This window comes from Coenobita brevimanus, chromosome 62 (genome assembly GCF_032717465.1).
Source record: "Coenobita brevimanus isolate Jiangsu-jjx chromosome 62, ASM3271746v2, whole genome shotgun sequence".
In the NCBI taxonomy this organism is placed as follows: domain Eukaryota; kingdom Metazoa; phylum Arthropoda; class Malacostraca; order Decapoda; family Coenobitidae; genus Coenobita; species Coenobita brevimanus.
The window spans coordinates 24,450,651-24,594,829 of NC_137015.1; positions in this window are offsets into that span (position 1 = coordinate 24,450,651).

Sequence of the window (144,179 nt, forward strand, 5' to 3'; positions counted from 1 at the left end):
GATGGTTTAACCCCCTTTATAAAAGGTGATAAAAAGTCCACATACCAAGTGACATGGTGCCATAGTGAATGAGAGTATCTATGATATAATATCTGATAAGTAATACCGTGTTTTATCATGTCCAATGAATGAAGTGCATCACAAGTATCTAATCTTTTATGTTATAGTGACTACGAGCAGGGCTAGATTCTTGTGTTTTTAATTAGGATGCCATGACTACCATATCTCCTTCATTATGGTGCGTTTTTCCTTCATTCAATGAAATACCTTTACGGCATTGAAACTTATACAAAACTAGTTATCATAGGAAAGGGAGTTCCTCCCAAGGATGTATGAATTGTATGATGGTTGTGAAAATGAAAATTGTATTTTAGTTACCGAAGGTTTTGTTTATTTAATGCTGTCTGTGGTCAATCCTACCCATAATCTGCACGCATTACACCGCCTCTACCGCCATGCCATGAAACAGTCTGATGTTCTACTATAGCAAAGAGCATATCTGCAACAGCAAAGCTCGGGGACACGTTTGAAGGTTTGCTTGTTGGACCAACACTGCATTAGCGTCTCTCCACTCACTTTACATGGGTAATATTGTTGTCTCCACAACATGCCATAGTCTATTTAAGTACTTCTTAACACTTGGGTCATGACCCAAAATCTAGTCGCGAAGCCCTATCAGGTAGGTGGGCTGAGATGTCCAGTGACTCTCCAAACTTTCGTTTTGTTGAAAAAGTGGCCACAGTGAAGGTTCTCGGGTCTGAACGACTGATTCAGTTTTCATTTTCATGTTTTAACGGACTCATGTATCCATTCATAAGTATATTCGTCATCAAGAAGTTCTAATTGCGATTAAAAGCTTCAAATGCTCGACAGTGACAATTATTCCTCAGATTGTAACAGTCTGGGTAGCAAGCTAAGACTTAAATAAACCATAGTACAGTACTATCGATATGTGGATCAAGATGATTTGAAAATTTTCCTTAGACCGTCAGTCTGTGGTTGCCACGCGTAGTCGTTTATAAACCACAGTACTATGAGTAAGTGAATTAATAAAATGTGTGTGTGTGTGTGTGTGTGTGTGTGTGTGTGTGTGTGTGTGTGTGTGTGTGTGTGTGTGTGCGTGTGTGTGTGTGTGTGTGTGTGTGTGTGTGTGTGTGTGTGTGTGTGTGTGTGTGTGTGTGTGTGTGTGTGTGTGTGTGTGTGTGTGTGTGCGTTTCAGTATTACCCTGGGAATGTAGGATGGTCTAAACAAAATGTATTAAGGACACTTTGACTGCTTTGGAAATATCCGGTAAAATCTCCACATTGGTTACCAAATTATTTAAGAATTTTATGATTATGTGTGTTCGTTAGGTTCGACTCTAGAAATTTTTTACAATTCAATTAATAAATAAATAATCAGAAAGGTGTTCCAAAGTATTCATTCCAGTCACACGTGTGCCACATTTGACGTGTATGGGTGAAGGAATGAAATCCAATTTGGCATGTGCTCGGAAGAGAGAGAAGACACAGAAGCCAGTAAACTAAGCAAGCATAGGGTCGTTTCCACCAATCGTGGGAGGCCTTAAATATATACTGTGCTGTGTGTATTGTGTACAGTGTAGTATCAAGGCAACGAAATGCAGAGTACGAAAAGGATTCCTGCATATTAGGCTATTATTTTGTATTTTTACGTCAGATATCTATTAAGGTATGCTAGTAACCAGAACGTATTATTGTCCGGCAAACATTTCATCATAATGTATGATAACCTATGTATGATGATGAGATAAATGATAATAATGTCAGCAGTTATGGATCAGAAACTTTTCCCCATAAACTGGTCAGGGGTCTAAGTCATAGGAGAATTTAGGAGTCTCATCGTTATACGGTTACAACCCAGCGTTTTGAATTGTTTCCTAGTTTCCAGAAGAGCCTTTTCAAATTCTCAGGCTTGAGTACTGCCTTCATCAACTTCTTCACTAACGGCTGTAGTCAACTGAAGAAAACTATCTTTAGATGTTAAGTCCATAATATAAAAATACGTGGTGGGGCTGAAGTGATTAAAAAGGTAATGCCGTCGGGTGAGAGTCGAACTCACGACCTTGAGATTATTCTCATGCGCTGCCAACTGCGCTACCGAGGCGTTGTGATTATTATTTGATCAGATAATTAAATCCATAATAAGGAATTATTATAATTTATCCCAGAAATCTGAGGATGAATTTCATATTCTATTGCAATTACCGAAAAACTATTTTATTCTGATTAGAAGACATTACTGGAAGTTTTAACAAAGATTACAAATAACCTGTTCAGCCCGATTATGCAATTTGGTTTTACTGCAGCTGCATGCACATTTTTCTTACCGTGCAAGAGGTATGGAGGGATGAACTGATAAGTCAACCATGTACAGTGTCTCAAAAAATTATTGGGAAGTACTAAGAAGGAAAAAAAAAAAATATTATATACGTCGGAGAAGCATGCAGTGGTTAACATGCTTTCATGGGACTTCCGTGTTTCTCTTGCAATCAGCGCTTCCATTTTATTCAAAGGAATTGGACTTTTATTCACTGGTCATTCCGATGGTTTAACCCTCTTTATAAAAGGTGATAATAAGTCCACATACCAAGTGACATGGTGTCATAGTGAATGAGGGTATGTATGATATAATACCAGATAAGTAATACCGTGTTTTATCATGTCCAATGAATGGAGTGCATCACATGTATCTAATCTTTTATGTTTTAGTGACTACGAGCAGGGCGAGATTGTTGTGTCTTTAATTAGGATGCCATGACTACCATATCTCCTTCATTATGGTGCGTTTTATCTTCGTTCAATGAAATACCTTTACGGCATTGAAACTTATACAAAACTAGTTATCATAGGAAAGGGAGTTCCTCCCAAGGATGTATGAATTGTATGATGGTTGTGAAAATGAAAATTGCATTTTAGTTACCGAAGGTTTTGTTTATTTAATGCTGTCTGTGGTCAATCCTACCCATAAATTGCACGCATTACACAGCCTCTACCGCCATGCCATGAAACTAGTCTGATGTTCTACTATAGCAAAGAGCATCCTGCAACAGCAAAGCGCGGGGACACGTTTGAAGGTTTGCTTGTTGGACGAATACTGCATTAGCGTCTCTCCACTCACTTTACATGGGTAACATACTTGTCTCCACATCATCCCATAGTCTATTTAAGTACTTCTTAATACTTGGGTCATGACCCAAAATCTAGTTGCGAAGCCCTATCAGGTAGGTAGGCTGAGATGTCCAGTGACTCTCCAAACTTTCGTTTTGTTGAAAAAGTGGCCACAGTGAAGGTTCTCGGGTCTGAACGACTGATTCAGTTTTCATTTTCATGTTTTAACGGATTTATGTATCCATTCATAAGTATATTCGTCATCAAGAAGTTCTAATTGCGATTAAAAGCTTCAAATGCTCGACAGTGACAATTATTCCTCAGATTGTAACAGTCTGGGTAGCAAGCTAAGACTTAAATAAACCATAGTACAGTACTATCGATATGTGGATCAAGATGATTTGAAAATTTTCCTTAGACCGTCAGTCTGTGGTTGCCACGCGTAGTCGTTTATAAACCACAGTATTATGAGTAAGTGAATTAATAAAATGTGTGTGTGTGTGTGTGTGTGTGTGTGTGTGTGTGTGTGTGTGTGTGTGAGTTGTATGTGTGCGTTTCAGTTTTACCCTGGGAATGTAGGATGGTCTAAACAAAATGTATTAAGGACATTTTGACTGCTTTGGAAAAATCGGGTAAAATCTCCATATTGGTTACCAAATTATTTAAAAATTTTATGATTATGTGTGTTCGTTAGGTTCAACTCTAGAAATTTTTTACAATTGAATTAATAAATAAATAATCAGAAAGGTGTTCCAAAGTATTCATTCCAGTCACACGTGTGCCACATTTGACGTGTATGGGTGAAGGAATGAAATCCAATTTGGCATGTGCTCGGAAGAGAGAGAAGACACAGAAGCCAGTAAACTAAGCAAGCATAGGGTCGTTTCCACCAATCGTGGGAGGCCTTAAATATATACTGTGTTGTGTGTATGGTTTACAGTGTAGTATCAAGGCAACGAAATGCATAGTACGGAAAGTGTTCCTGCATATTAGGCTATTATTAATATTTTTACGTCAGATATCTATTAAGGTATGCTAGTAACCAGAACGTATTATTGTCCGGCAAACATTTCATCATAATGTATGATAACCTATGTATGATGATGAGATAAATGATAATAATGTCAGCAGTTATGGATCACAAACTTTTCCCCATAAACTGGTCAGGGGTCTAAGTCATAGGAGAGGTTAGGAGTCTCATCGTTATACGGTTACAACCCAGCGTTTTGAATTGTTTCCTAGTTTCCAGAAGAGCCTTTTCAAATTCTCAGGCTTGAGTACTGCCTTCATCAACTTCTTCACCAACAGCTGTAGTCAACTGAAGAAAAATATCTTTAGATGTTAAGTCCATAATATAAAAATACGTGGTGAGGCTGAAGTGATTAAAATGGTAATGCCGTCGGGTGAGAGTCGAACTCACGACCTTGAGATTATTCTCATGAGCTGCCAACTGCGCTACCGAGGCGTTGTGATTATAGTTTGATCAGATAATTAAATCTATAATAAGGAATTATTATAATTTACCCCAGAAATCTAAGGACGTATTTCATATTCTATTGTAATTACCGAAAAACTATTTTATTCTGATTAGAAGACATTACTGGAAGTTTTAGCAATCATTACGAATAACCTGTTCAGCCCGTTTATGCAATTTGGTTTAACTGCAGCTGCATGGAGATTTTTCTTACCGTGCAAGAGGTATGGAGGGATGAACTGATAAGTCAACCATGTTCAGTGTTTCAAAAAATTATTGAGAAGTACTAAGGAAAAAAAAAAAAACATTATATACGTATTAGAAACATGCAGTGGTTAACATGCTTTCATGGGACTGCCGTGTTTCTCTTGCAATCAGCGCTTCCATTTTATTCAAAGCAAATGGACTTGTATTCACTGGTTATTCCGATGGTTTAACCCACTTTATAAAAGGTGATAATAAGTCCACATACCAAGTGACATGGTGCCATAGTGAATGAGAGTATCTGTGACATAATATCTGATAAGTAATACCGTGTTTTATCATGTCCAATGAATGAAGTGCATCACAAGTATCTAATCTTTTATGTTTTAGTGACTACGAGCAGGGCGAGATTGTTGTGTCTTCAATTAGGATGGCATGACTACCATATCTCCTTCATTATGGTGCGTTTTTCCTTCGTTCAATGAAATACCTTTACGGCATTGAAACTTATACAAAACTAGTTATCATAGGAAAGGGAGTTCCTCCTAAGGATGTATGAATTGTATGATGGTTGTTAAAATGAAAATTGTATTTTAGTTAACGAAGGTTTTGTTTATTTAATGCTGTCTGTGGTCAATCCTACCCATCAACTGCACGCATTACGCCGCCTCTACCGCCATGCCATGAAACACACTGATGTTCTACTATAGCAAAGAGGATCCTGGAACAGCAAAGCGCGGGGACACGTTTGAAGGTTTGCTTGTTGGAGCAACACTGCATTAGCGTCTCTCCACTCACTTTACATGGGTAATATAGTTGTCTCCACATCATCCCATAGTCTATTTAAGTACTTCTTAATACTTGGGTCATGACCCAAAATCTAGTCGCGAAGCCCTATCAGGTAGGTGGGCTGAGATGTCCAGTGACTCTCCAAACTTTCGTTTTATTGAAAAAGTGGCCACAGTGAAGGTTCTCGGGTCTGAACGACTGATTCAGTTTTCATTTTCATGTTTTAACGGACTCATGTATCCATTCATAAGTATATTCGTCATCAAGAAGTTCTAATTGCGATTAAAAGCTTCAAATGCTCGACAGTGACAATTATTCCTCAGATTGTAACAGTCTGGGTAGCAAGCTAAGACGTAAATAAACCATAGTACTATCGATATGTGGATCAAGATGATTTGAAATTTTTCCTTAGACCGTCAGTCTGTGGTTGCCACGCGTAGTCGTTTATAAACCACAGTACTATGAGTAAGTGAATTAATAAAATGTGTGTGTGTGTGTGTGTGTGTGTGTGTGTGTGTGTGTGTGTGTGTGTGTGTGTGTGTGCGTATGTGTGTTTGTGTGCGTGTGTGTGTGTGTGTGTGTGTGTGTGTGTTTTTGTGTGTGTGTGTGTGTGTGTGTGTGTGTGTGTGTGTGTGTGTGTGTGTGTGTGTGTGTGTGTGTGTGTGTGTGTGTGTGTGTGTATGCGTTTCAGTATTACCCTGGGAATGTAGGATGGTCTAAACAAAATGTATTAAGGACACTTTGACTGGTTTGAAAAAATCCGGTAAAATCTCCATATTGGTTACCAAATTATTTAAGAATTTTATGATTATGTGTTCGTTAGGTTCGACTCTAGAAATTTTTTACAATTCAAATAATAAAAAAATAATTAGAAAGGTGTTCCAAAGTATTCATTCCAGTCACACGTGTGCCACATTTGACGTGTATGGGTGAAGGAATGAAATCCAATTTGGCATGTGCTCGGAAGAGAGAGAAGACACAGAAGCCAGTAAACTAAGCAAGCATAGGGTCGTTTCCACCAATCGTGGGAGGCCTTAAATATATACTGTGTTGTGTGTATTGTGTACAGTGTAGTATCAAGGCAACGAAATGCAGAGTACGAAAAGGATTCCTGCATATTAGGCTATTATTTTGTATTTTTACGTCAGATATCTATTAAGGTATGCTAGTAACCAGAACGTATTATTGTCCGGCAAACATTTCATCATAATGTATGATAACCTATGTATGATGATGAGATAAATGATAATAATGTCAGCAGTTATGGATCAGAAACTTTTCCCCATAAACTGGTCAGGGGTCTAAGTCATAGGAGAGGTTAGGAGTCTCATCGTTATACGGTTACAACCCAGCGTTTTGAATTGTTTCCTAGTTTCCAGAAGAGCCTTTTCAAATTCTCAGGCTTGAGTACTGCCTTCATCAACTTCTTCACTAACGGCTGTAGTCAACTGAAGAAAACTATCTTTAGATGTTAAGTCCATAATATAAAAATACGTGGTGGGGCTGAAGTGATTAAAAAGGTAATGCCGTCGGGTGAGAGTCGAACTCACGACCTTGAGATTATTCTCATGCGCTGCCAACTGCGCTACCGAGGCGTTGTGATTATAATTTGATCAGATAATTAAATCCATAATAAGGAATTATTATAATTTACCCCAGAAATCTGACTACGAATTTCATATTATATTGTCTCTCTATCTATCTATTGCCAGACGCCTCAATCCCGTTTGGGGTGGCCACAAACAAATCGCCTCAATTCGCCCTGTCCCCCGCCATTTCACTGCCCTGCTCCCAACTCACCCCCTCTCTCTCATATACCTCTCCACCCCATCCCTCCATCTCATTCTCGGCATCCCCTTCCCTCTTCCCCCCTCCACCTCACTCACATACACTCTCTTCGTCAGTCTTTCACCCTCCATCCTCTCCACATGGCCAAACCACCTCAGTGTGTTCCTGATAACGCTTCCTATCACATCCTCATCCACACCACAACGCTCCTTTATATCCTCATTCGTCAGCCTGTCTCTCCACGTGACTCCACAGGCTCGTCTTAAATAACTTATTTCCACTGCTCTCACTCTTGACTTGTGTCCTTCCAACAATGTCCAAGCTTCACTTCCGTACGTTAGAGTTGGTATCACAATACTGTCATGTAGTAACTTTTTCACTTCCATGCTCACTTCCCTGTTTCTTATCACTGCTTTCAAAGAACCAGCAACCTTTCTTCCCTGCTGTACCCTTTCAAGCACTTCACCCTCCAAACCTCCATCCTTACTCATCACACTACCCAAATACTTAAACGTACTCACATTTTCCAGTTCCTCACCATCCAACCTCGTTGTACATTCACTAACTTCACCTCTCTCAAAGACCATCACTTTACTCTTCCCTACATTCACCTTTAGGTTCCGTTTCTTATACACTCTCTCAAACTCATCCACCAAGCCTTGCAGCTCCCCTTCGTCTTCACTCAACAACACAGTATCATCTGCAAACAACAGTACAGGGAGTTTCCAAACACTATCCTCTCTCACCAGGGCCACTCCAACATCCACTACCCTACCTTGTACCTCTTTTATTACCCCAACCATGTACAGATTGAACAACCATGGAGACATGACACATCCCTGTTTCAAACCAACTTTCAAAGAGAAAAATTCACTTAGTTCACCATCCACACGCACTGCAGCCTTCGCACCATCGTACATACTCTTCACAGCATTCAACAACTTCCCATCTACTCCATATATTCTTAACACTTTCCACAATCCTTGTCTATCCACCCTGTCATATGCTTTCTCCAAATCCATGAAAGCCGCATACAACTTCTTTCCCTTCTCTAGAAACTTTTCCACTAAAGATCTAAGAATGAATATCTGATCTACACAACCTCTTCCCTTCCTAAAGCCTCCCTGTTCTTCTCCAACTAATTTCTCTGTTCTTTCTCTAACTCTGTCTATAAGTATCCTACCATACACTTTTCCTATTATACTAAGAAGACAAATGCCCCTATGATTACCACACACTTCTTTTTCCCCTTTTCCTTTGTACAAGGGAATAATTATACCTGACTTCCAATCCTCCGGGACTCTACCTTCCTCCCAGGCCAATCTGCACATCTTCCACATCCATTCTACTACTATCTCTCCACCATGCTTCAGCTTTTCACCACACACTCCATCAATTCCTGGGGCTTTCCCTAATTAACTTTCTTCATTGCTTCCACAACTTCTATCCTACTGATTTCTTCCTGTCTTCTCACCTCCCTCCTTCTCCCAGCCATTCCCCAGCCACTTATACTCGCATTACTTCCATCCTCTACGTTCAACAATTCCTTAAAGTGTTCTCTCCATCTGCTCACTTTTTCTCCCTTCTCCACTAGTAATCTACCATTTTTATCTTTCACTCCCCTGCTAACTGCACTTCCACCCTGTCTTACTCTTTTCACTTCTCTCCAGAACATTTTCTTACAGTCCCTCCACTTTACACTCAAATTCCTTCCAAATTCCTCATCCACTCTCTTCTTACTCTCTCTTACTAATCTTTTCACCTCTCTCTTCCTGTCCACATATAACTCTCTCTTCCGCCTCTCAACTTCTTCCACGCCCCTATTTCTCATCCATTCATTGTATGCTTTCTTCTTTTGTGCCACAGCCTGTTTCACCTCTTCAGTCCACCACGCTGTTCCTTGCACCCCCCTCCGTCTTCTCTTCCTTCCACACACCACATCACATGCTGCACATATTTCTTCTGTAAATATCTTACACATACGTTCCACGTCTCCCATCTGCTCCAATTCATATTTGCCCAATCGTTCCTCCACTTCTCTCTTATACTCTGCCTTTTTCTCATCCTCTTGTAACCTTTCCACTCTCCTTGCAACTACTGCTTCCTTCTATTGTAATTACCGAAAAACTATTTTATTCTGATTAGAAGACATTACTGGAAGTTTTAACAAAGATTACAAATAACCTGTTCAGCCCGATTATGCAATTTGGTTTTACTGCAGCTGCATGCACATTTTTCTTACCGTGCAAGAGGTATGGAGGGATGAACTGATAAGTCAACCATGTACAGTGTTTCAAAAAATTATTGGGAAGTACTAAGGAGGAAAAAAAAAATATTATATACGTCGGACAAGCATGCAGTGGTTAACATGCTTTCATGGGACTTCCGTGTTTCTCTTGCAATCAGCGCTTCCATTTTATTCAAAGGAATTGGACTTTTATTCACTGGTCATTCCGATGGTTTAACCCTCTTTATAAAAGGTGATAATAAGTCCACATACCAAGTGACATGGTGCCATAGTGAATGAGAGTATGTATGATATAATATCTGATAAGTAATACCGTGTTTTATCATGTCCAATGAATGGAGTGCATCACATGTATCTAATCTTTTATGTTTTAGTGACTACGAGCAGGGCGAGATTTTTGTGTCTTTAATTAGGATGCCATGACTACCATATCTCCTTCATTATGGTGCGTTTTATCTTCGTTCAATGAAATACCTTTACGGCATTGAAACTTATACAAAACTAGTTATCATAGGAAAGGGAGTTCCTCCCAAGGATGTATGAATTGTATGATGGTTGTGAAAATGAAAATTGCATTTTAGTTACCGAAAGTTTTGTTTATTTAATGTTGTCTGTGGTCAATCCTACCCATAAATTGCACGCATTACACCGCCTCTACCGCCATGCCATGAAACAGTCTGATGTTCTACTATAGCAAAGAGCATCCTGCAACAGCAAAGCGCGGGGACACGTTTCAAGGTTTGCTTGTTGGACCAACACTGCATTAGCGTCTCTCCACTCACTTTACATGGGTAATATAGTTGTCTCCACATCATCCCATAGTCTATTTAAGTACTTCTTAATACTTGGGTCATGACCCAAAATCTAGTCGCGAAGCCCTATCAGGTAGGTGGGCTGAGATGTCCAGTGACTCTCCAAACTTTAGTTTTGTTGAAAAAGTGGCCACAGTGAAGGTTCTCGGGTCTGAACGACTGATTCAGTTTTCATTTTCATGTTTTAACGGACTCATGTATCCATTCATAACTATATTCGTCATCAAGGATTTCTAATTGCGATTAAAAGCTTCAAATGCTCGACAGTGACAATTATTCTTCAGATTGTAACAGTATGGGTAGCAAGCTAAGACGTAAATAAACCATAGTACTATCGATATGTGGATCAAGATGATTTGAAATTTTTCCTTAGATCGTCAGTCTGTGGTTGCCAACCGTAGTCGTTTATAAACCACAGTACTATGAGTAAGTGAATTAATAAAATGTGTGTGTGTGTGTGTGTGTGTGTGTGTGTGTGTGTGTGTGTGTGTGTGTGTGTGTGTGTGTGTGTGTGTGTGTGTGAGTGTGTGAGTGTGTGTGTGTGTGTGTGTGTGTGTGTGTGTGTGTGTGTGTGTGTGTGTGTGTGTGTGTGTGTGTGTGTGTGTGTGTGTGTGTGTGTGTGTGTGCGTGCGTGCGTGTGTGTGTGTGTGTGTGTGTGTGTGTGTGTGTGTGTGTGTGTGTGTGTGTGTGTGTGTGTGTGTGTGTGTGTGTGTGTGTGTGTGTGTGTGTGTGTGTGTGTGTGTGTGTGCGTGTGTGCGTTTCAGTATTACCCTGGGAATGTAGGATGGTCTAAACAAAATGTATTAAGGACACTTTGACTGCTTTGGAAATATCCGGTAAAATCTCCACATTGGTTACCAAATTATTTAAGAATTTTATGATTATGTGTTCGTTAGGTTCGACTCTAGAAATTTTTTACAATTCAATTAATAAATAAATAATCAGAAAGGTGTTCCAAAGTATTCATTCCAGTCACACGTGTGCCACATTTGACGTGTATGGGTGAAGGAATGAAATCCAATTTGGCATGTGCTCGGAAGAGAGAGAAGACACAGAAGCCAGTAAACTAAGCAAGCATAGGGTCGTTTCCACCAATCGTGGGAGGCCTTAAATATATACTGTGCTGTGTGTATTGTGTACAGTGTAGTATCAAGGCAACGAAATGCAGAGTACGAAAAGGATTCCTGCATATTAGGCTATTATTTTGTATTTTTACGTCAGATATCTATTAAGGTATGCTAGTAACCAGAACGTATTATTGTCCGGCAAACATTTCATCGTAATGTATGATAACCTATGTATGATGATGAGATAAATGATAATAATGTCAGCAGTTATGGATCACAAACTTTTCCCCATAAACTGGTCAGGGGTCTAAGTCATAGGAGGTTAGGAGTCTCATCGTTATACGGTTACAACCCAGCGTTTTGAATTGTTTCCTAGTTTCCAGAAGAGCCTTTTCAAATTCTCAGGCTTGAGTACTGCCTTCATCAACTTCTTCACTAACGGCTGTAGTCAACTGAAGAAAACTATCTTTAGATGTTAACCCTTTCCCGCACGGTAAGTTTCAGTAAGTTTTCTGGTCCACGAATTTCGACTACGAAGCCGCCCGGCCGGTGAGCGTGCGCGCGGGCAATTTGAGGGAATGAAACACATTCTTGCCTTATTTTCGCCTCCCAAAAATCAATGTATTCCCATGAAACCTATGTCCAGGTATGCATGGATGTGTGTTCTATCTGATAAACATGACCAAAACACAGGAAAACAACAGCACAAAAAGTTATGAGCCCTGGAAGCATTGTCGAGTAAACATTTTTCACTTCCCAACATCGCCGTTTGAATGTTTTCCATCCTACAGGAAAATGATCTAATAATTTTTTATAGAGAATTTCATCAGCTTTCTAACGAAATCAATCTGGTTTAGATAAGATGTATACTTTTCGATAAAATGGTTAGAAACTGAGAGCCATTTTCGAAAAATTTTCACTGACCTCTGAGAGCTAAGTTTTCCCAGGGACCTAACGTTTTTATTACATAGTAATATGCCCCCATTATCCAGCTTTCCCACTGTGACGGGAAAACCCCATAAGCCTCATAGTTCTCGAGTAAATCGAAAAAAAGTACAAGGCACTCCGTGCGTGATTGACTTTCGTGATGCGCGGATGGCGTACTCAATGTTCCCGTCTACGTAACCACGAATTCTTATGAGAAATATTACATATTTATGTATTGTACATATATAGAATTTCCTGCTCTTCATCATGGTTCAAACGTGAAATCGATACGTCCAATAGTTTCCGAGTAATTGGCAGAGAAAATGAGAGTATTACTACGAGCCTTTCTCAATGGTAACAGCCGGGAAGAGACACTCATTTCCACCGTCTTTTATCGCACAAAACGTAACATAATGCTTACATTTTGGTATTGATCATACGTAGAATTTAGTGGTATAGATCATGGTTGTTACAGAAAATCGATAAGTCAAACAGTTTTCGAGTAATTGGCCGACAAAGTGAGGTTAGTACTCCGAGCGCTTGTCGCTGATAACAAACGCGAGGAAAAAGAAAAAAACCCTCGCCTTTTACCCCCCAAAACGCTACCAAAGGCTTACATTCTGGTATTGATTACACGTAGAATTTAGTGGTATTGATGATGGTTGTAACAGAGAATCGATAAGTCTAATAGTTTTCGAGTAATTGGCCGACAAAGTGAGGTTATTACTCCGAGCGAATGTCACTGATAACAAACGCGAGGGAAAAAAAAAAACATTTCCCTCGCCTTTTATCCCCCAAAACGCTACAAAAGGCTTACATTTTGGTATTGATAATACATAGAATTTAGTGGTATTGATGATGGTTGTAACAGAAAATCGATAAGTCTAATAGTTTTCGAGTAACTGGCCGACAAAATGATGTTATTACTCCGAGCGCTTGTCACACAACAACCGCTAGGAACAAAAACATTCCAAAGGCTTACATTCTGGTATTGATCTTACGTAGAATTTAGTGGTATTGATGATGGTTGTAACAGGAAATCGATAAGTCTAATAGTTTTCGAGTAATTGGCCGACAAAGTGAGGTTACTCTTCCGATCGCTACCAACTTTTACACACACTGTTTCTTCCTCGCACACCGGCCTGAAGACTATGCTACTAACTTTCTTTTTCCCCTATCTGTACAGACTGTTACATCTTCCATGGATGTTTTTCTGTTGTTATAACCTACTACACATAAACATAACTCTTCTATAGTTACTGCTGTGGAGATTTACTTTCTTTCATATGTGTAATCTGTAGGAGAAAATGGTTATTTGTCTGAAAGTGTGAGAGGTAATGGTAATAGATTATTACATATATCAACAAAATTTGCAGAACTCACTTCCTCCAGGGGTGTTGATCCAGTTAGACCAGGGATTTGAAGATGAGGGGTTATGTAGTGTGTGTGTGAGTCAGCTTCTCCCTGAGAGTATGAGGCAACGCTATTTTTAGCACACACCACACTCGTTCACGGAAACTCGCAGCTTGTTTGACGTATATTTCATACAATTCCATACGCATTTACACTATCAGAATCACAATAATTCCAGCCCTAAAACACCGGTAATTCTCCCCTCCCAACTTCAGGTTTGCCCCTTCACAACACTCTGTTTCATGCCACACATAACGCTTGCTGGCTCCATAATTTCACCAAGCCATCCACAGTATGTTTCACACAATATATATTTATGCCTTGGCTTCATTTATATACGTATTTCCACTCACGCCATACGGCCTACGGGGGGGGGTGGAGTGGTGAAACCTCGCTACACTGACCATGTGTCTGGCTCCAAGGCCCAACGATTGCTAACGGCCAGAATTGCTTTTCAATACATATATGTATGTTCCATCAACAATATCACGTCACTATATGTTCACATACAATGTATTATCTCACTGAGTCAATAGGGTCTTTGCCTTGGGCAAGAGGGGGAGAATTATGGACGATTTAAAGGGAACCACGAGCTGTCAAACACCACTGGCTGGCTGCTCAACAAACACTGAGGTTGGAGGGAGCGGGCTGAGGCAGATAAAGCAAAGCAGCATTGCCAATGACTTACCTCGAGTAGGCCTTGGCTAACCTAAGACGCGCCGAAAAATCACGCAAATCAGCCTATAAGTTTTTTTCTGACGAAAATTTTTGGGCCTCACCGACGCGATTCGCGTGACTGTGCCTGGCAGAGTGCAGGCCGATGTCACGCGAATCGCGTGACTGTGCCTGAGAGGTCCATAATATAAAAATACATGGTGGAGCTGAAGTGATTAAAAAGGTAATGCCGTCGGGTGAGAGACGAACTCACGACCTTGAGATTATTCTCATGCGCTGCCAACTGCGCTACTGAGGCGTTGTGATTATAATTTGATCAGATAATTAAATCCATAATAAGGAATTATTATAATTTACCCCAGAAATCTGAGGATGAATTTCATATTCTATTGTAATTACCGAAAAACTATTTTATTCTGATCAGAAGACATTACTGGAAGTTTTAACAAAGATTACAAATAACCTGTTCAGCCCGATTATGCAATTTGGTTTTACTGCAGCTGCATGCACATTTTTCTTACCATGCAAGAGGTATGGAGGGATGAACTGATAAGTCAACCATGTACAGTGTTTCAAAAAAGTTATTGGGAAGTACTAAGGTGGGAAAAAAAAATATTATATACGTCGGAGAAGCATGCAGTGGTTAATATGCTTTCATGGGACTTCCGTGTTTCTCTTGCAATCAGCGCTTCCATTTTATTCAAAGGAATTGGACTTTTATTCACTGGTCATTCCGATGGTTTAACCCTCTTTATAAAAGGTGATAATAAGTCCACATACCAAGTGACATGGTGCCATAGTGAATGAGAGTATGTATGATATAATATCTGATAAGTAATACCGTGTTTTATCATGTCCAATGAATGGAGTGCATCACATGTATCTAATCTTTTATGTTTTAGTGAGTACGAGCAGGGCGAGATTGTTGTGTCTTTAATTAGGATGCCGTGACTACCATATCTCCTTCATTATGGTGCGTTTTATCTTCGTTCAACGAAATACCTTTACGGCATTGAAACTTATACAAAACTAGTTATCATAGGAAAGGGAGTTCCTCCCAAGGATGTATGAATTGTATGATGGTTGTGAAAATGAAAATTGCATTTTAGTTACCGAAGGTTTTATTTATTTAATGCTGTCTGTGGTCAATCCTACCCATAAATTGCACGCATTACACAGCCTCTACCGCCATGCCATGAAACAGTCTGATGTTCTACTATAGCAAAGAGCATCCTGCAACAGCAAAGCGCGGGGACACGTTTGAAGGTTTGCTTGTTGGACCATCACTGCATTAGCGTCTCTCCACTAACTTTACATGGGTAATATAGTTGTCTCCACATCATCCCATAGTCTATTTAAGTACTTCTTAATACTTGGGTCATGACCCAAAATCTAGTCGCCAAGCCCTATCAGGTAGATAGGCTGAGATGTCCAGTGACTCTCCAAACTTTAGTTTTGTTGAAAAAGTGGCCATAGTGAAGGTTCTCGGGTCTGAACGACTGATTCAGTTTTCATTTTCATGTTTTAACGGTATCATGTATCCATTCACAACTATATTCGTCATCAAGGAGTTGTAATTGCGATAAAAAGGTTCAAATGCTCGACAGTGACAATTATTCCTCAGATTGTAACAGTCTGGGTAGCAAGCTAAGACGTAAATAAACCATAGTACTATCGATATGTGGATCAAGATGATTTGAAATTTTCCCTTAGATCATCAGTCTGTGGTTGCCAACCGTAGTCGTTTATAAACCAAAGTACTATGAGTAAGTGAATTAATAAAATGTGTGTGTGAGTGTGTGTGTGTGTGTGTGTGTGTGTGTGTGTGTGTGTGTGTGCGTGTGTGTGTTTGCGTGCGTGTGTGTGTGTGCGTGTGTGTGTGTGTGTGTGTGTGTGTGTGTGTGTGTATGTGTGCGTTTCAGTATTACCCTGGGAATATAGGATGGTCTAAACAAAATGTATTAAGGACACTTTGACTACTTTGGAAAAATCCGGTAAAATCTCCATATTGGTTACCAAATTATTTAAGATTTTTATGATTATGTGTGTTCGTTAGGTTCGACTCTAGAAATTTTTTACAATTCAATTAATAAATAAATAATCAGAAAGGTGTTCCAAAGTATTCATTCCAGTCACACGTGTGCCACATTTGACGTGTATGGGTGAAGGAATGAAATCCTATTTGGCATGTGCTCGGAAGAGAGAGAAGACACAGAAGCCAGTAAACTAAGCAAGCATAGGGTCGTTTCCACAAATCGTGGGAGGCCTTAAATATACACTGTGCTGTGTGTTGTGTACAGTGTAGTATCAAGGCAACGAAATGCAGAGTACGGAAAGAATTCCTGCATATTAGGCTATTATTTTGTATTTTTACGTCAGATATCTATTAAGGTATGCTAGTAACCAGAACGTATTATTGTCCGGCAAACATTTCATCATAATGTATGATAACCTATGTATGATGATGAGATAAATGATAATAATGTCAGCAGTTATGGATTAGAAACTTTTCCTCATAAACTGGTCAGGGGTCTAAGTCATAGGAGGTTAGGAGTCTCATCGTTATACGGTTACACCCCAGCATTTTGAATTGTTTCCTAGTTTCCAGAAGAGCCTTTTCAAATTCTCAGGCTTCAGTACTGCCTTCATCAACTTCTTCACCAACGGCTGTAGTCAACTGAAGAAAACTATCTTTAGATGTTAAGTCCATAATATAAAAATACGTGGTGAGGCTGAAGTGATTAAAAAGGTAATGCCGTCGGGTGAGAATCGAACTCACGACCTTGAGATTATTCTCATGCGCTGCCAACTGCGCTACCGAGGCGTTGTGATTATAATTTGATCAGATAATTAAATCCATAATAAGGAATTATTATAATTTACCTCAGAAATCTGAGGACGAATTTCATATTCTATTGTAATTACCGAAGAACTATTTTATTCTGATTAGAAGACATTACTGGAAGTTTTAGCAATCATTACAAATAACCTGTTCAGCCCGTTTATGCAATTTGGTTTAACTGCAGCTGCATGGAGATTTTTATTACCGTGCAAGAGGTATGGAGGGGTGAACTGATAAGTCAACCATGTACAGTGTTTGAAAAAATTATTGGGAAGTACTAAGGAGGAAAAAAAATTACATTATATACGTATTAGAAACATGCAGTGGTTAACATGCTTTCATGAGACTGCCGTGTTTCTCTTGCAATCAGCGCTTCCATTTTATTCAAAGGAATTGGACTTTTATTCACTGGTCATTTCGATGGTTTAACCCTCTTTATAAAAGGTGATAATAAGTCCACATACCAAGTGACATGGTGCCATAGTGAATGAGAGTATGTATGATATAATTTCTGATAAGTAATACCGTGTTTTATCATGTCCAATGAATGGAGTGCATCACATGTATCTAATCTTTTATGTTTTAGTGACTACGAGCAGGGCGAGACTGTTGTGTCTTTAATTAGGATGCCATGACTACCATATCTCCTTCATTATGGTGCGTTTTATCTTCGTTCAATGAAATACCTTTACGGCATTGAAACTTATACAAAACTAGTTATCATAGGAAAGGGAGTTCCTCACAAGGATGTATGAATTGTATGATGGTTGTGAAAATGAAAATTGTATTTTAGTTACCGAAGGTTTTGTTTATTTAATGCTGTCTGGTGTCAATCCTACCCATAATCTGCACGCATTACACCGCCTCTACCGCCATGCCATGAAACAGTCTGATGTTTTACTATAGAAAAGAGCATCCTGCAACAGCAAAGCGCGGGGACACGTTTGAAGGTTTGCTTGTTGGACCAACACTGCATTAGCGTCTCTCCACTCACTTTACATGGGTAATATAGTTGTCTCCACATCATCCCATAGTCTATTTAACCCGCCCCGTCCTGACCAGTTTTTGACCACTGGTACCCCCTAATCCCGACCATTTTTCGACCCTTTTTTTTTTTTTTTGCTAAAACTTTTGCTTTTGGTGAGAAAATCGAAAATTCATAGAGAAATCGCTCACCTGAGGTTTAAAATACTCATTACAGGTAGGAGAGCCTCCTTACCTTACTGGGTTTTCTATCAGGCTGGCACCAAAGAAAACGAGTTCTATGGGAGGATAACTATTTCACACCACTCATAAACGGTGTTTATTTATTTACTGTTACGAATTTATATGTAGTACAAGAGTATATTGGTTTTCAAGCAGTAATATAGGCATTATAAGCATTGTTTCACTCACTAATACCTGACCTTTTTTTGCCACATTACCTGATCATCATTTCTAACTGTTTCTTCCTCTAATGCTATGTAAAGTTTGTCCTTCACATTGTCATTGATTGGAGAATCACTCTGGCCCTGAATTTCGTACCGTGGCATGACATGGCTATACTGGCCAGGTCACTGATAACAGGTGAATTACTGAGACAATGGCATGCAGGGGGGGGGAGGAGGTCATGGTGGGTAAGGCATTGTCTCTGCCTGGCATCATGTTGAGGAAGGTGTCACGTGTATACGTACCAAAAATGACTCGCGAAAATTGAAAATTGTGGAAATTATGAACCTTGCAATTGCAGGACGTTGAAGTACATCCCCGGGATTAGCTGTGACAAAACGTGAGGACGTGGAAGTACGTCACCAGGACGCCTCGGGTTAAGTACTTCTTAATACTTGGGTCATGACCCAAAATCTAGTCGCGAAGCCCTATCAGGTAGGTGGGCTGAGATGTCCAGTGACTCTCCAAACTTTCGTTTTGTTGAAAAAGTGGCCACAGTGAAGGTTCTCGGGTCTGAACGACTGATTCAGTTTTCATTTTCATGTTTTAACGGACTCATGTATCCATTCATAAGTATATTCGTCATCAAGAAGTTCTAATTGCGATTAAAAGCTTCAAATGCTCGACAGTGACAATTATTCCTCAGATTGTAACAGTCTGGGTAGCAAGCTAAGACGTAAATAAACCATAGTACTATCGATATGTGGATCAAGATGATTTGAAATTTTTCCTTAGACCGCCAGTCTGTGGTTGCCACGCGTAGTCGTTTATAAACCACAGTACTATGAGCAAGTGAATTAATAAAATGTGTGTGTGTGTGTGTGTGTGTGTGTGTGTGTGTGTGTGTGTGTGTCTGTGTGCGTGTGTGTGTGTGTGTGTGTGTGTGTGTGTGTGTGTGTGTGTGTGTGTGTGCGTATGTGTGTGTGTGTGTGTGTGTGTGTGTGCATCTTTGTGTGTGTGTGTGTGTGCGTGTGTGTGTCTGTGTGCTTGTGTGTGTGTGCGTGTGAGTGTGTGTGTGTGTGTGTGTGTGTGTGTGTGTGTGTGTGTGTGTGTGTGTGTGTGTGTGTGTGTGTGTGTGTGTGTGTGTGTGTGTGTGTGTGTGTGTGTGTGTGTGTGTGTGTGTGTGTGTGTGTGTGTTTGTGCGTGTGTGTGTGTTTCTGTGTGTGTGTGTGTGTGTGTGTGTGTGTGTGTGTGTGTGTGTGTGTGTGTGCTTGTGTGCTTTTCAGTATTACCCTGGGAATGTAGGATGGTCTAAACAAAATGTATTAAGGACATTTTGACTGCTTTGGAAAAATCCGGTAAAATCTCCATATTGGTTACCAAATTATTTAAGAATTTTATGATTATGTGTGTTCGTTAGGTTCGACTCTAGAAATTTTTTACAATTCAATTAATAAATAAATAATCAGAAAGGTGTTCCAAAGTAATCATTCCAGTCACAAGTGTGCCACATTTGACGTGTATGGGTGAAGGAATGAAATCCAATTTGGCATGTGCTCGGAAGAGAGAGAAGGTACAGAAGGTAGTAAACTAAGCAGGCAGAGGGTCGTTTCCACCAATCATGGGAGGCCTTAAATATATACTGTGCTGTGTGTATTGTGTACAGTGTAGTATCAAAGCAACTAAATGCATAGTACGGAAAGAGTTCCTGCATATTAGGCTATTATTTTGTATTTTTACGTCAGATATCTATTAAGGTATGCTTGTAACCAGAACGTATTATTGTCCGGCAAACATTTCATCATAATGTATGATAACCTATGTATGATGATGAGATAAATGATAATAATGTCAGCAGTTATGGATCACAAACTTTTCCCCATAAACTGGTTAGGGGTCTAAGTCATAGGAGGTTAAGAGTCTCATCGTTATACGGTTACAACCCAGCGTTTTGAATTATTTCCTAGTTTCCAGAAGAGCCTTTTCAAATTCTCAGGCTTGAGTACTGCCTTCATCAACTTCTTCACTAACGGCTGTAGTCAACTGAAGAAAACTATATTTAGATGTTAAGTCTATAATATAAAAATACGTGGTGGGGCTGAAGTGATTAAAAAGGTAATGCCGTCGGGTGAGAGTCGAACTCACGTCTTTGAGATTATTCTCATGCGCTGCCAACTGCGCTACCGAGGCGTTGTGATTATAATTTGATCAGATAATTAAATCCATAATAAATAATTATTATAATTTACCCCAGAAATCTGAGGACGAATTTCATATTCTATTGTAATTACCGAAAAACTATTTTATTCTGATTAGAAGACATTACTGGAAGTTTTAACAAAGATTACAAATAACCTGTTCAGCCCGATTATGCAATTTGGTTTTACTGCAGCTGCATGCACATTTTTCTTACCGTGCAAGAGGTATGGAGGGATGAACTGATAAGTCAACCATGTACAGTGTTTCAAAAAATTATTGGGAAGTACTAAGGAGGAAAAAAAAAAATATTATATACGTCGGACAAGCATGCAGTGGTTAACATGCTTTCATGGGACTTCCGTGTTTCTCTTGCAATCAGCGCTTCCATTTTATTCAAAGGAATTGGACTTTTATTCACTGGTCATTCCGATGGTTTAACCCTCTTTATAAAAGGTGATAATAAGTCCACATACCAAGTGACATGGTGCCATAGTGAATGAGAGTATCTATGATATAATATCTGATAAGTAATACCGTGTTTTATCATGTCCAATGAATGAAGTGCATCACAAGTATCTAATCTTTTATGTTTTAGTGACTACGAGCAGGGCGAGATTGTTGTGTCTTTAATTAGGATGCCATGACTACCATATCTCCTTCATTATGGTGCGTTTTTTCTTCGTTCAATGAAATACCTTTACGGCATTGAAACTTATACAAAACTAGTTATCATAGGAAAGGGAGTTCCTCCCAAGGATGTATGAATTGTATGATGGTTGTGAAAATGAAAATTGCATTTTAGTTACCGAAGGTTTTGTTTATTTAATGCTGTCTGTGGTCAATCCTACCCATAAATTGCACGCATTACACAGCCTCTACCGCCATGCCATGAAACAGTCTGATGTTCTACTATAGCAAAGAGCATCCTGCAACAGCAAAGCGCGGGGACACGTTTGAAGGTTTGCTTGTTGGACCAACACTGCATTAGCGTCTCTCCACTCACTTTACATGGGTAATATAGTTGTCTCCACATCATCCCATAGTCTATTTAAGTACTTCTTAATACTTGGGTCATGACCCAAAATCTAGTCGCGAAGCCCTATCAGGTAGGTGGGCTGAGATGTCCAGTGACTCTCCAAACTTTAGTTTTGTTGAAAAAGTGGCCATAGTGAAGGTTCTCGGGTCTGAACGACTGATTCAGTTTTCATTTTCATGTTTTAACGGACTCATGTATCCATTCATAACTATATTCGTCATCAAGGATTTCTAATTGCGATTAAAAGCTTCAAATGCTCGACAGTGACAATTATTCTTCAGATTGTAACAGTATGGGTAGCAAGCTAAGACGTAAATAAACCATGCTACTATCGATATGTGGATCAAGATGATTTGAAATTTTTCCTTAGATCGTCAGTCTGTGGTTGCCAACCGTAGTCGTTTATAAACCACAGTACTATGAGTAAGTGAATTAATAAAATGTGTGTGTGTGTGTGTGTGTGTGTGTGTGTGTGTGTGTGTGTGTGTGTGTGTGTGTGTGTGTGTGTGTGTGTGTGTGTGTGTGTGTGTGTGTGTGTGTGTGTGTGTGTGTGTGTGTGTGTGTGTGTGTGTGTGTGTGTGTGTGTGTGTGTGTGTGTGTGTGTGCGTTTCAGTATTACCCTGGGAATGTAGGATGGTCTAAAGAAAATGTATTAAGGACATTTTGACTGCTTTGGAAAAATCCGCTAAAATCTCCATACTGGTTACCAAATTATTTAAGAATTTTATGATTATGTGTGTTCGTTAGGTTCGACTCTAGAAATTTTTTACAATTCAATTAATAAATAAATAATCAGAAAGGTGTTCCAAAGTAATCATTCCAGTCACACGTGTGCCACATTTGACGTGTATGGGTGAAGGAATGAAATCCAATTTGGCATGTGCTCGGAAGAGAGAGAAGGCACAGAAGGCAGTAAACTAAGCAGGCATAGGGTCGTTTCCACCAATCATGGGAGGCCTTAAATATATACTGTGCTGTGTGTATTGTGTACAGTGTAGTATCAAGGCAACGAAATGCATAGTACGGAAAGAGTTCCTGCATATTAGGCTATTATTTTGTATTTTTACGTCAGATATCTATTAAGGTATGCTTGTAACCAGAACGTATTATTGTCCGGCAAACATTTCATCATAATGTATGATAACCTATGTATGATGATGAGATAAATGATAATAATGTCAGCAGTTATGGATCACAAACTTTTCCCCATAAACTGGTCAGGGGTCTAAGTCATAGGAGGTTAGGAGTCTCATCGTTATACGGTTACAACCCAGCGTTTTGAATTGTTTCCTAGTTTCCAGAAGAGCCTTTTCAAATTCTCAGGCTTGAGTACTGCCTTCATCAACTTCTTCACTAACGGCTGTAGTCAACTGAAGAAAACTATCTTTAGATGTTAAGTCCATAATATAAAAATACGTGGTGGGGCTGAAGTGATTAAAAAGGTAATGCCGTCGGGTGAGAGTCGAACTCACGACCTTGAGATTATTCTCATGCGCTGCCAACTGCGCTACCGAGGCGTTGTGATTATAATTTGATCAGATAATTAAATCCATAATAAGGAATTATTATAATTTACCCCAGAAATCTGAGGACGAATTTCATATTCTATTGTAATTACCGAAAAACTATTTTATTCTGATTAGAAGACATTACTGGAAGTTTTAGCAATCATTACAAATAACCTGTTCAGCCCGTTTATGCAATTTGGTTTAACTGCAGCTGCATGGAGATTTTTCTTACCGTGCAAGAGGTATGGAGGGATGAACTGATAAGTCAACCATGTACAGTGTTTCAAAAAATTATTGGGAAGTACAAAGGAGGATAAAAATTAACATTATATACGTCGGAGAAACATGCAGTGGTTAACATGCTTTCATGGGACTGCCGTGTTTCTCTTGCAATCAGCGCTTCCATTTTATTCAAAGGAATTGGACTTTTATTCACTGGTCATTCCGATGGTTTAACCCTCTTTATAAAAGGTGATAATAAGTCCACATACCAAGTGACATGGTGCCATAGTGAATGAGAGTATGTATGATATAATATCTGATAAGTAATACCGTGTTTTATCATGTCCAATGAATGGAGTGCATCACATGTATCTAATCTTTTATGTTTTAGTGACTACGAGCAGGGCGAGATTGTTGTGTCTTTAATTAGGATGCCATGACTACCATATCTCCTTCATTATGGTGCGTTTTATCTTCGTTCAATGAAATACCTTTACGGCATTGAAACTTATACAAAACTAGTTATCATAGGAAAGGGAGTTCCTCCCAAGGATGTATGAATTGTATGATGGTTGTGAAAATGAAAATTGTATTTTAGTTACCGAAGGTTTTGTTTATTTAATGCTGTCTGTGGTCAATCCTACCCATAATCTGCACGCATTACACCGCCTCTACCGCCATGCCATGAAACAGTCTGATGTTTTACTATAGCAAAGAGCATCCTGCAACAGCAAAGCGCGGGGACACGTTTGAAGGTTTGCTTGTTGGACCAACACTGCATTAGCGTCTCTCCACTCACTTTACATGGGTAATATAGTTGTCTCCACATCATCCCATAGTCTATTTAAGTACTTCTTAATACTTGGGTCATGACCCAAAATCTAGTCGCGAAGCCCTATCAGGTAGGTGGGCTGAGATGTCCAGTGACTCTCCAAACTTTCGTTTTGTTGAAAAAGTGGCCACAGTGAAGGTTCTCGGGTATGAACGACTGATTCAGTTTTCATTTTCATGTTTTAACGGACTCATGTATCCATTCATTAGTATATTCGTCATCAAGAAGTTCTAATTGCGATTAAAAGCTTCAAATGCTCGACAGTGACAATTATTTCTGAGATTGTAACAGTCTGGGTAGCAAGCAAAGATGTAAATAAACCATAGTACTATCGATATGTGGGTCAAGATGATTTGAAATTTTTCCTTAGACCGTCAGTCTCTGGTTGCCACGCGTAGTCGTTTATAAACCACAGTACTATGAGTAAGTGAATTAATAAAATGTGTGTGCGTGTGTGTGTGTGTGTGTGTGTGTGTGTGTGTGTGTGTGTGTGTGTGTGTGTGTGTGTGTGTGTGTGTGTGTGTGTGTGTGTGTGTGTGTGTGTGTGTGTGTGTGTGTGTGTGTGTGTGTGTGTGTGTGTGTGTGTGTGTGTGTGTGTGTGTGTGTGTGTGTGTGTGTGTGTGTGTGTGTGTGTGTGTGTTTGTGTGTGTGTTTGTGTGTGTGTGTGTGTGTGTGTGTGTGTGTGTGTGTGTGTGTGTGTGTGTGTGTGTGTGTGTGTGTGTGTGTGTATGTGTGTGTGTGTGTGTGTGCGTGTGTGTGCGTGTGTGTGTTTGTGCGTGTGTGTGCGTGTGTGTGTGTGCGTGTGCGTGTGTGTATGTGTGTGTGTGTGTGTGTGTGTGTGTGTGTGTGTGTGTGTGTGTGTGTGTGTGTGTGTTTGTGTGTGTGTGTGTGCGTGTGTGCGTGTGTGTGTGTGCGTTTCAGTATTACCCTGAGAATGTAGGATGGTCTAAACAAAATGTATTAACGACACTTTGACTGCTTTGGAAAAATCCGGTAAAATCTCCATATTGATTACGAAAATATTTAAGAATTTTATGATTATGTGTGTTCGTTAGGTTCGACTCTTGAAATTTTCTACAATTCAATTAATAAATAAATAATCAGAAAGGTGTTCCAAAGTAATCATTTCAGTCACACGTGTGCCACATTTGACGTGTATGGGTGAAGGAATGAAATCCAATTTGGCATGTGCTCGGAAGAGAGAGAAGGAACAGAAGGCAGTAAACTAAGCAAGCAAAGGGTCGTTTCCACCAATCGTGGGAGGCCTTAAATATATACTGTGCTGTGGTATTGTGTACAGTGTAGTATCAAGGCAACGAAATGCAGAGTACGGAAAGAATTCCTGCATATTAGGCTATTATTTTGTATTTTTACATCAGATATCTATTAAGGTATGCTAGTAACCAGAACGTATTATTGTCCGGCAAACATTTCATCATAATGTATGATAACCAATGTATGATGATGAGATAAATGATAATAATGTCAGCAGTTATTTATCACAAACTTTTCCCCATAAACTGGTCAGGGGTCTAAGTCATAGGAGGTTAGGAGTCTCATCCTTATACGGTTACAACCCAGCGTTTTGAATTGTTTCCTAGTTTCCAGAAGAGCCTTTTCTAAATCTCAGTCTTGAGTATTGCCTTCATCAACTTCTTCACTAACGGCTGTAGTCAACTGAAGAAAACTATATTTAGATGTTAAGTCTATAATATAAAAACGTGGTGGGGCTGAAGTGATTAAAAAGGTAATGCCGTCGGGTGAGAGTCGAACTCACGTCTTTGAGATTATTCTCATGCGCTGCCAACTGCGCTACCGAGGCGTTGTGATTATAATTTGATCAGATAATTAAATCCATAATAAATAATTATTATAATTTACCCCAGAAATCTGAGGACGAATTTCATATTCTATTGTAATTACCGAAAAACTATTTTATTCTGATTAGAAGACATTACTGGAAGTTTTAACAAAGATTACAAATAACCTGTTCAGCCCGATTATGCAATTTGGTTTTACTGCAGCTGCATGCACATTTTTCTTACCGTGCAAGAGGTATGGAGGGATGAACTGATAAGTCAACCATGTACAGTGTTTCAAAAAATTATTGGGAAGTACTAAGGAGGAAAAAAAATAACATTATATACGTCGGAGAAACATGCAGTGGTTAACATGCTTTCATGGGACTGCCGTGTTTCTCTTGCAATCAGCGCTTCCATTTTATTCAAAGCAATTGGAGTTTTATTCACTGGTCATTCCGATGGTTTAACCATCTTTATAAAAGGTGATAATAAGTCCACATACCAAGTGACATAGTGCCATAGTGAATGAGAGTATCTATGATATAATATCTGATAAGTAATACCGTGTTTTATCATGTCCAATGAATGAAGTGCATCACAAGTATCTAATCTTTTATGTTTTAGTGACTACGAGCAGGGCGAGATTGTTGTGTCTTTAATTAGGATGCCATGACTACCATATCTCCTTCATTATAGTGCGTTTTTCCTTCGTTCAATGAAATACCTTTACGGCATTGAAACTTATACAAAACTAGTTATCATAGGAAAGGGAGTTCCCCCCAAGGATGTATGAATTGTATGATAGTTGTGAAAATGAAAATTGCATTTTAGTTACCGAAGGTTTTGTTTATTTAATGCTGTCTGTGGTCAATTCTACCCATAAATTGCACGCATTACACAGCCTCTACCGCCATGCCATGATACAGTCTGATGTTCTACTATAGCAAAGAGCATCCTGCAACAGCAAAGCGCGGGGACACGTTTGAAGGTTTGCTTGTTGGACCAACACTGCATTAGCGTCTCTCCACTCACTTTACATGGGTAATATAGTTGTCTCCACATCATCCCATAGTCTATCTAAGTACTTCTTAATACTTGGGTCATGACCCAAAATCTAGTCGCGATGCCCTATCAGGTAGGTGGGCTGAGATGTTCAGTGACTCTCTAAACTTTCGTTTTCTTGAAAAAGTGGCAACAGTGAAGATTCTCGGGTCTGAACGACTGATTCAGTTTTCATTTTCATGTTTTAACGGACTCATGTATCCATTCATAAGTATATTCGTCATCAAGAAGTTCTAATTGCGATTAAAAGCTTCAAATGCTCGACAGTGACAAGTATTCCTCAGATTGTAACAGTCTAGGTAGCAAGCTAAGACGTAAATAAACCATAGTACTATCGATATGTGGGTCAAGACGATTTGAAATTTTTCCTTAGACCGTCCGTCTGCGGTTGCTACGCGTAGTGGTTTATAAACCACAGTACAATGAGTAAGTGAATTAATAAAATGTGTGTGTGTGTGTGTGTGTGTGTGTGTGTGTGTGTGTGTGTGTGTGTGTGTGTGTGTGTGTGTGTGTGTGTGTGTGTGTGTGTGTGTGTGTGTGCGAGAGTGTGTGTGTGTGTGTGTGTGTGTGTGTGTGTGTGTGTGTGTGTGTGTGTGTGTGTGTGTGTGTGTGTGTGTGTGTGTGTGTGTGTGTGTGTGTGCGTTTCAGTATTACTCTGGGAATGTAGGATGGTCTAAACAAAATGTATTAAGGACACTTTGACTGCTTTGGAAAAATCCGGGAAAATCTCCATATTGATTACCAAATTATTTAAGAATTTTATGATTATGTGTGTTCGTTTGGTTCGACTCTTGAAATTTTTTACAATTCAATTAATAAATAAATAATCAGAAAGGTGTTCCAAAGTATTCATTCCAGTCACACGTGTGCCACATTTGAGGTGTATGGGTGAAGGAATGAAATCCAATTTGGCATGTGCTCGGTAGAGAGAGAAGGCACAGAAGGCAGTAAACTAAGCAGGCATACGGTCGTTTCCACCAATCATGGGAGGCCTTAAATATATACTGTGCTGTGTGTATTGTGTACAGTGTAGTATCAAGGCAACGCAATGCATAGTACGGAAAGAGTTCCTGCATATTAGGCTATTATTTTGTATTTTTACGTCAGATATCTATTAAGGTATGCTTGTAACCAGAACGTATTATTGTCCGGCAAACATTTCATCATAATGAATGACAACCAATGAATGATGATGAGATAAATGATAATAATGTCAGCAGTTATGGATCACAAACTTTTCCCCATAAACTGGTCAGGGGTCTAAGTCATAGGAGGTTAGGAGTCTCATCGTTATACGGTTACAACCCAGCGTTTTGAATTGTTTCCTAGTTTCCAGAAGAGCCTTTTCAAATTCTCAGGCTTGAGTACTGCCTTCATCAACTTCTTCACTAACGGCTGTAGTCAACTGAAGAAAACTATCTTTAGATGTTAAGTTCATAATATAAAAATACGTGGTGGGGCTGAAGTGATTAAAAAGGTAATGCCGTCGGGTGAGAGTCGAACTCACGAACTTCAGATTATTCTCATGCGCTGCCAACTGCGCTACCGAGGCGTTGTGATTATAATTTGATCAGATAATTAAATCCATAATAAGAAATTATTATAATTTACTCCATAAATCTGAGGACGAATTTCATATTCTATTGTAATTACCGAAAAACTATTTTATTCTGATAAGAAGACATTATTGGAAGTTTAAACATAGATTACAAATAACCTGTTCAGCCCGATTATGCAATTTGGTTTTACTGCAGCTGCATGCACATTTTTCTTACCGTGCAAGAGGTATGGAGGGATGAACTGATAAGTCAACCATGAACAGTGTTTCAAAAAATTATTGGGAAGTACTAAGGAGGAAAAAAAAAATATTATATACGTCGGACAAGCATGCAGTGGTTAACATGCTTTCATGGGAATTCCGTGTTTCTCTTGCAATCAGCGCTTAAATTTTATTCAAAGGAATTGGACATTTATTCATTGTTCATTCCGATGGTTTAACCCTCTTTATAAAAGGTGATAATAAGTCCACATACCAAGTGACATGGTGCCATAGTGAATGAGAGTATGTATCATATAATATCTGATAAGTAATACCGTGTTTTATCATGTCCAATGAATGGAGTGCATCACATGTATCTAATCTTTTATATTTTAGTGACTACGAGCATGGCGAAATTGTTGTGTCTTTAATTAGGATTCCATGAGTACGATATCTCATTCATTATGGTGCGCTTTATCTTCGTTCAATGAAATACCTTTACGGCCTTGAAACTACTACAAAACTAGTTATCATAGGAAAGGGAGTTCCTCCCAAGGATGTATGAATTGTATGATGGTTGTGAAAATGAAAATTGTATTTTGGTTACCGAAGGTTTTGTTTATTTAATGTTGTCTGTGGTCAATCCTACCCATAATCTGCACGCATTACACTGCCTCTACCGCCATGCCATGAAACAGTCTGATGTTTTACTATAGCAAAGAGCATCCTCCAACAGCAAAGCGCGGGGACACGTTTGAAGGTTTGCTTGTTTTACCAAGACTGCATTAGCTTCTCTCCACTCACTTTACATGGGTAATATAGTTGTCTCCAAATCATCCAATAGTCTATTTAAGTACTTCTTAATACTTGGGTCATGACCCAAAATCTAGTCGCGAAGCCCTATCAGGTAGGTGGGCTGAGATGTCCAGTGACTCTCCAAACTCTCGTTTTGTTGAAAAAGTGGCCACAGTGAAGGTTCTCGAGTCTGAACGACTGATTCAGTTTTCATTTTCATGTTTTAACGGACTCATGTATCCATTCATAAGTATATTCGTCATCAAGAAGTTCTAATTGCGATTAAAAGCTTCAAATGCTCGACAGTGACAATTATTTCTGAGATTGTAACAGTCTGGGTAGCAAGCTAAGACGTAAATAAACCATAGTACTATCGATATGTGGGTCAAGATGATTTGAAATTTTTCCTTAGACCGTCAGTCTGTGGTTGCCACGCGTAGTCGTTTATAAACCACAGTACTATGAGTAAGTGAATTAATAAAATGTGTGTGTGTGTGTGTGTGTGTGTGTGTGTGTGTGTGTGTGTGTGTGTGTGTGTGTGTGTGTGTGTGTGTGTGTGTGTGTGTGTGTGTGTGTGTGTGTGTGTGTGTGTGTGTGTGTGTGTGTGTGTGTGTGTGTGTGTGTGTGTGTGCGTGTGTGTGTGTGCGTGTGTATGCTTTTCAGTATTACCCTGGGAATGTAGGATGGTCTAAACAAAATGTATTAACGACACTTTGACTGCTTTGGAAAAATCCGGTAAAATCTCCATATTGATTACGAAAATATTTAAGAATTTTATGATTATGTGTGTTCGTTAGGTTCGACTCTTGAAATTTTCTACAATTCAATTAATAAATAAATAATCAGAAAGGTGTTCCAAAGTAATCATTCCAGTCACACGTGTGCCACATTTGACGTGTATGGGTGAAGGAATGAAATCCAATTTGGCATGTGCTCGGAAGAGAGAGAAGACACAGAAGCCAGTAAACTAAGCAAGCATAGCGTCGTTTCCACCAATCGTGGGAGGCCTTAAATATATACTGTGCTGTGGTATTGTGTACAGTGTAGTATCAAGGCAACGAAATGCAGAGTACGGAAAGAATTCCTGCATATTAGGCTATTATTTTGTATTTTTACATCAGATATCTATTAAGGTATGCTAGTAACCAGAACGTATTATTGTCCGGCAAACATTTCATCATAATGTATGATAACCAATGTATGATGATGAGATAAATGATAATAATGTCAGCAGTTATTTATCACAAACTTTTCCCCATAAACTGGTCAGGGGTCTAAGTCATAGGAGGTTAGGAGTCTCATCCTTATACGGTTACAACCCAGCGTTTTGAATTGTTTCCTAGTTTCCAGAAGAGCCTTTTCTAAATCTCAGTCTTGAGTATTGCCTTCATCAACTTCTTCACTAACGGCTGTAGTCAACTGAAGAAAACTGTCTTTAGATGTTAAGTCTATGATATAAAAATACGTGGTGGGGCTGAAGTGATTAAGAAAGTATTGATTCTCAGTATAATATCTGTTCACACACACAAGCACACACACACACACACACACACACACACACACACACACACACACACACACAGTATCGTGCGGGGAGAAATTGTTACTGCGTAGGGATGGAAGTGCCTGAACGTTCACTCGTTGATACTATGTAAATTGTCATGTTCGTATTAAGAAGTTAAAGGTAATATTGTGAGGCGTGTGATGTGTTGTTCATGGTAATGGTGATGGTATGGTATTTGTCAGGCCTGGGTCATAACCTGCCATGTCGTTCCTACCCACCTACCCATGTATCTCACTGCCTACCTGCCTACTTGCCTACCCACCTGTACTCCTACCTACTCATTACCTTCTAGCTTTCCACCTACCTGTATTCCTGCCTACCCACATACCTACCTTTGATAAACTCACCCATCAGCATACCCGCAAACATGCCTGCTTACTCATCTGCCTACCTGTCTATTTTCCCTCGTGCTTACCTTTCTACCCAAGTACGTGCCTACTAACCTACCTACCAACTTACAGCACCTAGCAACCCACCAGCTTTTGCCGCTTATCTCACTAAGCTATATACCCTCTTAATTACTTCCTTTTATATATCTACCTACCTACCTACCTACCTTCCTTCCTTCCTTCCTTTCTTTCTTCCTACAGTAACTATCCATCCGTTTTCAAACGGGCTAGGGTATTTGTGTGTGTGTGTGTGTGTGTGTGTGTGTGTGTGTGTGTGTGTGTGTGTGTGTGTGTGTGTGTGTGTGTGTGTCCGACTCTGGGCATGGGCTTCACAGCCCGCTCCTAAGGCCCAGTAGTCCTCCTTCATACCATGCACCTCTACATGTCACCACTTCGGCGCTAACACCCACCGTCCATATTGAATACATGCTAGGGCTGTCTCATACAGGACTGGTGTAATGGTATTAGCGGGGGTATTTTTATGACATGTCGGCGGGTCTTCTGGTAGATCAGTAAAGTCTACTTTTAAGAAATTCAAATCCTTAAACTGTTCCCTGCCCCAGCGGGGATTTGAACCTGGGTTCGGTAGAACTGCAGGCCACCTCTCCATTTATTCTTACGTTTACACACTCACTCACATATCATTCTGCTCCTGCACCTACTGATTTGTTTAACCATCTAGTCACCTTCCCTATCCCCTCTCATACCTGCCAACTACTCATTCTTCCACTTAAGGACTTACACACGAGCGACACCAATATGCCAATCAGTCTATCAGCGTGCCTGAAAAGAAAAGGCCTGAGGAACACCGAGATTCAATATGTTATATGTGGTCCAGGTTTGCGTGTCAGTGTCGGCTTGTGCAGCACATATTGCCTCACTGCGATTTACTGCGCCCTGCTTGGTTTTGGCTGGCTGTCAAAGTAGGGGGTGGATGTGAGAGGGAAGGTGGGATGGGGGGAGGCAGGATGGGTAAAGGAGAGCGAGGAATGAATGGAATTTGTGTGAATGGGTCAGCGTGTGTGTGAATGAATGAGCGAAGTGTGTGTGTGTATATGGACGTGGGATGCCACAATGTGTGTGTGGACGTGGAGTCTGAGTGGCTTGACAGTGTGGGTATGTGGTGTGGATGAGAAGAGAATGGCCATGTGTGCACGTTGATGCTGGAATGCAGTGTATGGAAGTGTTTTACATGGGTATGAATGAGGTAAGAATAGGTATGGGTGAGACGATAATGTAGACAATAGCAGCAGCTGATGAAGGTGGGTGTGGATGTGAGCTGACAGTGATGGTGGGTATGGGGAAGAAAGGATTGTTGGCAGTACAGATAGACTGTGTGGTTGGGTGTGAGGTAGGAGAGGGTGGGTTGACAGTATGGACAGCTAGATGTGGGTAGGGTGAGTCAGGTGGGTGTGGAACAACTACTGTACCCCAAGTCAGAGCCGGTCATCACAGCGCCTTGCTCCAGGACATCATCGCCGAAAGTTGGTATTACACTGTTAGCCATTGTAAGGTGAAGGTTGGCGGGGATGTGGCCTTGGTGGTGGTGGGGGTGCTGGAGATGGAGTTAGTTTTTACCTTCACAATACCCCAGGGGTACGAGAGCGACGCGTGTTTAATTTCTTGCTGTTGTTTTTGGATAAGGCTGATAGGAAGAAGGAACCAGCCCGCAAACCGTTTCTTCCATGAAAAAAATAAAAATAATACAAAGATGTTGTTCTGTTTCAGTTGTTTCTGTTGTTCTGTTTCAGTTGTGAAGGCCTCCCAGTTGGCTCTCTTATAATTAGTTTATGTGTGTCTGTGGCCAGCTGGGGTGATTCTGGTTATGGTAGTGATGATGATCGGGAGGTGGTCAGAGCCATGGGATTTGACCACTCTCAGGATTTTGTGGAGGCGAGGTTTGGGGTGCAAAATGTGCTGTCTGAGGATGATGGGAGGAAGAGAGCTTGGTATGGGATATAGGTATATTGATGGAGATGGGTGAGGATGAAAAGATTGTCTGTTTGGGATTGTAGTACCAGCCTTTTGTCTGTGTCAGAGTTGTTGACGTGCCAAGCCGACGCCTTGGTGTTGAGATCACCACCCAGGATGATGTTGGGTATGTTAGTGATGTGGTGTATTTGAGGGGAATACTTGTGTGGTACTGTGGGGGATGATTGTGGGGGGAGGGGAATGTATGTATTGGCGATTGTTATGTGTGATTTGTTGTCAGTGGGTATTTTGACTGATTGTACTTCTGTTGTGGTGACATGTGGGGGGAGAACTGATATTGTGCGTGCACTAGTATCTGAAAAGTTGATGGACTGGTGTACCAGGGTGATGAATCCACCGCCAACGCCGTCGGCCCGGTCTTGTCTGATGGTGGTGAAATTACGAAATGTAGGTGTTTTTGTGTTCTGTGTAGTTTTGTTTCTTGTAAGATGGCAATGTATATGTTTTATTGTTTGATGAATTATGTTTTTTAGTGTTAATGCCATCTATGTTTCTTTGAAGAATTTAATGTTGTGTGTATAATGTGTGTTGGGTGCTGCAGCACGGGGGGAAGGTGGGGGTGTGGGTGGAGGGGAAGGGGTAGGAGAATGTTGTGATGGAGGTAAGGGTTGGGGTGGATTAGACTGGGGTGGAATGGGAGGAGTTGGGGGATCGGATGGTGTGGGAAGGATCAGTGGGTTAGGCTGAGGAGGTGTGGAGGAAGTAAGAGAGGGGCTGGTGGGGGAGTTAGAGGGTGGGGGAAAGGAGCATAAGGAGCAGGTCTTGGTGTTTGTGTAATGTTCTCTGGATGCAAGTGTTGTGCAGGTGAAATGGGTCCAGTTCTTGCAGGAACTGCACTGAACTGAATCCTTTGTCTGTTGACTTAAAGTGATGTGTTTTGACTATGCTGGACATAGGCTATGTATTTGTTGATGGGTCCTGAACTGTTCTTAGTGTCACCGGCCAAAAGAAGTCTTCGAGAAATGGCCTCCAGAGAGTCACATCTCGGTGTAGAAAAAACGGTGTTATGTGTATTGTGTTGAGAGATTGGTACTTGCCCGGGCGACTGAAGCCACTACCGGCTTCTCAGGCCTCGTGAGGGATGAGGGAAGTTGGCGGTGGTGTGGCCCCTTGCTGACCTCCTCCTGGTTTTGTGGTAAATAACAACGGTATATCAGAGGATGAGATTTTTTATCTCACTGGTGTGGCCAACAGTGTTATGGATTCAATAAATTTGGGGTTTTGGTGTTGCCAATATTTGTGTAGAACAGGGGTCGGCAACCTACGGCCCCTGGGCCTGATCCGGCCCGTAAACCTAATCTGACTGGCCCGCCAGTATGCTCCACAAATTCTTTCCTCCCTCTCCAACGTATAATATTCCTCTCACACTCTCCCGTCATCCGTGCATCTTCTTTACACATCTACTTCTTTATTATTACATCAGTAATTCCCCTGATATGGAACTTCTTCCTCCATCACTTTACAATCCCTCCATCAGCTTATCCTCTTCTCCCACCTCCTCCCTGTCAAAACATTGGCCAGCACACGCCATACCCATGGCCCCCTCAGTTACTCCACAGACTGGCAAGAAAGGCATACTTTATTCATAGACATTTACCTCCAGACATTCGCAGCAAATTACAGGAGATGATATCGTGGTGGAGCCTGTTGGCGAGGGGGAAGGGATGGATGGTTTGAAGCTATAAAGGGAACCCAAAGGAAAGTAAACAGCAACAAACCTAATAGTCCTTGTGAGGCTGGTTGTATCAGGGAAGACTGTGAATATTATAACAAGTTTTATAAGTTTAAGAATCATATAGCAGTTGTATGAAGGGGTTAACTGAGAGTTCTTTTTTCCTTTTGACGCTCCTGAGTCTGGGCGTACACACTTTCCCAGTGTAACGTGTATCAGTACTAACACCGTGATTTAAAATACAGTAGTAACTTCTCAAAAAGCTCGCGCGGGAATGCAAACACACACACACACACACACACACACACACACACACACACACACACACACACACACACACGTGGCAGATATCTTGGTGTAGTTATGTTTACCATTGAACCTAGTAAACAGGTTTCAAGGTTACAGGAAACGAAATTACAAATTGGTTTTAATCAGTCGGCCATGTATGATTTTCCCTGTCGAATAAAATCGTCTACAGAGTGTCAGAAGTAAAGAACCATGCAAGGCCAGTATTTTCATCGGGTAAGGAAGCTCCCTAACTCTTTTTCCTAAGCGATTTGTTTTGCCTATTACACCTTATTGCCCTCCTCTGTGTTATGTAAATTCTAATGTCGCCACACTTTACGTACATAACGTGCTTAAGGATATTAACTAGCCATATCTAATAATAAATCGCTAAGGAAGAGGTGATAGGGAGCTTCCTTTACCGACGGGAATAATGTCCAAAGACTGAATAAAGGAGTGGAAGAGTTTATTATGTGTCTTAAGTGTTGTGATGATAAACAGCAATACTCTTCCTAGTTCGTTGGCCCAGTGGTATCCAAGGTTAGTGAGAAATAATGGGGATTACGGTCATACTACATCAGCCTTCTTTCTTATGAGCATGGAAAAGCACGCAGTAGCCTATTTGCTAAAGAGTGACCATAATACACTTGGTGTGTGGTGATCGCTTACTCCTTGAGTGAGTACACTATAAAGATCGTGTCAGCGTAAAACAGAGGTCTTTGTCGCCATGCAACGAGTAAAAAAGTTAAACAAGGAACACTAAATAGTCATCTGACATGAAAGTCTTTATATATGCTACTTCAGCGACGCACCATAAAATTATGCATGGAACAACAACAGTTAAAACTACGTATATAAATCAAAATTGACTGAGGAAGCCTGCTTCCTAAAAAAAAATGAGAATGTGGCTCTTCCTGTCATACACACCTCATTGAAATACTAATAGGCATGATGCAGTACAGAGGGCATCGTTATAAAACGGTAGTCTGTCTTAATGGCTGGTCATATAGCTCTGAATTAAATCCTATCCATATTAATGCACGTAAAAAGCGATATTTGTTATTCAAATGAGAGGCCATAAAGAGTTTGATGAGGCTACAGGTTTCAGTCGTGCACATCATTGCTGAGGTGGACTTCAGAGTATCATGCCAGTCAAGACCTTTTCTCTCTTCGTGCACACCCACATCGGCCTTCTCTTATACATTACTGGGCGCAAACCACTCCACAGCTGAATCAGACATCTGGGATGTAACCGAAGCCGTTTTCAAGTCCCGAAAGGATTATAATGAAAAGGTTATGAAAGGTTCAATCATCATCATCATCATCATCATCATCATCATCCGGACATCCTTTCCCACCCTAGGGCAGGGTGAGGAGTAGCAATGTCCAGACAACCCAAATTTGCCAAGTCTCATGGGCCACGTTTCCATTCACTCATATTCAAGCCCCTGGCATCCTGGCTCTGTCGGGTACGCCAAAAACATTCAACACGTTCTGTAGCTTCACATATTCGTATCCGATAGAGTCATTTCGGACGCTGCCACGTTAAAAAGGGGTGCTAAATCTCTATCATGCACTTCTCCTCACAACATTCATCCAGCCAGCTCGATTTCTTGTCAGTTCCCTAGCCTCATCGACTTCCAAACGTCTCTTCCTCACACACTCATCCACCATGTCTCTCCACCTTCTCCTTGGCCTACCTCGCCTCCCCTCTCCTTCAAATTCGCTCAGATATACCTTTTTCACCACTCTATTGTTATCCATTCTCTCCACATGACCATACCATCTCAGTACACTCTCTTCGATTCTGGTGTTCACCGACTTCCTCACTCCACATCTTTCACGAATCACATTATTTCGTATCAAGAACACAGGAAATAAGATTCTTTTATGACAGGCTTCCCAGTTATGTCTGTCGATTTGTTGCAACTTTAATAGTCTCCTAAATAACACCTATTGGAGTTGTTTGATGTTCAGTTTGGCGTTTTTAACTTTTTTTTTTTTTTTTTTACAATATCGTGACAGGTTTTGAGAGTCGCTTTGGTAACCTTGTGCCTTTATATAGCTTTCCAGTAATGTGTGCATATCCATTGTAGCGGTAATAGTACCTGAGATAGTATGGTTTTGATGCTGTGTGTGATACAGTTCACACCCTACCGTCTGATCGTGTTCTTGCTCGCTTCGCTGGCCCAAGGAATAACTAATTATAATTTAAGTTAATTCAAATTATTACCCTAATCATTTGTCAGCCATACCGGTGCCCATCAACACATGCTGGCCCAAGTTGTCGCCCCACGGAAATTGTCCTGCAATAAGTTTCAAGGTAAAATAAAATAATTTTTACAGTTTCTTTGGCACGATCAGGTCGCTCGTTAAGTTTTTTTTTTTTTCGGTCCTTTATTAACAAAGTGTACATAAAGGCCCCCGTAGAGTCCTAGCTGGCAGAAAACAACCTCACTGTTCTAGTAAATGCGAGAGTATCTTTTTGGAGCACCCAGCCAGTTAGTCAGTCAGTCCCTAAGGATTATTGCACACAGGGTGTTGCACTACTGAAGCCCTAAATGATGGTTCACATTAGCAAAGCATTGTATCTTCCCACATCTTTCTAGTGCTGTTGTACTTGTTATGAAAACGATACATAAAATCATCCATTTACAATTTCAAGAGGGAATTTTGCTTTTATTGTTCAGATAGTTTAGTGATTCTTTGAGCAGTGGAGACAAAGAAATCACGTTTGTCATTATTTGTTAATTTCCGTTGTCATGGTGCTACACTGCTGCTCACATATTTCTTCTTGCTATTGAGAAGAGTGTGATTTTCTTTTATAAATTCCATGCGTCATATCCTGACTTCCTTATATGTGGTAAGCGATAGACGAAGGGTATGTGTATGTACAGAAACCGTATGATTTGAAGTAGGTTTGTGTTATGCGATTGTTTGATAAGAATGAATCAGGAATATCTTACCTTTTTGTTAACATGATATTCCTCCTTTGCATGTGAGGCGTCTGGCAGTGTGGTTGGGTGAGTACATTTTAAGTAAGAGTGGTTATTGAGTCACGTCTGTCTGCTTATGGTCAAGCAGGGGTGGTGTGGTGTGGTGTGGGTGGGTGGGTTAGTGGTAGTGAGCCACGCCTGTCTGTTTAAGGTCAAGCTGGGGCAGCAGAGAGGGACGGCACAGTGGCTCTTGCTTTAATCTTTCCCAGGCCAAAATACCCAGGCTGGCTCTGACCTGGCAGGAAATGTTATAATCCTTGCACTCTGTCAGGCTCCACCATTACCCTCCATCACCGGTTATTATTAAATGGCATTAAACCCTGAAGGATATATGCCCTCCCAGTCACGATCCTGGGCTTTTGTGACAATTTAGTAGCGACCTAACGAGGGAGCGGAAGAGGGGGAGGGATATTGACTGCAAGTGCATGATTTGGGGAGCACTGCATTACATGGTGATAGGTATGGGGAGCTAAACGAAAATCCATATGTTTATTTATATATATTTTTTAAGCTAGTAGCCAAGAGAAGCTATGTCAGTAAGCTACAACATTTATATTACCTTTGAGTTCATGGTTAATACCAGTAAAAAAAAAAAATCTCATACAGACCTTGCGACTCACTGTTATGAATCGATAGAATGTGTGTGTGTGTGTGTGTGTGTGTGTGTGTGTGTGTGTGTGTGTGTGTAGTGGAAATATCTTAAAACAACAACACTGTCAGGAGAATGATGTAACCCTGTGTTTTGTGAGGGTGGGGGATAGGTAGGGTGCTTAGAGAGAGAGAGAGAGAGAGTAGGGTGATGAATATTTCTGTACATAAATGTGAGGGAGAAATTTGAGCTAGACAATAAGTGAAATATAAAGGAAGGTATGACGAAGGAATGAAGAGAAGTTTGAGTTAATGAATGAAGGAGTGTTGACCCATAAGAAGAGAGAGAGAGAGAGAGAGAGAGAGAGAGAGAGAGAGAGAGAGAGAGAGAGAGAGAGAGAGAGAGAGAGAGAGAGAGAGAGCGTATACCGTCTAGGGCAGGGTAAGACTGTAAGTGTGGGAGAACTACGAGGAAATTTATAAGAGATCGCATTATGAATAAGGCAAGAGGGCATAAAGGAGTGCATGAGGAACGGCATGAGAGAAATTAAAGCATGGATGAAAAGGGCTGAAGAGAGAGAAGGAAGACATTATAGTCTGATACATAAGAAAAAGTGAACGATTATAAAGGCTGCCATGCCTTTCTAGTGCACAGATTACAGCAACATTATGTAATGGATAGAATTTGGATATTAAAGGTAATTCTGTGATAATCCATGGTAATTTGGCCAAGGTTTCCACGTTTATTATATAACGAGTAAGATAAAAATTCAGAAAGATACATAGCGTTGACCTATTACTCTGTGTGTAGGTAGGATATTCGCATAATAACATCACTGTTGCAAGAAAAGGGCTTACGTTCTTCAAGCAGTGTACTTTGCCAACAATGCAGAGGCCCAGGTGGAGGCCTTCAGGGTGGGCGACTTTAACCTCATTATCACCATCATTCATCATTATTATTAACTGCCCCGCTCTTCAGCTGCCATCGTTTTTATCAGCTACCACTGCCAGTCTCGTCCACCACTCCCACCATCAACCACTGTCAACGCCTCTATCGCAACCATCCCTAGCCCACCTTACCATCACAACAGTTAAAATTAACAGATACATCAGTCGTTACCATAATCAGCCATTACTACCACCACCTCACCCACCCTACCTTTACATCAACATACCACCGCAAAGACTAGCCTCCCCCAATCCACCACCACCATCACCACCACTACCATCATCAACAATCTACCCCACCACCGCCACAACCACTAATTCCAGAACTACACATCCCTGTAAAAACTGATCGCCACCACCCACGGTCCACCACCTTCCTCACCACCACCCAGCCTGTTTCGTTATCAACTGTCCTACCTCCCTGCAGGATACGAGTCAAGCTTACTTCCGAGTTACTCTGCCAGCCATTTTTATTTTTTGCCTACCAGCGTTTTTACCTCCAGCCCTCTTGTCATTCTCCCTACCTCCCACTCTCTATTCTTGCCTGTGTGCATGCCTGCCTGCGAGCGTTGCTGGGTGCCTTGTGTTTGTAGTGGCCTTGGTAGGAATGTCAACACAGACAAGGTCGGTGCGTGGGCAGCTACGCCTCTGCTGCCACGTACAGAGGTTAGGATGAAGGTTGGGGTGAGGGGGAAGCCACACAGTGCATGACACATCACTCCATACGATACTTGTGTTACCCCTCGGTCTGCAGTAGTAACCCTCTCCAGTCTTAATCCCCAAAATCCGAGGTTGTACTGGAATTTCTGATTTTTTCATGATTTCTCCAGACAATTTTATTCATGTTAGAAGAGCACCTGAAGAGCAAATTATTTTTTTTAAATGTATAACACTTCCAGCTTGAAAATTTCTCTTAAGCCGAATAAAATCGTCTGGAGATGGGAAAATATAATGTAAGTCCAGCTACCACACCTCTGCTGGGTCTATTTACCCGCCTTTTTCATGCCCATGAAGTTATTTTGATTACACACACACACACACACACACACACACACACACGACCGTTCATTTCTCTGACTGTGAAAGTAACCATATTCTGTCTAGCAGCAATTTCTTTATCTATCTGTTTCTCAGCCTATCGTATCGACACCACATCACCAGCAGCATCCTAGAACATATACCCCCTATGCCTCTCAGCATACCGTACCTGCCATATAGTCTGTCACCTCACCCCATCACTAGTACTTACATTCTGTGATGAACACACTACCACACCACCACACAAAGGGACGTCTTCATGCCATATCTCTGTCCAGGCTAGGTAGAGCAGGTCAGGGCTAGGCGGTGCGAGGCAGGATTCTTCGAGACAAGCCAGGGACAGGTTTGACTAGGTAGACTTTGAGCAAAGTTGGCTTGAACTGGGTGAGGAATGTTAAGGCAGAGAGTGTAGCGAGGATGGATTTGATTAAGCTGGACTGGATTGTGAAGGGCAAGGCAAGTACCGGTAGTTTATATTTGTTTCACTGCCTGCAACACCCACCACCACAGCAGCATCGGCGGGTGGATAGAGTGTAGACTGGTGCCGGGACCCGCCCTGGCCGAGGGGTGGGCATGGGGGAGAGGGGGCGGGTGAGGCAGAGAGGAGAAGGTAGCAAGGGAAGGGGGAGGCAAAGAGGTGGAGTAGAGGGAGAGAAGGGAGGGTGTTATTAAGAAAGAGGTCTCTGTTGAAGCTGAATAGTGGAAATTAGTCATAAACGTATTCGCTTAACTATTAAAACTAGTTGCTTGACTACATGACTTTTAAATGTTATGACTCTTTCAAAGTTTGCCGCATTGCAAGACAGTATCATCCAGCTTTTTAAGAGGAAATGAATTGTGTTATTTAACTGGAAACGCTTTCCAAGCGTTATAGCAGTGGCCTATTGTGTAACCTGACTGGTCTGTTGCGAAATACTTTTCAGCTGCCATCATGATCTTTGATTATTCTTTATACTTGATCCGTTCGTATTCTGCTCTTTGTTTAACAGGTTACTTTTTCTAAATGTTCCAAGTATGATTTGTTTCCAAGTGTACGAATCAGTGTTGTTACCGGTAAATGTTCTCAGCGGTTAGGGAGACAGTGGGTGTATAAGTGGGCGTTACCTGCATAGTCTCACTCCACCCAAATGATCCCGTTACTGATCGTAAATCGACGATAATTTATCCAGTCTCACACATTCTTATGCGTCCGTTTTATCAACTTATAAACTTTCTACCTCTTCTTTTTTCTCCCATGGATTTTAGATTCAGCTATAAAAGAAAACAAAAACTGACAGTGAAAGAGATGGTGCTCTTTTGACCACAGAACACACAGGTGTTATCAAAGGGCTGTTGACAGTGACAAATATGATGGTGAACAGTAAACCATCAGATCAGAGAGCCATATAGGTGTCACTTGGGTAAAGGAATGTGTAGCGTCAATAACAGTACTAATGTGATGTGCTTATCTTCTGCATGGATTAAGTTTCCTTTGAGAAACCAGGTGTTCGTACTCACCTGCGTGCTGGTAGCTGTTACGATTAGCATAGTCTGTGGTGTTACTGAGGAGGAGGAAGAGCATCATAGGACTGCAAATTGCCGTCAGTAGAGACACGATGGAATGAGTTTTTGTACCGTCCATTTCTTACCTGTTATTATTATTATTATTCTTTTTGTGGATTAAAGGTCGCAGCTGTGGGTGACTGACGGAGACGTACTGAAGGAGATACAGGCAATAAAACGAGATAATAACTTTCTCCTCCCATGGTGAGTCTGTCACTAGGTCATTACTACTGCCACATTATCTGAACGGAGGGTGAGCTGGATCGCATTTCTGTCTCATAAGCCATCAAGCAACAGATTTTGATGTACAAATCTTGAGCATTTTCATAAGGTCGACAGTAGTAGACAGAGTCGACGATAGTGCTCTGGCAATTCAGGCACAGTCAGTTGCCCCATTACCATCACTTCATATTGAAATTCCGTCGATAACTGCAATTGATGGTGACATGTAGTGCCTCCACCATGACAAAGGAGAACCAAACTTGGTGTCGTAATCAAGCCGACCGCATTTACAGTTTTGAGATCCCTTTGTGCTGGCGGGGTTGTCAGAGCCACCAATATGTCTTTTAGAGTTACAGTTTCTCACACCATGATGCTATCTTGGTGAGAATGAAACGTCTTTTATGGTCGCCAAAAAGATGAGGAGTTCAGTGCCTTGTGTGAGATGGGAGATTCCTCTACACCACCAGTACTGTTGTGCTGCATATTGGCCACAATTCAGGTGCCAAGGGTCGGAAAGGAAAGAGTGGTGAGCGCGGTGGCAGCGCATTGCATGAGATGGAGGGTCCTCTACAGCACCAGTACTGTTGTGATGCATATTGGGTGCAACTCAGTCGCCAGGGGCCGGGAAGGAAGATGTGGTGTGGGTGATGGTCTCTGCGCAGGTCACCCTCACAGTCCCTCCTCATGGACGACTGACGGGGAAATTACTTGCTGTTGAATATATGAATGGAATCTTGGTAAAGGCTCGGTGGACTTGCGGGAGATGTTGATATGAGATAAGATAAAAGTGGGAGTTTAAGAAAAGATAATCACTTCAGCGAACACGATTTAGACATGGAACAAGAGAAGCAAGCCGGGTAAGCTGTTAATAGTGCTGAGGGTGTGGCTTATGCACTGACACAAGTTGGATTTAGTACTCTCGTTTAAGTCCAAGCTTGTCAGGTGTGTGTGTGTGTGTGTGTGTGTGTGTGTGTGTGTGTGTGTGTGTGTGTGTGTGTTTATTTCCCTCACTAAATATTGCATGAAATGGTGAAATGGGGTGGTGAATGGTATATGTGTGAAAACTGAGTGAAAACAGTGGAGGTGAGGGCAGGGGTACGACTGTGATGGGGGAACAGACTCGTGAAAATGGTGAATATAAAGAGTGATAATGATGGTGAGTTTATGAGGCTAGAGTTCTATGGTGGCGAAGAAACATCTCGACGAACATTTAGCAATATTCAGGCAAGCATTAAAATTGTGTAATTAGTGAAATACAGTGTAGGGTAGTGGATTTCGGAGTGTCGTTGATGAGAGATGGTAGTGTTTGGAAACTGAGTATACTGGTGTTTGCTGGTGATACTGTATTACTGCGTCAAAATGAATGGGAGTTGCAACAATTGGTAAATGACTTTGGAAATGTGTACAAGAAACTAAATATAAATGTGGCTAGAAAAGTGTAAATTTATCGTTTTTGATGACTGAATGGTTAGGAAATGGAATGTGTGAGTACATTCAAAATGTTCACCCAGTGTAATGATAAAGGAAGGACGTTTAAATGATGAAGTTCATATAAGGATACAGCACATATTAAAGGTTGTAGGTTCACTGATAACAATATTACGGAGTAGGGGAGTGAGCACGAAAGTAAAAACGGTTGCATGACATTGTTGTGATCCCCACTCTAACGAATGGAAGTGATGCTTGGACCATGTTGGAAAGGCAAAAGTCAGGAATGGGAGGAATGGAAATGAATTATTTGAGAGGAACATGGGGAGTTATAAGGAGGAATAGACAGAAAAATGAGGAAGTGAAGCAGCTTTGTGGTGCTGATGTGGATGTGCTGAGCCTGAAAAGCATTAGAAGTGGTCTACCTTGAGATGGTTTGACCATAGGGAGAGAACGGAGAATGAGAGATTGACCAGGAGAGTGTGTGTAAGAGAAGTGGAGTGGGGAGGGGGAAGGAGGAGACCGACGATGAGTTGGAGGGATTGGGTAAAGAAGTATATGAGTGAAGGGGAGTGAGCTTTGAGTTGGAGGGAGAGCAGACAGGTGGCAGAAGTCAAAATTACATGAAGGCAATTCGTTTGTAACCACCCCTTCCAGGATTACGGAGACAGACTATAGACTGACAAATAGCTGTGAAAGGAACTACAGCAGACTCTCAACCTTTCGTTGATTATGTTTTGCATAATTAAAAAATGGGTTTTGCGAGCTGAAGACGTTGGCTGGAATAATGGTTGTATTGGAAAAGGCTTTTGTGTAGGTAGAGAAGTGAGGGCGTGAATGATGACCGGGATGATGGTTGTGTTGGGAATAACTTGGGTATTGTGTAGGTAGAGGAGTGAGGGTGTGGGTGGTGGCTGGGATGATGGTTGTGTTGGGAATAACTTGGGTACTGTGTAAGTATTGAGGTGAGGGTGTGGGTGTGGCTGGGGTGTTGGTTGTGTTGGCAGGGACTTGGGTATTACATAGGTACGGTACGGGAGTGTGAGTGTGGATGGTGACAGACAGAGAGTGGGTGTGGACAGGAGTCAGCACCCCTGGTGGGAGTTGACAGATGTTGGTGAAGGAAGATGACAGGAGACACCACACCCACCACCAGCCCGTGATGTCTCTTTCACGATGTCCCACAATCAGGTCTCCATTCATCATTCTTTCTTCTGCTATCGATACCTCTGTAGTTAACCCTCATATCCCCTTACAGTAAAGCATCAAACAATCATTAGTTTCTCAGCCCATTCTTCTTTCTCGTGCTCCTCCTCCTTCCCGAATCTTTTCTTTGTTAATCATTCATCAACTGTACATTTTTTTTTCTTTTCCTTCTCTCATTTTGCTTACTAAGCCATTGTTTGTTACTACCTCTTAACTTTCTTGTAATTCTTTATGCATCTTTATCCCATATCTCTCTCTCTCTCTCTCTCTCTCACACACACACACACACACACACACACACATACACACACACACACACACACACACACACACACACACACACAATATCAATTACTTTCATCTGTATAATTTCCTTCCAGCAAACAAGCCTTTATATTGCAAATTTTGTGTTGTTCACTACTTCATTTTCCTCGTCATTCAGTAACCGGTTCCATCAAACATGCATCCAGGTTCATATTACATGGTGATTGCTCTTATCCTTCGTTTCAAACCCTGATATTTAATGTTCAGGACTTCTGGTATACTGTGCAGCTACTGTTTGTGGAGGATGTGTGTAACCGCTAACGAGACACTGGTAAGAGTGGGTAGAAGTGTGGCTGACAACCAAGACACACTTCACCCATTCTCACCCTATTCCAGCCTCCCACCTATCTCCTTGCACCTCACCCCCTTTCGCTTCACCACCCTCTCATCCCACTCGTACCTCCTTACTTCATCCTCATTCTTTGTTATCCTCACACTAACCCATACATATTACTCACTTCATCTCTCTCACCACACTCCTATGCACTTTCGCCCATGACCTATCTTCCTGCAGAGAGTAACACAGTTTATGGATACTATCAAGTTGAAGAAAATATCGTCAGGCGAATAACATCTTCCTTGAAGCTTGGATTCTGTATGTCTTGTTCCTTTATATCTTCGTCCTCTTCCCCTTTAGCCCTCAACTTACTAGTCAAGTAAGTATATCTATGCCAGCTCTCTACATAGCCTACACCCCGATCCTCCATCCTTCCTCATCTCATGTTTTTTGCCTCTCTCAGACCCCCCCTCCACCACATATAGCCCCTTCCCCCAACCATCAACTCCTGTACTCCACACCCGTCTCTCCAAACCATCCAGGTACCCACCACATATAATTACCATTTTACGTCACCCTTCTCCACCCATACAGTCAACTTCCCACCAGCCCTTTTGCAACTTACCTCCCTCTCCAAATAAACCCCCATCCCTCTCCCCTATTCCTTCCACCCTCACTTCCCCCTCTACCACATCATTACAGCCTTTCTCCCCCCTTCCCTCTCGTTCCTCCTTTCCTCTCTTTCCTCCCCCCCTCTCTTCCCCCCCCACTCTCTTTCCTCCTGTCTCTTTTCCCCTCCCCCCTCTTTCCTCCTGTCTTCTCTCTCCTCCTCCCCTGTCATTCCTCCTCCCTACTGTCCTTCATCACCTCACCCCTCACGTCCCTCCCTTCTCTCCACCACCTCCCCAACAGATCTGGTCATCCTGGGGCAAGTGGCTGGTGGTGACCATATACGGCAGATACCAGTTTGTCTAGGAAGGTCCCTGGATTGTACTGTATTTGTAAGAGACCTCAACCATTTATTTTTTCACGGTAAACGATACCTGTCGGCAGTGAAACAGTAGATTGAGTATATTTTTACACATTTTCAAGTATCAGTGTAGTCTTGTTTGGTCGTAAAGTGTTTGCTGGCAATATAAATGAATTGAAAATATTAACATACGAATTTATCGACAACCTAAGTTTAATCGGGTTTATGAATGCCACTCCAGGGATCGTATTCATAAAGCATCCAAGCCCCGACTCGTATTCTCATTGGTTAAGGAAGCTCCCTAACACCTCTTCCATAGCGATTTATTTTTTAATATGGCTGGCTAATATTCTTCTGTACGTTTTTTATGCAGATTATGACGATATAGGAAGGATATATGTAACAGAGGACGAGATTATGGAGTAATAAAAAAAAATAAATTGCTTAGGAAAATGTGTTAGGGAGCCTCCTCAACCGACGAGAATACGGGCCCAAGTCTTTTACATAAACAGGTATCCGTGGCAAGTGGAAAATTATCGAGAATTGTTTTGTTTTGACGTTATTATTCTCTCTGTTTTTGTGATAGGGTATTCAGTAGCTGTGGGAGTTAGGAAAAGGGTATAAACAAACGACAGAGGAAGCTCCCTAACATCTCTTTCTCGGCGATTTATTTTATTACATATTCCTCTTCTGTGTTAAGAAAATCCTTCCAAGATCGCCATATTCTGCATAAACACGTGCAAAAGGGTATCAGCCACCCTTATCTAAAAATAACTCTCTAGGGAAGAGGTGTTAGGGAGCTTCCTTACCCGACGAGAATACTGGCTTTAGTTCGCTGGTGGGTATGTCTGGTCCCGCACTTCACAACATCCAGTAACCACGTCCATGTATTTGGCAAACATTTAACAATTTCGCTTTCTCTTGCTTCATATTTTGTAAGATTGGCTTTACGGTGTATATTTACGGTCATTGGGTGGAGTGTGGACGTCGTGGGTGGAGTGTGAAGGTCATGGGTGGGGTTTGGAGGTCGTGGGTGGGGTTTGTAAAGGTCGTGGATGGGGTTTGGAGGTCGTGGGTGGGGTTTGGAGGTCGTGGATGGGGTTTGGAGGTCGTGGGTGGGGTTTGGAGGTCGTAGGCAGGGTATGGATATGGTAGACGTGGTGTGGAGATCGTGGGGTTGGGCGTAAAGGTTGTGGGTGGGGTTTGGAGGTCGTGGGGTGGGGTGTGTGAGTATGGGTGAGTGTGAGTGGTTGATATAGTAATAGGATGAGCTGGGTGAAATGTGGGTGGGTGTCAGTGATGTTAGGTTGGATGGTGGGTGAAATTTGAAGGTCGTGGGTGGGGTGGGTGAGTGTGGGTGTTTGTTGAGGTTGTGGGTGGACGTTTTGGTTGTTCATAGTTTCGACAGGTTGTTGTTACTCTCCTAGTCAGTCTCTCATTCTCCATCCTGGCCATGTATATAGGATGGAGAATGAGAGATTGACTGGAAGAGTGTATGTGAATGAGGTGCAGGGGAAAAGGAGAAGGGAAGAACAGAGAAGAGATGGAGGAATGGAGTGGAGGGATACCCGTATATGAGAGAGAGGGGGTGGGAGTTGGCGGGAAGGCAGCAGAGTGGCCGTCTGTCTAACTTGAATGCTGAGTTGCAACTTTATATTAACGGTAGAATATGATGCTGCTGATGAAGTTTTATGGAAAGGACGCAGAGTCGTAATATTGTCTTTTTCTACCACTGAGGTTAAGGTTAAGGTGAAAAGAGTTTAGATATGTGCTTTAATAAAGGCATGTTTGTTTACAGAGATCCGTGCCAGGGTGTAAATAGCGCAAGCTGCACCATTATACTGGGGTACGATTATAGTGACGTGTGGGGAAGGAGGGTAGGGGTGCGAGGGATGGAGGGGAGGAGAAATGAGGGTAGGGATGCGAGGGATACAGGGAAGAGGAAGGAGGGTAGGGGTGCGAGGGATGGAGGGGAAGGGAAGGAGAGTAGGAGGGCGAGGGATTGATGGATGGGGAAGGAGAGTAGGAGTGCGAGGTATGGAGGGGATGGGGGAGGAGGGTCAGCACTCAGATGGTATCAAGGCACTACCACACTCGCTAATGTACCAGATCACACCAGCCTTTATACCACATAGTTTTTTTTTGCCTCGGGAGCAATGAAAGCAAATGTGTCTGGGGAGAGAGGGGGGAATGGTGATGGAGGGAGAACGGTAGGGGAGGAGGAACGGTGGGAGAGGGAGCTTGCTAGGGTCTGGGTTGTGTTACTGAAGGATTTGTGGACTGGTAGTGTGTAGGAAACAAGGAGGTGAAAGGATTTGGTTACTAGAGGTGAAAGGATTTGTTTCGTAGAGGTGAAGGGATTTCGTTAATAATACGTGCTTTTCTCGCCACAGGTTTTATTACGGTGCTGGAAAATATGGAAGGTTTTTGGAGTGAACAGTAAAGAGATGTTTGATTGGTAGGAATTGCTTTATTTTTATTTATTTATTTTTTTATTGCTGAAGTTTCATTTGGTCGCATTTCGAGAGGACCTTAAAACATGAAAGTCTTTGAAATTGAACAGTTACCGCCAGTAGAGCCTCGTTGATATGTTGGCATCTTGATCTACGTTTGCCAAGGTGTAGGGCCCGTATTCTCGTCGGGTAAGGAGGCTCCCAAGCACCTTTTCCTGAGTGATTGATTTTCCAAATAGCCTATTAATATCCACTTTTTTGCATGTTATATCTTACTGTCGACATAATGTGCATGAATAACACCCAAGAATATAGTAACGGAGCAGACTCAGAAATATACCGGTATAGAAGAGGTGTTAGTAAGAATCGTATGCACACGAGAATACCGCCCAAGGTTTACATTCTCAGACGAGACTGACGTTTATATAAATCTTTTGCTGGTAGTATGTCCATTCAAATGCTGGTGTACATTCGCACCTGTCGTTCGTACAGACTGACTCACACAAACAATTATTACAACATTTAAGCATTCACAGGTATCACTCTCACTGCAAATATTACTATTCATACTTGGCCAGCATGAGAAAGGGTAAATTCTAGTTACCACTCACTGTACGAGTAGGTTTGGTCTTGCAGTGAACTCTATGTAGACTGTTGTAGTTCTAGTTACGACTATAGAAATTTGATATCACAGAGGTGTATCAGTGGGATTAGAGACGTGAATGTGCAAGCAGCAGGCAAGAAAGTGGGAAAAGAAGAAGGAGAGAGGAAAAGGTAGCAATTATAGCAAAAGAAACTGATAAAACTCGTCGTATAACCAAATTATGGTGTTTGTTGGATGTAAAGTATGATGATGAATACTGTTACATAGCCTATGATTTCATCATCCTTTGTGTAATTCTAACGTACAGTATGCTGCATGTTTGATCACGAGCGTGTTCTACCTCACTCCCCCCCTCCTCCCTTATAGTAGAGTAAGTCGTTCTTTCTGTTGTTCAGAGCAGGAGCGGTTGTCTTTGTCCCCTCTGGCTTCATTTGCGCGTCCTTCTTACAAGTTGTATCAAGCTCTGCCGGCCCCTATATAATGAGCTCAGTCTCTGCATTAATTGCCACTTAGATCTGCTCCTCATTTTGTTCACATCTCTGTCCTCCCCTGTACAGTTGTTGTTATTGTGAGTGCTCAGGAAGTCTCCAACCATCTAGCAGCTGTGTAATTTGAGTATAAGTGTTAATGCATTTTTTCCTTGTACTGTATAGCATAAGGTGTTAATTCGTAGGCCTAGTGAGGTTGTTGTGATTTATGTGTTTTTGTCAGTCATTTTTGATAATATTTTGTATCTGTAACAATATATCTTGCATTCACTGAGTATTATCTGGTGTTCTCATTTTATCAGGGCTGACTTAGATAAATTTACTCTTGCTAATTTCGTGTTAATAGAGGCTATTGCAGTTAACCATATATTTAACCTGTGTATTGCCATTACATTATCCTTATGAGTCCTGAATGTTTTGTTGTTAGTTTGAGCATTAAACTTTAACTTGTAATTTTACCTAACTCTTTTCTTTTGAACCTGGAACTTTGCGGGACAGTTTTCTCTGTTCCGTAACATAAATATGGCGACCTCTTATCAGGATATTATCATAAGGATATTGCTTGATATTTTGTGACTGTGATTTATTCATGATGTCTACTATTACTACACTTGATGAAGCCAAAGATTTTTTGTCAAATGTGCAAACAGTGTGTGATGTAGAAAACAGAACAAAGAATGAACTTAAGCTTGTTGCTCAACAATTGGGAATTGCAGTTCACTCTCATCATTCTAAAGATCAAATTGTTGGCATGATTAATAAAAGCTTGTTTAATGTAACTCCTCCAAATGAGCAAACGCAGATTGAATTAGCTAATTTCCAGCTAGCTCTGCAGGAGGCTCGTGCTAAGGAGGCTGAATTTCAGGCAAATGCTAAGAAGGCGGAGTCTCAGGCTCGTATTCAGGAGGCTGAATTTCAGGCAAATGCTCGTATTCAGGAGGCACAGGTACAGGCTCAGGCACAAATTGAACTTGCTAGGATTCAGGCAGACCATGAGTATCGCATGAAACAAGGTGGAACCGGATCATCTAGCTCTGATGATTTTGATGTGGCTAAAAATGTTAAACTTGTCCCTCCTTTTAATGAATCTGATTTAACAAAGTACTTTCAGTTGTTTGAGAGGGTAGCTACAGGTTTTAATTGGCCCAAAAAGTATTGGCCAGTACTCCTTCAAACTGTTCTCACCGGTAAAGCTCAAGTAACTTATGCATCTTTGCCTCAGGATCAATCTGATAATTATGATGTAGTTAAGAGCTTGATTCTTAAGGCCTATGAGCTTGTTCCTGAAGCCTATAGAGTAAAATTTAGGACAACTTATAAGCAAGATAAGCAATCCCATGTTGAGTATGCAAAAATCAAAGAAGATATGTTCGAGCAGTGGTTAAATTCTAAGAATGTGGATTCTGATTTTGACAAATTTAAGCAGATGATTTTGCTGGAGGACTTCAAAAGGTGTATTAATAATGATGTAAGCCTATATCTTGATGAGAAAAGAATAGATAATTTGTCTGATGCTGCAGTTTTAGCTGATGAATATGTTTTCACTCACAAGAGATATTCTAGAGAAAAAGGGAAAGCTGAGAGTAAGTACGTTGCCTCTACTCAGAGTACAGGTAACAGGAAAGAGAATAAAGATGATGTTTCTCAGGAAGTAAATACCAGCTTCACCTCTAGATTTCAGAAAAGTAAATGTACTTATTGTAGTAAGCTTGGTCATACTACGGAGAAATGTTTCAGGAGACAGCGTGATGTGAACAAAAAGGAGTCTTTAAATATTCAGTCAATTGGTCTAGTGTCCACCCTTGAGAGTTCCCAGAATTCTTTAACTGAGTTAACTGAACCTGCTTTAAGGGGTAAATTAAATTCTCATGAAGGAGCTCCTCTTTTGAGCAGTAACGTGGGTGACACTCTCAAGAGTTCATGTGCTAATTTCCTGTCTGATGGTTTTGTCAGTCCTCTGGACAGTAATGACAGGAAATCAGTTCAAATATATCGTGATACAGGTGCTTGCCAATCCCTTATGCTGACCAGTGTTCTAGGCTCTAATGTTAATTCCTCTGATGAAACTGTAATCTTACAAGGTGTAGGGAATAATTACTTCTCTGTCCCTCTGTGCAGAGTGAATTTAGAGTCTGGTTTTGTTAATGGTTCCGTTATGGTTGGGTTGGTTGAGACACTCCCAATGTCAGGTGTAACTTTCTTACTTGGAAATGATATTGGTGGAAGTCAAGTGTGTCCAGCTCCTCAGTTGTCTATTGAGCCAGTGGCTGCGGCCCAGTATTGTGATGTCCCTAATGTGTTCTCTGCATGTGCTGTCACTAGGGCTAAGTCTAAAGTTACTGGTGACTTAGAGGATAATGGTGATGATGATGTTATCCTAGCTGACACTTTTCTTGCTAATTTGGACCACTCACCAGATGAGGCAGTACCCCGTAGTGATAATTTGTCTCTTCAAGAGTTGGTTGAGTTGCAGGTTGCTGACCCTGAGTTGAAAGGTCTAGCTAACTTTGCTTGCAGTGAGGAAGAGTCAGCTGGTGCTTCTACTTGTTATTATATAAAGTCAGGAGTACTTATGAGGAAGTGGAGACCCCCAACAGCATCAGCCGACTGTGAATGGGAGGTTGTACATCAAGTTGTCATCCCTCGTGTTTGTAGGCAGGATATCATTAGAGTGGCTCATGATTCCAGTTTGGCAGGACACCTTGGAGTGAGGAAGACTGTGGCACGCATTTTGAAACACTTCTACTGGCCAGGTATCTTCAGAGATGTTTCCTGGTATTGTAAGTCTTGTCACACCTGTCAAGTTGTGGGGAAGTGTTATCAGATCGAAAAGGTTGCACCTCTAGTTCCCATTCCTCCTTTTGAGGCGCCATTCACCCATGTGTTGGTGGATATTGTGGGCCCTCTTCCTAAGACTTCTTCAGGATTTTCTTATGTGTTGACCCTGATTGATATGGCTACTCGTTATCCTGAAGCCGTTCCACTTAGAAATATCTCAGCCAAGAACGTGGTTAAGGAAATGCTAGGGTTCTTCACAAAGTTTGGTCTGACCAAGGAGGTACAGTCAGACCGGGGAAGTAATTTCATGTCAAATGTTTTCAAGCAGTCTCTGAAAGAGTTGGGCATCACCCAGATCACGTCTTCAGCTTACCATCCCCAGACCCAAGGAGCGTTGGAGAGATATCATCAAACACTCAAATCGATGCTCAAGAAATACTGTTTGGAACATCAGAAAGACTGGGATAAAGGTCTTCCATTTGTTGTATTTGCTGCAAGAGAATCTCCAAATGAATCACTGGGCTTCTCACCTTTTGAACTACTGTTTGGCCATGAAGTAAGAGGACCCCTTAAGCTACTCAAGGAATACTGGCTGTCGGAGGAAGATGACGTCAATCTGCTGGAGTATGTGATGAAGTTCAAAGAACGGCTGTCCACTGCTTTACAGCTGGCGAGAGAGAATTTAGGAGCTGCTCAGAAGATGAAGACTTGGTATGATAAGAAGTCCAGGTTACGCCACTTTCAGCCAGGAGATCAGGTTTTGATTCTGCTACCAGTGCATGGGCAATCTCTTCAAGCCAAGTTTAGTGGTCCTTATTTCGTGGAGAAGAAACTCAGTGATGTCAACTATGTCATCGCCACACCAGATCGTAGAAAGAACAAGCAACTTTGTCACATCAACATGCTAAAGTTATATCACAGGCGGGACGAAAATAACCCAGTCTGCACTGTAGCTGTTCCACCTGAGTCTGCAAGTGAAGCTCTCCCATGCAGCATGAGCCTGAGTGATAGTTTGGGGAAGAATCCTGATATCATGAATGATCTCCAGACTAAGGTTTCTCATCTAGCTCCCGAGGAAAGGCAGGAGTTTTCGGCATTACTGCAGGAGTACCCGCAAGTGTTCCGTGCCACTCCAGGAAGAACCACTGTGTTGATGCATGATGTCGATGTTGGAGACGCAAAGCCAATTAAACTGCCTCCTTACCGTGTGAACCCAGTGAAAGTTCCTCTCATCCAGAAGGAGCTTGGCTACCTGTTGGACCACAAGACGATTGAGCCCTGTCAGAGCGAGTGGAGTTCTCCTGTCACTCTAGTCCCTAAGCCAGGTGGGTCACAGCAGCTTTGCATCGACTACAGACGTGTTAATCAGATAACCAAAAACAGACACCCTCTCCCTCGCGTGGAAGATTGCATAGACAAGATCGGAAAGGCTAGGTACATAAGTAAGTTTGATTTGTTAAAGGGATACTGGCAAGTACCTATGACTGAACGTGCTAGGGAGATCTCATGTTTTGTAACACTAGGAAAAACTTTTGCATGTTCTGTAATGCCATATGGTATGAAGAATGCACCAGCCACTTTTCAGAAGCTCATGAATGTTGTAACAGAGAGTTTGGCAGGGTGTGTTGTTTATATTGATGATGTATTAATCTTCAGTGACAACTGCAAAGATCACCTGTGCCATGTCAGTAAATTTCTTGAGCGTTTGGTTCAGGCTAATCTTGTAGCTAATTTATCGAAGTGTGAGTTTGGTCAAGCTAAAGTTCAGTACCTTGGGTACGTAATTGGTGATGGACATGTTGCACCACCAGGAGCTAAGGTTCAGGTTATAAGTGATCTTCCCAGACCTAAAAGTAGGAAAGAGCTACAAAGATTTTTAGGAATGGTAGGTTATTACAGGAGATTTGTTCTTAACTTTTCAATTCTTGTATCACCACTTACAGACCTACTGAAAAAGGGAGTTAAATTTGTCTGGACCGATAACTGTGAATCCTCTTTCAGCAAACTTAAAGCTATCCTATTAAGTCAGCCAGTGCTCGCTACTCCAAATTTTGCTAAGCCTTTTAAGATGGCTGTTGATGCAAGTGATACAGGAGCTGGGGCTGTTTTGCTGCAAGAGGATGATCAGGGTATTGAACACCCTGTATATTATTACAGTAAGTTCACTCCACCTCAAAAGAACTACTCAACTATTGAGAAAGAGCTTTTGGCCTTGATTTTGGGTTTGCAGCATTTTTCATTTTATTTGTGTTCTGGTTTTGACCCCATAGTCATTTATACCGATCATAACCCACTGAAATTCCTTAGTAAGTTTAAAGATAAAAATCAGAGATTGACAAGATGGAGTCTACTTTTTCAGGAGTATTCATTAGACATACAACATGTCAAGGGGAAAGAAAATGTTATTGCAGATTGCTTATCTAGACTTTAGACAGATTGTTTTAGAGTAATAAGAAATTTCCTTTGTAAATTTCTTTTTCTTTGTGGGGAGGTGTTACATAGCCTATGATTTCATCATCCTTTGTGTAACTCTAACGTACAGTATGCTGCATGTTTGATCACGAGCGTGTTCTACCTCACTCCCCCCCCCTCCTCCCTTATAGTAGAATAAGTCGTTCTTTCTGTTGTTCAGAGCAGGAGTGTCAACTCTTTGTCCCCTCTGGCTTCATTTGCGCATCCTTCTTACAAGTTGTATCAAGCTCTGCCGGCCCCTATATAATGAGCTCAGTCTCTACATTAATTGCCACTTAGATCTGCTCCTCATTTTGTTCACATCTCTGTCCTCCCCTGTACAGTTGTTGTTATTGTGAGTGCTCAGGAAGTCTCCAACCATCTAGCAGCTGTGTAATTTGAGTATAAGTGTTATTGCATTTTTTCCTTGTACTGCATAGCATAAGGTGTTAATTCGTAGGCCTAGTGAGGTTGTTGTGATTTATGTGTTTTTGTCAGTCATTTTTGATAATATTTTGTATCTGTAACAATATATCTTGCATTCACTGAGTATTATCTGGTGTTCTCATTTTATCAGGGCTGACTTAGATAAATTTACTCTTGCTAATTTCGTGTTAATAGAGGCTATTGCAGTTAACCATATATTTAACCTGTGTTTTGCCATTACATTATCCTTATGAGTCCTGAATGTTTTGTTGTTAGTTTTGAGCATTAAACTTTAACTTGTAATATTACCTAACTTTTGTTTTGAACCTGGACCTTTGCGGGACAGTTTTCTCTGTTCCGTAACAATACCCACAAACGACGATAACAAAACTGTCAGAGAACTACAAAAAATGAAAAAGCTTACCATAAAGAACCTAATCCAATGCTAATAAACTAGATGGGTACGTAACCAAGAGGACCACACTATAGGGCGTCGGTAAACTCAACGGGAATGAAGAACAATACATCCAAAAAACTTTAGTGTGTGACTGACTAAATCGGCCGCTTCAAGAATTACTGTCTCATCTAACAATTAATGGGAGTTAAAGAAATAATGAGTAACTGTACAGTGCATTATAAACAGAGGCATTATAAACAGAGGCAGAAAAAGAGTTGAGGCAAAAAGAGAAACCAGTTAAGTACTGTATACACAAAAAGAATTAGGGGATATAGGAAAGAGAGAAGCAGCGCTTGCAGAGAGAAAAAAAAAAATAAATGGAAAGGCTAATAAACGTGTGGCAACAGTTAACAAGCATCAAAATAACACAGAGAGAAGGGATAAATGCATATGATGATATGGCTATGCTGAAAATACGAGAGAGAGAGAGAGAGAGAGGCAGGCGTCCAGACACTTCATGCTTCAGACAAGATGACCTGAGATGGGGTGGGTTAACAGATAAAAAGGAACACCATAGAGGAGAGAGAGAGAGAGAGAGAGAGAGAGAGAAGAAGCACAAATAAACACACAGAAATGATAACGGGACAGATAACTAACTCAGATAAACAGAATGGAATATAAATGGACATCAGTATAGATAAAGAGGACACAGATTATTTATGGTTGATATTGTTACTGGATGCGTATTCAGATCATAATTAATGTTCCAAGTACCACGCAAGTTATACTGATTATTTTGGATATCATCGCACCCCTCTTGCGCGTTTTTTTTTTTTTTTTTTTTTCCCGTGTGTACATGTGCAAACCCTAACTTCACAATCCTTCTGTCTACTTTGTCGTGTGCTTTTTCCAGATTCATAAATGCCATAAACACCTTTTAGCTCTTCTCACAAGCCTTCACCACTATCTGTCACACTGCCGACATTTGATCCACACATCCTGTGTCACTCATTAGGACTTCTGATCTTTCTCTTACTTTCTCTATAATAATTCTTCCACATACCTTCCCTACTGCACTCAGTAGACTTATGCCACGATAATTCTTGCACTCACTTCGCTCACTTTTATCTGTGTACAGGGGCACAACTGCCTTTTTCCTCACTACAGGCACAGTTTCACTCATCCATGCCTTTTTACTCGTACATATTTGTAACAAATACTTCATTCCGCTCTCTCGCTTACACTTAATCATCTCTGCCTACACCTCATCAGCCTCAGCTGCTTTCCCATTTTTCACCTGCTTCACAGTGTTCTTCACCTCTGCAAGTATCACGAGCTACGTGAAATAAGCTGCAAAATTACTAAAATCTGGGCCAAGTAAAGTACCGTAAAAGGAGTATACTAAAGGAAGGGTTGTTCAGTATTGGTTATCATAGAGCTGTCATAACTTCACTTCCCGTAGCTACAGTACCGGTACTTTTTTTACTGCAATAGAATAATAGTCGATATAGTCATTATAAGACTAGACCCTTTCACTAAGACATTAGGAACCACCACTGACAGTACATGCATAAATTGCCTCCTCCTTCATCCACTACTACCGCCGTTAGTCACTTCCAGCACCTATACCATAACTATCACCAAACCATCCTTTTGCCACCACCACTTTATTAATTAGCTACCATCACTACCATCATCCGCCATCATTATCCTCATCACCATCACCACTCCCTTCCCAACGACCCACCCCACTGCCACCACCACCACCACCACATCCACATTTGAGTATTTCCACAGAGCTATTCTCTACCACCCTCACTCCTTTGCCATCATTAAGCATACTGTTTACATCATATACCAACTCTTCTGTCTCCCTGCGTGTTATTAAGCAAGACTGATGCTTAATTATGCTGTATACCTGCCCTACTTCCTACCTCCTACCCGACCTTCCTTCACTGCTTACGTCCGCTTTTGTCTTACTGCCTGCCTGCCAGCCTGAACGGGTGCCTGTTGTGCAGTATATAATGGTCTTGTTTAGAATGTCAGCACAAGTATGGTTGTGCATGACAGGCTTGTCCTTTGCGACTATATATGTTGTTTAATGCAATAGAACCAAAGGCTTAAAACCCGCAAAACTTTGCTATCTTCAAGAATGGCTGAACAAAACAGAGCTAAATTAAAGATCGGCTCATTTCGATATCCATGGACATATTGCGCTTAAAATACAGGGGGTAGATCGTTGGCAGAGGTAGGTACAGATGTACTGTCACCTCTGCGATCCATACTTTTACATGGTCAAAAGGGGCAGAAAACAAGTCACTACTGATGACCACTGTGTGTTGGAACGGTCAGGAACTCAGATTGATGGAGACTCTCTCCCATTAGCGGCCTCTTCGGTTGCGTTTATTATAATTCAAGTGGTCAAGTTAAGAGTGGTAGCATCCCAAATTAAAGAGGCCAGTCTCCAACTAGGCCAACCCAAGCCCAACCTTCGCAGTTTCCCAGAATGCTTCTAAGTTGCACATTAATAAACTACTAGGTAAGCTCTATACCACCAGTTCTCAAACAATAAAGTTCGAGTGGGAGGGAATGTGTATTAACAAGACCAAAAAGTAGAAATCTTCCCCAGCTACTTGCTTTACAGATTAAACATGAATCAGTTGGCACATTGTTCGAAAAATATATCTCTCTATGATCCTAATATCAAATCCACACAACTTAGCTCCTCTGTCCCAGTCCAATGTGTTTCTTCATTATCGTTCCTCTGAGCACAAATTTCACTGGTCCAGTCCTCTGCAACTCCCGACCTTAACTTCCACACTGGGAACTTGATCTCCAGACTTGAACTTCGACCTCCACACTTGGATTTTGACTCACTGGTACTTCGACCTCCACACTTGGACCCGCTAGAAGTTAATATGAATAATGAATAACTATTCTCCCCAATGCAAGTATTCCCTTCACATGATCAGGAAGGTCTCATAATAAAGAAACATGAGTTACAACACTCGGCATCTCAAGTAATAACAGAATAACACATGGCACTACAGACACACAGGTCTGCTCAAAATAATACTTATTGTAGGGATAACATGGAAGAAAAAGTACTATAACAAATACAGTAAGCATGAATAATTGTAACTCTAACCATGAAAATCATCACTGCATCAATATCATTGTGCCTCACAAAGTAACCACGTGAACATTTACTTACAACATAGCCCTAATAAGTACTGAATTGCAAAGTCATTTCAACACAATAGTAAATAATTCACAGTCCCAAGGCACCTGATACTTGGCCTACAAAAATCGCACATTTACCTGAGGCTCAGACAGAACTAGCTAGCATTCTCGTATTCTAGTTACTAAATAATAATACTATACAGTACAGTACACAAAAATATGGGAAATACCTCACTATTCAGCTAAAAAATGTAGGGGAGGTGAGCGGGAACACAGAACTCGCTTCTCCAAAGGCTAATGGCGTCACCGTTACACTTCCTGAGGAATGACAACACTTCGATTCTTCCCGAGTCTGTTTCTCTATTTCGTCACTATTATCACTCGTGGGATATCACTATTCGCGCTTCAACATATCAGACATATCATTAATATCAAATTACTTACATAATTCCTTGGAGGGGAGGGGGGAGGAGGATGACGACAGTACCGACCAACTGCCACCTACCACGGCCGGTGAGCGAGTGAGACACGCCAAAACTGCGTATGCAAAGGGGGAGGGGGGGATGACGGCGTAAGTAATTTAAGATTATTATTATTACAGACTCGAGATAGACTCAGTGTGATGTCTTTCCCCTTACAATCGATTACCCGAAAAAAATGACATTCTCTACTTACAATAACTACTCAGCAAAATCTCTCTCTTTATACCCTTACATAGAAAAACAATAAAAATTATCGTGCTTTACATCACTTTGCGCACGCGTACATTATGCTGGATCACGTGACCAAAGGCACATGTTCCCATCTCACTCGAGTTTTATATTATAGAGACTTAATACTAATAAATTACAGCAAGAAAAAAAAATGACTTAGCAACTAGGTAACTTAATCTGTGTTCTGGTCACGTCCGCATGGTAACAACTATGTCCGGGCCACACTCTCACTAAACCGAACTTTTGGTCATATAAAATGAACTAGATACAACTCATTATCACTTCCGGGCACTACACAGATTCATGAAGACAGCTTCAGAGTTGAACTACTTTCATGAAAGCGTCAGGGCGCTGCCACACTTGCCTGGAACATGTTGTTGACAAGAGAAAATGAAGCACAATGTTGTTGCAGCTGCACTAACTGAGTCTGAGTCTTAGACGAAACCTTGAGCCTCGTTTCCTCTTGCTGGTCACATGTTCAGGCAAGAGTGGCCATGCACTAAAAGAGTATATAATAGCTGATTGTTTTTCTAATGTGTGTGTGTGGAGAGAGAGAGAGAGAGAGAGAGAGAGAGAGAGAGAGAGAGAGAGAGAGAGAGAGAGAGAGAGAGATTTATGTACTTACGTCAGCGAACCCAGAGTCAGTTCCTGCATCAGACCATTAAAGAGTACCCCAACATGGCTGTATATTCGTCCCCATTTATCTCTGGGCAGGAACAGGGTCTGACTGTTAGTGTGAATATTCATACAACTGGTATTTGTCGCTTATGTCACTCTGTCACTCCATCACTGCCAGGAATGTAGAAAAAGGTGTGTGTGTGTGTGTGTGTGTGTGTGTGTGTATGTGTGTGTGTGTGTGTGTGTGTGTGTGTGTGTGTGTGTGTGTGTGTGTGTGTGTATATGTGTGTGTGTATGTGTGTGTGTGTGTGTGTGTGTGTGTTGCTACTGTCTTGACAGAACCCATGGGTATACAGTTTACTGTATATCCAGAATCAGTAATGATCAGTCTTCCTAAGACACACCACCTTATTGATATTCTTCTGTCTTATTTACTACTACTTAATATTCTTCTGTCTTATTTACTACTACTTAATATTCTCCCAGTCGTTCTTTTAATACTTTTTGATATTCTCCTATCTTTCTTTTCACATTACTCAGGTTTGCATCCTCCTCGAACCGCCCAGCCCCCATAAGCTTTTATATAATAGTAACATTTTTTTTTTTTTTCAGCGGGTAGATTATACATTACCGTAAATTCTTTTATCCCAAATATTGAGTCCATTGATTTTTTTTTTTTTTCAAATAAATGAAGGGATTAAATAAGGATGATATTAACAAGGTACTAAATATGAGCCAACAGGATAGAACTCGAACTACTGGTTTCAAACTAGATAAATTTCGTTTTAGTAAAGAGATATGTATAAACTGGCTTGGGAGTAGAGTAGTGGACGAATGGAATAAGTGACCTATACCTCATACCAATTAATCTGGCCAGACATGTATGGCAACACTGTTCCTGCCGAGATTCTGATTGGCTGGAGGTGTTTGTTCGATTTCGTTGTTGCTTAAACCGATACTCTCTTTAATATCAGATGTGATACTTAGTTTCTCGACAGTACAATCGTCAAAAGCAATAAGAAATCCGTTATATACTTAACAACAATGAAATTTTCGTACGAAGATAGAGATATGAGTCAACAAAGTATTACAACAGTCGAAGTCAAGGTCAGCATTCGAACAATTCCTTTAAATCTCCGACACTCCATAATATACAGAAAATTAAGGAAACCTGATTAATCTAAGCATTGGTATATCACACATTTAAATTATAAGATCAGTCCGCACCCTTAAATCGTGCACAACTCTGAATAATTAAAAATTCTAATGAAAAGACGAGTTCTGCGGGGAGGGAGGTTTGAAAAAATCGCGAAAAATCAAAGTAGGCTAAAGGAATACTATTTCATTATATCTCCTCTATTATCACAGTACAGTCTGATCTTATAATTTAAATGTGTGTTATACCAATGCTTAGATTAATCAGGTTTCCTTAATTTTCTGTATATTATGGAGTGTCGGAGATTTAAAGGAATTGTTCGAATGCTGACCTTAACTTCGACTGTTATAATACTTTGTTGACTCATATCTCTATCTTCCTACGAAAATTTCATTGTTGTTAAGTATATAACGGATTTCTTATTGCTTTTGACGATTGTACTGTCGACAAACTCAGTATCACATCTGATATTAACGAGAGTATCGGTTTAAGCAACAACGAAATCGAACAAACACCTCCAGCCAATCAGAATCTCGGCAGGAACAGTGTTGCCATACATGCCTGGCCAGATTAATTGGTATGAGGTATAGTTATAATTTCTGCCCCTTCCATTGAGAGTTCAAGCTTATGCTAGATAAGAATATGACAAGTAAGGGTTGGATATAAAAAAGATCACCTGTTTATAGTTATTAACTCATTTCCTTTTCTTTTTAGGTTTCAGTACGATAGCCTCTCCTCTTTTCGCACTTTCCTGTAATATTTCCGCATCAGTTTTTCTTTCCTGCGTGGAATTCTTTCACACATTTTCTTGCCGGTTTCAGCTGGAGAATTCGATGGGCGGTGAAGAGCCTTCTTCTTTGCAGTCCCTGTCTTATTCTACTAGTTTAGTCGTAGGCTACTTTGTAGGAACTGACTAGTTTGGGTCACCTGGCATACTGCAATTATCCTTTTTTCATAATATGTTCTTATGTTGTTATATGCAGTGTTAGACCTGAATCCAGAGCTCTTACAGGGCTTATAAAATAAATGCCTCCAAACCTCTCTTCCTAAGGCTTGACCATTTCCTCTCGCCATACAAAGTCAAACTCCCCCATGTATTCTCGTTGGTAAAGGAAGTCTCGTAGCACCTCTTCCTTAATGATTTAGTTTTAGATGACTGATTAATACCCTTTTGTACGTTATGTATGTAAAGTGAGGCGATATTAGAATTACCAAAAGATGACAGTAAGGTGTAATAATCAAAATAAATTGCTTAGGAATATGTGTTAGGGAGCTCCTTAATCGTCGAGAATACGGGCTTCTATGTTTACGCCTCGCTCCTGGTCATCCCCTCCTCTCCTCCCATGTCATCAGTCACATAAGGTATCGCAAAGCAGGTGAATAAAGTTAATCTTGTCAGAACATATACCGTTTATGGACAGTGTGTTTCCTTTGTACTATATGTTGTTAGTTTTGTGTGTGTGTGCGTGTGTGTGTGTGTGTGACACCAACAGGTCACAAGACGGAGTGGTCTCAACGCAGCCAGTACCGCGTAATTGTCCTGGTGTACACGTGATGCACCACTGATCCAACCACCCACACATAACCACACAACATAGACCTCATTAAGCCTTCATTAAGCCGTTTATATGTACATCTGATAAATATGTAGTTTTTTTTTTTTTTTTTTTTACAGCGCAGATAAATACACAACTCCTCACAACCTTGACCGTCTTAGTAATGACAGTATACAGCCTTTGCTTTATGTTACGCGACGTGTTGTGTTGAATTTGTCTTGGAAGAAAAATCCTCCAGGTATATCTATCCAGCATCATTAACGAGCAATCATCCCAAGCAACGCCACCCTCTTAATATTTTCCCTGGCTTTGTTTCGTCTTACTGTGTGGGCTTAGATCATCCTTCAGTCTCTCTCTCTTTCTCTCTCTCTCTCTCTCAGCTATATGAACACCATCTTAGACCACAAATATAGAGCCCATTGCAAAGTTTTGCCTCTATAATTTTTCACATATGTAGTACTAGATATCTGATTCCAAAGTTCTTACGGTTCCTCATACTATAAATGCCTCTTTCTCTCTCTCTCTCTCTCTCTCTCTCTCTCTCTCAGGGCATGACCACTTCATCTCGCCACACAGTCACCCTCCTTCATGTACTCTTACTTTACACGATGGTTCGTATTCTCGTCGTTAAAGGAAGTTCCCTAACACCTCTTCCTTAATTTTAGTTTTAGTTGGTTAATATCCTTTTGAACTTTATGTACAGTACGTAAAGTGAGACGATAGAAGAAAAATTTACCTAACACAGAGGAGGACAGTAAATATAATAAACAAAATGAATAGCTTAGCAAAATGTGTTAGGGAGCTTCCTTAATCGTCGAGAATACGGGCCAATATTCTTACGCCTCGCTCCCGGTCATCCCCTCCTCCCCTCCCATGTCATCAGTCATATAAAGTATCGTGAAGCAGGTGAATAAACTTAGCCTTGTCAGAACATATATCGTTTATGGACAGAGTGTTTCCTTTGTATTATCTCTTGTTAGTTGCTGTGTGTGCGTTCGTGCTTGCATGCAGGTGTCCTCCCGGATCTACGTCCACTGTATCACTGCATTACAAACACAAATACTGACGGTTTAAACGGTGCTGATTAATTCCATCTTTTATGCAACGTGAGGATTCTATTGCTGTATATGGTAATGACGCCTCTTGCCCGATTCGGTGCCCAGTCATCTCATCACTAACTCTTTTGTGTGTGTGTAATTAACTGTACTCTGAGCCAGCCAACAGTAGTTGCCGGATGCTGGAGGTGTGTATATTAGGCAGTCTGTCCCCTGGTGCATACTCCTTATTCCTGCCTCAGCGAGGATTGGTATACTGTATTATACTCTTTTTACCCTAACTTGGCCCAGATTGTTGTCCCTTTGCAGTTTATTTCACGTGGCTCAGTGGCAGAATTGGACGTTACCGTGGCTGTACACACTTTCCACAGCACTTGCTCGTGACTGGCGTCAGTACCAGTGTCAATCTCTTATGGCTCAGCATTCAAGATGGAGAGATGGCAATTTTAGGCCAAGTTCGAGAAAATACATTACAGTAGTGTGTTTGTGAGCATCAACATCAGTCCTGGTCCTCGTGGTCGTTGTGTCACCCCCTATACTCTGTTTACTTTCCCTTGGCTTAAAATCATTATCTTTCCTTCTTTAATGTTGAGTTGTAGTAACTGATTAACTCTACAATATGGTTCTTGTCACAAAGATGTGCTGTGGAAAGGATGTAGCGCCGTAACATTGTCCTATTCCGTCATGGAACTCCTAGAAAGAGGCTGCAAAACGACAAAAAATCTGGGCCAAATTAAAGTGAATGAACCATAGCATCAGTGAATAAATATTATTGTTATTATTGTTATTATTATTATGATCGTTACTACTACTACATTTACTGCTGCTGCTCCTGCTACTGCTGCTACTACAACAGGTATTTACAGCAGAGGTCAATGTTAAGGTGACCTGATAGTCGTGCATTTAGTGACAGTTCGAATTATATGGTAGTGACCTACGTGACAACCTGACATTGTTTTGGATTGTGTGTGTGTGTGTGTGTGTGTGTGTGTGTGTGTGTGTGTGTGTGTGTGTGTGTGTGTGTGTGTGTGTGTGTGTGTGTGTGTGTGTGTGTGTGTGTGTGTGTGTGTGTGTGTGTGTGTGTGTGTGTGTGTTGCGTGCGTGCGTGCGTGTGTGTGTGTGTGTGTGTGTGTGTGTGTGTGTGTGTGTGTGTGTGTGTGTGTGTGTGTGTGTGTGGCGGGGGTATTACTGTGTGTGTGTAAAGGTGTGGGTGGCAGGGGTAATGTGGTGTATTTATTATGGATCGAGTGCGATGGTTTCCGGGCAACTTTACTGGGACAGCCTCCACCACCACACATGGGACTTCAGTTGAACTGTATTACAGCCAATGCTATCATAACGAATTCACCACCACCACCACCACTACTGAACCCCCGTCACCAACAACACCATGACGGGTTCATCACTTGCACTAACACCGTATCTGTCACCACTTAGATCAGCACCATCACTACCCAACCATAACCAGTCACACTCGCTTTATCACCACTTACACGGCCAGGGTTTTGGCAATATTGCTACATCCAACACCTACAGCACTTCCACCATTGCCACCGCCATCACCACCTTACCACAGCTACAAGATCCATCTCTTTATCATCACTTCCACAGCCAGTGTATTAACAGTACTACCACGTCAATCACCGGCTAGCACTCAGAATTCCACCACCACCACCACCACCACCTCTATCACTGCTGACTGTGAGCGTGTTGTGAGGAGCTTAGTGGTACATTTAAGCTGGTGTCTCCAAAGCTCGGTATTTGGTAGAGAAGTTTATGGTATGCCTACAAGTACGAGGAGCTGAGGGTGTTTATAAAAATAGTTACTACAGTTTCTACTTTGCATTGGAAGTTAATGCTTGATTCCTGAGACTTGCTTGTCCGTGGATATCATCTGCATATAATATACTCGTATGATTTTAGGGAATGGTTCTTGATGATGACGATGCTGCTATTGCTGCTGCTGCTGCTGATACTACTACCACTACTACTACTACTACTACTACTACTACTATTACTTCTGCTAGTACTACTATTGCTGCTACTCTTCTGCAACTACGACTACTACTCTATTATTACTACAGCTGCTACAACCGTACTACTACTACTAATGATAATGATAATAATAATAATAATAATCCATCCATCCATCATCCAGTCCTATGCTGTCCCACGAGGAGCGTAGGAGCCCGGGGCTGGGCAAGTTGGTCCTGACATTTAAGATGGGAGTGACCAGCCTCACTCATCCCTGAGTGGCATTACGTGAGCAATAAACCCCAACCATCCCTTGGATATAAACCTGCACCGGCTCAATCCGATTGGAGCGCCTTAATTACCCACTAAACCACCAGGCGCCATAATTTGGTTATATGGTTACCATCCAGCGTAGTAAATGGTTTCCTGGTGTACAGGAAACCGTTTGGCTTGTCACTCAGTGCAGAGTCACCCATAGGCAGAAGGAAGAGGAGAGAGTGAAGGAAAGAATGACAGAAGAGGGAGTGTAAAGTCACCCATAGGCAGAAGGAAGAGGAAAGAATGAAGGAAAGACAAGAGGAAGGAGGGAAGAGAGGAAAGGGCAGACACCCAAAGCAGTACTGCATCAAGTGAGTGGATGGTAATAATAATAATGATGATGATAATAATAATAATGATAATTATAATAATAATAATAATAATAATAATAATAATAATAAGAACAACAACAACAACAAACATCCGAGAATTATAAAACAAATCAATCATCATTTCTCAGTATTATCGTATTCAACTAATGCAGTCCACTCAGAGCCACTGGCTTGTCTAAACCGAGTCCTAGCCTGGTGGTTGCAATATCTACAGTATTGAGTATATGCTTCAGTCTTCCATAGATAATATTTCTACTCAGTTTCATTGTATATAATCCGCGCAAAACAATAATAAAAAAAAAAAAAAAAACAGGCAAGAAATGAACCCTTTCACTACTGGAGGTCTCTTAAGCTGAATAAAGTCGACTAGCAGAAGAAGGGTTTAAATAAGAAAGACTATCGCGTGGAGGAGGTTGATAATGACTCAGTCCATCCTCTTCTGCACTTTCTTTTTCGTCTGCATATGGCGGGTATGGATAGGTTGGTGTAAATATGTTAAGGTTGGATTATTAGGCTGTCTGTCCGAGTACGGTATGCCGCCTGCCACCTTCATCTTCCCATAGACCTCCTATCATCACCAGTTTCATTATCAGTCTTCATCCCTACAGTGTAATGTTTTTACTCTTGTTACTGCCATAGATTTTCATTCAGCAAAGGTGAGTGTCCTAAAAGAGAAGATTGTAGATCGTTATAACCTCCTCTTTCGAAAGCTTATTCCTGTGTTTATTTAAAATGGTGTACAGTAGATATATCACAAATAGTGGAAAACATCGTAGTAATTGGGTAAATATATTGATACCTTCATCACCATGGCATTCTTGGTCCCTCTTCTCGCCGGTCAAGGAGGCTTCCCAGCACCTCCTCCTCAGCGATCTGTTTTTTTCAGTCCGGTTGATTACCCTTCTCAGCCCCAGAGGAGCTCGGGGACGGGTATTGTTTTCACTCGGTTTGATTGTTTGTCTGTTTGTCAGTCTGTCTGTCTGTCTGTGTGGTAACAACTTTACTCGAACTACTGGTGCGATTTTGTCTATCATTATAGGGATGATTGGCTATGACCTTCTGATCGTCTGATTAAATTTTAGGCCAAGGCTCAGGCTGTAAGCCAAAGCATGTTAGAAAAAAGATTTGTTTTTTCCTTTCAGTCTCGTCATATCGACATAAAACCCAAACCTAAAGGTGCATCTTTCAAATCTGCATCCTATAACATGCCTCATTACATCAGGGGGGTCACCCCCCAGTTAGCGGTGGGGGGGGGGGTCAATGTCAGATGGGTCGGGCCTAGAGTTTCAGATAGGCATACCGCCAATTCCACAAGGCCTTGTATCGGGGATCCCTAACACCAAGACGCTTCCATCCCGAACATTTGCGTTCCACAAGACATTTTGTCCACCTCACAGCGTTCGGTTTGGTACCAGCCCTTACCACAATATTGGAACTTTAGGGATGGAATTCTGGGGATGTCTACCTACCCCCAACAGTGCATCGTGGAACAGAATTTTATTTCATATGGTTTTGAAATATGTAAAAAGTATTTTCTTGTTGTATAACTTCAGCGAGAAAAAAAAAAAAAACATGTAGGTAAACAGACGTTGTTCATTTGCTACGCCCTTCTCTGTGTTTTAGGAGAACATCTACAACTCCTCAGAAATTGCCACCACCAACAACAACAAACCTCGGCGGACCGACAAAGTTGGGAAAATCACTGGAATTATTGTGACCCCAATAGTCGGTAAGTGTGAATTGTTTACTTGTTATCTATTATCATAGTACAGGTTGCATAGGGAAATTACGGCTGTAGTCGCACAGAACACTGCTCCTGAACCTGAGAACTGGTTTTTCTTACCGGTATACACAGTACTGGTACCACAAATTTGGTATTTTTGTAGATGAGCACAGGGACTTATTAGGTAAAACCAAGGTGTTTTCCAATGGATTTTTATATGTTTTGAACGAATCTGACTTTCATTTCTACCTAAATCAGTACGGTACTTGTTGAGATATCCAACACCCCCCTTCCCCAACAATAATGGGGGAGGGGTTGCAACCAGGGGTTTTGGGTGAGGAAAATCACAAAAAAGTAGTGATTTGCAATAAAAATGAAGGTCAGAATAATTCAGAACACATCAAAAGCTATATAAATAACTTGATTTCAACCTAACCTAACCTAAGAGTAAAATAAAAATAATTTGCAATGGAAATGAATACCAGAATCGTTCAAAGCACATTAAAAACCATCAGAAAAACATATTTCAATGAGATTGCTCGTCCCTGTGAACTTCCAGAATAAACGTAAAAATTGATTCCAACTTGATTTTTTACATGGTATTTCTTGTGAAAATTGATATTTATGGAGAGAGCCTATAAGCAGCTTTTGTATCTAAAATAGGTTAGGTTAGGTTTAGAAAATGGGATACACGGTGTATAAACCCCACAGATGACAATGGGACCTATGACCTAAGCCAAATTTGGTAGCTACTGGTAATGTGCCACACAAATTGTAGCTATGAGCATGTTTGACAAGTGTATTATAATAACTGGACTAGCATTATCGGTAAATCTATATTAATACACCTTTCTCATACCGTAATGGATGGTGAATATATTTTTCCTATGGTTCTTCTGTTGGAAATGATTGCCATATTAGGTTAGCTTAGATAGGTTAAGCCATATAATTGAGGTGAAAATACTGTTTTTCCTATTTTTTTTTTTTAATGATTTTTGGTTGATTTTGACATTTCCTAACCTAACCTAACCTTTTCTTACAGATCACGATGTTTGCTATACAAAATCTTCAACTCCGGCAACTTGAACAGTTGGAAGAAATAGAAGTGAGAGTACCAAGGGTTGTCCTGAGAGATAGGAGTGATCCTTTTACATCTGTCAGTGATGATGAATTCATCAAACGGTTTAGAGTTCCCAAAGATTGCGTACACGATCTTACTGAGGAAATAAGACCTCGTGCACCAAGACCTCAACCTGGAAAAGGTATATTTCCCTCTTTTTATTTATTGTGTGTGTTATTATAGGATGTTTTGTTCACAGTTGTAACCACAAATGTAACCCATTACTGCTGGAATGCTAAGCTTCTTGAAAATCTTAAGTGCATCCCAAATTATACACCAGAACATTTTAGGTAGAGGATACTGTAGTAATGTGCATAAGCATGAACTATACCAGTGTAACACCCACAACTGTCATCTTAGTCTCATAATTAATTCATTACTATTTAATGTTTAGCATTCAACTTTTCAATTTGTTCTGGCAAAATACATTTAGTTATACTAGTCTACAAAACTCCTTCAGGTAGCTATATACTGTCAATGGTTCCTGTGTTAAATGTACTACCGGTACCTACCCATTCTGTTCTCTCCTTTTTAGACTGGAGTATACCCCTGCACCTATAAGTTCTTGTGACACTGAGGTACCTGGCTACTGGCAGTTTTCAGATTTGTCTGGCAGACTTGCTAACTATGGCAACTTCTTCTGCCTGTAGAAGTGTCGCACGAATATCAAGGCTGATCGCACACCTGGCACCGGACTACATCACCTTTCCAACCCCAGCCACTGAGCATGTGTACAGCCAGAAGTTCTTTCAGATAGCTCATCTACCAGGGGTTCTTGCTTGTGTGGATGGAACCCATGTCCCTATTATCGGTGTAGGAGGCCCTGCGGCAGAGTATTACAGGTGCCGTAAAGGATTTTATTTATAAATGTTCAGGGTGCTTGTGATGCAGATTTGAAATTTGTCAACATTGTTGCTAGTTGGCCGGGTAGTACACATGATGCAAGAATTTTTGATTCTTCAAGGTTGTGTGCCAGGCTAGAAGGAGGGGGATATAGAGGGTATTTGTTAGGAGACAGTGGATACCCTTACAGGCCGTATTTACTAACCCCAGTTCCAGATACAGGCAATCTACGTGAAGAACAGAGGAGGTACAATGCTGCTCATGCAAAAACTAGAAATGTTGTGGAACGTGCTTTTGGGGTGCTTAAAAGGAGATTTGCCATTTTAAGCATCCCAATCCGCACAAAACTTTCAACAACACGGGCAATAATTATGGCTTGTGCTGTGCTGCATAACATTGCCATCACTAGAGTGCAGCTGCCAGAACCTGAAGAACCATTGCAGGTAGAGGAGCTGGAAGGCAGGAGAGAGGGCAACAATGGAGAACAAGCGGAGGCTGGGGTACTAGTGAGAAACAGAGTAATTGAGCAGTGGTTCCAGGGACCCAGGGTAAATAGGTAAAAGGAATACAGTATATAGTAATGCAGACCTGGCTGATGATAGCATGTCTTAATTATTCAGTACTTTTATATATCTTCACTAACTTTATGTATTTAGTATGATGACATATCATCAGTAATTTTTCATAATTATTCAGTATATTGAACTTTTTCAGTACACTTTTCTTAACACCAAGTGCTGGACATGTCTTCATGTGACTTTTAATACGGTACTGTAACTGTGTTCATGTTTCAGCCTTTTGCTAACTTGTATCACTACAGGCTGTCATGTTTCAAGATTTTTTTTTTTAAGAGAAATTTTTATTTTCATTTTTAATAGAGTGGAATGGTTGTTGTTTTTGTAGCAGTGTACTTCACTCCACTGTTGTAATTCTAACCAATACAAATTGTGGTACGGTCTCCCAGTGTTTGCATTCATCCTCCTAACTCCAGTTGAGAAACGAACCTAACCACTTGCTCTGCACCCCTCGGGACGGAAGCCGAACCGAGAGAAGAGAGCATTTTAGTTTCATACATAATACTGTATATAGCCGATATCGGTACTGTTGAAAAAGATATTCTTATCATGTGTATATTATGATAACTGAAAGTATAGTACTGTATATATTTGGGATACAACTGAAATATCTGTTTCAGGAGTAAACTTTCATTTATTCTGTAGTATTTACATCAGTTTTTTTCTAATTTTTTGTTTTAAAATGTCTTAGCTAGCCCTAGGACCTCTTTTAATTCATTACACACCTCTACAACTGCCTCTCCTACATTTCTAACTTGTGTCACTATTTCCTGATTTACTTCTTCCTGGCCAGTTCTCAATGATTGATACAGTTCATCCTTTCCGGACCCAGGAAAACTTGCCTCTCGCTTACGTTTCCTGCTACTGCCATTTAAGATCCGCGGGGGAGCGAGTTTTAGGTACTGCTGGTTCAGATGTTGGTGTCTCGGTGCTTGTTGATGCCCCTGATAATGATGATGATGAAGATGGACCAGGTTTGCAGGAGCTCATCTGGACTGGCATGTCTGTCTGCTCCTCTATCCAGTCCACTTGTGTGATATTGGGATCATCATCATCATCAGGCATCCACTCTGAAATTAGACATATTGCATTGGTGCCATCATTTCCACTTTCATAAGCACTGCATCCAGGTTGGAGCAGGTCTTTTTTCGTTGCTTTGACTCCTAAGCAGGTAGATTTATGAAATTAACTAATAATATGAACTTTTGTACACATTTGTCACAGTCGTCATATGTATTACAGTACAGTGTAAATAGGTATTAAGTAATAATCTTCCTATGCAGTGTTGTCCTTTGTTTGTATGTTCAAAATATTGTACGTGCACTACATAGAAAACTGGCAATGGCTAAAACACAAGGGCAAAATCACTACAGAACACACTTGTGTACTACACACATTTACACACCGGATCTGTCAGTACAGGAGTATTACTATGCAGCCACACATTTGCATGTGGAGATGTAAAGGGTACATAGGCTGAAATAACCTTTACCCATTTCTGCGTTACTGTCCAGAACTTTAAGAAAATGTTCGAGCAATAAAGGTTTTAGCATGAAACAGCTATAAAAAAAAAAAAATCTGAAAATAATTTATAATCAAGCTCTTGGCATTACTAACCAATATCAGTGTCCTGAACGACAAGTGGTGAAGGATCAGCCCGAAGGTCGCTATCATACTGCACCTCTGCAAATCCAAGCTCCACATGGATCAAATCGGCCACCAGTATACAGAGTTCCGTAATCTTGGGTGGAGTTGGCGGGGGTCCTCCACCAGTAGCCATCTTCTTTTTCACAAAATCTGCATTATCTTTTTTCACTCTGAAAATAACGTGAAAATTTGTAGCTTGTACAATATTATGGCATAAAATTGTTCATAACCTATTGTTACCTAACCACTGAAAACTGTATCTAAATATGGAATCACAATTTTTGTGAATAGTTCAGTCTACTACGTACAAATGCAGCAATGATGAGAAGCCTACATGTGGTGGCACTGTGGACCCCAGGTATGTGCCAGGGAGCCAAATCTACTTAATTTTCCCTGCACCTCACCTTGGGAAAACACCCTGGCCCATCCTATGTTCATTTCCTACTATGTTCATTTTATTCATGAGATTCTGACACTCATTTAAAGCTGAATTGGTACTTTTAATAATCCTAACCTAACCAAATTTCCATACCAAATGTCTGTCAAAATTTTATGAATCACATGGAAAATAGTAGGGAAAAAACAAACACGTTTCATCGAAAAAACTGGAGGTGGTGTACTTGTAAAAATTTACCAACAAAGCATACCAGTATTTCAAATGGTCCTGTGCTTGTATCATCCTGTATCTATAAGCTAGCATACCTACACTGGTATTTATTGACTTTATTGCCGTTTCTTTAGCGGACAATCTTACCATACCCAATGGATTGGTGCTATCATACAGTGTATGCCTGTATGTTTTTTTTTTTTTTTCGTGTGCAAATATTTCTATTTTTAATATTTTTTATTACAGTTAGGTTTGGTTAGGTTAAGTCAGGTTAGGTTAGGGTTCGTTAGGTTAGGTTTGGTTTGGTTAGAGATGGTTAGATTAGGTTAGGTTAGATTAGATTATTTTGGTTAAGTGGCAATCAAGAGCTCCCACAGGGTTAGGAGGTAACTACAATCATATTACGGTTATTATTCATTTGCACAACAAATGAGGCCTCAAAATACTCAAATGAACTAAAAAGAAACTTAACTGGAAAAAAAAAAATTAAGAAACGGCAATATTTACCCCTACATTGTGCCCTGTTTTTATTTGCCTATTATACTTTCAACACAAAAATAGATTCTAACTTACTTTGTTCTTATGTACTCCCAAGCACGTTTCAGCTGTGTGGTCGTCCTCGGCTGCAGCAGGGGATAAGCTGAATTGAAGCCCTGCATCACAGAGTCCCACGCCAATTTCTTCTTGGTGGTGGCTGTAAAGTCCCCACTTTTATCCAGGATTACTGGCTTAGCTTTTATTAATTTAACCAGAGTTAATTTCTGGTCGTAACTTAATGGGGGAGACTTCTCTTTGTTGTGATCCTCCATGTTCACGTGAGCAAAGTCAGGCCGTCAGCTGTGCTTTGTTTACGTTCGTCCTGCTTGGACCTACTCAGGGTGGTAAACATTTCACCTCCAGGGCTACCAACCGATGCGACTTTGGAGCGCGCTGTTGGTGTCAGACAATACCATGCTAGGGGAGGGCTATACCATCACTATGGCTCTTGTGGAATTGAAATGGATGATTGGGTTGGCCCGATAACTAGGTGGGGATGGTGATGGGGCTTACCACAACTAGAGGCCTTGTGGAATTGGCCGATAAAATCGTCAGTTTTCATCCGATTTACTCCAAGTCTGATATGTGACATCGTTGATTAGATATCCTGTTGTGTTTATACGTCAGCACTAAAATGACTGCCGGGGACGGGTTTGGCACTGCTTCTTGTTTATATTTATTGAGAGTATGGCCATTGTAGAATTATTTAAGCAACACAAAAGACGATAGTAGTGGATAATAAGTAAAATGAATAGGTTAAGAAGAGGTGCTAGGGAGTTGCCTTAACCGACGAGATCACGAGGAATGGGAGTCCTAATTGTTTTTGTTTAGAGGCCCTGGTGTGTGTGTGTGTGTGTGTGTGTGTGTGTGTGTGTGTGTGTGTGTGTGTGTGTGTGTGTGTGTGTGTGTGTGTGTGTGTGTGTGTGTGTGTAATTACGTGCATCTAGTCCAATAATCCTGAGTGGAACTGAGCGGGCATAAAACTGATCACTAATAATATATAATTAACATTTTTAATGACCTGCCATGTAATTAACTTCTCACGGCAAAGAGAGAGAGAGAGAGAGAGAGGATGAGTTATGAAAGGTGTGAAATATAGAGAGACAGTAAAGTGTGAAAGGAAGAGGTTAGATTTGAGACCTGGAGACAAAGGAGGGTAAGAAGGATAATTAAAAAGTGGTAAGGTCAGAGGCGAGGGAGGTGGCACTGATGCGTGATGAGATGTGAGGGGAGGGTCAGGTGTGGGAGGCTAGATATGTGGCGACAGGATGAGGGAGGACGAGAGGGAGGTGGCACAGATGAGTACTGGAGTGTGAGGAGAGGGTCAGGTGTTAGGCTAGATATGAGTGGATATGGTGAGGGGAGTATGAGGTGTGAGGGAATGCCAGGAGGTATGTGGGGGAGTGTCAGGTGAGGATATTAGGAGAAGGGGTCATAGCAGGTGTGACTTCCATTACAAGATAGGATGAGGGACAAGGATATGAATTGGTGTAGAAGCGAGTAGTTGAGGGTGGAGGGGGCTAAGGTGGAGTACGACTGGGTGGAGTGGCGAGGGTGGAGGTGGAAGGATAAGGACTGGTTTGCCAGATGGTGATGGTGTTGGTGGGGGTCGTGAACTGTGGTAACAAAGAGAAATAAACATTCACCGATGTTAGTTTTTGTTATTTTGAATTGCTTTTTCTGGCTTTTTTTTTTCTAGCGATTAGTTTGAAATTATATTGCCTTTTTTTTCGCTGTTTTTGGATGAACAAAAATCTTATTAATTTTTTACTGGTTTCTGTAGCAGCCCAGAGACTTGGAGCTGAAGCTTAAAATAATCGTGTTTTTGTGGTTATGTTGGAAATTAAATCACACTGACTTAGACGATGAATAAATATAGTACCCGGTATTATTAGAGCAACAGATTATTTACGAAAGCCTTAGCCAAAAATAATGGTCTTCCTTCAATATTTTTTTGTATCAATAACACTACACAAAAAAGCATCTCCTTAATATCTCATGTATTTTGAGATGAGAGGCACTAAAAGCGTGTTGGCTTCCAGTAAGACTTGTATGAAATGTTGCATGAGGGAATGTGAGGCGTGAGGATGGAAGGAGAGAGAGAGAGAGAGAGAGCGTACCTTGCTTTTCTTTCCCGTTTTTTTTCTTACCACATTTCAAAATGCTTTTTGATTTTGTTTCCAGGTGAGTGTTGATGATAAACTGAGAACAAGAATGAAGAAGAGATGAGGAACAGTAAAGAGCAAAAGAGAGGAAAGGAAGGAGAAAGAAAAAGAGAAACAGGGAAAGAGAAAGTGTGTAAAGGTAAATTTTATTAGGTTTTAATTTCAATGAGACTTTCTAAATCGGCAGAAAATTACGCGTGTGTACTGGAGACATGAGGGTAAGTAGAAAGAGAATTAAGTGTAGGAAGAAAAGGAGGAAGAAGAAGAATATGAAGAAGAAGAAGAGGAGGAGGAGGAGGAGGAGGAATTATTGAATAGAAGGTGATGGAGGAGAAGGATGAGGAGGAGGAGGAAGGGGAGGGTAGTCAGCATATAGTATAAAATTTAATTAAGCTGTAAATATGAGTTAATGGGAGTCGTGGGTTGAGGTAATGGGGAAAACACACACACACACACACACACACACACACACACACACACACACACACACACACACACACACACACACACACACACACACACACACACACACACACACACACACACACACACACACACACAAGCTAATACAACAGATAGAAGATAAATACCCTCATCTCCACCAAAAATTGATCCAATCCGAGGTCGATCTTAGAACTGACATACCCTCCACAGGTAAATGGAATCCTTGTAGATGTCTGTCTTAGCAAGTTCCCGCGTGGCCCATAATCACTGATGCTCTTCTCATTCTCGTCTGTCTCTGTCGTTACTGGAGGATGAGTGGAAGACAGAGCTGTGTCCCGTGAGTGGATGCTAGTGGAGCAATGGTTTGTGAAAGGCAGTGTTGTATGTTTCTTTGGCCCGTAACCTAGTCGGCTAAGGAAACCCCCAACTCCTTTTCCTAAGCAAGTTACTTTCATATCATACCTTCTGTCCTGTTCTGTGATTTTTTTTTTTTTTTTTTTTTATAAATAACAGAACGGAGGAAGGAAAAACAAATGGGTAAAAAAAAAAAATAATCCATACACCAGATTACTGGTGTCCTCTGTTCATAAAATATCTGTAACAATTGGACTTGAACAGTTGTGGGTTGAAATTTGGAGGAAAACAACTCTGGGGAAGCGAGTTCCAGAGAGATGCAGTTCGGGGAATGAAAGAATTCTGATAGGCAGAAGTTCTGCAATATGGTTGAGGGACATTCCAGTCATGAGCGCTACCAGATGCCCGTGTAGCACGAGGGAAGGCATAGAGAGGTGGCACCATGGACGCAACTTCGTCTGAGCATTTGCCAAAAAAATATCTGTAAAATAATGCAAGGGAGGCAACATTCCTTCTTACTTGCAGGGGAGGTAGTTTATATGTAATGGCAGGGTTGTTAATGATTCTAACAGCTTTATTCTGAATTTTGTCTAGTTGTCTTAATGCAACCTCTCCACAACCATTCCACAAGGGTGAGCAATATTCAAGCTGAGAGCGCACATGATTCTTATAAATTATAGCTAACTGCTCATCGGCGAAGAAGTTACGGACTCTGTACAATAATCCAAGTTTCTTTGAGGCGGTTTTAGCAAGTGATCTGACAAGAGAGGTCCAGCTGAGGGCACTGTTAAGTGAGACACCAAGAATTTCAATACTTTTGGAGATGGGAATATTAGTAGCACTGAAGGTAATGTACGAATCTGGCAATATCTGTCTATTAGTAAACTGTCTATATTTAGTTTTACTAGCATTAAAAGAGACAAGGTTGTTTTGTCCCCATTCACTGATTGTAGATAGATCTTGATTTATGGAGATGGCTGTACTGAGTTGAGAGGTAGAGATATTAGACTTTGTAAATGGATGTCTGAGTGTGAATGAACTATGTAGTGTTGAGTCATCTGCATATGAGTGAATGGAATTGTGAGTGACAGATAAGAGATCATTAATACGAACCAGAAATAGGGTTGGCGCCAGAACTGAGCCCTGCGGCACGCCGGCGTTAATTGAGAGGAAATTCGAATATACATCATCTACTTTTACTCTTATTTTCCTGTCACTAAGATAAGAAGAAATCAAAGGAACAAAAGACGTTAGTCCATAGCAAGGGAGTTTGGACAGCAGGGAACGGTGCCATACTATGTCGAAAGCTTTAGAGATATCAAGAGCTACTGCATGAGTTTCTCCAAAGAGATCAATAGATTGATGGATGGTATGAGTTAAGAGATTGAGTATGTCAATGGTGGATCTTTCATGGCGAAAACCGTATTGTCTATCACTAATTAAGTTGTTGGATTCAAGATGTTTAACAATATGCTTATTAATTAAAGTTTCAAATACCTTACCAAGAGAAGATGTGACAGCTATTGGTCTGTAATTGGAGGGGTCAGACGAACTTCCTTTCTTCGGAACAGGGTGGATATTGGCTTCTTTCCATGAATTTGGGAATAAAGAAGTACGTATGCATTGTCTGAATAATTTAGCTAGGACAGAGGCAAGTTCAGGGGAACACTTTTTCAAAACAATTGGCGGAATTCCATCTGGGCCTGGAGCTTTGTTGGTAGGTAAATTGTCTAGGATGGATTTTACATATCTTGTCTGTATTTTAAATCCTTCTGTTATGGTCATAGTATGCTTAAATAGCTCAAAAATAGGATGCTAGCCAGCCACATCCAAAATCAAATCGCTAAGGAAGAGGTGTTAGGGAGCTTCCGTAACCGACAAGAATACGTGGTCGGCTCGTGCTGGGGAAGAGTCCCGGCAAGTGTAAGTCAAAGAGAACCATTCAGGGTTAACTGCGTAGACTGAGGCTGGGCAGAGCCAAAGTTATCTTGGGCGTTGAGCGAATATCCTGCTTGTCCAAGAGTCAAGGTTTGTGTCGCTCATCACACTCCCCATGAACACTTACAGAACTATAATGTCTTCTTGTAGTTTAGTCTTGTTAAATGGTCAAGTTATACTCATTTTTTTTTTTTTAATCGAGGCGAAGATGCACTTTACAGGTTGGTGATTATTGGCTGAATGCAACATTACTTCATAATCCAGCATTATTAACTGACAACAAATACCTGAGGGGGAAATTTGGGTTAGTAAATATTTTTTGGACATGTTGCATTCAGCCAGTCATCATCAACCTGTCAAGTGCATCTTCGTCTCAATTAAAAAAAAAAAAAACGGAGTATAGTGCCCGTATTCTTGTCGGTTGTGGAAACTCCCTAACACCTTTCCCTAAGCGATTTATTTTGTTTATTCCATCTTACTTTCCTCTTCCGTGGTACATATATCCTTCCAGTATCGCTATATTTTGCATATATAACATACAGAAGGATATGAACCAGCCATATTAAAAAATAGACCACTAAGGAGGTGGAGTTAGGGAGTTTCCTTACCCGACGAGAATACAGTACCAGCCTAGGAGATCTTCCCTGCTGGTTTAATACACCTCAGCTCACGACGCTCGCCATTATCTCATTCCACCCCGGCTAATTCCGACTTCCCCCTCGACTGTGTTTTTGCTGGCAGTCGTTGGCGTCACATTGCCTTATCATTATAGCAATTAGCCTGGTACGTAATTAGGGAACAGAACACACTCACTACCCCACCTAGTGCCGTTTGTCTGGAACCAAGAGTTATGGTTATTGTTATGCTTGTGTTAGAGGTATGTACTCCGTGTGTATCCCCACCCCAGTGTAATCTATCTAGAAGCAACGTACGGCATTATTGTTTTTTCTGGAGGGGGGGAATGAACTCTGTGTGCCACCCACCCCAGTATAGTTTATTTAGTAGTTATTGTTTGGGTTGTGGTGGGGGGGCGAACTCTGTGTGTACCCCATTACTCTTTAATTTTTTATCTTTTCTCTGTCTAAGATATTAGTGGTACCTGGTAGTTATGGAGGTCAGTGAGAGGAACATGAGCAGGGAGGCTTGATTCACTCTGGAGGGAGGAGAGCGAAAATTAACTATTCTGTTTGCAAATGATGCTGTACTTATTTCCTTCTCCTCCTGTTTATCATCATCATCATCATCATCATCGTCCTTCACCTCTTCATCATCATCATTATCCTTCCACTTACTCTTCCTTATCTGCTAATCTGGCCTTGTACCTACTATCTGCATATCGTGAGTCTGGTACCATTTTTTCATACTCTGCAGTTCCCTTCTTGTTTTCTTGATAATTTTTCCTGCATCCCTCCCTCCTTCCCTCCTCCTTGACTGTTGTTTTTTCCCACTTGGATAAGGAGAAAGGGATAGTTAGAATATGAAGTGGTAGACTGAGAAGGAAGTGTAGGGACACGGCTGGTGGCTATACTCTTATGGGGTGGGTGTATGTCTGAATGGAAAGAAAAGGAACACCAAGAACAAAGTAGAGGTATGGAACGGGAGATAGTCTGATAGAGCTTTGTGTATAGTGGTATAGGAGGGGAGAAGATGAGGTGCGAGATGTTCTTATAGAGTATGATGTATAGTGGCGTAAGAGAGAGGAGATAGGAGACATTCTGATAGAGCATGGTGTATAGTGGTATTGGAGAGGACTGGAAGAGAGTGGAGACATTTTGATAGAGGATGAATCATAGTGGTATAGGAGAGAATAAGAAGACAGAGGAGACGTATGATAAAGAGTGGTGTATAGTGGTATAGGAGGGAAGAAGGGGTATAACTAGATGGAGGTGGATGGACATAATTCGACTGTGTTTACGTGAAAAAGTAATGTCGTGTGAGGAGGTAAAGCGTATCAAACTAATAGAGTCAGAGGAATAAGCTGGAGGGAGCGGAGGTATGTTAATGAGGGCGTTGGGTCATGGGAAAGGTGATCGTTACTGAGTAGGAACAGAGATGCCTGGAGCCAACCCTGAACAGGATGCTGCGTCAGACAATGAATAGATAAAAAAAAAGATATAGATAGATAATAGACTAAAAGACAGATGAATAGGTGGATGTATTTATATTTTTCTTTATCTGTGTAGCGTGACGGTGTACACAAGAGTTTATGTAACAGTTTTCTTTGGTATGCCTTCCTAATTAGTGTAATCGGTGGTAGATGATAGATTCATTGTTCTCTCCCTGTGAATATACTCAAAGTCACTAGCAATCGTTTCCTTCAAAATAAAATGTTTTATGCTATTTATGAACATGTAGATGCCATCTTTCCACCCTTCTAAACTCCACCACGATAACGTAATGAGGGTTTATGATACAGAATACCTTTGTCTCTAAACGCAGTGTTCTTGTCACTGATTACGATTGCTTGATTCTGCTGGAACTTCTTAAGGGATGTTTTCTCGAAGCATTTTTTTACGAAACATTTCAACATTCTTGTGTATTGTAATTAAGCAGATTTGGGTTTTTAACATTCTTTCAGTTATATTTATGGGAATTTTGGTTACTTAGTCGATGAGATGATATAAGTCAAGCTAATTTTTGCTTTTGACTATACAATATTTACACACGTGGATTTCCATGCCAGGGCGTAAAATACTGCAATGTACCATCAAGAGATCTCTCATAAACTCACTACTGGATTATTATACCGGCATGAGGGAAGGTCAGGGCCAGGAAGAACAAAAAGGAAGGGGTCAGCACTCCAGTGGTACCACGACGCCAACACATAGTTACTGGTGTGTGCCCAATCATCACTTTTTATACCAGAGCGTCGGTTTGTTGCAGGAATAATGTAGGTGTGTGCGCGTGTGTGTGTGTGTGTGTGTGTGTGTGTGTTTGTGTGTGAGGAAAAAAAACTAGCACAGATAAGAACAGAGAAAGGCTTCCAGACACTTCATACTTGTGGCAAGATGACCTGAGACAGAACAGGTTAACAGATAAAACGGAACAGCATTGATAGGAGGCAGATAAGAAACACAAATAAATATCCAGAAAGAATCAAAAGACAGCTGACAACTGAGACAAACTGTAAGGAATTTAAAATGACATCAGAAGATATATTAAAAGAGAGAGAGAGAGAGAGAGAGAGAGAGAGAGAGAGAGAGAGAGAGAGAGAGAGAGAGAGAGAGATTGTCTTCTTAATCGAGCAACTTATGTTTAGAGTTCCATCTTTCTCTTCCTTTCTCCTCCTCTCCTCATTTCCTTTTCTCTCTCTTATCTGTATACCTGTACGTGGGTAGTGAGGCAGGCGCTGTTTTGCTCGACGTTTAGTGTGTGTGTGTGTGTGTGTGTGTGTGTGAGTAAGATCGGAACACACACACACACACACACACACACACACACACACACACACACACACACACACACACACACACACACACACACACACACACACACACACACACGTGAGATGTAGACCCTTTGATATACCATCAGGAACTCGAGTTATTCTTAAAGAGTCCGTACAGCGACGGGATACGTGATGGCACTGGTTGAACGGAAGCACACTTACCACTCCCAGAATGAAATTGAGGGAGACAGGGATGTACAACACTCCGGCAGTGTGACACAGCTCTCTTCCAATGACGTATCCAGTCGTTGTACGGAGCCTTTGAAAATATCTTGAGTTACTGGTGTATCTAAGGGCCTACGTCTCTCTCTCTCTCTCTCTCTCTCTCTCTCTTAGACACACACACACACACACACACACACACACACAAAACATGCAGAGAAAGGGAGGGAGAGTGTAAAACAATTTAAATACGATTTAAAATAAACCTATGTTAGGAGTTGAAGACCAGCCAGGGGGCTGACCTTCTGTTCTTAGAACAATAAGACAAAGGTCAAGGCCTCAAGGGAAGATCAACTTAACTATTTTTCTTTCGAATTACCGATTTACACCGAACTTGGTGGAATGGTTGATAGTATAGCAAGAACGAAGACGTTTTGAGAATCAAAGATCAAAGGTGCAGGGAAAGGTTAAAAGCCAAAACTACATATAAGGTCAACTAAGTTTATTTAAAACAGTTTCGAGTACACTTTTTTATTTTTTATATATTATTAATTATTTACTTATATTTAAGGGGGAGGAGGGTTCAGGGTAAAGCAAGGCTGAAAGGATTCAATTTTGTAGCAATCCCTCAGAGGTTAACATTAGTGGGCAAGATCAGATGCTCGACCTTTTAACTCAGTTTTAGTTTGATTTTGACCAAAATTTATGGAATTATTAAGGGTCAGCCAAGAATTATTATTATTATTATTTTTTAAATAGAACAAGTGATCAGAAGTCAGTGTCAGGGCAATGTCAACTCAAAATGTTTGGCGCGATTTGAACTTAAGTCAGTGGCAGGGTTGATGGTCAGGCAAGAGTAAAGTAATTAGGTTTTGAGAACAATCGGTTGAAGATCAAGGGCCGGTATTCTCGTCCAGTAAGGAGGCTTCTTATCACCTCTTCCTTTGCGGTATATTTTGCTTATTACACCTTGCTGTCCTCTTTTGTGTTGCTTTAATAATTCTAATATCACCATACTCTTCATAAATAACCTACAAAATTACATTAACAAGCCATATCCAAAAATAAATTGGTAAGGAAGAGTTGTTAGGGAGCTTCCTTAACCGAGATGAATACGGGCCAAGGTCACAGGGCAAAGGTAAATCTTCGTCCCTTCGACCAGTTTAGCCTGGGTGTGGCGGTCTGTGAGCGATCCCTTTTGTTCTGTGATTTTTGAGCTTTATAACTTTATACCTGATTTATTAACCTGTCCTGGAGTATGTTAATTTAAATGAATGTTATTTTAATTGTGGCAGAAGAATTGAACCTTTCGTGTAATCCTTAGTATTGGATGGTTTACTTCGTTTATTTTTTTTGTCACCTCACGTTCTGTGACCGTCGCTTCTTTCCATTCTCGCTTCCTTCCTTCCCTCCTTCCTTCCTTGCATCCTCCCTTCTTCCCTCATGTTTCCTATTTCATTACACAGCAGCTTTGACTAATAACTTTAAGCCTCTTCCTCTTCCATGTCTCTCTTACTATATATTTTTTTTTCCTACCGTTTTCTTTCCATCCTTCCTTCCATTCTTGTTTACGTTCCTTTCTTGTTGCCCCTTCTCTCTTACATCATTTCACCTTTGTTATGAACCATCCTCGACCCACCTCATTTCTCTACGAGTATATTATATTCATTCTCTTCCTCTTTTTCTCTTTTTATTCCCTCAATCACCCTGTCTTTACCACACACAGCTCTGCCCCCTCATTCGTCACCTCTCACACGTCCTCACACCTTCAGAATGTTCAAGTAACTCTTTTGTTTTGGACCTGCGCTGGGGAATTTTGTTAATACTCTCCACTCCCACACCATCACTGATTCCCGTACTACAACGCAGGATACACGCGTGCATGATGAAAAATACTTGTGAGGGAGATTAATATTCGCCTCAGTTTTACACCATCACTCACTCGCACAGTAGAATGCAGAATATACACATAGATGATGATGAAAAAAATATATAGGATCTAGAAGTTCTGCCCTTGTTTGGAAGGTTGTTAATAGTTTCCCAGTCTTAAACCATCATCCATTCTCATAGGAGACTGCAGTATATATAAACTTGTGTTCAGTGGTAAGGAAAAAATATTGAGTATATTAAAATTCAGATGTTTTAAAAATAGGAACAGCGCTAACAACAAGTACAGATGTAAGCAGTTTTTATTTTTTAAGCACTGTGTTCCTCTAACGTTATCCTCGTTTGGAGAGCAAAGCTTTGAAAGAAACTCGAGTAGATTTAAGCCGATGCATAGTGTATTTCATTTGCTGTTCCACGATGATAATTTTCTAAAGATGTTTTCCTTAACGTGTACAGAACGAGAGGTTTACAACAAGTACAAATTATTGGATATGGATACAGTCAGTGTACTTGGGATGGTATGGTGTGGGAGGGTGATATTTTGTAGGATGGTGTGAGAGAGTGTGCGGGTTGTGTTGTGTCTTCAGTAAAGTCGATGGGAGAGAAGTACAAGCGTCCGAAAATCGATAGCGAGAGCCAGACACACAAAGCCGTTCCTGGAGATGCTGCCTCCTTTACATGTATGGTGTCGCAAGAGGAAGATAGACTTGAAGTATTAGTTAGATGGCCTGTTAAATGGTGTTGAATCTCTTATAACCATAATGTTGTCTACGGTTTTTCGAAGGTTTGAGAAAGGATAAGGGGAAGGCAACAAAGGAAGTAAGGAAGGAAAGATAACATGTGAAGGGAGAAGGGAGGGAAGGTGAATGGGGAAAGTATGAAAGAATGACATGATGATAAATGGGGCAGTGATGACAAGGTGGCACAGGGAATGGGTGGATGCCTCTCATTCCCGTCCCTGGCCTTTCCTATACCTTATATGGTGACTGTCAGTGGGATGTCCAGGTAATGTTAATGGCCCAGCCAAAGTTGATTTTTTCACTTTTGAAGGCATTGTTGTTAATAGCAGGCATCCATGCCAGATCAGTCAGTTACAGAGTGAAGAAAAAGGTGTGGGTGGATGCCACCCTAAACTTTGACTTTCAAGGTCATTTTCAAGGTCAAACTAAGCCGACTCCGCTCTTTCTTTGCCCTTGCACAATTGTTGACTCTATACAGGGGTTTTATCTGCCCCTGTGTGGAGTACAACTCTCATGTGTGGGGAGGCTCCCCACATACAGCTCTTCTCAATAGGGTGGAGTCAAAGGCTTTTCGTCTCATTAACTCTCCTCCTCTTACTGACTCCCTTCAACTTCTGTCTCTTCGCCGCACTGTTGCATCTTTATCTCTTTTCTATCGCTACTTTAATGGTCACTGCTCCTCTGAACTGTCTGCATGCATTCCTCCACCTCTACGACGGGCGTGTAGCACCCGTCTAGCAGCAAACTCTCATCCCTTTTCTGTCCAACTCTCTAATGCAAGAGTTAACCGTTACTCCCAGTCTTTCATTTATGCAACAGGTCAACTCTGGAACTGTCTCCCTCTGTCTGTATTTCCTGCTGCCTATGATCTCCAGTCTTTCAAACGCAGTGTGTCCAAGCATCTCGAAATGATCGGATCTTGAATTTGGCTCTCTATTGTATTTTGTTTTTCTCTTGGAAGGAACTGTTATTGCGGGCTCATGGCCTTTGGTTCCCTCTTCCTTGCATAAAAGAAAAAAAAATCAGCCAAAACTTTTTTTTTTTTTTTTCTTCAATAAAATCAAAGCATGTTTGGTAAGTCTAGGCTTTTGAGTTATATTTTGTTTGAAGTGCAATGCACACAAGCCATGTAATTATTCTACACACAAAGTATCACACTTAAATATATAAAAAGTACAACTTAAATGTTGCGTTTTTCACAAACACTGTAATCTTTTCTTTTCAGTAATTTCCATCAATAAAATTATGTTATGCCTTTATTGACTGAATAAACTATATAAGTTCAGATGAACCATTTGCATCTTCTGGGGCAAGTCTATTGTCCTGCTGGGTTACAACAGCCTGCTGCATCACAGCCACAGGCAGGAGTGCACTTGAGACCTTTCCTGAAGCAGGAGCATCGAGTCATCCCATATTTAGATTAGCATGCACAGGTCACAAGCTGAAGACAAGCATCTGCGATAGGAGGAAGTGTTGTCTACACAGGAGCCAGGCAACTTTGTTCCTTGATCCAGGCTAATGTGTACATTGGAGATGATACCTGAGTGTGTTCCTGAACTGCTTGCAGCCAAATCTTTGCCTGGTAGTTGGCACGTAAAATGTGCAGTTTCAGTGCATCCATAGTTGGAGGCAACATCTCAAGGCCCTTTTTGGCTTTACTAAAGAGCTGGAGCCTGGCTTGGTCAACATCTGACAATGTAGAAGAACCATACAGAAGGCACGCAAACTGCTCAATTGGTGCAAGTTCTCCATCACGGCCAATTCCACTAACCAGGAGTGATTGACTGTGGAAAATTTTCCAGCATGTCCTCTTGCAGTGGCCACTGAAAGCAGAGTTTATGTCACATCCTGTTAGAACATAAAAACTGAGCAGATTTTCCTTGATAGGTAGAGGGAGTCTCTCAGAAACTGTGTGTATTGGATAGCATTTCCTCTTCCTTGCTGTTCCAGAGATCGTCCATACTTCAGAAGCAACATCACATCTGTATCACTGGACTTGATAAGCAGCCTTTCATAGCCTTCACTGACTGCCTCACATGAATGGAGAATCAGTCTTGTATCAGCTTCTTCATGATTTCTTTGAAGTCTGACAGTTTGCCTTCTCGTTGCTTTGGCTTCAGTAGCATTAGGGAATCCACCTCCAGTCACAAGCTCACATCTAGCTGGAAGATCCACATCCTTCTGCACGATTGCCTCAGACAGAAACCTGGCAAGGTCTGCTTTGCTCTCTTCGAAGGCAGTGAAACTACTCCAGACCTGAGGAAGTAGAACATCTGGGCCATCAGTGGTCTTGCGAATCAGATTCTTCTTACCCACTCGCTTTGATCGAGCAGCAGTCATGATTGATTCCTCCCCAATGTAGCGGTCAAACACATCATTAACTTTCGTTATGTGTTCTCCAATGTGGTGTGTCACATTGCGTAACAAGACCGCAGCATAGTCACCAAATGTTTGGCATCCATGAGGCTTTCCAAGTGTCTGGATAAGTGTATGCCCATCAGGCAGCATACAGGTCTTCATGTCAGCAACTGGAACCTCTGTGGGTACACTTATTCCAGACATCAGGATACAGACAAGCTCTGTCTTTGGCGTTGAGTTCATATGACCTCCAGGCTTGACCAAGGACACTGGAACAGGGGACAGCTCATGCATGAGGATAGATTCCATTTCCATTGATCGACCTGCAGTGGCAGCTTTCAGTAACCGCTGCAACAGCTTTCTGTCAGCCTTGATAGATTTCTACACACTCTGCTGAGTGGAAAATGGCTGTTTTGTACATATCTGCAAAAGTTTTTGAATGGTGTCTTCTGAGAGAATCATGGAACTGTACACTTCCACCAATAAGCCGTTGTTTAACATTACCTATGCCGCACGAAGATCACCTGCACTACTCTGACAGAAGAAACAGCACAGCTTGTCATGCCATGGCTGTCTCGTTGACGCCTGATGACACCAACAGGGTCCATGGTGACTGCTGTCATTTGGTCAGTGGAAGCAGGTTATGAATCTGGAAAGACAAAATAGTTATACATTAGTAATATCTACCTTTTTTTTTTTCTTTTTTAATTGTGAATTCTAACACTTTAAAACCCTACATCGGCACTTGCAATAGATAAAACAATTTCATTTTATAGACATTTTTAACCAAAGAGGGTACTATTGCAAAAAATCAGGCAAAACCCAAATTTTGAACCTCAGTGACCTTGATGACCTTCAAAATGACCTTGAAATTAAAATTTTGAGATGGCACCCACATGCGATCCCCCCCCCAAAAAAAAAAAATAATAATAATAATAAAAAATTCTAGAGGAGATTTCCAGGATCGGCTGGCCCACTATGTAGACATATCTTGATCACACACACACACACACACACACACACACACACACACACACACACACACACACACACACAGACCTGTTTTACACACACGGCATGCCTATATTTTCACTGAACATCCATACATATGCATCGTCAACTAGCCACAATTCCTCCTATGTGTACCATACATGGTGTTTACATATCTATGCATTTCTGTTGCCATCTCTTTCTCATATATCTGTACACAAGCGTCCTGGATTCAGTCTTATTCGCCACAAATGTGACTGTCATTTTCTGCCGGACGCCTTAATCACTGAGGTACTGAGGAATCCTTTTGAAATGAACCCTCTGAAGCCCCATAGGTCTCCCAGGACAGATACAACGGCCTTGCTAGCAGTCCCTTAAGTTGTCCCTTGAGACAGCATCGTTTAGGGTCCAGAGCTAAAATAACAACAACAATAATAATAATAATAATAATAATAATAATTATTATTATTATTATTATTATTATAATGAAATGCATACATCAAAGAAAGAAAAGCATGCGGGAGCCGAATGCTAATCGCCCGCCACAATATGCTGTTGGCTAAGTTACAAGTTACTTACAAACCAGATGTGAAGAAAATTCGCAAAACTCAACGGAATTCAGTCACCGCGTTTCGCAAAACTCAACGGAATTCATCACCGCGTTTCACAGAAAGGCAATCCATATTTTAAAAAACTAGTTGACCTTTGGCAGCCATTTTGGTGACCTTGACCTTGACCCCGAGTGCCCATTTTCGAATTTGTCCAAGATTTTCGCCATATCTTGAAACCCTGAAGTTTTCATGTTGATAGCTCAAGCCGATCATGAGATTCAGTGCACACACACACACACACACACACACACACACACACACACACACACACACACACACACACACACACACACACACACACACACACACACACACCACACACACAGACGCAGTCAAAAAACATTATCGCTCCGCTTTGGTAAAGGCGGGTGATAATAGATAAAACGTATACTAATTTTACTTATGGGTGGTACGTCTAAGAGCCCAATGCCAGGCAATGCACACGGGAGCTCATTTTGTAAACTACAATAATTTTGGCCGATCCTTCGAAGACACCAAACACCCTGGCTTAGGACCCTTGAGGGGGTCTTTTTATGCCGAGTTTACTTACATGTCTTCCAAGAGCCGAGAGAGTCCCGCAGCAGACAGCCACACTGTTTTAGATATTTACTTACCTCTGTGTACAAGTCCTTTGTATTTGGTATATTCCTTCCTCATATTTCCTCTCACCTCTGTCCTTTTCCTTTGGCTTGTCATGTTTACTGATTATATTTCTGTTATCACGTCTCTGCCGCCTTATCCCTGCTTACACAGGCTTGCCATCTACCAACATAATTATCTTTTACACATCTTACCTTTATCATTCATTCCAACCTTCTTCTCCCTTCCCATACCTTCTTACCTAATTTACCTGTCGTGCAGTGGTTAAAGTTTTTCATTCAGAAAGGGTTATTTAATTACAACCGAACGCGTACCTCTCACCCCTACATCTTTCAACCTACACCCCTCTCGCACTTCTCTGACTACACCCCTTTCTTCCTACACTCTCCCTACCTCCCTGACTTCACCCCTCCCAGTCTACATCTTCCTTACCTCCCTAACTAAACCCTTGCAGCCTAGACCTTCCTAACCTTGCTTGCACTCCTCCCAGTCTACACCTTCCCTACCACCCCATCCACCTCTCTCCCACACTTTTAAGCCTACACTTACACCTCCCCCTCTCCCCCAACCTTCTCTGCGTACCTGTGCCTCTGCCTGTGTCCATCAACACCTCCATACACCCGCACAAAAGGGCCACCAGTCATCCACTACACGGTCACTGATCTTACCCATGATACACCTAACATCGTAGCGTGACCTTGCACCACACACGTCCCGGCGCTAGTGATGATGTGGAGGTGCTAATGAGCGAGGAGCAGAACATGAAGAAGGACGGCTGGAGGGGGAGAGGTGAGGGATATATATAATGAGCTGTGATAGAGAGGCTTGGAGGCGTTTTTATCGTTGCCGCCTTGGATAATCTCCGGGGTTGGTAGTCAGGAAATAGAAAGATGGAGAGAGAAATACATTCCTTCTGCTCGCTGGCTCTGTCACCCTCAGACATTCATTACCATTTGGAAGTCATTAGTCATTTTTTACACGTGAGCTCATTAAGGAGGGAATCCTCGTGTCAAGAGTCCATTCTGCCATCATCCTCTCTCCCAGTTCTTTCAGCCCCGCGCCTCCCTGCCCCCATCCGTTCCTACATCATTCATCCATTCAGCCTGTAGGGCCGTCCTGTGCAGTGTAAACATGTTTCCTTGCGGTAGACAGCGCCTCGCCACAGTGAAGCGCGGGTAATAGTGAGGGGGTTTGATTCCTGGATGGAAATCGCATTTGCATCTCTCCATCCAGTTAACAGGGGCACCATAGTAGACTCCACATCATCCCGTTATTTGCTTATATGGTAACCACCCAGCGTTGTTAATGGTTTCTTGTGATATAGGAAACCATTAGGCGTTTAACATTATGTAGAGCCACCTGAATTAGAAAGAGGAGTAATTAAAAGTGACCGGAGGGATGGGAGAAATAGGGGAAGAGGAGGGCAGACCCGGCAAGAGATGATAAAGGTAATGGAAAAAGTATGCAACTTTACGTCAGGTGAGATAATGATGGTCGCCACCACCTACCGCCAAGAAACCGAAGGTGTAGGGTGAATGGGGAGACTTCTACAAAAAAAGCAAGGAAAACGAAAGAGAAGAGCTAGCTTAAAAAATAAAGCGAGAGTAAGAACTGCGAGAGGCGTAAAGTCAGACCGAGCGACCGTAAGAGATAATCAGTGACCACCAAAGACCCCGTCCACAAACCGATGCCGTGATGGGTGTGTGACAAGGAAGGCGAGGTGTTCGGGGAGGAAGGAAAGGAGGGGGAGAGGGCAGGCTGAGAAAGCTTTTTTTCTATCGCTTAGTTTGTTTCCACTTGTCTGTTTTTATTAGATTCCTTTCTCCCCCATTTATTTTTCTTCCCAGTTTATCGCATGTCTCCTTTTCTTTAACGGTCGATAGTTTTTCTCACGACTCTTGTGAATCCTTTACTTGTTTTCCAGGTAACGTTTTGTCTCTCTCTCATTTTTTTTTTTTTTTTTTTTTTTTTTTTTTTTTCGTATGCCTGTACTCTGTTCATTTTCTTCGTCGTCCGCTCATCTGTTTTGTACATTCTTGCTGTGTCTCGTCTTTGCCTTTTCACTTTTCTACCTGTATTTTAGAACTTTAACTACCGTTGATCTTTGAAAGCTTATCCTTCTTTGTACATTTGTAGATCATCTTATTATTATTTTGTCACTAGTTTTCACGGCACTTTAAAGGTTCGAAGAGTGTTTAAAGGGTACTCAGTAAAATAATTTGTAAGCTAGTATAGTGTAGTTTATATATTTTGCACGATCATCTCATCATAAGTTATATTGTTTCAGTAAAATAATTATAATATTTTCATTTAGCAAGACGTAACTTTATTGGTAGGAAGTTAGACAAGGAAAGTTATTTCATGCTGAAGAAATAGCATAATTTCCTTTAAATGAAAACCTAAATGTCAGACTCTCCTGTGATCATAATTCTCGCGTTTCCCCTTATTTTAGTTCTTTACCCTGATATTATTTATACTCCAGTTCCACGGAAACAACCTCCGCGACAGGTACTTCTCCGAGTCCCACGACTTTACATGGCCACTCCCTCCTTAATTATCCTTAGCATTTGGACCAATTTCATACTAACCAAGGAACGTTCCATCCAGTCCTCATATTTCCCTGCAGCCGTGACGATGATTTGTTAGAAATGTCAACAAACACTACCGCAATTAAGTTTCCCTAAAGCAGTGTCATTGACTAGAAGGAAGCTTACTCCAAGTGCCACCCACCAGTGATTACAGTATGTCTCTTGAGAATCCTCCAAACCCACGAATATTGATATACCCTAATTTTTCCCACACCCACAGCTAAAAATACCCGCCCCCCTCCTGTCTTCCCCCATTATAGACTTGTCGCAGCGTTGAATGATAAGCAAATGACGTATTGTCGTTGACACCTCGGCTTGGTCAAGTAATCAGGTGGGCGGATTTATGAGAGTGGCGGCGCCTGTATCACTGACGAGATCAATTCACCTCCGTCATTTACGACACCTCACATGGTCAAGGACGCCCAGGTGTTTTACTGTTTCTCGTTGATATGTCGAGCCGCCCCGTCCCCCCTTCTCTTCACATCACTTTCATGACTCGTTTAGTGACCTGCTTTACTCGACTTCTTCCAGTTGGTCCAAGTCTCTGTGATCGGCCTCATCTAGATCCTTAGGCACCTTTAGGCTTTATGGAAGAACAGTAATTGGTGGATTAACTGTATGACACTTATAAATATTCCCTGCAGTATCCGTGCATTGAACCCGACTCCTCACGAACACACGTCCATCGCTGTATTCACTCAACTGAGGCTAATTATGTGGCCGACTATGAGGGCTGTGGTGCTGGTGTTGACTGGATTTTTTTGAGGACTCTAAGCCGTAAAACCATACTTATTTTGTGTGTGTGTCTGACTCAGGGCAAAGACTTCAGAACCCGTTTCCTAAGACCCATTAGCCCTCCTGCGTACCATACACCTTCATATGTCACCATTTCGGCGCTAACACCCACCGTCCATACTGAATACATGCTAGGGCTGTCTTATACAGGAGTCGTGTATTGGTATTAACGAGGGTGTTTTTATATGTCGACGGGTCTTCTGGTAGATCAGAAGAGTACACTTGATCGAAATTCAAATCCTTAAACTGTTCCCTGCCCCAGCCGGGCTTCGAACCTGCGTCCATTAGAATAGTAGACCACCTCTCTACCAACTCGGCCACTGCCTTCCTCAGGGTTACCAACACTACTTGAAATTCCGCAATATTGTTAGGGGGAGGCGGTGGCTCAATCGGTAGAGAGTTGGCCTGCAGTCCTGACGGACCCGGGTTCAAATCCCGCTGAGGCAGGGAACAGTTCAAGGATTTGAATTTCAGAAAAATCAGACTTTACTGATCTACCAGAAGGCCGCCGACATGTCGTAAAAATACCCCCGCTAATACCAATACACCAGTCCTGTATGAGACAGCCCTAGCATGTATTCAGTATGGACGGTGGGTGTTAGCGCCGAAGTGGTGACATGTAGAGGTGTGCGGTACGGAGGAGGACTACTGGGCCTTGAAAGCAGGCTGTGCAGCCTATGCCCAGAGTCGGTCACATAAAAAAAAAAAAATGGTGGCATAAATGTGAGAGGCGGCACGCTGCGAGTCCGTCTGATGGAGAGGGCTGATAGTGTAGCATCTGGAGCACGTACAGGCATGGGCAAATGTTCGCTGCCACTGCTCTTTCGGCCGTATCAAATGAAAGGTGTTGCATGAACCATTCTTATGTGATAGCAAGATGAGGCAGAGCAAAAGAGTTTGGGAGAAGGATACTGTCTGTCGTTTGGGGAAGAATGAGAAATATGGAAGGCGGGACACAATGCTGGCAGGAGACTGGTGGCATATTTCTGCATATAACCGTACCAGTGTTCCTTTACTACTGGGTCACACTGTTAAGATTTTGACCACAGAAGAAGAGGGCGCTTTTGGAAATCTAGGTATATATGACACTTATTACTGTAGCACCTTCGAGTTTTATGATAAATGAAGAGGCTTTATACGGTACTTTAGGGGTTTGGAGGTGCGACTGATAGCCAGAAAAGACTTGTTTCATAAAATTGGCGAAGCCTGTTTATGTGACTGTTTTTGGAGGGGAGAAAATAGAGATTATTTCCTCACATTTTGACCGTAAGCACTGTTTGAAGGCTCCTTTTTGAGCATGTTGCGGCCGTCCATCTCCCTCCTCTGAAAGGGGGAAAGGAAGCTGGCGCGTTAGCTTATGCTTTGGCGAGAATAGACCCTAGTTTATCCCTTAAAATGTGTATGTGTGTGTGTGTGTGTGTGTGTGTGTGTGTGTGTGTGTGTGTGTGTGTGTGTGTGTGTGTGTGTGTGTTTTGGCTGGCTTGAGCGCTAGGCGTATATGCACAGATGAAACTTGAAGTGCGCTAAATACCAAAATGTGACAGCGCTTGGTTGTGGCAGAGTTTCCTTCGTCAACACTCCAGGCCTCTTCACTCCCTGACACAGGTTCCACTGCACTACAAGTGTATATATGTTGGTTCGATTGCCTACGCACTGCAAATTTGCACGAAATGTTAACATATTTTAACGTCTGAGTTATGTGTTAATACAGAGAGAGAACATTTTGCCTCGAGTCATCATCAGTTGTTTACGGGGAACGTCCTGGCGTATTTACTTAACGGTATGTTGACTTTTTTTTTTTTTTACCATTTCTGGCTAATTCTACTCTATGTATGTAGCCTGTATCTGTTTTTGTTTTTCCATATCTGTCTCACACTGCATCTTCTGAACGACTTTCACGTGACACAGCTTATATTTTTTTTAATTTCGTCCAAGCTTGCCATCCTCTGCAGGTTACCAAGGTAAAAAGATACAGTCATTAATAAATTCCTCTTCAACCTCTGCACTACGGTACTAATTTATCCTTCTTTATAATTCGTTTTCTGCCTCTAATTCTCCATGACGTCCATTGTATTAATTTTCAACCTTTTAACCCCTGCACTGCGATGCTGCAGTATAGTTATTCTTTCCAACTGTGTAAGATTTTATTCAGGAAACCATTGTATTAATTTTCAACCTTTTAACCCCTGCACTGTGATGCTTCAATATAGATATTCTTTCCAACTGTGTAAGGTTTTATTCATTCCTGACAAACCTTACATAACCAGAGGGTTAGAAAAGGTCTCAATAACCCTCTTACTGGTATAGTGAAATTGAGCTGTATTATTATAGTTAAGTGCGGACATCATCATCATCATCTTCTAATCCTGTGTTGCCCCATGAGGAGCGTAGGAGCCCGGGGCTAGGCAAGTTGGTCCTGACGTTTAAGATGAGAGTGCCCAGCTCCACTCATCCCTGAGTGGCATTACATGAGCAATAAACCCCAACCATCCCTTGGATATAAACCTGCACAGGCTTAATCAGATTGGAACACCGTAATTACCTAGTAAGCCACTAAGCGCCATAATTTGGTTATATGGTTACCACCCAGCGTAGTAAATGGTTTCCTGGTGTACAGGAAACCATTTGGCTTGTCACTCAGTGCAGAGTCACCCATAGGCAGAAAAGGAAAGATTGAAGGAAAGAATGACAAAAGATAGAGAGTAAAGTCACCCATAGGCAGAAGGAAGAGGAAAGAATGAAGGAAGTAAAGACAGAAGAGGAAGGAAGAGAGGAAAGGGCAGTCGCCCGAGGGCAGGACTACGTCGAGTGAGTGGACGGTGAGCGTCCCTCCCCCCCCCAACCACAAAGCAACCCCACTTTCTTTATAATAGAAAAACCCTGCGTAGTCATAGGAGTAGTAGTGTTTCTGTATTACATGTGTTTTATGTGGCCCACTCACTACACACTGCTGCTTGTGATGTTTCCAGTCCTACTGTGATCAACTTGTATGAGAACCTGTGTGGCGTGTTTATGGTGTTGAGGCTGAGAGACGAGGCTATTTACTCTGCACACCACACCGACCAGGTTACACTGGGGACCGTATTCTCCTAACACCTCTTCCTTAATGATTTACTTTTTGATGCGGCTGGCTAATGTCGTTGGTACGTTATTTATGCGGAGTATTCAACACAAAAAATAGGCGGAAAGATGTAATAAGCAAAATTAATCACCTAGGAAGGGTGCTTGAGAGCTTCCATAACCGGCGAGAATATGGGCCTGGGAAACTCATTCGCCCACACAAAGCATCAGTTTTTATAAATATGAGTTGTTTATAAGTACTGTAGATGTTGTTTATAAGTATAAGTGGATTTGGATAAACAGGGAGATGCAGGAAATGGCTTAAGTTCTGTATTTATCTAGTAGTCTAGTTCGTTAGTGCAAGTGGAGAAATTTGGTGGGCAGGAAAATGCAAGAAACAGTGTGAGTTGTGTGTCTATCAAATGGGCCAGGCCATATATAGACAAATGGATAAATCTGGTGAGACGGGAAACACGGGAAATACCTTAAGTTCTGGGTAACATTAACGGTACATTACATAAGTACAAATGAGATAATCAGCTGAGAAGGAAATCATAGGAAACAACTTTAATTCCGCATATGTCTGATGGTCCAGTTCATAAGTACTGTACACGTGGATAAATTGGGCGAGAAAAAACATGAGAAAGAGCTTAGGCACAGTATTTTTTTAACAGTACAATCCAAAATTATAAATAGACAAACTGGATGAGAAAGAAAACGCAAGACAGGGCTTAAGTTCTGCATTTCTCTAGTATTCTGGGATGGGAAGAAACAAACCCAAGAACACTAACAAATAAGAAAAAAATCGAAGATAATAATGAGCATGCCATACCTTTCTATCCTGGGCATCAAAAGTCTTATCTTGGCCCCCCTAAGTACTGTCTTGTGTTATCTCTCCAAAATATTTCATTCAGATGTCAATATGGCCTACTCTTGCTTTGCCATGCTTTCACCTTTTACAGTCATATTTCTCCAGAAGGCTATTTCTCTTTCTGGGTGGTTATAGTTGGAATTGTAAATGTTTGCAGGAACAGGAAAGAATTCTTAGAAAGATATTCTCTGTTTCTCTCTCTCTCTCTCTCTCTCTCTCTCTCTCTAATATACATTCTTTCACCCACCATATTAATTCTCTCTCACTCTCTCTCTCTCTCTCTCTCTCTCTCTCTAATATACAGTATATTCTTTCACCCACCAAATTAGTTACCTTTGGAGATATTTCACTTAACGTGTGTAAAGTAGTCTTCATTAACCTCTTCAGTACAATGTTTTTTATTCGTTCTACCACATCATTCATTTTCCAGCCGTAAGAGAAGACATTTTCCAATATTTACACCAACACTGACATGTCTTATTAACAGCCAGGGATCACACAGCAGCCATATGGTACGCCACATCTCTCTTGCCGACCTGGTTACTCTTTTCTCGTAGATTTCGCTGCTTTTACGTTTGGTTCATAAATACACCCACGCTCGCAGGACGAGAGCGGGTGTTATGTTTGAGCAGTGTGTAGGTATCTGCCTGTCGGTGTGTGTGTGTGTGTGTGTGTGTGTGTGTGTGTGTGTGTGTGTGTGTGTGTGTGTGTGTGATACGCACGACACCTAACACTAGCCATTCTGGAGCCTTGGACCAGTAAACCATCCATTATTGCCCCCGTTATGTATATACTGACTAGCAACACTTACTCTTTACCCGTTGTGGTGCCTTAGACCAGTACACCACCCATCGTTCTCCCCATTGAATGTGCATAATGGATAGTATCTTCATAATTATACATAGGGGGCTTACCTTACAGCCCGTCTGGCGCCTTAGACCACTGGACCATCCATTATTCTTCATTATTATGTGCATAATGATTTGCTTCTTCTTTGTTCCTCTTATGCCAAGCTAATTGTGATGCCTTGATTCCCCATAATTTTTCTCGTTTGTTCATCATTATCGGAGTTTTTTTTTTTATGTGAACAAGAAGGAACCAAAGGCCATGAGCCAGCAAAACTGTTCCTTCCAAGAGAAAAACAAAATACAAGAGAGAGCCAAATTCAAGATCCATTCATTTCGAGATGCCTGGACACACTGTGCGTGAAAGACTGGAGATCATAGGAAGCAGGAAATACAGACAGAGGGAGATAGTTCCAAAGTTGACCTGTTGCATAAATGAAGGACTGGGAGTAACGGTTAACTTTTCCATTAGAGAGTTGGACAGAAAAGGGGTGAGAGTTTGCCGCTAGACGGGTGCTATGCGCCCGTCATAGAAGTGGAGGAATGCATGCAGACAGTTCAGAGGAGCAGTGACCATTGAAGCAGCGATAGAAAAGAGATAAAGATGCAACACTGCGGCGAAGAGACAGAGGTTGAAGGGAGTCAGTAAGAGGGGGAGAGTTAATGAGACGAAAAGCCTTTGACTCCACCCTATTGAGAAGAGCTGTATGTGGGGAGCCTCCCCACACATGAGAGTTGTACTCCAAGCAGGGGCGGATAAAACTTCATTATAGAGTCAACAACTGTGCAGGGGCAAAGAAGGAACGGAGTCGGCTTAGCACACCCAATCGCTTGGAAGCAGATTTTACATGAGATGTAATATGATTTTTCCAAGACAAGTCCCGAGCAAATGAAACCCCAAGCATGTTCAACGATGATGCAGGATTAAGTTGAGTATTATTAAACATAAGTGGGTATACCTGTGGAAGATTTTGTCGGGTTGATAGGTGCAAAAACTGAGTCTTTGATGCATTAAAAACAACCAGATTATTTCCACCCCAGTCAGAGATACGAGCCAAATCAGACATTAGGTGTGCCATAGCCTCATCCGTTGAAGTAACTGCTGAGATGGACGTTGTGGGAATCGAATGGAAAGGTGAAGGGTGGAGTCATCAGCGTATGAGTGGATAGGGTTAGATGTACAGTTTAGAAGGTCATTGATGAATAAAAGGAAGAGAGTTGGTGATAGGACAGAGCCCTGAGGAACACCACTGTTAATAGATCTAGGAGATGAACGATAGCCGTCTACAACAGCGGCTATAGAACGACCAGAAAGGAAGCTAGAGATGAAGGCACAGAAAGAAGGATAGAAACCGTAAGAGGGCAGTTTGGAAATTAAAGATTTATGCCAGACTCGATCGAAAGCCTTTGAGATGTCAAGTGCAATGGCAAAGCTTTCGCCAAAGTCCCGAAAGGAGGATGACCAGGAGTCTGAAAGGTAGGTGAGAAGGTCGCCTGTGGAGCGTCCCTGACGCAACCCATACTGACGATAAGAAAGAAGGTTGTGATAGGAAAGATGCTTTAAAATTTTTCTATTAAGAATAGACTCAAAAACTTTGGAGATACAGGATGTTAAAGCAATTGGACGATAGTTAGAGGGTTGGGAATGGTCACGCTTCTTTGGGACTGGCTGAATGAGAGCAAACTTCCTGCAAGAAGGAAAGGTACAAGTTGACAGACAAAGGCGAAAGAGTTTGCCTAGGCAGGGTGTAAGCACAGAAGCACAGTTCTTGAGAACAGCAGGAGGGACTCCATCAGGCCCATATGCCTTATTAGTATTGAGGGCAGCAATGGCAGAAAATACATCAGCTGAAGAAATTTTAATGTTAGCCATGAGGAAGTCTGAGGGGGGGAAGTGATGAAGGAACAGCACCGGAATCGTCTAAGGTGGAATTGGAGGAGAAAGTCTGAGCGAAGAGATCTGCTTTATCAGTAGAAGAATTAGCTACAGAGCCATCAGAGTAGAAAAGAGGAGGAAAGGATGATGAGGTAAAGTTGTTAGAAAGGTTTTTGGCAAGGTGCCAAAAGGAGCGGGGAGAGTTCGAGTTGGAGAGTTGAGAGCATTTAGTATGGATGATATTATTTTCAGCAGAGCGAAGAACAGACTTAGCACGATTCCGGGCAGAAATGTATAAAAGATGTGATTCAGGGGTGGGCTGGCTCCGGTACCGTTTATAGGCACTCTCCTTGTTGCAGACAGCATTAGAACAAGCGTGATTAAACCAAGGCTTTCTTGCGTTAGTCAAAGGATATGAGAAAGGAATGTATGCTTCCATGCCTGAGAGAATAACCTCCGTAATGCGCAAGTCACACTCAGATGGCTCCCGGCCATGAAAGCAATAATCATTCCAGGGAAAATCAAAGAAGTACTGCCTGAGGGCCTCCCAATCCGCAGCTCCAAAATGCCAGAGACGACGTTTTTTTGGAGGGTCCGCAGGCCGTACTGGAGTGATAGGACAGGTTAAGGTGATAAGGCTATGTTCGGAGGAGCCCAACGGAGAGGAAAGATTAACAGTGTAAGCAGAAGGATTAGTTGTAAGAAAGAGATCAAGTATGTTGGAGCTCTCTCCAAGACGGTCAGGGATACGGGTAGGGTGCTGTACAAGCTGCTCTAGGTCATTAAGGATAGAAAAGGTGTAGGCTTGTTCACCAGGTGGATCAGTGAAAGGAGAGGAGAGCCAAAGGTGGTGGTGAACATTGAAATCTCCAAGAATGGAGATTTCAGAGAAAGGAGAAATGGATAGAATGTGTTCCATCGTAGAAGTAAGATAGTCAAAGAATTTTTGATAGTCAGTAGAATTAAGAGATAAGTAAACAGCACAGATATATTTAGTCAGAGAATGACAGGAAAGCCGAAGCCACAGTGTAGAGAATTCAGAAGAATCGAGTTCAGGAACACGAGAGCAAGATAAGTTGTTGCGTATATATACACAAAAGCCACCTCTGGCTTTGAAATGAGTATAGAGAAAGTAGGAGGAAACAGAAAAGGGTTTGCTGTCAGTTGCCTCAGACAGCTGAGTCTCAGTTAGGAAAAGAAGGTGAGGTTTAGAGAAGGAGAGGTGGTGCTCAACAGAGCGAAAGTTGGAGGAAAGGCCACGAATGTTGCAGAAATGAAAAAGAAAAGAGTCAGACAGTGGTTCCAGGCACCTTGAGTCGTCACCTGGAGAGGGACTGAAGGTGGGGGCATTTATGGTCCCCCCCCTGAGGACTCCGAGGCTATGTTATTCGACGCCATTATGAAAATTTTGAAAAGGAAGTGTGGTGTGTACTGTGCGTGTAGTTTGGTGTTGATAGTTAGAGAAACTTGTATTGGAGAGCATGCTGGTCTACTCTCTGTGTTACTGAGACACTGAAAAAGTTCAGCAAAGGGGGATGGTCGGGACCTAGTCCCGAGGGCTGATGAAACGGAAGCTCCAGCTCTCCCTGTCATCAGCTTTCCATCCACCTTGGGAGTACTGCCCTGCTCGACTGGTGCGACAGTCTATTCCTGTGAGTTGCTAAGGAAAGCATACAATACCTCATCTTCTTTGCAGTTTTGCTTTATATTAAAATTTTTTGCAAATCTGTAACAAACTGCCCCAGCATCTAAATGTTAGATTTCAATGCTGTGCCGGATAGTGATCCAGCGTCTGATAATTCTCACTCCTTGATTATGCCAGATTTTCTTACGAACCGACGTCAGTTCTGTCTAATTATATAATCCGTATATTCGTTTGGCTTGGCATCGTGGGCATATTAAAAAATGCCATATCAGCACAGAGGATCTTATCTGGTTCTTGTCTTCGTCCCAGAAAGACCCAGTTTTTTTAGGTCAGGTGATCCTCTAATAGTTTTTGCCAATTATAATCTTTTACCGGATACTTTATCACAGGGTTCATTCTCGAGTGGCCACGCAAAACAGAAGATTGCCTAAAAGTTGGCATTTTTGGTACCATACAGTGACTACTTAACCCCGTGAAGACGACGTGACTTTGAAGCATAATAGCATGGTCTTCCGATGGTCAGAGTACAATAGTTGAGATTTCTGTCACTGTGCAAGGATGAGTGGCATATTCTTTGAACCATTATAGGACCAGAGACCAAAGGTGTGCTGAATAGAGGTGTCTTACAATAAACAGAGCAAATTATCCACATAAGCCATAACATTGGCAGTTCACATTCCCTTTTTCATCGCTGAGTGACATGATTGACACAGGGTAACACAGTTCGAGGCTGCTTGTTCCTAACCTTTTTTTTCGGCTATCATCCTCTTATTCTTTCAATATGATATCGTGCGATTATACACAAATAGAAAGGACAGTCGAGATAGGTAATGGGGATGGATAAGGTAGACAAAGCTAACTGGTATCATTTTATACGAAGAGCATGGTGAAACGAGGTCATATGTTATGGAGACCAATGAAGGTAGCTTAAGCCAGTCTTGTTATATGCAGAGAGCAAGGTCAAACAAGGTCAGAGGTTATGGAGAGTAATAGGGTAGCAGCAACTGTCAATATTAGGCGCAGTGATAAGGCATGTAAAATCACTAACACGAAACACCATTAGTTTATAACAATCTCATGTAGCACTTGAGATCGAAACATTTATTTTTTTTTTCCTCTCTGCACGCTCCCATTTCCACGCGATGTTGCTTGCACCTGAAACTGGTGAAACAGTGGATAGAGGAAGACCAAAAACGAGGTGGAAGGATCGTGAAAGTGTACAGTACGAGAGGGAAGGGCGGCTTGAGAGATCAGGAAGGGTCGGTGTCGATTCTGATCATGTGAAAATTATATGTTGTGCCCACTTCAGGTGAACTCTGGGCTTGGACATCTGACAATAGTACACAAGTTTATAGGGATTTCTTTTCTCCATTCTGGGATTAAAGATCAGACAAAATATAAAACGACATAGTTCAAGTTGCCCAGTTTCTGAAAGGGCGTAATTGAAGAAAAAAAAAACTGCTAATATTTACTTCCTTTTCTGTGGGTTACTTGTTCCGCATTTAATTCTGGCCGTCCCAAGATGATATTGCTTGGATCAGCAAAACACGCGATAGCAAGAGTCCAAATACCTTCACTGCGATGACATCATGAAGACAATGAAGACTAAAGAAAAGAGGTTGTGGGTGATTAGGTAGAGGAAGGCATAGAGAGGGAGGCAGGAAGACAAGCAGAAATGTGAATGTACCCTTAGGTTAGGCTGAGGGAGGCGATTTTGTGCTGCCTTCTTCCATGTCTCTCACTCTTACCTCCCGAGTGTGAACCTCAACCCACAGTTATATGATTTACTGGTGAATCGTGACTCGTTTGGCTGATCCGATGACGTATGGAGCCCTTCGAACCTTACCTCCTTAACATCCTCATTATTTGGCCCAAGTGTGGCCATTATTCCTGACACGCCACCAGACCAGACCCGTCCAAACTCTAGCAAGATTCAGCAGTCGGCAAAGATGGGGCCTTCATTGGTTCACTTGCTGGTAACATCATATAGGCCTACATCTCTGTGTACCAACGCCACACATGCCCAGCCCACCCCTCCACATTCTTGAGGGTTGAGGGAGGGTGATTTATTGTGAGAAAAGGGTTATGATTTAGGTCAATGTATCCCACTGCATCACACATCCTACCAAGCCCTGCGCACACAAGGGATGAGTGAGGGAATCATTAAGCCCCATAGGTCCATATTTACCAAAGCCACTCACACACACACACACACACACACACACACACACACACACACACACACACACACACACACACACGATAGATGAGTAAGGGTGATGTGTTGTGGGAAAAATGTTCTTTACGGATGAAATTCACTCGATGTTTCTAAAGACATCAGGTAATAATAAGGATGGATAGACTGATAGAGAGAAAGATACATAACTGAGACAGGATCTGTTTGTTTTGTATCAGTTAGGCGTGAATGATGGAAGCATTTAACACATAGTTCAACTCATCTTTAGGAGCTTTCCATACTTCAGTCACCCATTATAACTGAGGGGCTAAATATAATCCCGGAGCAGTTTAGGTTACAGTATCTCTGAATGTGGAAAGGGTTATGGTTTCACTTTTGCGTGAAGTCACCATCTCAGACTAGGTTTACTAGCACTTTGAACGCTTTGCTGGAAATCCTTGCCATAAGAGGTCTTTATTAATGTCTGAACACACACACACACACACACACACACACACACACACACACACACACACACACACACACACACACACACACATCTCATGTGTCAGTGTGTATGTTACGTCAGTGGTGAGGGAGGGGGTATTGTGTCACACGGTCAGGCCAACACAACTGCCATCCAGGTTAACAGCGAGACTCCGGGCAGACAAAAGGAGTCTGTGTTTTTATTTATCTATCTATCTGTCTATTGCCAGACGCCATAATCCCGTAAGAGGTAGCCATCTGACTTTGATTTATTTGTTTTACAGGGAGGGGCACTAACCCTCCACCAACCCACTTGATGACACTTAGGGAGCACGTATGGTTTGGTTATATGGTTACCACCCAGCGTTGTAAATGGTTTCTTGGCGTACAGGAAACCATTTGGCTTGTCACTCAATGTAAAGCCACCTGTAAAGGAAAGAAGAGCAATAAGAAGTGACAGGAAAGATGGGAGATATAGGAGGAGAGGAGGACCGGCACAGGAAAAGAATGATAAGGCTAAGGAAGAAGTAAGCAGCACTACATCAAGTGAGTGGATGATGGTCGCCACCAGAATAATTTTGCATTTTTAAGACTAATGGGTAAATGTTATCGTGTCCTCATCAGCGATTTAATTAACGTAAAGAAAAGGGTCATTCATTAATCACTATACCCTTTTTACTCTAGCCTGGCCCAGATTTTTTGTCCTTTTGCTGTTTATTTCACGTAACTCACTGCCAGAAAAAGACAATGATACGGTACGATTCAGCATCCTTGTATTTACACTTCTTCGTGACTAGCACCGTATTTTATTGCAAATCTTTTCTAATATCAGCCTTCAGGATGGAGAGATGGAAAGTGTTGAACAGGTTAAAGCATTATAGTGACTTCGTGAATTTTAGACGATTCTGGAACGTATAATTTTCCCCTTAAATACTGACTCCTGGGTGAAGGGGGAGGGGTGTCAATAAGCTGAATTAAATCATAACATTAGCCACAATATAATACTTCATTGCTATCGTACTGGAAGGGTAAACTTAACAGATTAAATTTAAGCAAGATTTGGTTATACCCAACGCAGATATATCGGTTTATCTCCAACTTCCATTTTGAGATAGTAGGCTGTTGAGAAAGGTGGAATTCTATTATTGATCGGAACACAACATTTAACGAAAAGAAAGGAAAAAAATTACTAAGCAAACATGAGAGGTGGATTAGTGGATGAATGTGTGTGTGTGTGTGTGTGTGTGTGTGTGTGTGTGTGTGTGTGTGTGTGTGTGTGTGTGTGTGTGTGTGTGTGTGTGTGTGTGTGTGTGTGTGTGATTTAGAAGCAAGCATAACTGGCAAAACTCTAGGTTGTCTTCAATTTTATAGCCACAGACCTACCACTCCTCCCAAGCAGTCATGCCACACCACCATCACCAGCTACCAAGACACACTCACTGTCCGCAGCCACTGCCTCGGGAACAAATAAGCAGCCACCGATAATGACACAAGAAGTCAGCCCTCACCACCACCAAGAGCCACCAGAATGCGCTCATCTATAGTCGGCCTTGCGCCCGTAAGCGCCTGTAGTGTGGCTCGCACCTGTTTACAATGGTGCCACGTTTCCTCAACTTGCGATGTGAAACGGAAGCTATTTATGTACAAGGCATCACAAATTCGATAAATTCAGATGAATAAAACTTACACTTGTGTATTTTGATGGATGAATCAACAGTAATCTAATTATGCATAAAATATTTATACAGTAACACAGAAACATGGCATACATATTGTACAGTGGTGCTAAAAGAAATAGCAGTCACTTTTAATGTTTTTTAGCGTAGTTTTAGGGTGGTTAATAATATTACAGTTATGGATATAATAGAATGAGCCTGAAAAAAGAAGAAATATGCCAATATCCAAAGAAAAAGAAATAATTCATATAATTCTTGTGAGTGGCAGCACTGACAGATAGCTTCCCTACAGAGAGAGAGAGAGAGAGAGAGAGAGAGAGAGGCAGGAGAGGGGCATGCATTGAATGCATTGTCGGCATCACTAAATATAACAAAACCAAATTAACAAATGAAAGCACAATTATAAATAACTTATAAAAAGAATCAAAAGTACTCAGGGTGGCTCACATTTCCCGCCATGTGGTAGGTGAATCCAGCCCCCTTCCCTTCCCTCTCTTCTTAATCCCTCCTGGGTGTCTCAGGTCAAATCCCCTTCACACTTCCCCTCCCCCCTGGACCACCACCCCAACAAACCCACATCCACACTCCCACCCACACCTACACCCACACCCCACTACGTCGGGGTGTATGAATCAGTAACGTAACAAACCTCTCAGCAGACAGTAACTTTGACACTCCATCTACTACTAAATATAACAAAACCAAATTAACAGATGAAAGCACAATTATAAATAACTTATAAAAGAATCAAAAGTACTCAGGGTGGCTCACATTTCCCGCCAGGAGAGAGAGAGAGAGAGAGAGAGAGAGAGAGATAACGGTATAGAAAACGTGGCAACACTGTACACAGGTGCGGACCACACCACAGCCGCAAACGTGCGCGAGTCCTACTATAGCCGATTCCTTGCGTCGGTAACAAATAAACAGCCGTTCACCGATAATGGCACGCATATTATCTTTCACTTCTTCAAAGAACACCACCATGCACTGTTGAATTTAGGAAGCTGCTACACCACACCACACCACACCACACCGCACCGCACCGCACCGCACCTCACCACACCACACACACCACACCACACCACACCACATCACATCACACCACACCACACCACACCACACCACACCACACCACACTACTCAGCTCACCACACCACCCTTCCAACCCCACTAATCCCTCTCACCATTTGAAGCCTCCGTCATTTACCCTCATTTTCCACTTCGTTCTACCACTTCATATTAACTGGCGGGGAGACTTACGTGATCTCGTAAAGATGTTAATCGCCTCAGATCGTAATCGTAATCTATGCTGGGGCTGCCTTGATTGTCCCACCTCGTAAATACTCGTTATGCCCCCACGCCCCTACCGAGGCCTTTTCACCACCAGAAGGCACTGCTGACTCGGATAATGAGGCGGCATTGAGCCCCGGCTGGCTCGTGGCTGGGTGTAGTTCATCATGTATGGCGTAGTGGGTGGGTGGATCATTGATTAATTAATACCATTTGTCCAGTCTTACAAACACCCCCAGTAACTCCCCTCCCTAATACTCTCAGCCCTTGCCCGCCCACCATGCCTCACTTCTTGCCATTCCCCGTCTCCATTCCTGTCATAATCTCTCTCTCCAAGCCTCCTCTTCCTTCTCTCCTGTCCTGCTCCAATTTCCTCCCACTTTTCCTACCTCGCTTTCTCCAAACCTCCCTCCCACACTCTCCTTCCCTCTATTCCTCTTAGTTCTCCATTCTTCCCTTCTTTCTTCCCTCCCGGCCCACCATTCCTGGCGGTGAGGTGTAATGAGCTAATTTATATGTGGTGGATGTACAGGCTTATCAGGTGGTTGTAACACGGTAAATGTCGGTGTGAATATGGAAGCAATTTTTTATCATTAGTATAGACTGCCCTTTTGTGCTGTCTGTGGTAGGTCAGTGTTTATGTGTGTGTGTGTGTGTGTGTGTGTGTGTGTGTGTGTGTGTGGCAATAGAAGTGTAGGTATGTGGGTAGGTGGATGTGAGTGTGTGAGTATGAGTAGGTGAAAAGGTGTTGGTGTGGATAGGTGGGTGAGTTTCAGTGTGTGAGGGTGTGGCTGTGGCTGTATGTGTACCTGTTGGTGTAGGTGGGTGGGTGCATATGAGAGAGAGAGAGAGAGTGTGTGTGTGTGTGTGTGTGTGTGTGTGTGTGTGTAGAAGAGTGGGTGTTGGTATGATACTGTGTGTGGGGGGGGGTTAAAGGGTGGGTGTACAGTAGGTATGATACCAAGTGTGCGGCTGTGGGTGTATGTGTGGTTGTGGGTGTAGCTTTGGGTGTAGAGGTATTGTGAATAGTGTTTTGATTGGGAAATTTAATAGGTAATATTGGAATTATTATATTGAACTGCATATTGTTTCATATGCCGTCTCCCTCGATAACATTTTTATTTCTCTTTAGGAGATTGAAATTAATCCTGCCGGAATAAAAGAGGCATATGTAAACACTATAATACGTAAGTCCATTTCGAGGAAGGTTTACGAGGAACGTTTGTGCGTCAAGATAGTTTTATTTCATCACATAGAACGTATTTTTATATCATCACAGGATACGTGTTATTATATCATCACGAGATACGTTGCCAGTGCATATGTATCAGAATTACTTATATACAGAATATAGTCAGCAAAGCATCTGTAAATATAGTGGTAACATTGGCGTCATCTGAGCATTGAGGAAGACAGTCCGACCTTCACATGCCGTGGGGCTCTTAATCTTCCACTTTGGGATGAACATGATAACGTTGGATTACCCAGATAAAATCACATAAGCTAACCGTAAACCGTGTATGTGGTGTTAGGTTCACTGTGCGCTGAAACATGGCTGCTCGTGTTGTAAAGAATATCCGCCTTTATAAGGAGTACATGGAGGAGGGCGGCTTAGATTGATGGGAGGGAGTGGTGATGAGTTGTGTAAGAGAGACATGAAAGAGTTTCTGTTTCGGCCACCTTGGATGAAGTCTTTGAACTGGACGTCTGGCAGGAAATAGATATAAGCTAACAGTTTAATGTGTATATAATGGATGGTTTGAGTCGTATTATGGGCATAGCATAACCTACAGCGTCTGGCAATAAACAGATAAAGAGATAAATGAAGGGTTTGGTATACGGTCACATTGGTTGTCTAGGATGTAATGAGACCAAGGTTCAGTCCCTCAGACCCGCCTGCAGCCCGCCCTCCCAACCCCATTATTTGATGAACAATATCCCGCTAATGTTCCGCTGAACACCCCCTGCCCTTACCAGCCTAGTCAGCCGTCAGAAATTAAGTTGAAGGTTAGCAGATGCCCAGATAAAACCCAGTAAGTTAATTCTAAGAAGAGGATAGCAGAGAAGGTAATAGGGATTTCTGGGTCTGAAATAATTTATAAATCGTGTAGGCGCCATAAGCCAATTTGCTATTCCCCAAGAGACAACTAGACCCACCCACCAGTGTAAACATCAGCACCCCAGCTTCACCCCACCTACAGTTGTAGTGACGGTCCTGATTGTTTTGGTGATGGATGGCTACAGTATTCCATCCCATCCAAAGACGATAGGCACATTAGGGGGACAGCATGCTAGGAAAAATCGTTGGGAGTAAAGACTGTGGGTTTCTGTCCAATATCCATGAAGCTGTCATTAACCACAAGTTTAATTCCCTTTCTCTCAAAGATTAGGGGTCCTGAAGCCTTTGGGGAGAGATGATATCATAAAGGATGAAAACTGTCGACGAGGGGCTACTGGTGAAGCTGTTATTTGAGGGACTTACAGTTTTTACACTTCATTGTCAAGAAGTGTCTTGTTATCGCTCAGCTCCGTATTAACGAATACTGAGTGACACGATAAAGAGGCAAAAGAATAAAGGAATAAGTGAAAATGCATACAATATAAATGAGACTTTAGTAAAAAATTTAAAAATGTGAACTCCTACAGCTTATTGTTCTAGTAAGGGCTGTCGTACTCTGGCAAGCAGCTTTCCAGGAATAAAAGACGTTAAATCAATCTTCCTGTAACATGGCAAGTCACAGTACATATGCAGTACGAAGAGGCAGCCAGGTATCACTACTCCATCTCTCCTGCTACATTATTCCGACTACACATGGTGTTGCTTGAACTTGACCCTTTGATTGGTTGTCTGTGGTGGTCAGTTTATTCGGTGGTGGGTACGTAGGGTTGTTGAGGGGAAGAACATGGCTGGGGTGTGGTGCTGGGGCCAGGGTGAGTGCAGGGGAGAGAGTGGTTGGAATGTGGTGTTAGGGGGAGGATAAGGTGAGTGGGATGGTCGAAATAGTTGAGGTGTGGTATTGGGGTTGAGGGGAGAGGAAGTAAGAGGGGGAGGTGGTTATGGTGTGGTGCTTGGGGGTGAGAAAGGTAGGTGAGGAGTCGGAGATGGTTGGATTGTGGTGTTTGGGAAGGTCAGGGTGAGTGATGGAGACGAGGTGGCCGAGGTGTGATGCCGGGGTTGAAGTACAGGACGGGAGACGATTGGGGTGATGCTGGGGAGTACACGGTAGGTGAGGGTTAGAAGGTGGTTGGGATGTGGTGTTAAAGTAGAGAGGTAAGTGAGGTTGGATGGGGTTGAGAGGACATGCATAGGAAAATCACGAGATAGATTCACAAAGTTGGTACAACTTATTATTGCAAGAACGACGAGGAAGAAAAGGACAGAAAGATCCTGTTTGCATTGTTCTTCCTACCAAAACAAATCATGAGGTATGAGAAACAGTTGATCGCAGATTTGTAAAACCTGGCTAACAAGAGGTCTGCTTACTTTCAGTGTGTTATATGGGTGTGGGTGAGGGTGTGGATGTTGATGGTAATACAACAGAAGGTCTGGGGGAAAAAAAAGAAAAAAGATCTGCGTTCCCAGTTACTGTGCGGGAAGTGGGAAGAGTACTGAGACCTATAATGTTATGCTCCCCTGTTTCCTTTCAGACTTCGTAACTCCCCAGTCCACCCAGTCACACCACATGGGCCTATGCATACTTGACCAGTAAACCCCGGTTGCCCATACTTGCCCAGTATACCCCAGTTCCCCACATTTGCCCAATAATATTACCCCAGTTCATTTGTTAATTGCATGTTAAATAGTTTCCAACTACAGTGTATGCTAAAATCTTCCTCTAAAAAGCAGACATTAATAGAACAGCTGTCACTGCACCCTCACTCTTCTCCGTCACTTGTGCCTTCATTGTTACCCGACCTTGAGAGAAGACAGGATCGTCTGAGTGTGATAAAAGTGGTGGGGAACAGCAAAATGATGGGGTGTGGCAAGTGGCAGGCAGAGAACCAGGTGGGGTCTGACAGAGATGGACATAGAAGCAGCTTGATCGGCGACCGACTTTGAGGTTAGGTGGGATCGTGTGAAAGTGCCGGAGAAAAGTACAAAGAGGGAGTGCGGTAAACAGTTGAGGGCCGACAGAGATGGAGTGAGAGAGGTAGGCAGAGAATCTATTAATTGATTGTCGACTTTGAGATGAGGCGGGTCGTCTGAGGGTGATAAAGGTGACAGTTGATGGATTCCCAACCAGCAAATCACTGACGTCATCAATTGATCTTAAGTAACACACGACAGCCACATACATTTACATTTCCAGTTTAGATTCAAAAAATCTTTAGGGAGGTATTTTCAGTAGCATTTCGTCAGATGTTTGTAAAATCGGAAAGAAGTGAATGTGATATCAAATAGGAGTCGGTACTAAGGTGAGATAGGAATTGCAAGGTGTCATTTTGCCGAGGTGAGAAAGAGGTGTCAGTCAGAGGAGAAGAGAAATAGATAGGTTACTGAAATATGTCATGTTTAGACCACGTAGTCAGTAGCAGCATGTAAGAATATCGAACGACTTCTTCAGCCCTCCCCCCCCCACACACACACGCGAGGGGGAGGGGGTATGAGGGAGGCTGATATATTGCGGGAGCAGTGTTGCTGAAATGTTGTCACTAAGTCCTTACGCCAATGTGTGCGAAAACCACCTATTTCTACCACGACCCCCACCCTCCCCCACACACATGCATTGAACCCCTAACGCACATACACACCCCAGTCATTGTCAGACACAAGCACAAGCACCCCAAACACACACCTACTCGCCGTGTGTGTGTGTGTGTGTGTGTGTGTGTGTGTGTGTGTGTGTGTGTGTGTGTGTGTGTGTGTGTGTGTGTGTGTGTGTGTGTGTGTGTGGTGAGGGAGTGGGGTATTGCTGCACATGGTCAATACTATCACAGTTCATATTAACAGTGGGACAATTATCAGAGGAAGGAGGACAGATGACATATCCCCTGAGAGAATATATGCCATTTCAAGACTGAAAGTATATTACTGTGTGCTTTTAAATATCTTTAATATTGAGTGATACATTATTCATTCGTTATTACTGAAATTATTGAAAACGATTCTGGAGTATACATACGTTCCTTTGAATATCGGGGTTTTATCAGCAGGATGAAGTTTTAATGTTACCCAGAACAAAATATGAGTGTTACAATACTGAAAGGCTAAAATAAGTAGACGTGGCAAATTATTTGTGTATCCCGCACACAGATAATTATATTGCCCAGACTGCCGAGTTTAGAGAGTAGTAATAATAGGAAACTCACGACAGCACGGAAGATAACAATTTTGTAGAGAAGGAAAAATAATTCGACATTGTGTGTGTGTGTGTGTGTGTGTGTGTGTGTGTGTGTGTGTGTGTGTGACAGAGAGAGAGAGAGAGAGAGAGAGAGAGAGAGAGAGAGAGAGAGAGAGCTTCGAAGGTGGGGTACGATGAAATGGAAGGACCGTAGTTAAAGACATATGAAACTCTGTTGTCTCTTTGGCTCGTATTCCTATCAGTTAAGGAACTTCCTAACACGTCTTCCTTAGTGATATAGTTTTCGATATGACTGGTTATCCTTTTGTATGTTATCTATGCAGAGTATGACGATAATGGATTTATGTAACACAGAAGAGGATAGGAAGATGTAAGAAGGACAATTAATCGCCTAGGAAAAGGTATTAGGGAGCTTCTTCAACCGACAAGAATATGGGCCGTTGAATGGTACGCCCTGGAGAAGCTACTAGGAAATAATGTCAGGTAATAAAAGAGGCATAGCCAAGTTGGTAGGTAGGTGATTCTAGCTATTTTCACCTTTTTCACATTTGATGACCTTTGACCCTTGAACTGACCAATGTAGCACAAAGGTGTACTAGAAAGTTGTATTGCTAGTCAGTGTCCATAAGCAAGCAAACTTTCATTCAGTTCCATCATGCCGCTGGGGAACTAGGGGAGCATTTTTGAAAACCGATACTGGTTGCTAGGGACGCTGAGGCCAATCTTCGCAGGGTTGCCACACGAAAACTAGTGGAGAGAAAGAGGAAAATGGATGGCACATTTCCGATAGAGAATGACCTCAAGATTACGCCTGAAGAAGTCAGAGCTTTCTGCGCCCATTAGTAATGCATCTACAGCTCATAACGTGAAAAGTACTAAAAAGGTGGGTTTTCGGCCGTTGCTAGGCAACGAATGGTTCCCTTGCAACCAAAGCCTTGCGGACACAACTACGTCATGGGCTGGTCATTGCTATTGATATGATGTTAGGAAGTAATTATTAACTACTTTAATACTGTGTTCGTTATAGATGCAGTAGTATCTGTAGCAGCGCCCTGTCCATGTTCACACGCCTGGTGCGTCACTCCAGCTAAGCCCCATATGGTCTCACATCTACCTTGTGCATCTGTACTTGCTATTTTACTGTGTGTGTGTGTGTGTGTGTGTGTGTGTGTGTGTGTGTGTGTGTGTGTGTGTGGGTGGGTGTGTGTGTGTGTGGGTGTGTGTGGGTGTTAAAGTAGACGACACCCTCACAGTCTCACCTTATAGACGAAGCAGCGCAACCAGGAATACCAAGCTGACAGTGACTAGTGTTGTCACTGCCAGTATCAACAGTGGGTGTGACAGCAGCCAGTCAACCTTGTGTAAACACTCATTAATTCTCGTTACGTCCACACACAGCCAGGCCGTTGGTGCCAATTTTGTCCCTCACCACTCTTTAACAGTCGCGTTGCGTTTCGGTAAGGACGTGAGACAAACACAATAAGAAACACTGAGGATATACAGAGTGGCACATAAGCTCCTTTACAAAGAATCCAGTAAGTAGGAAGTTATGCCTCACATGCAGCACATAACAGATAAACGGAAAGAGAAGAGATATGGAAGAAACACAAAGAGAAGCAAATATCAGCAGGTGGAGAAGTCTTGTACATGGTTCTTTTACAGTGTAGGATATGAGTGTAGTGGATACTTTCATGGAGGAGAGTGAGAGAAACTTCCCCATTCACCAGTTAATAGTGAGAGAGAGAGAGAGAGAGAGAGAGAGAGAGAGAGGGAGAGAGCAGTGGAGAGGGGAGAGTTGACATAGACCTTACCATCCGAATGTGGCTGCCTACACACACACACACACACACACACACACACACACACACACACACACACACACACACACACACCGTACTCTCTCTCTCTCTCTCGCTCAAATATTCACACTTTCACCTAATCTCTTATCAGCCTCAGCATATAAGATTCTGCTCCTCCCACAGTCTTCTTCACTTGCATCTTATCATAACCTGGTGTTGGTCCTTCAAGACTTATTTTTATTGCGCTAAAATTTCCAGTGGCGGTATTCTCGTGTGGTTAGGAAGGTTACCAACACCTCTTCCTTACCGGTTTATTTCTGATTCTTCTCCGTTAATATATTCTTCTTTGTTATTCATCCAATCTATGTCGGTACTAAAAATATTTAAGAAGCAGAAAAGAGGATATTAATAGGTCTTCGGAAAAATAAATCGTTAAGGAAGAGGTGGTAGGGAGCCTCCTTACCCAGCGAGAATACGGGACCTGGACTGTCATGTGGTTCACAAAGAGTTGGGGTTCATTGAAGGTGTTATTAGTACTGAATATTTTGTTAAGAGGGAAGAGCAGCTCATATAACACTAAACAGAACTGTAATGAAGATAATATGATGGAAACACCTGAGTAGCAACCAGAAGAACTGTTATGAGTAGCGATGAGTAACTTGAGTGAAGATGAGTGAGTAAGATGAGTTGTGAATATGGACTTGGTATTTGCTTCGTTGTCTTGACCTCTTCACTCCTGCGTCAGCGGTGGAGGTTGGGGGACGGTAGGAGAGAAAGGAGGGTGAGGTCTGGTGGTTGTGAGTTGTGAGTCGTATCTCACTCTTCGTTTGTTTGTTTAGTATTTTCTTTCTTGATGTATTCTCGGTCCTATTTTCTTGTGATTTACTCGTTGTAGGATGAAGACTGCCGCTACTTGTAGGTGCATGTAGAAGATTATACAGACGACTCGTAGAGTTGTTACTTGTAGTTGATTGTAGATGGTTGTAGTTCGTTGGTTCGTTGTAGAAATTGCAAGATTGTTTGTATCAGTATTTAGTTAAACTATTGGCAAGACGTCGTGTGGTCACTTCTACATCAGTGTGATGATCGTGGAGACGGAGGGGGCTGGTTGGAGAGAACTGTCAGGAGCTGGTTGTGAGTTGTTGGTTGTGAGAGGTGCTTTTTTTTTTTCAATCTTGATATTTTGTAGGAATTCACTGTTGATTCGTAGACGAGATTCGTATCCCACCGCTGCCACCAAATCTCATAAAAGACTGTATAAACTTGTAGAGAAGTTATATAGTTCAGTTATATATATATTAGACTTGTGGACGAGCGGTTGTTATACTTGAGTAGTTTGTATGTAGATAATCTTCGTTCCCATTTGTCATCCAATGACAGGAGAGGTAAAGAATAGTATGGGACTATTTTTATTTGTCTTGGAAATATTAACAAAGTCTCACACACACGAGTGAAGTATAGAGTCCCGCTAGCTACCTCCATGTCTCGCTCTCTCTCTCTCTCTTCCATGTTGCTAAGCCCTTCTCCCTACTACCTGCCTGTTCTATGGCTAGCCTCCTTCTGCCTCTCTGCTTCCTAAATTCTGGTGAAACAGAGGTCGTGTCACGTGTGTTACACTGTGGTTGGAAAGTTCCAGAAACCTGTGTGTGAGTATGTGTGTATGTCTCTAGGCTTTGCTCGCCTGCTATCTCACTGACACACTACCTACATCATCCCCTGACTTTGCTACTTCCTGTGTAATAGTCAACATTTCCTCAGCTAACTTGCAAGATCATTTCCCTTTCCCAGGCTTGCATGGAGCTGTCTATCTATCTATTTATCTATCTATCTATTATGATTTGTAATTATTATATGGACTCATAACACCTCCTGTTGTTCTCAAGAACTGTGCCTCTGTGCTTAGACCCTGCCTAGGTAAACTCTGTTGTCTTTGTCAACTTGTACCTTTCCTTCTTGCTGGATGTTTGCCCTCATTCAGCCAGTCCCAAAGAAGGGTGACCATTCCTAACCCTCTAACTATCGTCCAATTGCTTTAACATCTTGTATTGCAAAAGTTCTCGAGTCAATTCTTAATAGAAAAATTTTAAGGCATCTTTCCTATCACAACCTTCTTTCTGATCGTCAGTACGGGTTCCGTCAGGGACGCTCCACTGGTGATCTTCTCACCTACCTTTCAGACTCCTGGTCATCCTCCTTTCGGGACTTTGGCGAAAGCTTTGCCATTGCACTTGACATCTCAAAGGCTTTCGATCGAGTCTGGCATAAATCTTTAATTTCCAAACTGCTCTCTTACGGTTTCTATCCTTTTATCTGTGCCTTCATCGTTAGCTTCCTTTCTGGTCGTTCTATAGCCACTGTTGTAGACGGCCATCGTTCTTCTCCTAGATCTATCAACAGTGGTGTTCCTCAGGGCTCTGTCCTATCACCAACTCTGTTCCTTTTATTCATCAATGACCTTCTAAGCTGTACATCTAACCCTATCCACTCATACACTGATGACTCCACCCTTCACCTTTCCATTCGGTTCCCTCAGCGCCCATCTCAGCAGTTACTTCAACAAACAAGGGATGAGGCTATGGCACACCTAATGTCTGACTTGGCTTATATCTCTGACTGGGGTAAAATAATCTGGTTGTTTTAAACGCATCTAAGACTCAGTTCTTACACCTATCAACCCGACAAAAGCTTCCACAGGTATACCCACTAATGTTTAAAAATATTCAGCTTAATCCTGCACCATTCTTAAACATGCTTGGGTTTTTATTTACTCGGGACTTATCTTGGAAAGATCATATTACATATCTTGTAAAATCTGTTTCCAAGAGATTAGGTGTGTTAAGCCGACTGCATTTCTTCTTTACCCCTGCACAGTTGTTGACTCTATACAGGGGTTTTGTCAGCCCCTGTGTGGAGTACAAGTCTCATGTGTGGGGAGGCTCCCCACGTACAGCTCTTCTCAATAGGATGGAGTCAAAGGCTTTTCGTCTCATTAACTCTTCTCCTGTTACTGACTCCCTGCAACCTCTGTCTCTTCGCCGCACTGTTGCATCTTTATATTTTTTCTATCGCTGCTTCAATGGTCACTGCTCCTCTGAACTGTCTGCATGCATTCCTCCACCTCTGGGCGCGTAACACTCGTCTAGCAGCAAACTCTCATCCCTTTTGTGTCCAACTCTCTAATGCAAGAGTTAACCGTTACTCCCAGTCCTTCATTTATGCAACAGGTCAGCTTTGGAACTGTTTCCTTCTGTCTATATTTCCTGCATCCTATGATCTCCAGTGTTTCAAACGTAGTGTGTCCAGGCATTTGGAAATGATCGGATCTTGAATTTGGCACTCTCTTTTGTTTTGTTTTTCTCTTGGAGGGAACTGTTATTGCGGGCTCATGGCCTTTGGTTCCTTCTTCCTCGCATAAAAAATAATATATAGCAACCCCTCCCCATTCCCCTAGACAATTTTTGAGGTTTCAATAATTTTAGAGGTATATTTAAGGCCGTATGGGATAGGAAATTGGTCATAATTATACTAAGGTCAATGTTAAGCACCCAAACGCATTGGCTAATCAAACTTGTCAGTGAATTGCTCAAGTAGCCTGATTTTAATAATAAGCATATGCAAAGAAAATCTATCTATCTATCTATTGCCAGACGCCTCAATCCCATTTGGGGTGGCCACAAACAAATCGCCTCCAAGTCGCCCTGTCCCCCGCCATTTCACTCCCCTGCTCCCAACTCACACACCCCTCTCTCATATACCTCTCCACCCCATCTCTCCATCTCATCAACTGTAATACGAAAATCAAGTGAACATTTTAGACAGCTACATTATTTACAAAAATAACATGAAAATATTGCTTGCTGCTGTCACGTTAATCTATCAGCATCACACAGTATCAGTATTTACCAAATTTAATATAAAAATTAACTAAACATTTGCATACCTATTTTATTTACAAAATAACGTGAAAAAACAGCTTGCTGCAATCACGTTAAGCTACCAACATCACACAATATCAGTATTTACGAAATGTAATATGAATAGTAACTGAATATTTGCATAGCTAAATTATTTTTTAAAAATAACGTGATAAAAAAGCAACAAAGCTAACATCTCAGTCCAACAGAAAATAAAGACACGAAACATGCTGTGTTCCTCTAACCTCAGAAAAGCCACGAACCTGCAACAGTCACACACTAGTGTCTAAGGGCAGAGTCCAGACACGTTATATTCTGATGCACCGACGATACAGTCTAGTCTAATGACGACCTGATGAGCCCCAGGCCAGACGACGAGGTCGGTTACTGTAGTTAGACGTGTGCAGGACCTGTCCAATTTAGTGCTCATACATTTACTAAACACGGTGAGTGAACGAGATTACCATTTGTCGGTGGTTGCTACATTTAAAGTCCTTTTCCCTGTAAGTTCTCAGACTCTTGTATGAAAAATACACATCTCCCTGGTTCAAAAGTTGAGGGGGGGGGGGCAACACCTATCATGTCCCTCCAGTTCAAAAGTTGAAGAGGATATGTCCCCCCCCCTCTTTTCCCCCATGAGTTATGCCCCTGCAAGTAATAATATACCTAATAGAATAAAGGAAACTAATATTACGTGACATGAAAGAGAGAGAGAGAGAGAGAGAGATCCGATTCATGCAATCTGCAAATCAGTGCTTTGGTTGGGGTAAGGAGCATGGATGTATAATAGGCAGGAGTCGGCATGTCGGTCTTCATCTACCCTTTTTTTTTTTTTTTTTTTAAGTGTCCGACTCTGGGCAAAAGTTTCAAGTTCTATTCCCAAGTCCCAGTAGTCCTCCTTCGGGCCCAGTAGTCCTTCTACATCTCCACATGTCACCACTTCGGCGCTAACATCCACCATCCATATTGAATACATGCTAGGGCTGTCTCATACAGGACGTGTACTGGTATTAGCGGGGGTATTTTTAAGACATGTCGGCGGGTAATCTGGTAGATCAGAAAAATCTGCTTTTCATGAAATTCAAATCCTTAAACTGTTCCCTGCCCCAACCGGGATTCGAACCTGGGTCCATCAGGACTGCAGGCCGTCTCTACCGATTCCGCCGGTGGGCGGGGCTTAGCGGCCTGCGAGGGGGTGGAGATTGACTCAAAACATTGCAGTTTAGCAAGGCGAGTTATATTTAATTACTTTCTGGTGTTCATCACACACACAAATTTAGAGAATTATTATATGATATGCAAGCTGTATATAAAGACAGTCCTTGTCAATTATATAGATCCCTGAAAAACCCACCAGGCACCATGCTATACTGGTAATCAGAAAATGTAAAGTTCTTAATTTGTTCGCTCCACAGATAATCATTAATATTCGTTATAAGAAAAGCTAACAACGTATTGTTTTGACATCATATTATACTGTAGTGACTATAAATAAATATGAATCAGTCATGTAAGCCAATAATTATCACAAATGGTAGTATTATTTAATTATTTATGTTTTCATCTGTGAGAGGGACTGACTCGAAACATTGCAGTTTCTGAAGGCGATTTATTGCATTTTTCCTTAAGAGCCTTCGTTTTGACTGAAGTAATTTTTTTTTTCTTGGAAGCTACAAGTTTTTCTTCATTTTCAGCTAACCTTCTCTTCAATTTAGCTTTTTCAGGACTTACAGAGGACACAGTGGGAGAGCTTAAGGCTTCATCTATAGGCCTATCCATAGAAAAGAAACAATCACTAGTACCTTCTGAAGTACCAGTACTGGTATCAACACTAACAATTCTGCTGCTGTTAACAGAATCCAGTTTAACAGACTGTGCTGCTGGTACCTCAAGTTTGGCTGGGCTTTTCCTGGGCAATTTAGTTTTCTTCTGTAAATATGATGGAAAACCAAAACACACTTGATATCACACCTTCCTTTATATTAACAGATGTGGACCTGTCAAAATCCTCTTTCTTAAAATGTTGAGAACAAAGAACTGCTGATTTAGAAGGATTAAAGTCTTTCCTACGTGTTGCCTCTATCCACTTCCTGCACAAAGTTTCATCCCTTGGGAACCTACAAGATAACATACAAGCAAACAAGTTTTTTATCATGAGAGTACCTAATATGGGGTCAATTCAGATTTCTTTGCTCCAAGTAAAATCCAATTCCAGATGGAAATTAAGTTATTAATTCTACTTCATTTGCAAGAGAAAATTTATTGATTCCAGTTCAGTTAAATTCACCATAGTTTAAATTTCATATTACCTGGGCTACATATATTTATCTATTCCACTCAATGAAATTCACTCAAGGTTGTAATCTTCCTTACCCACGGCATACCACTGGTAAAGGATAGCCAAGACAGAAACCCTTGTTAGTTTTTTTTTTGTCTATATTAAACCAATGACTGATATTAAATAACTCTTATAGTATGAACAAGTTGGTTATTAATAGACATTACATACCTTTTAACAAATGTCTAATTTATGATACCTGTAGCTGGAATTTTTGTCTATATTACACCAATGACTGACATATAACAACTCTTACAGTGTGAAAAAGTTGGTCATTATTAGAAATTACATACCCTTTAAATGATGCGGATGAGCTGAAGTTAAATAGCTCGGGCTAAGTTTAGATTAGATTAGATGAATTGGGCTAGGATGAGCTGGTTTAAGCTGGCTTAGGGTAAATAGAGTTAGATGGGTTAATTTAGTGCCTGGTTAAGATAAGCTAGGCCAGGCTGGGCTAGGTGGGTTAAGTTAAGTTAGGTTAGGCTAGGTTGCTTAGGCTAATTTGGGCTTCCCGTTTCTCCCATCTTTCCTGTCACTTCTTATTGCATTTCTTTCCTTTTCAGGTGGCTTTACATTTAGTGACATGCCAAATGGTTTCCTGTAAGCCAAGAAACCATTTACAACGCTGGGTGATGACCATATAATCAAACCATGCGTGCTCCCTACGAGTCAAAAAGTGGGTTGGTGGAGGGTTAGTGCCCCTCCCCGTAAAACAAAGAACTCAAGTCAAATGGCCACCCCTTACGGGATTTTGGCATCTGGCAGTAGATAGATAAATAGACTACTGTATGTGGGTTTGGTTAGGTGTTTGAGACAGCAGTATATCCTAGGCCTAGCCTACTTATTGGCCGACTGGCCACATCGTGGAAGCACTTTCCCGGTAATCTTTACTTCTCCCCACCCCCAAATTTGGAATATTTAGTATCAGCACCGGTGTCTAAACCGAATGTAGATTATTGGAGGTTGCTAAAGTCTTAAAAAACATCAGTATCGAATCACTAGACCATAAATGATCAAAGAAATTGCGTGGAAAAGAACCCAGCGTGACAGTTTTCAGCCCATTTGTAATAAACCATTTCCATATTTAATTTATGGAATGTTACAGAGTCCCATCGATCCCTCTTTGTACACCCAAAACCAAAACAAGCTGGCATGTTGAGCTGTTACACAAAAGGTAATGAAGAGCTCCACTCTCAGCTGAAGTTTGTTTTGAGTCAAAGGGGGGGCAGGGGGCTGCAGAGCGCTGGCTTCAAGTCACGTGACCTCATGCCGACTTCTCCCTTCTTATACCTCCATGGTAAGGAGGGTGTTTGTGTGTTGGGGGCGGGGAGATGTGTCATGGCACTAAGATATCATAACACACTACACAACAGCTAATGACATATACGCTGTCGATACGTAATATAGAGGTTTGAGGAAAGTCGTGCCTAAATTCGAGAAAGCTGGAGGAAACAGCAGTGGAGATTCTAGCTACAGAATTTTGCACACAGCACACTATGACGTAAAGGAAAACTTACACCACACACTAGATGAAAATCACCACACGTGTGCACACACATGACCCGACGAGTCACATAGGCCTACAGGAGAAATTGGAGAGACAGGGCAGAAGGGGTTGGGATGCGATAAGAAACAGGAGAGGACGATGGAAAGGCAGGAGTAGAGGGTACGGCGTTAGCTAGCATAAACTGCTCTCACAATAGTACTGCCCTTGTCATGATAACTCTCTCTTGAGAATAAAACTGCAGTCAAACCCCAGACTCATCTTTATCTCCTGCCATCCACAAGACCAGCTTGAAATTTCTCTCCTCTTACAACCCCTACAATCTAAAATTTTTGTAAGCGCCTCTGCGACGGCTACGAGAAGTGGACGTGTGCGATTAAACTGTCCTCTAGTGGCAGACTACTGTATATAACACTGGTCAACATTTTTTTTTTTGTCCCACGAACTAAAATAGGTGGATTTGTAGTACTTTTTACTTGATATCCAAATCTGTTTTCTTAGTTTTTCTATCAGGCATGGTTTTTAAGAGACAGGGCAATTAAATTTTACAATAAGTGTATTTTACTCATTCATAAATAAGGATGGTATTGCATAATAATTACCTCTAAAATGTAGAAGTGTAATAACTACCATAAAAATGTGGAAGTTATGATTTTCTGCTATATTTGGCTTCAGGAACATCCATCCCTAGTGTACAGCAGTAATCTGGCAACATAGAGGGGCTCCACTTTCCTTGGTACCGCTTTACCACGTCCAGACTGTCCTGGTGAAGTCTTTTGCCTTGCTCATCACTGACTGCCCCAAGAGTTTCCAGGAAAAAGTCAAAGTGTGAGTCCAGAAAGTGGATTTTTAGACTCATATTGCACCGCAGAGCTTTATATGAAGTCAATAGATCTTTTACATCACAGTAGTTTTCTGATCAGTGATTCCCCGCTCCAAAAAAAAAAAAAAAAAAAAAAAAAAAAAAAAATCTTTGCCAGCTTTCTTAAATGGCAGCCATGCAGTTTTTTCAACTTCATTTAGTCCTTCATTGAACTTATCATCTCGATGCAGTTCACTAATGTTTGTCCCACAAAAATACCCTCCTTGATTTTTGCGCCACTGATTCTAGGGAATATTATTCCTCAAATAAGTGAATCCATGGCCAGTTTTATCCATGACCTTGACGAAGTTCTTCATCAACCCGAGCTGAAGGTGCAAAGGAGGCAGCTAAATTTTCTCAGGATTGATGACATTCTTCTTCCCTGGAGTCAGTAATGTTCGTTTTGGCCACACTTTCTTTACATAATGATTTTTCTTGTCACGGCTGTACCACTCACTGAGGAAACAACAGAACTTCGTATACCCAAGCTGCATTCCGAGTAAAAGTGCCGCATCCTTTAGGTCACCATATACATTCCACTTAAAGTCCCCATACTTAATTTTTTTTACACAAGAATCTGCATGTATCATACGATTCTTTCATGTTATCTGCATGAGCCAGAAGAAAGGAGCGGAACTTACTTCCGTTGTGGACTACAGAACCGCTTTCAAGCTTACTTTTGATGAGTCATTAAACAAGCGCCACTCATCTGCGTCATATTTGTAGCCAAGTGCCTCCATAACAGATCGAACATCATTGCAAAACACAAGACCAACTTTAAGGGAGAAAAATTATTTGAAAATGTCATGGCGATCACGATAAAAACAAACTTAAGTTTCATTCTAGAGAAGATTCCAACCCATTAACCTGGAACCAAAGAGTTCGGCTTGCTTCTTAGACTACTTTAGATTGCGGATGAAAACATTTAGATCTCCTTGACTTAGCAAACGTGGTTCACTTGAAGAACAGCTTGCTTCAAATGTTGGATCCATATTGTCCTCTATTTGGTGTACCGTCACATCACCAGACTCATCGTCACTCAGTGTCATGTTTCTTGGAGGCTCTAGCACAGGTAATTCCTGACTGTGAGGTACTGGTCTCATAGCAGATGTTGATTAGGATATTTAACAGTATGCTGGGATTTTCATGTTATAGCAAGATATTCACAGGAAATCTGGGCAGCATGTGAGGTGGTGTGTGCGTGAAAACCAGACGACAGGGGGTGCAAGGAACAGCATGGTGGAAGGAAGAGGTGAGACAAGCTGTGGCACAAAAGAAAAAAGCATGTAGTCAGTGGACGGGAAGCACGGGCGTGAAAGAAGTTGAGACACGGAAGAGAGAGTTATACAGTATGTAGAGAGAAAAGGGAAGGCGAAAATATTAGTAAGAGAAGTAAGAAGAGAGTGGATGAGGAATTTGGAAGGAATTTGAGTGTAAAGTGGAAGGAATGTAAGAAAATGTTCTTGAAGTAGGTAAAAAGAGTAAGAGAGGGTGATAAAGACATTAGTCGGGGAGTGAGAGAGAAAAATGGTAGATTGACAGTGGAGAAGGGACAAAAAGTGAGCAGATGGAGAGAATACTTTCAAGAACTGTTAAACATAGAGAATGAAAGTGATGTGAGGAGAAGTGGCTGGGGAATGGCTTGGAGAAAGAGGGAGGTGAGAAGGGAGGAAGAAATCAGTAGGATGAAAATAGAGGAAGCAATGCAAAAGGTCAAAATGGGGAAAGCCCCAGGAATTGATGGTGTGTGTGGTGAAATGCTGAAGCATGGGGGAGAGATAGTAGTAGATTGGATGTGGAAGATGTGCAGAGTGGCCTGGGAGGAAGGTAGTGTCCCGGCATTCCCCGGTACAAAGGGACATGAGAAAAAAAAGTGTGTGGTAATCATAGGGGCATTTGTCTTCTTAGCGTAACAGGAAGAGTGTATGGTAGGATACTTTTTGACAGAGTGACGAAAATAACAGGAATTAGTTGGTGAAGAATGGTGGATTTTGGAAGGGAAGATGTTGCACAGATCAGATAGTGAATTGAATGAATTTTTCTAACTGAATGTTGGATTGAAACAGGGATATGTCATGTCTCCATGGTTATTAAATCAGTATAAGCTTGGTGTTATGAAAGAGATACAAGGTAGAGCACTGAATGTTGGTGCAGCTTTAATGAGAGAGAGTAACGTTTGGAAACTCCCTGTACTGTTGTTTGCAGATGATACTGTATTGTTAAGTGAAGACAAAGGGGAACTGCAAGTGTTGGTGAATGAGTCTGGAAGTGTGTAGGAAGCTGAATCTAAAGGTGATTGTAGGGAGTAGTAAAGTTATTGCCTTCGAGAGAAATGAAGTCACTGAATGTAGTGGTGATGGATGATAAGCAAATGGAAAATGTAAGTGCATTTAAGTACTTAGGTGGTGTGATGAGGAAGGATGGAAATTTGGAGGGTGAAGTGCTTGAAAGGGTTCCTGGTTCTTTGAAAGCAGTGATAAGAAACACTGAAGTGAGCATAAAAAAAAAAAAAAAAAGGCGCTGCATGAGAGTCTTGTAATACCACCTCTAACATATGGAAGTGAAGCTTGGACCTTGTTGTAAGGACACAAGTCAGGAACGAGAGCAGTGGACGTGAGTTATCTGAGAGGAGCATGTGGAGTTACATGGTAAGACAGACTGACAAATAAGGAGAAAAAGAAGCATTGTGGTGTGGATGTGGATGTGATAGAAAGCGTTAGGAGAAATATACTAAGGTGGTTTGGCCATGTGGAGAGGATGGAGAACGAGAGACTAACAAGGAGAGCGTATGTGAGAGGTGGAGAGGGGAGAGTGAGGGGGAGGCCAAGGATGTGGTGGAGGGATGGAGTAGAGAATTATATGAGCGACGGGTGTGTGATCAGGGAGCAGGACAGTAAAATGGCACTGGAAAGGGCGACATGGAGGCGATTTGTTTGTGGCCACCCCTTACGGAATTCAGGGGGCTGGCAATAGATAAATAGAAAGGTAGACAGATAGAACATTTATATTTGTCAGGCAGAAGTAGCAATCTGAAGCATGATCTTTGTGTTCTCTCCAACCGATAGGAATGGGAAAAGGCATTCAGAGTGAACCTTTTGCCCATGTTAAGCCTAACACATGTGACACAACTAATATGAGGGGCTCAACTTTTATCCTGGTCACTCACTTTACAACCAAAGTAATACTCAGAGCATTTTTTAATGAGGGATGTGGAAGAACTTTTTTGCGATATGAATGTCAATTCACCGCAGATGTAGCAGAAAGAATTAGGACTATTTTCACAGTTTCTCGGCATTATAATGATGGATGGGGTATCAGCACAACACATGAATACACAAAAGCACAGTCTGTTAACAGAGTGGAAAATACAGTGTTTACACATTGAGTTCCAGCCTTCAACTGACAGAGGACTGCTACTCAGGAGTGGGCACTGTTTGAATGACCCAACTTGTCCAGCCGGTTTCTGCGGGCCCTTGGTGACTCATGGAACTTGGCTTGTGCTTTCAGAAAGGAGCTATTGCACTTCACAAACAGTGAAAATAGCTATGTTTGTTAAACTTTTTGTTTCAAATGCTCCATTAAGCACTGCTACATATGTACTATATGTAATGATATGAGAGTATGTTGGAACAACAACAACAACAACAACAACAACACACACAAAAAAACATGGATGGCAGAGAAATTCTGAAGACATTTTTGGATTGAGCATGCAAAAATTCATGAGAAACAGGTATTTTTTTGCACTGGACAAAATCTTTGTTGACCAGTGGGCTATTGGCAGTCTCCCTGTGCCTTTATTAGTGATCATGAGTGTGCACCATAGATTTTAAGCTTACTGGATGGTCATTGTCCCCACAAGATGTGGAACTATGTAGTCATTCAGTCACCACTAAATATTTTGACACTCAAGGTGATTCATTTTTAATGAAGCTTGATACAGTGCTTCATTTTAGTGACTAAGGATTTTCACTTGCAAGAAGCTCAGCTTTATTAAGCCCGATGTTATGTTTCAGTGTAGTTCCCTAAGGGTTTACGAGTATCACGCAACTTTTTAACTCCTGCGAATCCTTACATGGCACTTGGCTTTAGCAAAATCCTGTATAGTCCATATTCTTACTACTTTTGTGCTTGTTAAGTAGTGTAGGTAAGGTTCCTCGTGCTTTGTCGTGAGGCACAGTGGCACTATAGTTGCGGTGCACGACTCTGAGGTTGTTATTATCGTGGTCGTGCCCTGGCAACCTAGCATTCAAAAGTGCTTCTGATTTCTTGTGTAATGTGTGGTGTATGTGATTTGTGCATAATATGTTCGTGTATAATAATATTCGTGTATAATATATTCGTGCATAATAATATGATTCGTGTATAATATGATACAATATCGAATGCACTTTTGAATGATAGGTTGCCAGGGTACGACAATGACAACCTCAGAGTCGTGCGCCGTGACTAGAGTTACCTGTATGTTTAAGGGCCATTTTCACAGTCGTCCCTAACCTTCTGGGCCCGAACGTGTGTCGGGCCCGAACCAAAAGCACCTTTGGATATCACAGTCGCTCCGAATGGCTTTCGGGAGCTTACTAACGTGGGGACGTCTGCCTGTGTTGATGCGGTAGGGTTGGTAGCTCTGGATGGCAAAAACACTTTCCATATGTAGAGAATATTTAGAAACTGGAATGTAATGAATGTGATAAATAACATGGCTGGAACATCCACTTCACACAATTCTTACTAATATATTCAGGAGTGAAGATATTCGCAAGAATGCAGCAAAAATAACGAACAGGAAACGTCATCGGATTGAAGAGCTAACTAACGGCAACCTCACCACACTCCTACTTGAAATCGGAATTAAGCTGAGTGCTGATGAAAGTTAAGTACCGTAAAAAAAGGCTTAAGTAAAAATAACCATGAAGTAACATGTATAACGTCCAATGAGTGATGGTGTGGTTTATTAACGGATATACTATTAATACATGAACATTTTCTTTTCTAAACGGGGTGTTAGCTATATCAACTTTTACGTCGGGCAACAGATATTAGAATTTTCATGAAAATATGCATTAGACAACCATTCTCGTATTTCTTTCGGGTCCGTTTATTGTGGAACCTCCATCCGTCTGCGAAAGGCTAGTATTCGGATACATAGTAGAAAGTCTCATAAAAATACACAAACATATATTTTTTTTCAGTACCGGGTGTGTTTTTTACCCCAGAAATATTACATTGGGTATATAATGTTGAAAAAATAATGAAAATATGTTACATGTAATTATTCTTTTACTTTTTTACTTTCGGGACTGTCTGTTGGGGAGGCTGCAGGTCCCCCAAGAATGTTCCAGTAATTTGTTCGGGCCGTCCTGAATGCCGTCCCCAACAAAGGCCTCGGAAGGCTGGGTGGGGGCGACTGTGAAAACGAAAACGTGTGTTCGGAGGCGAGTAGGCCACTGGGGACTGCATTGGGGACGACTGTGAAAACGGCCCTAAGTGTTGAATTAACCCCCTCGCTCACCATAAGTTCCAATAAGTTTCGGTTCCACGCACAAAACCAAAACCTAGCTCAGGCTGGCTCCGCTCGAGCGGCAAGGGAAAAATTTCTATAGCCCAATTTACCCTCAGAAAGTGCTTATATTGATAAAAATCCTTCCCAACATGTTCCTTGATGTTTACACTATAAGAAAAAAAAACATAAAACAAATGAATAAATGTACAGAAATGAAGCCTGAATAAACCTTATTTATGTGAAAACTAGCTTCTTATAACTTCCCAACATCACCGTGAAAAATTTTTCCCGTGACACGCAGCTCCAATGGACATATCTATATGCAGAATTTCACGATCTTTCATCTGTGAAAGTTTCAAGTTGATACGTCCAATAGTTTTTGAGTAAATAGAAAAAAAAAAAACTACAAAAATCGCCTAAAAACGTCTGATTTGTTTATTTCGTATGTTGTTAGTGACACTGGAACAAACATATATGTAAATTTATCCAGTTTTGTAGCCCAAAGATTAAGGAAGCCCATGATATAATTGTTAATGAGAAAATGAATTTTGAAAGGTTACAATGGGTTGCACTCAGTTTGCAGGCGGTGACAGCACGTACACTCAGGCCCGTAGCCTGAGTATTATGTTCGTGTTTCGTAACTTTTCCCCAATTATTTCACACGTAGGTTACTTCGCATTTCAAAAGTATATATGCATAAGAAATCATCAGCCTGATCAAGCTTTCTTCAGATTTTTGATGCAACCTATACTTTACGAGTATAATGACTGAGAGAATAGCAATGAAATGCACCACATTTTCCCTGTGAGAAATATATATTAAACACACATTTTACACCTAACAATACAATAACATAAAAACTAGACAAATAAGCTGGTTACTCACGTCCTCTAGCAGTGTTGTAGTGTTTCTTGAGAGGGGATGGAGTTGCAGAGAGGAGGACAGGTACAATCACAGCCTGTGTGTTTGTGTGTGTGAGTATTTGTGATGTGTGTGTGTGTGTGTGTGTGTGTGTCTGTCCGTCTGTCTGCCTGTCTGTCTGTGTCTGTGCATGCGTGTGTGTGTGTGTATGTGTGTGTGTGTGTGTGTGTGTGTGTGTGTGTGTGTGTGTGTGTGTGGCGGGGGGGGACACAATCTGGCCGCACTATGGGGTGGTACTACCACTCTGCAGCCAGGTTGTGTTAGGAAGAATACTGCCACCGTATTCCCTGCGTGTCGTAAAAGGCGGCTAAAAGGGGCGGGGTGAGGGGACTAGGGACCCCCTCCTCTGTTTTTTAGTTCCTAAAAAGAGACAGGCCAGAGAAAGGGATGGGGGATGGAGTTATCCCCGTACCCTGAAGATTGGGTCTATGAATGTGCGTGGATGTAGTACGATTGAGGCTAAAAGGGAGGAGATTGGGAGAATGTTTGTGAGAAGAAAGTTGGATGTGTTAGCTTTGAGTGAAACGAAGATGAAAGGGAAGGGTGAGTCTATGTTTGGAAGTGTGAATGGAAGATTGTCAGGTGTGATAGAGGAAGGGCAAGAGAAGGTGTGGCCTTGTTAGTGAGTCCAGAAGTACAGCAGTGTGTGATTGAATGGAAGGAGGTGTCATCGAGACTGATGTGGGTGAAAGAGAAATTTGAACGTGAGTTGTGGGTGTTTGTGAGTGCATATGGGCCTGGTAATGAAAGGGATGAAGAAGAGAGGGAGTCTTTCTGGAATGATGTTGATGAGTGTCTGCAGAGTTTTGGAGCGAATATGAATGTGGTAATGATGGGAGATCTGAATGCTAGAGTGGGAAATGTAGTAGTTGAAGGTGTAGTTGGTATGCATGGTGTGCCTGGAAGAAATGAAAATGGGGAACGAATGATAGCGATGTGTGTTGAGCGAGAGATGGTGATTGGAAATACGCTGTTCGAGAAGAAAGATATTTATAAGTATACATGGGTGAGACAGGAGGGTGGAAGGGTTGTTGATAGAGCTTTGATGGACTATATGGTTGTGTCTAGGAATGTAATAGGAAGATTGTTGGATGTGTGAGTTCTGAGAGGGGAGGGTGGAGGTACGTCTGACCACTACCTGGTGGAGGGAAAGTTAACAGTAGGTAAGAGATGGGTGAGAGCTAGAAGGGTTAGGTGTGGCAGGGAGGTGTTGAAAGTGAGTGAGTTGGATTAAAGAGAGAAAAAAATAGAGTATCAGGAGAAATTGAAAGATGAGTGGAACGCAGTGAAAGATCGGGAAAATGGCAGTGTGAAGGAGGAATGGCAGTTATTTAAGAGTGCTGTGGTGGGGCATGCAGAAGAGGTGTGTGGTGTGAGATGTGTGGGTGGTGGTGTAAGAAAAGGAAGTGAATGGTGGTGCGAGGAAGTAAATATGGCTGTGGCTGAGAAGAGACATGCATATGAAGTGTGGCTGCAGAGGAAGGATGAGATGTCATATGAGAGGTATAAGGAAAAGAGGAATAGAGCGAGAAGGGCTGCGCGTGATGCTAAAGTGGCAGCAGATGAGAGATGGGGTAGGCGGCTGACAGAGAATTTTCAACAGAATAAGAAACTGTTTTGGAAGGAGGTGAAAAGGGTGCGAAAGGGAGAGTCTGGGAAGGAAGAACGAGTAAAAGCAGAGGATGAAAGGATGTTAAATGAGATGGATGCAGTAAGGAAGAGATGGGGAAAGTATTTTGAAAGATTGCCAAATGTAGAGGAGGAAAGGGTGGTTGAGATTGTGGCGGATGGAAGGGTGCAAGGAATAAATGTGTTGGGAGAGTTGAATGATTCTTTGATCACGAAGGAGGAAGTGGAGAAGGCAGTAAAGGAGATGAAAACAGGGAAAGCTGCAGGTATGGATGGGTGTGCTGTGGAATGCCTGAAGGGTGGTGGAGTGACTATTGTTGACTGGTTAGTAAGATTGTTGAATGTGTGCTTTGTGAAAGGTATGGTGCCAGTTGACTGGGCAAGTGCTTGTGTGGTCCCGTTGTATAAAGGCAATGGTGATAAGTATGAATGTACTAGCTTTAGGGGTATAAGTCTGTTGAGTGTTGTAGGTAAGGTGCATGGTAGAGTGTTAATTATGAGAGTTAGAGAGGGTACAGAGGGAGTGATTGGTGATGAGCAGTGTGGCTTTAGGAGAGGGAAGGGATGCGTGGATCAGGCGTTTGTGGTGAGACAAGTGTGTGAAAAGTATTTAGCGAAAGGCAAGGATGTGTTTTGGGCATTTATGGATTTAGAGAAAGCGTATGATAGAATTGATTGGAGGCTTTGTGGACTGTTTTAAGATTGTATGAACTTGATGGTAGGTTACTAAAAGGGGTGAAAAGTTTTTATGTAAATAGTAAAGCGTGTGTAAGAGTGGGAAATGCTGTGAGTGATTGGTTTCCTGTGAGAGTGGGGCTGCGACAGGGATGTGTGATGTCGCCTTGGTTGTTTAATATTTACATGGATGGTGTTGTAAGGGAGGTGAATGCAAGAGTTTTAGGTGGAGGTCTGAGTCTGGTGAATGTTGATGGTGGAGAGTGGAATCTGAAGCAGCTGCTGTTTGCAGATGATACTGCACTGGTGGCTGATTCAGAGGAGAGATTGAGACAGTTGGTAGAGGAGTTTGGAAGGGTGTGTGAAAAGAGGAAATTGAAAGTAAATGAGAATATGAGTAAACTGATGAAGTGTACGAGGTAATTAGATGGTAGGGGGATGAATATAGTTCTGAATGGCGAGTTGCTTGAGGAGGTAGAGTGTTTTAAATATCTAGGGTCACATGTTGCTGTGGATGGAAGAATAGATGCAGAAGTAAAGTTTAGAATAAATGAAGTAGGAAAGGTGCTGGGAGGAATGAAGAAAGTGTTTAGATGTCGTTCTCTTAGAATGGATGTAAAGAGAAGGCTGTATGAGGGTGTTGTGGTACCGACTGCATTTTATGGGGCTGAAACTTGGAATATGGGTGTAGCAGAGAGGAAAAGTTTGAATGTAATGGAGATGAGGTGTCTGAGGAGTATGTGTGGAGTGACGCGTATGGATCGAGTGCGGAATGATGAAGTGCGAAGGAGAACTGGAGTTGTTCGGGAGATGGCTGGTAGAGTTGAGCAGAGGGTGTTGCGATGGTTTGGGCATATGGAGAGAATGGATAATGAGCGATTGGTGAAAAAGATAACTGGATCTGATGTGAGAGGTGTAAGGCTGAGAGGGAGACCAAGAATAAGATGGATGGACACTGTGAAGAGAGCACTGGATGCAAGAGGGATATCTGTTGAGCAAGGAGGAGTGGCTGTGCGTGACAGAAATAAATGGAGAGAAATTGTGAATGAATAAGTGATGATGCAGCCCTGAGGGGATATTCTCCCGCATTTGGTCTGATCAACTATTTCAGGTCAGGTGCGGGTAAGGGGATGAGTCTGTTATGATGTGGCAGGGGTAAACCAGCTCTGTTGTCGGGCCCTGCTGCGGATGTCACTGATTGCATTGCGCAGTTGACCCTTGTGCGGTGTGGTGCAGTGAGGATCTGTCCGTTCTCCCCTTTGGGGCTAAGATGCGAATGAATGTGTTTGAATGGAAGAGTAAATGGGGAATGTGTCGTCCTGTCTCGGCTACCTCCCTTTCCTTGGGGGAAGCAGCCTAGGTATATAGATAGATTGAGATGCTTTCATCAGTATGATACTGATGAACGCACAGTCCTGTGCAGAGCGGCACATCGCAAACAGGACATATATAGCTGGTGTCCTTCCTTCTCTTGTTGAAGTAGCACAACACACACCGCAGTCTTTTCTTGTTGGGTATTGTCTCCAGGGTGTGGTTCAGGGTTGAGTCCACGCGTGTCCTATCATCGATATATCGACGGCGCTTGGATGGCGGTGCTCCTCCATCTCCTCGCCTCTACTCCTGCTGGAGGTGCAGTAGCAGGAGCTGGCCAAGTAACTGTTGATGGGCCAGCTATTGCGGCAGGTGGAGCGGTCGTGGCAGTAACTGGCAGAGTTACTCCTGATGGGCCAGCTACTGCAGGAGGTGGAGCGATTGTTGCAGGAGGTGGAGCGATTGTTGCAGGAGATGGAGCGATTGATGCAGTTAGAGCTGCAATTGATGTAGTGGTTGCTGCAGGTACAGGTGGGCATCGTCGTTAGGGAAGGTCTGGGGCATAGTGAAGGGCATGACCTGATGCCGGCCACTCCTCCTCCCAGAATGTCAGGAGTTTGTGGCATATGTGCTCCTGGAATTCCAGGAGAGTCATAGGCCTGTTGATGTTCTTGCAGAGAGTGTTGGCATTGAATAGGGCCATGTGGATGAATTAAAAGGTCATTTTCTTGGTCCACTTGGCCGTCCTCCTTTGGACTGGGTAGTATTGGATCATCTGATCGAAATGATCCACCCCGCCCATGTGCCTATTATAGTCCTCCACCATGATGGGCTTGTTCACTGTTTTCAGAACATGGTGAAATCTCCCGTCTGGACCCTTGACCTTCCCATGCACTTGCTTAGGGACGGTGGTGTCGCTGTGGAAGGTGGACACCATACTTACGATACATTTGTCCTTCCAAAACAGCACCATTACATTGCCCTTGTGTCTAGCTTCCACTGCATCATCAGGAAGGTGTTTAGTACTGCTGATGTCCTGCAGCTCCCTCAGTGCTCCCCTTGCCAGTCGTACTGTGCCACACACACACACACGCCCTCTGAAGAGGCGTTCGACAGTGATAGAGTTGAAATAATTGTCTATATACAACTTGTATCCTTTGCCCTTCAAAGGTTCAATGAGGCCCCACACTGTGTTCTCTAGCCCCTAAAAAGCGGAGTGTCGCTTTTGCAATGATCACCAAAAAGGACATAACGGCGGATCGTCGCGTTTGCGATTTGAGTTAATTTTGAATAAACACGGGCAAGGATGTTCCAGCTGGTATTGTCTATCAGTACCGCCACCCTTTAACTACAATTAGCATACTTGACCTTTGTACTACTGACCTCCGTTGTTGCCAATTATCGCGTTTTTCCCCCCTCCCCCCCCACCACGGCCCGGCCAGCCTGGCTGTGATATATGGCAGCGCGCTGACTGCTCAGAACTGTAAACCTGCGCTCTCCTCTCACAAGCAGTTTATGCTAATAGGAAACGTTTGTTTCCCCAGTTGTCACACTAGCTTTTTTTCGCGCGGTTTTCCCCTGTTTAGCGTCAGTTTACTGCAGGCTTTCAAAGTGACATTATGGCGAGTTCTAGCTCTTCCGAGTCAGTGCGAGCAGCCAACAGGAACGAGAATAAAGTGACGGGCGTAAGGCAGAATAAAAGCGCGCCGCAGTGGTCTTTTGGGAAGTACTATGATTGAAAATAATGTAGTATATGTGTTTTTAGCTGTGAAAATGGAAATGTTTGTTGAGTGATGGGAAGACCGCCGCCGCGCTGCATGTCGGCCATACGCTTCATTGATTTTAGCCTTATTTTCAGTGCTTATTGTACAAATACGGATTCCCGACTACCTGTACGTTGTAGTATAAAGTTTACTGTGACAGAATGAGGCTGTGGTAGAGGGGAAACCGGGTTGCTGGAGGTGTGAAAGTGAAGATTTTTTTACCCAACTTTGCAAGTCTCCACAAGTCCTTGGGTAGTCCACGAAGCCTCAACACTTGTCTCTGGAGAAAGCTGAATGTAAGTACTATCCGCCATACCAAGTATAAAGTTCTAGGGCTAATCTCTGATTTTTGGCTAATATTTTCCTACAGGTACTCAGACCGCGATCCAACCCCGCCCCCCTGGGGGGGTCGGCTGTCCATGGCCGCGTTTTAGGGGCTAGAGACTTCTTTTCCCCTGTGTATACTTCCAAATTCCAAATGAAACCACTCCTTGCCTCAGCCAAGATGTATAGTTTTATGGCATACTTTTGGGGCTTCACAGGGTTATATACATGAAAGGAGAGCTGCCCCTTCTACCCAAGAGATCCCTCCTCCAGGCTAAGATGTTCGCCCAGGATGTAAAACTCCTGGAACCTCTGAAGGAGATACTCCATCACTGTGCGAATCCTTATCAGCCGGTCCTGATTGCCCTCGGGTATGACAAGACTATTGAAAACATGAAAGTGCTTCAGGATGGCCCTGAAGCACTTCCCACCTATAGCTCGCTGAAATATGGGGTATTCGTAAACCTCTGATGAACGCCAATAGTGTCTTATGGTTGGCAGTTCACAAATCCCCATAAGAAAGTATAATCCAAGGAACCAGGCCATTTCCTCTTCATTGCAGAGGTACCAAACATCTAGTGCAGTCGCCAGAAACGTGGCATATTTGTTTGTTTCGACCGTCAGGTAGGTGAGCAACTCCCTGGTAAGAAAAAACCTAGGGTTTCAGTGAAGGGGCCAGCATTAGGTGTAAATGACCCAGAACTCCAAGCTTTCTCCTGATGGTCAGCACCTGGGGAAATGCTTGGCTGTGTACGTGCATAGTGCACACGACCCTGAGACAAACAACTACCTCTCGGCCGCCCACCACTACCTCACCTAGGCCCAAGCCGGCCTCGTCTTTGTGGTGGGGAGGGAGATGGTGGTGATGATTGTGTTGATGATAGCTGGGTGGATGAAGGTTCAGGTGATCGTGGTGATGGAGATGGTTGTGGTGATCGTTGTGATGTAGATGGTCGTGGTGATCGTTGTGGTGGTGATGGTTGTGGTGAAGATGGTTGTGAAGGAGATGGTTGTGGTGAAGATGGTTGTGGGGGATATGGTTGTACTGGTGGTGGTGCTGCTGCTGCTGATGCTTCAAGGAGAATGAAGTCTAAAGGGGACAGCGATTTTCTAGATTTAGCTGGGGAAGATGATATGGAAATATCTTGGATGGGTGGTGAGATGCGGGCGGGTTGAAGTGTGGTGAAGTGTAGGGTGAGTCTGGGGGGAAAGAGGTCGGTGTCTGCGGTGGGGGGTGGAAGATAGGTGGCAATAATGCGGCTCAGTCTCGAGGGTCGGGGTGGTTTCAGTGGTGGCAGGACTGGTGGCAATGATGGCAGCGGCGTCGGGGGTGACAGAACTGATGGCAGGGATGGTGGTTGTCTCCAAAGTGATGGGAAAGGTGACAACTGTCGTCGGAGTGATGGCAGTAACACGAGTAGTAGTTACACCACTGGTGGCAGTGATGAAAGGAATGGTGGTAGTTATGGTGCTACTACTACTCTCTGTTGTGCTAATCGCTGCTGCGTTCACCTTGGCTTTGCGTGTATCACCCCTCATGTCAGATTTCCTCCTTGCTCTCCTGCTCCTCACTCTCTTCTCCTCAACATATTCACTGTCTGTTTCACTATCACTACTTTGCTCACTCTCACTGCCACTGAACAAGTATTTCATATATTCTTTTTCAGATAATCCCTTGCTGTACTAGTAAGCTCTGTTATCCAGGCTTTTACGTGGCCAAAAGGGACAGAAATCAAGTTATTAGTGATTACCACTGTGTGCTGGAACGGTCGGGAACTCAGATTTGACGGAGACTCTCTCCCAATAGTGGCCTCTTCGGTTGCGTTTATTACTTTTCAAGTAAAGAGTGGTAGCATGCCAAAATGACGGGGTCAGTCTGCAACTCGGCCAACCCAAGCCCGACCTTTGCAATTTCCTAAAATGCTCCTGGGTTACACATTAATAAGCTACTAGGCCAACTTTATACCACCAGTTCTCAAGGGTTATACAAACAATAAAGTTCGAGTAGGAGGAAATGTATATCAACAAGACCAAACAGAAGGTAGAAATCCTCCCATCTACTAACCTTACAGAATAATCCTGAATCAGTTGGCACGTTATTCAACAAATATATGGCCCTAATATCAAATTCCACAAAACTTAACTCCTCTGTCCCAGGTTCAGTCCAATGTGGCTCTCCATAATCGACCCTCTGAGCTCATAGTTCACTGGTCCGATCCTCTGATATTCTTGACCATGACTTCCACACTGGGACCTTGACCTCCACACTGGAACCTTGACTCACTCACTGGGACCTTGACTCCCTCACTGGGACCCACTAGAAATTAATGTGTTCAATGAATAACTATTCTCCCCAGTGCAAGTAATCCCTTCATATGATCAAGAAAGTCTCATAATAAAGAAACATGTGTTACAACACTCGGCATATCAATCAGACACAGAATTACACATGGCATTACAGACACATAGGTCTGCTCAAAATAATACTTATTGTAGCGATAATATAGAAGGAAAGTACTATAACAAATAAACATGAATAACTTTAACCAAGAAAAAACATAATTGCATCAATATCATTGTGCCTCACAAAGTAACTACGTGAACATTAACTCACAACTAACGTAAGCCCTAATAAGTACTGAATTGCAAAGTCATCCCAACACATTAATAAACAATTTACAGTTCCAAGGCACCTGATATTAGGCCCACAAAAATTACACATTTATCTGAGACTCAGACAGAACTCTGCAGCTAGCATTCTGGTGTTACATTTATACACTAAATAATAATATAAAGTACAGTACAGAAATATATGGGAAATACCTCACTATCTAGCTCAAGAAATACAAGGGAGGTGAGCAGGAACTTAGGACTCGCTCCCCCAATGGCGACACCTCACGTGATCAAACACTTCCTGAGGAACGACAACACTTGATACTAACCCGAGACTATTTCTCTATTTTCGTCACTGTTATTACTCGTGAGGTATCATTTATTCGTGCTTCAACATATCAAACATCAATATTATCAAATTACAAAATTCCTTGGGGGGGAGGGGAGGAGGATGACGACAGTACTGACCATCCGTCACAATTTACGGTCGGTGAGCAAGTGAAACGCCAGTCTTGCGTGGTGGAAAAGGGGGGGTGGGGGGATGACGGCTTACACAATTTAAAATTTTCATTACTGGAGACTCGTGACAGACTCAGTATGATGCCCTTCCCCTTACAATCGATTACCCGAAAAAAATGACATTCCCTACTTACAATAATTACAACAATCTCTCTCTATACCCCTACATTAAAAAACAATAAAAATCATCGTGCCTTACATCCCTTTGTGCATGAGTACATTATGCTGGATTACGTGACCATAGGCACACATTCCTACCAGCTCGAATTTTATATTATAAAGAGACTTAATACTAATAAATCAAAGTAGGAAAAAAAACGACTTAGCAATTAGGTAACTTAATCTACATTCTGATACGTTCACAATGAAACAGCTATGCCCCGGCCACAGTCTCTCACTTAACCGATCTTTTAGTCCTAAAATTAACAAAATATAACTTATTATCACTTCCGGGCGCTACATCCACCCACGGTTAGGGAAGACTAAAAGTTCGGACGACTGGACCTGATCTCCTCAGAAATATCCAGTACCCATATTTAACAAATTCTGTAAATTCACCTACTTGACCAGTCTCCCTCAATACTGCTACTGTGGGGTGTTCCACACAATCCTTGCTCATGAGAGGAAACCAATCTACACGCCTCCAAAGACACCAGCCGGCCTGTCCTATATTGCGACTGGGACATTACATAAGCTCCATGCTCGAGAACAGTCGGCAGCTATCCTGTCCGCAAAAAAAAAAAAAAAAAAAAATCCTCTACCACGAGCAAATTTTCTCATGCAACTTACAATACATAACCGACGATATATGCCACTCACCAAGTATATTACTCACAAGGAGAATGTCCTGCTACAAGGAGGAACTTTGTACTTAGCTAAGAGTAACATGAGCCGCTCCACTGCATTCTGTCCACAGAGACCAGGCGAAACCTACCTACCTCTCCTAACATGCAAGAGCCCCATAGTTCAACTGCTCCAAGCCCTATAGAGAAACTGGAAACTTCCACTCTATCCCTGAGCTATCCTATAATGCAATTTGGGTATTACATACACTTGGCGCTCGAGGTTCTCAAAGCTAGTAGGAAACCTCCAGGTGGAGACCTTCAGGTAGAACTGCCCCTCACATGTACAGTTCCCTAAATCTGTGAAAAAAGAAAACCTAACTGTGAGAGCTTTTTTTCCCCCTACCTAAGCCTAACAAACTAACCTAAGTAAAAAAAGAATCGAGTTAAGGCAAGAACGACGGTCTATACCCCATGGTGTACTCGATTTGACAGCATGCAGCTTCCACGCATATCTCTCCAAAAGCTGGACATACCCTGAAACAACTACTCAACGCTATTAATCAACCCAAAATTACAACTCATAGGTGCTAGTAAAAAACATAAATATGCAGGTACAGTCTGGAGAAACCTGGAAAAGCATTCCTGACTCCATGTTCCCAGCCAGTTAAGGCAAGGACAAGATGTGCTCAGAGAGAGAAAAAAAAAAGTATATACAATATATACAGCCATACAGCCACCATCTACGTGTACTGCAACCTATCAGGTGGTCTCCGGGATCTTACAGTAGGCAGTATCTCCTCCTCTTCCTCACTGGTCAAAAACTTGTGATCCACCGTACTCAATAAGGCATCTCTTTCAACATATCTTTTGACATTTTCAGCTGCCCTGCTCAAGATGGTGCCATCAAACACATTTTCCAACACATAGGCTCTACCCTGATCGATAACTTTGACAATCTTGTAAGGACCCTGCCATTTTCTATTTAGCTATGATGCCGTACCAGGCAAGCACTCTAACTAATTTACCTTCTTCTAGATAGTCATTCCTACGTGCCTCATTTGCCCTGTTAAGGTATCCTGCTGTCATCCGACATTGTGTCTCCTTGAGCATCTGTTTGACATCTATTTTCTCTACACAGTCTTCATCAGTAGGCAACTGTAAATCTCCTACCTTCTGATTTGGATGACGTCCATAAAAAGCAATTAATGGTGATGTACCTAGGGACGTATGCACCACTTCATTCAATGCTTTCTCAGTGTCACACAGGTGCATGGGCCACGTACTCGGGTGTTCTTGGCTCCAGGTTGCCAGTACTGTCTTTAAGGTCTTATGCGCTCACTCAGTAACTGAATTGCCTTGGGGATGGTGCGGTAGACAAAATCCTTGCTTAATCCCGGCTCTCCTACAAAAATCTCTAAACTCTGCACAGGTGAATTCTCCTCTGTTGTCCATGATGACTATTTGCGGCTTGCCATACCTACAGATATCCTTCTTAAGTTCTTCAGTTACGGGTTTGGTGGATTTTGTACGAAGGGGGTAGATATGTAGATACCTAGAAAAATGGTCTATCACTGTGAAACAATATCTGTGACCACTCCTACTATTATGCAAATCTATGAGATCTATCGCAACTCTCTGACCATTATCATCAACTGGTGGCAATTCCTTAAAATGGTGCACAATCTTCCGGTGATCCTTGAACTGCTGGCATGACTTGCATGATTTAACAAAATGTCGCACATTGGTCAGTAGAGATGGCCAATAGAAAAACTGTCTTGCCTTGGCTACCGTCTTGCATTCTCCTAGGTGTGAAGGTTATGAACCATTGAACAGGCATTAACAACTAAAGACTTGGGTACTACCAGGCACAATCTAGAATTTCCCATTTCTTTCCATTGAACATACAGAATCTCCTCGTTCATTTCAAAAGCATAAATGGGATGATTACCAGACAACTTGCTGGGTAACTAACCCCCTTCTAAATACTGAATTACCTGCCTCCACCTCGAGTCTGCTCTCTGGGCTTCCCAGACCTTGTCCACCGTAAGGCCCAGCCACTGAAATTCTGCATTAGATTGTGTTATATCTGAGGCCTCCTTGATTGCTCCTACTGGTCTACTCAAAGCATCTGGGACATAGATGATTTGCACCCTTTTTATATTTTATCTCAACATTGTAGTCTCTCATCTTCAACAAATAACACGACATACGTGGGCATTTAGTCTTTTTCTTTGTTAAAAATGGTGGTCAACAGTCTATGGTCAGTAATGATGGAAAAGGGTTTGCACCATAAATAGTGGCTGAAAAATCTACATGCACTCATTACTGCCAGGGCTTCCTTTTTGCTTACTGAGTATCTTTCTTCTGTTGGGATAAGCTTCTTTGAAAAGTATCCAATAGGTCTCATCTTTCTCACCCTCCAGCTGCATAAGAGCTCCGCCAATGTGCGAGTCGCTAGCATCTGTGTGTAACTCGAATGGTTTGGTTAAATCTGCCTTTACTAGTACTGGAGCTGACACTAACTTTCGTTTAAGAACTAAGAATGCATTCTCACAATCCCCTGGCCATTCAGATTTTGCGTCTTTCCTAAACAAATTAGTGAGAAGACTGGCAATGGCAGCAAAGTCAGGAATGTGTTTGTGATAAAAGTTACACATGCCCACAGAGTGTCTCACTTCCTTGGCTTTCGTTGGTCGTGACATCTGTTCAATGGCTTCAAGATTCTTACTGTCAGGGCGTACTCCTTTCTCTGACACTACATGTCCCAAGAACTTAATTTCTTGTCTTATGAAAGAGCATATACTAACATCCAGCTTCATTCCAAACTCGGTTAATCTTCCACTTCAGCCCTCTAAGAATTGAATTAAGAGCAGCACGGGGGTCACTCCCATCCTGCACCTGATCCATGTGGGGTAACAAAGCATTATTGACCCAAACTACTTGTGCCACAAGGTCACCTTCTGCCTCGCCTACTGGTTGCACAAATTCAGGTGGACTTCTGTCCTGTTCCTTGGAGCTAAGATAAGTAATACTTGACTCATCAACAACATGGTACATCCCCAACACTTGTCCTGGGTTTAACTTCACTGGCCCCTTGTTTACGTTGGCAGTGGATAAATAGCATGTCCCATTCTCACTAACTCTCACGCAAACAATTTGGTGTTAGTGAAGCTTTACCCCTGGCCTTCTGAAATTTACAAACATGTAAGACATCTCTGGGTTTTCTGTCTTTTAATGCAATGGGTACTGACATCAATGTCTGTTCAGGTACCAAGGTCCTACACTTCACTTGTACTAGCCCTCCTTCTGCCTTTCTTGTATGAGTAGACCAGAACCTTATTCTATTCACTGTCTGGTAAAGTTTACTTCGGGCCTCGTACTGCTGACCACCCCAATTCATCACATGACCTTCTCCATCCCAAGTGAAAATCGCCCTACCAATTGACTCTGCACCCATGAGCACTTCCGTTGACAAATAATAGTCTGGGACCACTACAAATTGCTGCACAACGCTTGTCTCGGGGGTAGTATGCACTACTGACGAAACTTGGCCAACAACAGTTAACTTATGGTTGGATACTGAATGCAGTGAACGTCGGCACTTGCTAATCTTTAATCCTAATCCATTTGCTGTACTCTCATCAATGTTGCTACATTACCGGTATCTACAAAAGCTGAAACCTGATACTGTTCCAAAATCAACCATATCACTGCAGTGTCTACTTCACCTCAAACTTTTCGGACTTCCTCCACCTCAGTATCTGAAAGCTTCTGATGACTCTTATTCTGTTCTACATCCTGTACACTACACACGAAATGACTGGCAATCTGCATGACCTCAGGGTCCTCTAGTCATTCTCTAGGCGGTTGGGAGTCTGGATGTAATTGAGAATCCTGCTGTAGGAGGGGATTAGCTGTTGCGGGAGGTATACTTGGCAAGGTTCTCTCTGGTTTTCTACTCAGGTTAGGTCTACCAGGGCATCCCTCATGTCCCCTTGTAGAGTAAGCTTGCAAGCAATCTAAACAACTTCCCGGTTCTGGTCTGCTTGGGCAACTCACCCGGTTATGTTTACTGCCATTTGAACACCACGCACAAGGCCAGACTGTAGGTCTAGGATACCTGACATATGTGTACTCGAGTCACTGGACGAGCGATGTCACTAACAAATGGATGTGTGATTTTAGTAGTGGGTGGAACATAATTTACACCAGACCCTTGTTCATCCACAACTTTTGCCACTCTACGCCATTGTCTAGAACCCCTTTCTCTCTCTAATTCTTAAATAAAGGTCTCCTCCATTCCCAGATCCTTAAACAACTCTAATCGTTCCCTAGCTTCCTGTGGTACCTTATGTAGCACAGCTTTCTTCCACATCTGCTCCTCACTGGGAGGGATTAAATGGGGATGTTCTTTACAAATTGCTCTAAAGATACTCTTGAATTGTCTAACAAACCTCTTAGGTAG